The sequence below is a fragment of the Gossypium arboreum genome, chromosome 5 (genome assembly GCF_025698485.1).
Source record: "Gossypium arboreum isolate Shixiya-1 chromosome 5, ASM2569848v2, whole genome shotgun sequence".
NCBI lineage: Eukaryota > Viridiplantae > Streptophyta > Magnoliopsida > Malvales > Malvaceae > Gossypium > Gossypium arboreum.
The window spans coordinates 22,274,491-22,417,126 of record NC_069074.1 but is presented as its reverse complement, the minus strand read 5'-3'; the positions used below and the strand labels follow the sequence as shown (position 1 = coordinate 22,417,126).

Here is a 142,636-nt window from a genome sequence, read left to right as displayed (position 1 = left end):
TATGAACTCTTTCCACTATATTATTTATGGTTCCGTCCAATTAAAGGAAGATACATCATATATATATTTAGAATAAACTTTTAAATAAAAAATAATATATTTTTTTTAATTAGACAGGATCATGAATGATATGGTGAAAAAGGTCCATAAAATAATTTCTCGAAAAAAAATTTCAAAAGCTAAATTCACATAAAATGAAAACAAATTATTTGTGATAGGCTTAAAATTGACAATTAAGAATTTGCCATCAAAGGATAACTCAAAATTGAATTCACCTCAAAACTCATTGTGAGCCACACAATCAGGTAAACAATGGAGCCCAAATACTTGACTGAAAATGATTCTAACATTAAACCATTGACTGATTTGATTAATTTCATATTGGAAATAAAAGTAGACAAACATGAATCCTATTTGGTTAGATGTAGGCCAAGATCGATTGGAAAACACTGATAAAAAAGTAGGTTCAGACTTGAATTAGATATTTTTTTATATTAGAGTATGATTTTTTTTTGTCAAAGTTAAGTTTTGAATTGATAAATATTTTCATATTGAGATTTTAATTTTTTTTTATTTTAGTCTTTGAAAATTTTAAAATTTAAGCTTTAATCTAAGAATAATTGTCAAATTCAAACATCAATATGAGAAAAATTATCAAGTCTAAATTTTAATGTGAAAATAATTATCAAGTTCAGAACTAATTTAAATATAAAAATATTCGGACCTTAATATGAAAAAATTTCCACGAACTTCAAATAGTAATTTAACCCTAAAAATATATAAATCAATCTTAATATGTTAATTAGTGATTGACGTTATCTCATGAAATCTTGTTTCTATCCATTTCTTTGGTTAAAATGAAAAATATATATCGGACTCTTCCAAATTTAATTTAATTTAGATCTTGTTAATATGAGATTTATTAATTTATCTAAAAATATATTATTTTATTTCAGTTTTTAACACAATTTTTAATATTTAATTATGATTCCTATATCATACTCAATTTAGCAGTAATTTTAATTTTCCACGTCAATTGTCTAAATTTATTTATGTTGTTAAGTTTCTATGCTTTGACAAAAAAAAAAACATAGTTTTAGTTTTTGTACTTAAATAATTAAAATTTAAGGCATTTTACTTTTTAATTTAAAATTTTCAGTCCAATAATTACCATTATTAATATTTCCTATTAAAATTTACCAATTTGGCATGATAATTAGCTGTCGTCATATGATTTAATATATAATTAACAGAAAATAAGCATATTAAGTTGACAAAATTGACGAAAATTACCAACGTCAATGATGATTAGACTAGAAATTTTAAAGTAGAAAAATAAAAATACTTGATTTTAACTTTTTAAGTATACGGATTAAATCTCAAATTCTATAATAATATACAGGCTAATAGCATATTTTAACCAAAATAATTAAATCATATTGGCTCCCAAAAAATGAGCAAATTTATTTGGCTATCCATTCAAATGGTCACTAACTGTAACGACCCGATAGTATCGGAAAGTGTATTTTTGGATCTCCGTTTTCAGAAAACGAATTTGTAAATACTTATTAAAATTATTTACGATGATTAGTAGTGTAGTTAATTAGGTTTTGGTTAGGTGAATTTGTTTAAATTAAGGTTAATTAGGTATAAGGATTAAGTTGAATAAAGTGTGAAAGCTTAATAATAGAATAGAGAAAAGTAAAGGGACTAATTAAAAATAAACCATAAAATTAACAATTGTATGGTAATAGTAAATTACATGTGTAACAATATTATACATATACTTGTAATAATTATATATACTTACTTATTATTTAAGAAAATATTATTATATTATATTATATTATAATTAAAGTATAAAATAAATAAGTAATTAAACCAAATTATGACAAATGTATAGTAATGATAAAATACATGTGTAAAAATAATAATTATATGTATATAATAATAATACATGTATTTCTTATTATAAGTAAAATATACATGTATTATATTATATTATAATAACAATAAAAACAAAACATAAAAGAAAAAGAAAGACCAAACAGGGAAAGAAAGAATAAAAAGAAAGAAAGAAAAGAAAGGAGAAAATTTAGGGTTTTAAGTTTCAAACTCAAAGTGGTAAGTTAATTTAGTCTATTTTCTTAAAATTTTATGTTTTAGAATCCTAGAATAAAATACTACTTGATTTATATTGAAATTTTAGAAGTTAGTGAATTTTTAGAAGTTGTTCATGTTGAATAAATTTAAGTATTAGGGGTTAAATTGATATAATTTCAAGTTAGAAGTGAAAAAGGATTGAATTGTAAAATAAATCATAAGTTTTGAGTAATAGGGACTAAATTGAGAGAATTTTGAAATTAGGGTTTATGGTGAAATTTGAAGGTTGAAATTAGTCTAAAGTGGGAGTTGAATGAAAATATGAAATTAGTTTTAAATAAAATAATAGTTAGTTTTGATTAAGGATTAAATTGAAATGTGAGCAAAAGTTGAATAAAAATTTAAATATTCAATGTGAAATTATGTGTATTCATGATTTTAAATTGTTTTAATTTCCGTAGCTAACGTTGTGCCGGAGACCTTGGCTAAGAAAGGAAAAGACAAGATTAACAAGGAGTAGCTCGAGAATTACTGTTTGTATTTCTATAATCCGAATTTAGAAATTTTTATTTGTTGTATTTTAAATTAATGTGTATGGTAAGTAATTAAGGTGAGTGTTGTTTATTATTATCTTGATATTGAATTGAGATTATATGAATTTGTGATTGATAAAATTATTGATTGGTATTGAAATATGAATTTTGCGACAATGGAATACTGAATATTGGTTGTGTCTGAAAAGTGAATCGAAAACCCTATTAATTGTATCGGGCTGAGTCGGATATAGTTGGCATGACATAAGATTGGAACAGTTCAGGAATACTTCGACCACGAGTCGATGAGACACTAGGTGTCAAATTATTACTTCGGATAAATTCGATGAGGTACTGGGTACCAACTTACTTCGACTTGGCCGATGAGACACTGGGTGTCAATCTATTATTTCGAATTATCCTGTAACGTCCCCTAACCCTATAACATTGCCGGAATAAGGTTACGAGACATTACCAGTCAGTACAGTACAATACAGACATTAATTAAAAATAAATGTTCACACTCATCATAATTTTAAGATGTCGTCCCTTTAATGGGCCCTCGCGGTCCATTATGAACAATAAAATTAATTCGGGACTAATTTAGAATCACTACGAATTTTTCTTAATATTTCAAAATTTCTTCTTTATGAACAGTACTGCACGCCCGTGTGGCCTAGGAGACACGCCCGTATCCTCTACCCGTGGAGCTCTCTGACTTGTAGCTTACGAATAAATTGATTTCACACGGCCAAGACACACGCCCGTGTGCTAAGCCCGTATGGCAATCTGTTTTGTAGCATCTTAGGTGCAGGGGACACACAGCCTAACAACATACCGTGTACAAGTCGTGTGTCTCACACGGTCTGGTCACACGCCCGTGTGCCAGGTCGTGTGGACTTAATAATGAGCCTTTCACACTTTACTAGCCAACCCAGCAAATTTCAAACCACAACCAATACAAATACTAATACTAAACCAATTCAAACACATTTTATATATTATCCAATATTTAACTTTAAACACTTATCATGTATCATTATCAATTATTAATTTACTTATTTCACTATTACAATCACAATCTAATATAATACACCTAAGACATCCTAGGTACATGCCATTATCAACAATTAACATGTTTTACTTTATTGAGTTTGGGATCGGCCTAGGATGCTGATTCGACAGTCTGTCTTTAACCTAACCTGCGGAAACAAACAGTACGATGAGTATGAACTCAGTAGTATTTTTATAATCCAAACACTTAATAATATAACATTTACTTAAAAATCATATAATAAACACAATAGTTTAATTGTTCAATATCATTAAGTAATAATCAACTATTTACTTTTCAATCAGCAATCTGTTTTATTCCAATCTCTATATCAGTCAATATTTTTCAATATCAACAGTTTATCATCATCATTCAGTAATAATCAATTATTATTTGATAATCAGTTTTCAACATTTATTTACAATTCACTTGAATAACAATATTGTTCACCTTTCATCAATATTCTGTACTATTTCACTTCAATAACAGTCACTATTCTCTAGTAACGCTTGATTGATCTTTATTGTTCAGTATCAGTTAGTCATCAGTAATAATCAATCATTCAATAATAATCATTTATTCAGTAACAGTTAATTATTCAGTAGTAGTCAGTCTTTAATACTTTTATTTACCCCTATTAACATGACTCGGACCTGGATGGATACACGGATCCAACCCACACACCGGGGATAGTACACAGTGCTTCATCGGCCGGAGCCGGATTATACTGTGTCAATAACGGTAACAGTAACAGTAGCGGTACACAAAGTACCTCATCGGAACAAATCCAGAACAGTAACAGTAGCAGTCTCTTCGGAATTAATCCGGAACAGTAACAATAGTCGACACAAATAGTGTCTCATCAACACACAGTCGGAATATCCCTGAACACTTCCAATCCTATGGCATGCCAACTATATCCGACTAGCCCGATACTGTTAATAGAGTTTACGGTAAACTTTCCCTTTTAGTCAGTACATATTTCAGTTAATCATATATATTTTCAATTCAATATATTTCAATTCACTTTACATTAACAAATGTTCAAATTTCACAATAATCATATATTTTCATATCAATTTCATCATTTTCTCAAATTAATATATTTTTCAATATAACATACATTCATATTCAATACCATATCAAATATATATATTTATATAAATTCAATAAATTTAACATATACCAATTAATCCATTTCAATCATAAAACACAATAATTTTTATCTTAAAATTTGCCATATACTTTAAATACAAATATAATAATTAATAACTAATTTCGGATTATAGAAATACAAACCGTAATTTTCGAGTTATCCCTCGTCGGCTTTGTCTTTTCCTTACCTAGCCGAGATTTTCCGGCACAATACTAGCTATTAAACTTCCAAGCTTCAAACTTTTAATTTTTCCTTTTCTTTTCTTTTTACTTATGTTATATATATATATATATATATATATATATGTATAATCTAATGATATATTTATCTAATAAATAATACTTTTATACATGTGTATATTATTAATACATATGTATCCATGAATCACCATACATTTGTCATTCTTTTATTTATTCATCACAAAAAAATTATATAATATAATTATTTAATTAATAAATATATTTTATAAATAATAAATATCTATTTAATATCGATACATGTATTACAAATGTATGTATAATATTTATTACACTTTTATTTTATTTTTGTCACACATTTGGCACTCATTTTGGCTTATTTGCTTATTTAGCCCTTTAATTTTATTTATTCTATAATCAAACTTTCACACTATATTCAATTTAATCCTTTTATCCAATTATCCTTAATTAAACTAAATTCACTTAATTAAACTCTAATTAACCACTCAATTAGCTTCGTAAATATTTTTAATAAATATTTACGAATCTATTTTTCAGAAATGGAGGCCCGAAATACACTTTTCCGATAACTGTAAAAATTCGGGTCATTACATATCCGATGAGGCACTGGGTGCCAAACTGGTGTGTTTTGGTTGGATCCGTTTATCCGTCTAAGTCCGAGTCTTGTTAATAGGGGTAAATAAATAAATTGGCAATATGAATAATATTGGATGATTTTGAACATGAATTGGATTGAGATATTGAATTGAGTTATGAAATTGAAATGTATGAACCAATGGGTTCATGAAATGGTTATTGATATGGTGAAAAGATATGTGAATCCTATTGAGAAAAGTTATTTGAATATCAATTATGAGATTGAAATAGTAGGAGATGAGAATTGAAAGTGTTATGAATGATGTGTTATGAAGTTGATTATTTGTTGAATGATTTTTGTTATGTGTGTTTATATATATAAATATTGAAAATTATTATCTTACAATTGATATTGAAATGAAATGATATGAGAAATGGAAGTGATATAGTGAATTGAAAATAGAATGTGAAATATGTTGACAATATATGGAATATATGAGTTATATACTCATAAATTGAGTATGGTATGAAATGATGTATTCATGAATTGAGTACTGCATGACTGATGCCATTGTACGAATAAATATGGTTGATATGTGAATAATCATTTAGATAGCAACTGTGTGAAATAGGATATTGTTTAATAAATGAAAAATAATAGTTATGATATGATACTAGACATTAATATGTCCTTATAAATTTAATTGTGCCTATTATTATATTATATTGTTTTATTTTAAATATTCGGATTATAGAAATACCACTAAGTTTTTACTCAGCGTACGGTTTGTTTTCTGTGCGCAGATTAAGTACAGTGATTTTGAAGAGTTGTAATCGAGGTTGTGAGCATTCATCTCATCACATCTCCAAGTACCAAGAGGGTATGTTTCAATATTTTGAATAGAATGACATGAAATTAGGAAGATGAAGTATGTTCCAAGTAATAGGGACTAAAATATAAATTATAAAAATTTATCATTTTTTTTAATGTTCAAATATATTAGTGATTAGTCAAAATCACTTTAGCACTAAATATAATATTCCTATATCAGGTTCCTTGGGTCGAATCGGGTATAGGGGTGTTATACTAACCATTAAGATTCTTGCATGCTTTGCTTATCTCGAAAGTAAGAAAGATTATAATTGAATCCGTGAATCATTTTTCAGTCATTCATTGAATGATAAATAACTACAAGTGACAGAGATACACAATTTAAATAACGAAAGATCCAATATTTAAAAATTGTATGTAGAAAGGAGTAAGGACTTACGGGTCTATTCTCATCAATGAATTTAATGTCAAGTATTAAAATTGCTATAGGAATCCGTGAGCTAAGGTCTGTTTACTTGTTACATTCTAAATATAAGCTGTTCTTGTCTTATTAAATACATGATACTAATAATTATTATTATTGATTTTAATTAAGTTAATGCCTCATATTATTATTGATTCCAAAAGATTATGGGCTTAGCTATATTTAAGTGTGCAAATTTTTATTCAAGCATCTATTTCTATATATTATAATGAATGTTTAGTGTTACAAGTCAATTTCCCAATAATTTGATCAAAGAAATTATTTAATTTTTAAAGAAATTAAAATGATCATAATAATATTTTTGGTTCTTTTACTATTTTTATATGAAATATTTAAATAAAATAATTAAAATCACAAATAAAAAATAATAAAATTTAGAAATTAAATCTAATATTAATAAAAAATTATGAACCAATCTATTTATAGTTCAATTGTTAAATATATATTTTTAAATGCTTATTAACGTAACTTGATAATTGAATCATTTAATTGAAGAGATATTAAAATTTTATAAAGATGCATTAGACAATACATGCTTTTTTTTACATAATTTAATAAAAATTTTAAAATATAATAGGCGAGGCATTAACAAAATGTTTCGTTATAGATTCAGATTATATATAAATTTTTTTAACATAATGTTTAAAACTACCTATAATCTCTCTCTAACCCATAAATAGAAAGATAATGTGATTTAAAATATTCGAATTGACATTCTCGTGTATTAATAATAATACACATACCAATCGAACTGAAACTCAATCTATCTTATTAGATTTCTAAATGATCAAACATAACATATCCAAAATATATAAATAAATTAGTGAAATACCTAATGCTGGTTATGTGTCACACCAAAGTTAAAAATAAACAACCCAAAGGATAAAGAAAGCAACCACTTGGTTCTTTTCAAATTAAATGAGATTAAACAATAAAGAAAGGAACAATAATGAAACCACCCAAGTTCTTTTCAAAGATTACACATTTAAAAATTCTTAAAACATACTTTTTTCAAAACATTTAATCATTATTCTTTTGCTAAACAATTAATATTAAATTAAATTACTAAAAAATATTTAAATTAAACTAAAAATAAAATATAGATTGGAAATCTAAAATCTAGGCGATTTCAATCTCCTTAAAATAGAAATTTTCAATTTTAATTTTTTATAATTTAAAAAATTAAATTAATATATAATAAAATTACACTTTATCCTAGAAATAAAAATTTTTATTTTGCTGTTATAAAATAAACAACTTTAATTTAACTTCCCTTAAAAAAAATTTTGACTTCTTCACTACATAAATAATATTTAAGCATGTACTTCAATTTTACTATTAAACTAATATTTATTGGTTGGACCAATCTACCAGCTAAATTAAATTGGCTAAAATATGAACTTTTGTTTTATCTGTAAATAGGTTTCACAAATAAAAGAATTTAAAAATATTTATGTAGGAAGGTTGTAACTGAACATTATCACTAATGGAATAGAATGAAAGATATTGGGTATACGGGGAAATGAAATTCAGGCAGTGTGTTAATCCATCTCATCCAAGATGGTGGGACCCACAATAGCTTTATTGATGTGTTTATTTATATTTTGCATTCATATTCTCCCACGTGACGAATTCCCTGTCCTTGTCACCACGTGCTTTAAATTTCTCTCTTCTTCATTTTCTTAAAAGCAAAAAAAGAACTCTTCCTCTTGCGTTTCATTTCTACTCTCATAATTCCTTTATTTTCTGGCTCTCCAAACATGAATTCTCTATACCTGTATGTTTTAGTTTTAAGCTTAATCTTCACGCCCTTTTTTTTAAATAATTTTCTCCTTTTTGTTTACTCCATAACTTCTTCTTCTTCGGATAATAATGAATATTCCACTTTACTCGACGCCATAGCTTCCGTCAACCCAAAGGCTCCTTTAAACTCCGGTAAGAACCATACGTCGCCGTCCGGTTCACGTGGTTCCTCATCCAGCTGCAAGGTATGGAGCGTGGCCTGCTCCGAAGCGGTTTTGAGCCTGGCCCGGAAACCCGAGAACGTGGAGTGGATTAAAGGGTTGAGGAGGAAGATACACGAGAACCCTGAGCTTGCTTTTGAAGAATACGAAACCAGTAAGCTGATTCGAACTGAGTTGGATCGTATGGAAATTGAATATAGATACCCTTTGGCTAAAACGGGTATTCGGGCTTGGATTGGAACCGGTAGCCCGCCCTTTGTAGCCATCCGAGCTGACATGGATGCTCTGCCCATACAGGTCTAGCTGCTTCTTTTTTTCCCTCTTTGGTTCCCCTTTTTTTTCATTCACTCTTTTGCCACTATATATGTATACATATACGTATATTTACTAAATAACTACGTACGTGTATATATAAATATACATATACATATGTACACATGTGTTAAGGTACTAGGTAGTTGGTAAGGTAAGACGAAAAATGGGTTAGGTGGTTCATGAACATTAGGTTTCATTTTGTTGACAATGTTTTGGATTTTTAACGATGACAAACATTGAGGGCTTTGATTTATATTGCAAATACGGAATCAAACAACGCATCAAAGGGAATTTAATGGACTAGAAATGTTTTGGAATTAAGAGAAGAAAATTAGGGTTTTTATTAAGGGAAGAAATGAAAAATTTTCAACTATCATTTTCTTTTACTTTGTTCATGTGGGAGATTAGTATGTCAGACATGGATTTAATTTAAGATTCAGTACATTCAAATTTGTTTGTATTATAGATAGACCAAGGACAAAGAATGTAGTCAGACAAGATGTACTTCTAGATAGTACTTTAAAATAAAGATTATCTTGACATAACGATAAAAGATCTTAGAATAAATTCAACTTTATAAAAATTTTCGAACTATAATTCAATTAAATTTCTAGTTCTTTATATTAAAAGGTTGCATAGAGTATGTAATCTTTCACCTTATGGTTGGGTGATTTTTACTTTAGGAAGGTGTAGAATGGGAGCATAAGAGCAAAGTTGCAGGGAAAATGCATGCTTGTGGGCACGATGCACATGTCGCAATGCTCGTTGGTGCTGCTAAAATATTGAAGAACCGAGAACACCATTTGAAGGTTTGTCCTTTCCTTCTATTACCTTACAAATTTATCTTTTAGAGTGAATTTGAATAGATGGTATTTATCTACAATTGGTATAAAAATAACTATCACGGTGAGATTATATACTGTAACGATAATATAACGTGAGATAAAAAGTAAATTAAACACACTACACCATATCCAATCGCCCATCTAAATCCACTCTTAATCTTTTATCTTAATTATCCATCCAATTAACTCCTTTACCAAACTAATCTCTTCATAAGTGAATCATTTTATTAACCCTAACGCAATGGAAATATGCATTTCTAATTTTTAGCCGCAGATTTAATTCGAGTGATTTAAAAAAAAATGATAATAAGCAAATATAAAATTTAAACTTCAATATCTGTAATTTTGTATTTTCAATTTGTTTTTTGAACATAAAATTTATTGTTTTTGAGGGTTTGATTTGTGTGGACAAGATTGGGTCAGAGAGAGTGAAGGAATTGGTCCATAGCTCCCTCTACCTGGGCCATGTGCAGGCAATTAATGACAGTTCTGCCGCTTTGTAGAATGAATTTCACACGTGCTAATTAAATATTTTCATAATGTCAAATTTAACTCTCAATATTATCCTTATATTTTTAGTTAATTTTTTTTACCATTAATTTTTTAAAAAGAATTGAATTATTTTTAATAAAAATACTCATTAAAGTGTAAAAACTTTAAACATTGTAGCTCGCACGACAATTTACATGTAATTCATGTAAATTTTTAAAATTTGTATTAACTTTTTATATTTATTTGTTGGCGTGACATGTAAGGTAAATAATATTATATTAGTGTCAAGTATACTTGAATTACCATGTTGGTTGTCATGCCAATATCATTAAAAATAATATTTTAATTAATATTTTTGTTAAAAAAATTATTTATCTTTTTAAAAGGTTAATGATTAAATTTAACTAAAAAAATAACTTGTCAAAAGATATAATTGTTAGGTGCTATATTTGATATTATACCTTAATTTGTACATTTTTTTTTTACTTTTTCTTCCACTCATCTCTTGCCTATTGTCATTTTGCTGATTCACAATCCATTTCTTGCTTAATATAAGGAAAAAACATATCGCAGAAGTTGGTGGTTGAAATTTTAAATTCGTTAGACACCCCTACAATCAACTAAATAAAGTTGTCCAATTATATATCTATATATACATATATACATGTAAAAGGAAAGGTGAAAAGGAATAGTGAAGCCATAGGTATACCATGATTAGCATCCAATTCTCATTTCAACCTATTGATGTTATTAAATCTTGAGAATGACCCACATTCCTTTTTTTTTTCTTTGGGTTCAAAACACGAATGATGATGAGCAAACCATGCATGAACACATCATGTTCATGGGTTGTCATACACTAGGGTTTTTTTTTTTTTGGTAAATGTGGAGAAATAAGGATTTGTGTAAGTATTTCAAGAAACTAAATACTATTTCTAAATTTTTATAATATGAGTTCGAATATGTGTTCTTTTTCTTTTACTATAATGAAAATAAATTATAGATTTTAAATATTGAATTTCGTATAAAATTATTAAATTGAATAATACATTCAAGTGATGACATTTACTTGGTAAAAAATGAAAAGAAATGAGAATGAAGAAAATATTAATATAAAAATTAAGCTAAAAATGGAAACTATTATGAATTTTAATGATTAGATTAATATTTTTTTTTTAGAAAAGGAAAGCAATTGAAGTGCTAAAACATTTGTTGCTTAAATAGTATAGTTAATCTATATTCGCAGAAATGTTTATGTACATGAAATATATATAATTGCATAAGAGTAGAATATGTGCCATATTAGTTGGTTCATATAATCAATATCCTACATATATATGTAAAAACATAATGATTGTAATATGAGTGCATGGCCCTAGCTTGGAATATTGTGTCTTGTTTGAAAAGCCTTGGATTAAGAATAATCCCTTGCTTAAAGAAATGAAAAAAAAAGTGTTAAAATATTTTGTTTTTAATAATGAAGGGGATAAAGTTAATTTCCCATTTGTTTAATGTAAGAATCTTTAAAAAAAAAAAAACTTAAAAAGTAGTGTGGATGTTGCAGAAGAATAATTTTCCCTTAAATCATGGCTAATTTGTTGAAAAAAAATATTGTTGAGAGGGGTTAGGTTTGCACTCTTGATGGAAGGTATTGTTTTATTTGGAGTTTTATTTTTTAAAAATATTTTAATTGATATAGATACGACTTGTAAATTTATAAAAAAGCATCAATTTTATTAGAAATATAAATTATGTAAAGTGAACCCGTGAAAATTCAACCATCAACTAAGGTCTTATATGTTTTACCTTGGTATACCTAGTATGGTAGTGTTCTTAGCTTTAACCTTTCGAGAATTTGGGTGGACTTTTAAGGACTCCTGATAAATTGCATGAACCCTTTTGGACTTTCTTTGGTGTAGGACAAAAGGTCAAAAACTTAATAATAAACACTTCAAGAATAATATTAACTGTTTAAAGTTAGAGTTGATATCTCAATTTTTTTTCGTAAGAGAGTGGATTCTTACATAAATTTTTTATTGATTAAATTTTGATAATATTATTAAAATCACAACGTGATATTACTATCTTTTATAATTGATATTTGTTATAATTATTTGCAATATTAACCTTCAAGCAATGATAAAGATAAATAAATTTTGGGTGTTACAGGGAACTGTTATACTGCTGTTTCAGCCAGCTGAGGAAGCAGGAAACGGTGCTAAACGTATGATCGGCGACGGTGCATTGGAAGACATCGAGGCCATATTTGCAGTTCATGTCTCTCACGAACACCCCACGGCTATTATTGGCTCGAGGCCTGGTCCACTGCTTGCCGGTTGTGGCTTCTTTAGAGCCGTTATCAGTGGAAGAAAAGGCCTAGCCGGCGACCCTCACAACTCGGTTGACCCAATCTTAGCTGCTTCAGCTGCCGTAATTAGCTTACAGGGAATCGTTTCTCGAGAATCAAACCCATTGGACTCCCAGGTTTCGTCTTTGAAAATCTTTTGTTTTTCCCGTAAATTTCCTCAGTATTTCAACCTGTGAACAACGTAGTGAGATTTTAAAATTATAATGCAGGTCGTGTCTGTCACCTCCTTCAACGGCGGCAATAATCTGAATATGATCCCTGACACTGTTGTTATCGGAGGCACTTTCAGGGCTTTTTCCAATGCCAGCTTTTACAACCTTCTTCAAAGAATCCAAGAGGTTGTGGTGGAGCAGGCCAGTGTTTTCCGATGCTCCGCGACGGTGGATTTCTTCGAAAAGGACTCAACAATCTATCCCCCAACAGTGAATGACGATCATATGTATGAACATGTGAAAAAAGTGGCCACTGATTTACTAGGACCAACAAATTTCAGGGTGGTTCCGCCGATGATGGGCGCGGAGGACTTCTCGTTTTATACCGAGATCGTTCCGGCGGCTTTCTACTACATCGGCGTAAGGAACGAGACGTTGGGGTCGATACACACGGGTCACTCGCCGTATTTTATGATCGACGAAGATGTTCTTCCTATGGGTGCTGCCGTTCATGCAAGTATTGCCGAAAGATACCTCAACGAACGTGGTTAAAAGCGTCAGCCCTCTAAATTGTGGGTCAACTGAGGCAGGGATTAATTTAGAGTAATTTGTAATGTGTGATGTGGTATATGTAATTTTGATGTTAGTTAGGGTTGGTGGAAAAAGGGAAGATTGGCAGTGTGTAAAGATTAAGCAGACGATTTTGCTCTGTTTCGTAGAATGTAAATTGTAAACAAGTCAATGTTTTCAAGTGACTCTACTCTTTTCTGCTAACACCATTTATTGAATTACACTAACTAAACCATAAGTCTTGAATTTATAACAGCAGATGACCATTTTCCTCCAAAGATGGATGTTCACAAATTTATTTATATTATATATAAACCCATGATTTTAGGAAATCTTTTCAACAGATGATAATATTTTTTATTTCAAAATAATTATAATATTTAATTTAAAATTATTAATTAAAACTTTATAAATATTCAATACGTAAAATCACATATTTTGTAAAAGCTAATATTATTAAAATGTAATACTTATACCATAGAAATATGAAAATGACCTAGTGTTCATTTTATGTTAACTAGGGACAAAGTCATAATTGTCAAGGGCATTAAGTTAATTTGGTTTTAATGAAAATTTGATATGGAGATTGAATCATTTGTTAGAATAAAAACCAAGAAGAAAGAGAAGTGTAGGAGCTTCGACCCTCTCTTTACTGTTGTCATGAATATAAATATTTTATTTAGTATTTTAAACTTTTGGAAAAAGTGAAATAAGGAAATCTCTTATTTCTGTTTTATGTTATGGTATTCATTTTTACCAGATTATCAGATTGACTCGGTTTTCATACCAACTCACAACCTGACCAGCATGTTCAATTTACTGATATATAGTTCATCACTATGCAGTTTGCCTACATGGGTTCACATCACTATATAGACGAATTCCTACTTAGAAAATACATGTTCACTATATAATAGGATATGTATTAATTTGCATGGGGACTTATCTAATCCTAGTACATCAAATCATAGAACCGTTCTATATAAATGGAAAATTGGCTTCCATAAGGAGAGCACAAAAACACTCAGCAGAGTCATATTATAAATAAATAAATCTATTTCTAACACATAGTGGTGCCCAATGCAAGTTTCAAGGAAAGGTTTATGCCTTTCTCACCTGTTATTTTTGCAGATGATGGCGTTACTCTAGATAGTTTCTGCTACTTCTTATCAACACGCACAAGTCTCTCACAATTCAGTTGATGATTTAGCTAATTCCATTTGTGCAAGATTGGGTTTTTAAAGAAGAAAGCACCTTATTTCACGAGAGTAACGAAAAAGTTTTTCCATTCATTGTGGAAAAAGTTGCAACACAATTAAATGGCAAGGAGAGTGACTTTTCTCAAATCTATACTTTAATTCTTAACTACTTCATGCAGACAGCAGGCTGCCTTAATCCCAACATCGGTTTGCAAAATAAAATGTAGAGAAGATTGATAGGAGTTTCCTCTGAGGGACCACCAGTAGTGTCCGCAAGAATGCTTTAGTTCGTTGGAATTCATACAGCAAACCTTTATCTCATGGTGGTTTAGGAGTGAGAGAGAGAATTAAAGCTTGATATGTTTGTTTTCTGCATCATATATCAACATACTAAATTGGTAAATTTTGACAAAATAAAGCTAATAATATTAATGATTAGACTAATATTTTTATTTATTTTTTAACATTTTAAAAACAGACTATTTTAAAATTTACCAAATTACTATTTTAACCATCCATTTTATATCAATTCAGAATTTTTAAAAATAACTAAACGCAAAATATATATACAAAATCATACAAGCAATAAAATCACCTTTTTTCCTCTTAAAAGAAAATTTTTCTTTTTCTTTTTTGTTTTGATAACAATTTAACCCTTCATAGCAAAATATTCCACCAATTAGGGGGCTTCTCACAAGTTGTACCAAAATCTTTAAAAGTTTTAGTAAAAAGTTGGATTATTATTGTCACTCAAATCTGCTAGAGAATTGTTCCCATCATCTCTCCCATACCCTTTTACCATTTCCTTTGATTTATTAACCAAATACATGAGAAGACTTAAAATTTTTAAACATACTTGCATCAAACATATACATATGATCCTATTTGACTATCAGACCCGAGTCTGAAAAGTAACAAAGCAATGCGTATTATTAAGTACCTCAATACAGTGTTGGATTAACATTGGCAATACCTAACCACACCATCACAACTACGATCAAGTCACTTTTAGTTTCATTCAGATCTGGCATACATTGACAGCATTTTAGTTTTATTTTTATGTACTTGAGGCTTATGAAGATGCGGAATACGAACAGCTAACTCAAGCATTCTAAAGGACTCCTCATCGTTTTAACAACTAGCACTCTCGAATGGAAGATTTAGTGTCTCAAGCCTTTTTTGCAGAATCAACCAAAGCTTCATAGAAGGAAAATTAGACCAAGTTCACCTCTTCTCACCACATAAAGCCCTTGCAGCTTGTAGAGCAAAATATGTAAGGATAATGTCGGCACCAGCCCGGCGGAGGCACATCAATGATTCCATCATGACCCTTTCTTCATCAATCATTTTGAGAACACTACCGGCTTTGATCATGGAGTATTCACCTGAAACCTGGAAAAAAAATCAAATTTTGATAGGGGTAGGATAGTGAAAGTCTGCATTTTTTTTTTTTTGGGGGAGAAATAGTATATTTTCCTTTTTTCCACCACTAATTATAGAATAGTTAGTAGTAATAAAGACGTAATCTTGAGTATCTCGTACAAGAATGATTGGTTCATGAAATATGCAAAAGCAACCCACTTATATTTTCCCCCCCTTCTCAGTTTTCTACTATTCTCGTGCCATCCTTACTTCCTGCATCCTTCAGCCTATTAAGTATGAACTACACTCTACAAGAATGAATCAGACAATGTAGTTAAAAATACCAATCCCCTGATTTCGCTAAAAAGAACAAAAATGTAATATAAATAATTTCGTGTCAAGAATAGTTTTGCTAAGGGCATCAATTCCAAAAGGGGGAATCTAAGGACCTAGTGCTGGAACTGACAAAACAATTACTAATATATATGAATGTTGCCTCAAATTTTCATTTTCATTTTCATTTCCAGGGACCATGGGGAATTATTATCGAAAGGTTTCAAGTTGCAATGAAAACAATGCCAAGAATATTAGTTAATGCAGGACACGGAAAGTTAAGAGAATACCTGGTAGGCAGCAATAGGCAAAGGAGATTGATCCCTGAGAAGTCTTATGATATCCAAATAAGGGAGACCAGGCTTGACCTGTGATCCAGTTAGAGAGACTTCAGCATGATGGGAGCTTAGCCATTAACAAAAAGAACTCAAAATTCCTTAAAAGCGTCATACTGACCAATAGAATGTCAGCACCTTCAGCCTCATCTTCATGAGCCTCAACTAATGCTTCTCTGTAATTTGCTGGGTTCATCTGATACCTGTTTTTAACAAACAAGATTAACAATCAAATGTAAGCACCAAAAAGAGCCCATGAAAGCCCAAAAAATACAGTACAGGCAAGTGAATTCATACGTTTTTTTATCTCCAAAGCGTGGGTTAGAGTCCAGTGCTTCTCGGAAGGGGCCATAAAATGAACTTGCATATCTGTTATCCCAAGAAAAAGAGAATGACAAACTGTGTCAATAAATTTCACCCAGCCGCCAAGAATAACTCAGAATAACTTCTGTCAACATAGTTTATTTTTCTAAAGTGTTCAGTGACCAACTGATAAGAAAAATGATAATGTCTTATGCAATTAGACAACAACATGAAGAAAGACTATTGCCTTCGAGCAAGGCAACTGAATAATACCATTCTACTTGCATAGTGGGCAAGTGTGGAAACCTGGGACTCTTATTCCAAGATTCTCAAGATTTGATAGGCGAAAAGGGATTTGATAGACTAATTTGAAGGACGGAATACTGCAAAATTAGTGGACTAGGTACAGCTATTTTATTCTTTATTCATAGGAGAGATTTTAGTTTTAATAGTAAAATTTTCTTTCTTATTATAGTTAAATTTTTTTCTGTAAATAAAGCTGGAAAATAAGGCTGTAAAATTCAGATTAGTAAGAAGTTTTAATCTCAATTTCTCTTTGAACTCTTCATGACTTCTTAATAATCTTTCTCAAAAGTTTCTTCAGGAAGTGAAAAGAAAGTAAAACCTTTGCGGTGGTTTAACATAATCATATATCTGTTACCATGCTTCAAACCTACTTTTAGAAACTGGTAGACCTACAAACAAACAACTATAGGAATACAAGGGGGCAGATAGTGAAGTTACTTTGCTGTATAGGACATGATAGAAACATGGTGAAAGCCTTCAGAATCAAGGGCAGCACGAATAGCTCCAACACGTCCATCCATCATATCACTGGGACTAATAACATCAGCTCCAGCTCGAGCCTTTAAGAATACACCACCCAAAAAAATTAAAACAAGTCCAATCAAGTTAAATCTAGCAAAAAAAAGAATAGGACACAAACGAGCATAGGAGACCTCCAATATCCATTCAAATGATTAGAAAACTCCAAGTATCACACTGACTAGCCATTTAAAGCTGTAACAGCAAGTTTTTGCTTGCTTTAAGCATTTGAAACACTAGTTCCTCAAAGTATTTATTAAAAGTTATGCCATGGATATGTATCAAGACAAGCGAGGGGAGGGGAGAGAATAATCTAACAAAAGCGAACAAGGTCACTGATTTTTTTTATGAGACACCAGTGACCACAACAAACATCAGTAAGTCATCACCATTATGGCATTTAGAACTCTTATGAAGACAGTAGACTTCTGCCTAAGAGTATATTTAAAAAAAAAAAAAACTACAAAAATTACCTGGGACACAGCTTGCTTACATAATTGATGCACTGTCTCATCATTCATTATGACTCCTACAGGGTAAAAAAAACAAAGTAGCAATTAGTATTTCTATGACTTTATAAGAACATTATTTATTTTGACCAATTAGTATGCACACGACATTTTTTAGGAAAGAGCTCATGTATCATTCTTCTAAGTTAACTTGTATTTCAATGTGGCAAACCAAAAAACAGTTCAACAAGGTGAAAACATGTCTTCTAAATAAGATACTCTTCTTTTAGCGGGCAAAAGTGTGTGAAGCATATCTTGTCTTACCATCTTCTCTGACAATACCATCATGCCCATCTGAGGAGTATGGATCTAAAGCAACATCCGTATAGATAACCTAAAAAACCGATAAGATATCACCATGATTTCATAAGGCTGGAGGCACTAAACAATATAAAAATCAATGAATGAACTTCATTGACTTACAAGGTCAGGGAACTTGTCCTTAAGCAGACGAATTGTTCGAGGCACTAAACCATTGTCATTGTAGGCTTCATCTCCTGTGGGAGACTAAAGTGCAAAAAACCAATTATATACATCAACATATGAAGCAAATAGCATTATAGCGGGAGATCAAAACCTTCAGAGCATCTGGAACTTTGGGGAAGAGCACAATACTATTAACTCCAACATCCCAGGCCTTTGCCACCTGCAATAGATAATGCACACTTCAAAACAACTTCACAGTTGACACACTAAATAAGTATATAACATGCTTGTATATGTTTATAACTTTGATATCAAATAGAATGTTTATCATCATACAGTTACATGAAATAGATAAGTCATTAAAACAACACATACAGCACCCGGGAACTAGTTTTGAGGGACAAATGCAAATTGTTTATGAAAAAGGATGCATAATACAAAAGATCACCTCTTCAACAAGTCCATGTCTCCATCCAAGCCTATAACATCCTGGCATAGCTCCAATGGGTGTGTCCTCCTGACCTGCAGGTCAAGGGAACAGTACCAAGTAGATGTAAGCACGTACTGGAAGGTAAGAAAGAGAGTAAACAGAAAAGTATCACAAAAGTCGCAACAAAAAAGGAAAAGAAAAGAAAACTGCAACAATATAATATTCATGTAACAAATTTGAGGGCGCTTGTCATGATCTTTGGTAAAATTGCTCCACTTTTAATATCTAACTTATTTCACCAAAAAGAAAGGACTAAGATCCATGAATACCAACCTTCATGAATAAAAAGAGGATATACAAAATTTGCAGGAGATATACTTGTTTCCTGGAATGATGCTCTCAATGCAGGGGACTTACGGTTACGACGAGGACGCCTGGTAAGTTGCTAATACAAACAAACACCGAGTGAGCAAAGGAGAAAGGAGAGGTCCACCAATTGACCTCAAAACCTCTATTATAACTTAAAACTATTTTACTTCAATGTCATGAATTGATGAGATGAGATGAACAAACAATTAATGATTAAATCAAATTCATGTCAGCGAACAAGAAAATTAAACCTATGAATGTGAATTTTCAAACACATATAAAAGTCTAAAACAAATCACCATTCAATAGACCAAACACTTATCGGAGACATTCTAAAACCACTCAAACACAATCAATTTGTCACAAATTCCTATCACATTACCCCCTATTTGCATATGAACATAAATAAGCAAGCACCGTAAAATATGGGCAAAAGATAAAATATTATCATTTCATTTCAAACACTCACATAAGGTTTAATCACAGGAGTCCCAACAGGAGCAGCTGGCTTAGGGGGAACTGGAGGAGCTTCAGGCGCATTCCCAGCTACAACAGCAGCCTCACATTCTTCAATACTCATTTCAATCTTTTTCACATGTCCATCATGCCTTTCGCATGCCCTCACCACAAAAAGGCCCCGAGAACGTCCTGAGGTTGAAGCCCTACCAGAATTGAACCTTAAACTAGAAATTGGTCTAAGACCAACGTAGTTTTGAGTCTCAAAACCTTTAACAGAAGGAACCGTGCAGGGAGCATTTACAATTGTGGAAGCCATGACACAAAATTCTCACGATCTCTGCAATCGTAAAAGATGAAATTCTACCTAAATTAACAGCACAAATCAGCTAAAACAAGAAATGGGTACACAATGAACTCATAATCTAATAAACTAAAACATAAAAAACATGGAAAAACTGAACTAAGAATTACCCTTTATCTATTTCTTTTTCGTTCCTAAAAAGTTACTACAGAATCAGAAATGAAATCCAAGCCTTTTCACCAGGGGGGGGGGTGGAATGAAAAGAGAAACAGACAAAAATGGGAACAGAAGGAAATTGGGTACTAAAATCTTACCTTATCTGATGGGAATAGATAGTGAACCAATAAGAAAACAAGAAGGGAAATTTGGAAGAGAAAAGAAAAATAGCTTATATATGGTGATTTGATTTGTGAGCGCAAACAGAGGATCTACAGCCTTTGTCTTTCTTCGAGAGATGACAAAGATAAGCCCACCACCACCACCACCACCTACACACCACCAACCACTCTCATTGACTGCGAAGTTTTCTCAACTCGCTTTCTTAGCCTCCACTTTTAAGGCTTTGGGCTTATTCTTTATTGGGTCGACAACCATTCACACTCATTCTTCAACCTCCTAGTTTGAATTTCAACTTAATAATATCAAATAAAAATTCGAGTTAATCCAAAATTTTCAGTAATATACTCCATTACTCAAAATCTACTTACTCAAAATCTACTTAAAACTCTTTATCCAAACTACTTAGCTATTAAAAAAAATCTTTTTAACTATCAAATTTAATTAAATCAAAACTTTTCAAAATAATTCATTCTCTTCATCCCCATAATTCTTTCTCCATTTTAATGATTTTTTTTACCTTTAGATAATTTTTCTTTGAAATTCTTTTTACTTTTTTTTCTACTCAACTTTTCCTTAATATTTAGATTTCATATTCTATCATTTTCTTTTCATGGTTCACCCAACAATAACACAAAATATATAGAATATGTTAGGATAATTTTCATCACCGGTCCAAAGTTCGAATAGATTTAGGTCGAAATGTAATAAGCTCACAGGATCAGGTTGCAGGACAGGCTCGCAAGTCGAGCTTATTTTCCGGCACAGTTGCAAGTATAGGCTCTATGAACACGTGTTTAGTCTAGAGGAAGATACATGTCTATATGCATGAGTTCTATCAAGTTAGTACATCATGTCAATGAACAATAATCATCTCATATAAATATATATACACTACTATCTAAGAGATATAGAGAAAAATACTCAACAAAATTGAATAGAAATAATTATATTTAAGTAAAATACTACATAGGTTTTGAATTGGGGTTAGAAATGAATCGAAATTGAGGTTTAAAAATAAAAAAGAAACTTATCTTTAAGGGTTATTAAACTTTGGATCGACTGAATCGATCTAATTCAGTTAATCGGTCGGTTAATCAATCTAGTTCAGTCGGAGGTCAGTTAAATTTTTTTTTGAAATTTCAGTTAACAGTTAATTTGGTTCGAAATCGGTTAATTAATTGAACTTAATAAATAATATTGTATATATTATATGTATTAGGTTATTACTAATTCGGTCAAATGAACATTACCAATTTATTTTTGTGATATATTTTATACTTATTTTTAAAAAAATAAAACATATAAATTTTGGTTCGGTTAATTTTTTTTGAAAAATTTTGATTCGATTAACAGTTAAAGGATTAAAAATTTTGGTTAATACTAGTTCGATTCGGTTAACCGTTTGAACATCCCTTCCCATTGTAATTTGGGTTTTATCACTGAAAATTGGGTTTGAATTTTTTTGACTAGTTTGTGAATTTTTGGTCATTAGAGTTCTCAGATGAAAAATAAAAAGAGAGGAATACGTTTATAATTTGGATAACCGAGAATAGTTTAGGTACAATTTTTGGTCATGGAGTATAGTTTAGGTACTATTGTGAAAAAGTAAAAGAAGCATAAATTCAAATCCAGTTATTTGTGTTTATTTTTTGTTTAAATATGTCAAAAGTTCTTGTACTCTTTCAAAATTTAAAATTGATCTCTTATACTTTAATTTTGAGATATTGAGTTCCTATACATTTTATTTAAAAATCTTAATCCTTTCCTTTAATTTTCCGTTAAAAAGTTAACAATGTCAAATGTAAAATAACTTTTTAACCTCAACATTTACATTTGTTGGTCAATTTGGTCATTACCCTTTAAAAATACATATTTTTTTTAAAAATAAAATTATTATTTCATATTTTACATAAAATTTTAAAAATTATGAAAAATAAAAATCTTTAAAATTCAAATAATAAAAATAAAATGATTTAAAAGATATAGACCAAAATTTCAAATTTCAATTTTATCTAAATCGAGCTGAGAACAGGTTGAAGTATTGGACCATTGAAAGATAAAAAATCAGTTGACCCGCAAACCGGCAAGGACTGGTTGAATTGAGCTACATTTAAATTGATTTCAAAGTGATACGAGTAATTGGTTCTCAAAACGACTGGTCCAACCAATTCAAGGCAAATAAATTATTAAAAAATATAAAAATCATAATTGCAAATTTAACTGATTTTTTAACTTGATTTAACTAGTCTATATCAGTTCACGGGTCAACTGGTTTTTGAAAATTTTAAACCTTTTTAGCCCTCAACATTTACAATTTTTTAGATCGGTTTGACTAGTCCAAGCACTGATTCAACTGATTTTTTAACTCAATTCAATTGGTTGCTCAAAATTCGATTTAACCCTTTGTTTGGACCAATATATTGGCCATTTTCCGATCCAACCGATCAATCCAGTTAAAAAATAAGTTGCAAAATACAATATGTTCACTATTGATGAAAAAAAAAAAAGAATTTGAACCCTATATGAGCATGATAGTCAGGGTGTTCATCGTTCCAATTGTGATCTGGGTTTGAATCGCATTAATTGCTTTTATTGATTAGGCTTTGCCCTACTATTATAATTCACCAAAAAAAATTAAAAATAAATATCAATAACTTTATTTAAACACAAACTTAAAATTTAACACTAGAAATTTAATATAAATTATAATTCTAAACAACAATCTCTAAATTTAGAACCTAAAACCCTTAATATTGTTCTTAAAAGATATATACTAAATTTTAATAATTATTTATTAATTAGTTCCATAACAGTCCGCATCAAATACAAATTCTTTACAAATACCTAACTCCTATTTGGTGTAGAGTAAGGAAGGAATTAAACTAACCCATGTTATTTCATCAAGATGACAGAAGGAGAAGCCGATCAACAACGCTGTTCTCGTTGTTGTTCTAGTGTTCCACAGGACGTTTTTAACATTGATGTCGAGATTCGCTACCCTTCGTCTGAAAACTGGGATGCAACGTTTGCAAGTTTTATTCAATCCTTTACCTATGGTCGCAACATGTTTTGTTGTGAAGGGTGTGGCCCCGACACCGTGTTTTCGATGCTTGTTTACACCGGTATACCTCTGGATTATCTTCGAACCGTTGCTGTTCCTTATGTCTTGGATATTGCTCGGGCGGCTCATGGTGCCACCGTTAACATCGGATGTGAACGCATATACCTCAAAATCGAAGTAAATTTCGATGTGCTGGCTGATGATGAGGCCTATGAGTGGGTGATTATTGGTGATGCTGATGAGGATGAGTCTGAGGTAGTCGAAGAGTCATTGGATGCATTCAGTTTCAAGCCTGCTACTTGTTCATCCATTGAAGATTTGAAAAGGTTTAAATGGGGTGATGAAGAAGATCTTCAGCCTTTGAAGAAAAGAGGGAGATTACTTGAAGGACCGAGTTCATCCAAAGAATGTATGATCTGTTTGGACGAGTTTTTGGATGGCAACGAGGTTGCCTTGATGCCTTGCCAACATGTTTACCATGATGCTTGCATTGTTAAGTGGTTAAAAGCAAGTCACTTGTGCCCGTTGTGCCGCTATCAAATGCCAAGTTGATTTGATTTTCATCTGATATGATCTTCTCTACTATTAGGTAGGTAGGTTGTTGATTAATCTTCTCGAGATAGACACTTGTGCATTTTAGTCTTTTAGACGTACTTTGTGAATAACCTCTTGAAGTGCATTGTCTAAATATCATGCAATACTATAGAAATATAGTGGTCCATTTTGATCACTGCATTGTTTTAAACAGGATAGCTTGCCTTGAGGAGCAAGCAAGATGAGTCTAAAAAGGTCATACGCAAATCTTTGGATTTTTCATTAAACATCAGTTTTTACAGGGTACAAAGATCTTTGCTGCTGCTGGACTAGAGATTAACATTGGCTTCTAAATTCCAAGGCCAAAAAAAACAATTTTTCCAATCATTTCTCTGGTCCGGAGTTATCGAAAGAGATAAAGAAAATGGGGATTTAATTTAGCTGTACACAAAAACTATAAAAAGCAGTGTACAAATTATATTTTCTTTTACAATGACTAGACACCAACTCGTACCTGTCTCGGATCAAAATACACAATTTCCGCCTGAATCTCTTTTGGTTGTCCTTGATGTACCAATGCCAAACCTTGATAATATGTTTTGAGAGTGCGAGAGTTGGTGCCAATAATGTGAGGAAAGGATGTTAAATTTGGTTGCTAGAGTTAAAATTTACATCGGTTTGCTGAATGGCAACAGTTTAGATCCTCGTTCAACGGCATCTCTCCATAATCTATACCGCACTCCTAGCTTATCATAAGCTACCGGCCAATTCCAGACATTTGCCCCATTAATCATACGTTCTTGCTGGCCGATCACGAGTCGTAGATCCTCATTCAAGACCTGTATTGAATAGGCATTATAAGCATAGACCGAACATATTAGTTACAAGCGAGGTTGATAGGTATCAAACATGTCTGCAATTCAATCAAACCGTACTATAGATAAAGGGAAAAACAGTTCTGTAAAAGCAAATATTAAAGATGACACTGTTGCACTTCTTGTAGGCATTCAGTAACAAAAACCATAGCTTAAATTGTGCTACATGGGAATTTTGAAGTTAACTGTTTTCAGAAGATAAGTCGTATGTGCTACTAGATGAATGTCAAACGTACTCATAGCTGTCAGCCCATCAAATACTACCAATCTGTTCAGCAAGTCATTTGGACATACAACCAAGGACTTCAAGAAGGTTTTCAGCAAGGAATTAATTTGATCATGATCCACTATCCAAAGAATGAAAAAGTAGGATATATTTTTACCTGTTCTGCAAAATGCCTCCATAAATAATGCATAAAAGGAATGTGCTTCAACAGGGGAGCAAAATCCAGTGACATTCTATATAACAGTCTTGTCTTATTTCTCGATGACGGTAAGCATACATGAAGCTGGTGAAGGTGTGTTGCACATTCCTTTGTACTCTGTCCTTCCAGTTTGCCCGGTTTTGATATACCAATGGTCGATAGGACCATACAAGGTGGTTGAAATTCCATGTCAATGGGATAAGGGTCCCAGTAACCTTGGAGACCAGATGCAGGCGTCAAAAATTTCACCAGACTGAGATGTTCAGATTATGCAGTGTAAGATCACATATTCAAAATAGATACCTACAATGCACTATTAGCATATTATCATTATAATTTTTTTTCCTTTCCTAAGCCTTGCATGAGGAAACAAACCTGGGAACTGTCCATCCCTTGGCAAAAGTGGAAGTGTGAGTAAAAGGTGCATGAGCGAGATCCAATAGGTTATCCAACAGTAGCCCGTGTTCGACAGGAAGTTCCATGACAATCTGCAAATTATCAGCAAAAAGTCTACGGGAGATAGTAGGGACTTTGCTTGAGCTATAAAGTTGTCTTTCATCAAGTCGCTTGAAAAAAGTTCAGATGATCTTTGTAATCACGCAAAAGCAACTACAGCATACCTCGGCATGAATTACAAATCCAGAAGGAGGTTGTAAGGAAGGAAGAGTTGTCGTTGGTGGGTCATCCCCAGGCCAAATCCAGATCATTCCCTCTTGCTCAAGACATGGCAATGACTTTATTTTCACATTAAGTAATCGCGTAGATGGCATTTTTTCACATTTTCCGTCTGTAGTGTATTCCCACCCTGATATATCATTCCAAGAATATATAATACGTAAATCATTCATGATATGTGTCACCTTTTCAGAAAAATATGATAGCCTTATGCTTGTGAACTTGCTAAACTCATACTAACCATGGTAGGGACATTGGATACGACCCTCATTTACTGAGCCAAGGTGAAGAGGGCATGCTCTATGTGCACAAGTGTTCTGGACGCATCCTGGCTTCCCATCTTTTCCTCGAAAAAGAACCCATGGCTCCTCAAAGCAATCAATTGGAATCTGAAATACAATGTAGTACCAAGACATTAGCAAGAAATCATTTCTTAACTAGTTGAACAATGAAAACTACAAAGCAAAAAGGAAGCACCTAAGCTGATCAACCTGGTGCAGAATGAGGATGTATGCTAATATGCAGAGACATGACATAAAATGGTCAGTGTTGAGATGATAAGTAATATTATAGTTCCGAACTATAGCTTACCATAGTCTCATCCTTCAGATCAGTGGAGAAAGCAATAGGATACCAGAAGTTCTTCAAGCAGGGGTGATAAGGTTGAACTGGACCTGACACATCCAAGCTTTTCCGGGGCCTCTTCATAGTATCCAGAGATTGTGTTGATGTACTCGAATAAGGGGCTGCTATGCTGGACTCCATTTTGGTCCTATCTTCCAACAGCTTTCCATTAACCAATTCCTCCATGTATGCTAGTTTATCCAAAGCAGCAGAAACCCTTGCTTCCGATATATGTACCTGTTATTTCTCTTGAATCAGAATCGAAATAGGCTATGACACCAAAGTCGGGACCTCCCGTGATTTTTCCTTTTTATTATAAATGATACATACCTATGGTAATTAATTAAAGTCGTGGTCAGATTGGTTTTTGTAGAAAAAGAAAAGTATCTAATCACTTGGATAGCCTGGAACCATTGCATCTGTTTTTATATCTCATTGAGGCATGCACATCCTAATCAAATTATAAGAATCACAGTTCCATTAACTGCTAGTTCATGTACCTGTTTGTGAGCTTGTGCCAGTTCTCCTTGCAATTCTGCGAGTTCTTTCTTCATAGTGCCAATAGACTTGTATTCACGAGCTAATGGATTCAACACTTCCACTACCTACAACCATAACTACGAAAATTAAACAACACAAACTTTCCACATGATTAAATTGAAAAAGAAAAGTAACAGGTAAACAGTAAAAACATCACAAAACACGGATTTTCTAGTAAAAAATAACTAAAAACAAAACTAAAAGTTCACAACACGAAGTGATCAGCAAGTCGAAAAAGACCTTTTCATGAAGAAGCACAATCGTGCGCAAGTCTTGGCGAGCCCGCCAATCGCAGTACTGAATATCATATCTAGCCAATTCCAATGCCTGATATGCATCTAAGAACCTCCCTTTACATTGCGGGGCTTTAGACCTTGGATCCTCTACATCAAACAACGTGCTCCAGGGGCTCTTCTTATCGCTTGGCCCCAAGCTATTTGCCTCCCCCAACACTGCAAACACCCCAAACCCTCCTTTAACGCCCTGAAACTGCACCAAAATATCCAATATAAGCCACAGATCAATTACTCAAGCAACACAATCAAACAAAGTACAATGTTTTCCAAAGTTGAAACCACCATCTAAAACTAACTTAAGAGACTAAAAGTTCAACAAAATCATGGAACTTATACTTCGCAGAAAACTATACATATACTTGGAATAAGTTTCTGTTTCACTAGTGAATGCAAGTGAAGTGAATATAATGAAGTTATAAAAAAGTTGCAATATACATTAGGATCGGGACTTCAATAAAGTTTAGAATAAACCCAATTACTTTAAGCTTAAAAACAAATAAAAAACCGAACTTTATAGCTTCACAGCCACAAAAGAATAACTAAAATAAAATGACAAGTCAACCATTGTAAAAAGCAGGAAAAACAGTACCTTTTTAGAAACCCTGCATGAATTGCATAAAGAGATTGGCAACGATAAAGCAACAGCAGCAGCTATGGCGGTCATGGCGTTTTCAAAAGAGCCGTTTTGGGGGTGGGGAAGGGGGGAGGAAGAAAGAGAGAAGTGTAAGCAAAAACAAAGGGGATTTTGTTGGATAAGGGGTTGGTGTTGCGCGCGATCTTGGCAAGCCTTTGTGGAATGCCACGTGGATAAACGTGGACATTAATGTCATACACGTGGCAGGTCGAGTATCCACACGCTTTGACAGCCTGAGGGAGTACCTTTGTTGTCGTGGGGGCAGGATGTTTTTCATATCTCCGCTTCCTGCCAGCTTGGATGCTACAATATATCTTTCTCCATCTCCCAAGCCGGCTTTCTTTAACCATGCGTTGAATTTAGTACCAAGGAAATATCCAAGACGCGTTCATAGGTTGGTCTGTCCAATCCCATCAATTCAGTTGAGTTGATTTGATTTAATTTTAAGGGTAATCTATAAAAATAGTCACTTTTATTTGTCTTAGATTATATTTTAATCACTTATGTTTGAAATGTTACGTTTTAGTCATTTATGTTACTATTTTGTTACAAAGTGATCACTCTACCGTTAAGTTCCGTTATCTCTCTAACGATAATCCTACGTGGCAGTCCAACTAGATTTTAGATGCCAACTTAGATTTTTAAATGGGATGAAAATAGATTTTTAATTAAAAATTTAATTAATTAAAATTTTTAAACCTAAACATTAACTAAGAAAACTGTTCATTTCCTCTTTTTAATTTTTTTTAGTCTCTTTTTTTTTTTCAATATTTTTTTTTCATTTGACTGGAAAAATTATTATTAAGATTAAAATAGTTGAAATCAAATTCATTGCTTCATAAAGATGGATTCAATGGAGGGTTTAAGTATGTCTTCTTTGCATTCATCTATCTCTTTTATTCAATATTAAAAATAAAAGATTGAATTTTTATTGTTTAATGAAAATCCTAAATTAAAATTCTTGATATGAATATTAACTAAAAGAATTTCAAATCAGAAAAAAGGATACCCACAAAGGGATTGTGAACAAACAAGCCGATTCAAATAAAAAAAAAAGGATTGAGAAACTAATTATTGGAGAATGTGAAGAATTGGAAAATACAATGATTAGGAACAAAAACGATTACCATCTTCTTATTTGTCGACAACCACTTCATTTTAAGTTTTAGAACATAAATTTGTAGGTGAAGAAGATATACCTAGACCTTTCATTGAATCTTCTTTTGTTTTTGTACTTGAATAAAAAATTTTGATGATAATAACTTTTTTAGTCAATTGAAAAAGAAAACTAAAAAAATGGGGAGATGAACAGTTTTTTAACTAAGATTTAGGGTTTAAAAATTTTAATTAATTAAATTTATTTAATAAAAAAATCTATTCTCATCCCATTAAGAAATTCAAGTTGACACTTAAAATCTAGTTGGACTGCCACGTAGGATTACCGTTAGGAGATAACGGAACTTAACGGAAGAGTGATCACTTTATAACAAAATAATAACATAAGTGACTAAAATGTAACATGTCAAATATAAGTGATTAAAATGTAACTGAAACAAACAAAAGTGACTATTTTTATAGTTTACCCTAATTTTAATATATTTTATAATTTAATTTAAATAAAAATATTTTTATTATTTTCTAAATAATAACTCGACCTATTTGATTAAGTGAGTCAAGTTTAAATTTTAAATTTATTGAAAATAATGTCAAGCAGAGGTGATTATAAGTCGGTTCAAATCAGGTCTTAATAAAATTTTAAGCTCATTTTTTAATATTAGATTCGACTTGATAAAATGTTAAAATTTGAGCTCAACTTGGCCAACTCATATTAAATTCTTTTACATTATTATTTTTATATAAAAAATTTATAAAATATAATACATCAAATACACTAAAAACATTAAAATAAATATTTCTCAACAAATTAAAAATAAATTAAAAAATTATTTATACTTAAATAACACTAAGATAACTGCAACTTAGGAAGCAAATACCTCTAAAATAGTAACAAAATTAACAATAAAACAAGAGTTATATAATATTCAAATAATAATAACAAAATAGTAGCAATATAATAAAGAAGTGACACCAAATAATGACAACAACATAAAAACAATGAAAACAATAGCAAAAAGCAACATTTTTTAAAAAATTCAGGCCGAGCTAAGTTCGAGCCAAAAAAACTTATCTGAGATTGGCCTATTTAGAAAACAGGCTTCATGTTTTTATCCAAACCCATTTTTGGGCTTATAATTTTACCCAAAATCTCACTTTTCGAGCGGGCTTTTGGAATGGTAAGGTTTAAGTAAGTTTAGCTCAGTTTATGTATACTTTTAATTCTAAAAAAAAAATTAAACTTTAATCCTGCACATGATTAAAATTTTTATTTTTATTTAATTCCATCCGACTCGTATTTAATGTAATTATTGAACATTTTTGGATTCTTTTCTTTATAAATTTGGATTGGATTTGTTGAACTTTTCAATTAATAATAAAATATTGTTGACAAGTTTCTATAAAGTCGAATTTATTTGACTTCGATTTGTGTTTCAGGGTATTAAACTGAATAGGAGATAAAAAAGCCTATAAAAACAAATGAAAAATTAGGGGCACCTGAGAAATACTCTTGATGTTTAACTTAGCAGGAGGCTTGATGATTTCAACTATATAGATGTAAGAGATAAAGAGGATAAATTGTGCAGGACTTACTTGAGATTAGGACTTCTCTCTGACATTATACCTTAGGAGTAGTGATTTAGGGTTTAGTGAAGAGCAGTACTTGCACGTGAGACTGCCTTGGCCATCGGCAAATAACTCTTTATTAGCTTTGTTATCTAATATCCATCCTTTGTCAGAGCCACCTTGTTTAAGTTTTTTTATATCTGAAGTTTGAAGCGTATGACTTGGAAATCTGGTTGTTCAATATAAGCCTAGGGACGCTCTCCCTTCTCTCTACAAAGGTTTTTCTCGCTATTCCAAGTTTTTGCTTCCGCTTGGCCTTTAGGCTAGCACCGCTTACACCTCCGTTTGTCGCTTAGTTTTTTTTTCCTTTGTGTTCGACATAATAACTCAAGTTCATGCCTTCCTTTCTTCGTCGATCTTAGGTCATCGATGCGAAGCGGTGTCTTGGTGCTCCATGGGTCATCCCATATATTGTCGTTCGACCTTGTGACTTTTTCTTTGGCATCTGGTTTTGATGAACACTTGTTTGGTAAAGCCTTATGCTCTTTTCATGTTCGCGACGTTAGTGCCTCTGTGGAACCAACGTATAATTTACATTAGTTATATTAAGAATATATTTAGTCCAAAAGCCAAGGTGGGGTGGTGGCGCAGTTGGCTAGCGCGTAGGTCTCATAGCTTCTGAGTTATCCTGAGGTCGAGAGTTCGAGCCTCTCTCACCCCATTTTTACCCTTTTCTCTTTTCTCTTTTCTCTTTGATGCTTTGGATTATACCTATATGAGCTGATTCATCTTCCTACCACGTTACTATTTTGATTGTTTTCAAGGCCGAAATTTATCAGGATACTTGAAATGCTACTGTCAAGTAAACATCAAAGGTACAGCAAAGGGCAAACATCAAAGGTACAGCAAAAGGCATTCATTTTCATGGACAGATTCAGAAAGCATAAAAACCACCAAGCATTTGAATGTTGATATTTCAATTTGAACACAACCATTCATGTATAATAATAGCATTACATGAGACAACCTAAGAGTGAAGTAACAATAATAATAACAGGTGATCAAACAACATTTAATCACCGTCTTTAATATGACAAACTATATCTTTGTTTTACAACTTGTTCTTAAATTTCTAGTTGTATCCCGTTCTTACTCCGAGTGAAAAATTTTGCAAACCCATTTCTGTTCTTCTCGGAACTGGCATGATTCGATGTCATGATAGATGAAGAGGAGGATGAAGATGGGGGTGTGTTTCCATTGTTCTTATCAAAACTAGTTCTTGGAGACTCTGGAGCTCTTTTGGGTGAAAATGTTTCATTGGAATGTAAATTCCAAGGCTCTCCACCAGCTTTAGGAATCAATGACCGTCCTTTAGGGAACTCAGGTATGCTCGCACTGTCGATTAAAAAGTCTTCAAGTGTTGCAAGAGATTTCAGTTGTTGTCCTAAAGATGCTATTGTCCTTTGACACTCGGCAAGTTTTCCAGCAGCAGCAGTCAAATCCTCCTGCCATAGCATCTCGTGATTATCAGATAAAATATTCCATAAACTCTCTAGTAAATCCACAATTAATGGGAAACATTAGAGATGCACTTAGATTAGTTTAGATGCATCAAAACCAAAGAGTTACCTGTTTTATCTTCACTTCGACGTTCGAGTTAACAGTTTGCTGGAGCTCAGTTTCCTGTTTCTTCCTCGACAGCTCTTCTTCCAGTTCTTGACACTTGACTGTTATTTGTGCTGAAAGTGCCCTTTCCTTTTCAACTTCTGTTTCTAATGAATCGATCTTTGCAGACATAGTTCGAGCTTCTACTTCGATGCTAATGAGTTGAGACTCCAACATTTTCTTTGATTCATTTGCATTAACTGAAACCTCAGCAGATAAGGTGCTTTCCTTTTCGATTTCTTTTTCTAATGATTCAATCTTTGATGACATTGTCTCCACATCTGCTTCCATGTTCCTGAGTTGAGACTCAAGATTTTGCTTTGCTTCATTTGCCATGCTGAGCTCCCTTTGCAACTCCTCCAATTTTAGGCCCGTGTCCCTCAACTGCAGTTCAGATTCATTGAGACTTTCTTGAGTTTTAGTAAGAGCAGTTTCTAGTTCAGCCTTCTCAACTTCTATCTTCTCCAACTTCTTTTCAAGTTCCGTTGTTCGATGAATCATGGCTTCAAGCTCAGCCTTCAACAACAAGCTATCACCATCGTTATTAGATACTTTGGCAGTAGCTTTTGATTCAAGACATTGGTTTTTACTCTTGGTTTCAGGCAAAGCAGCAAGCCTTTCCATCTCAAGAAAATCGTCCATGATATCAATCTCAATGGAAGAACCTGGGAGGCTTCGGTTGACAGTCTTTTCGTTTTTGAATTGATCAAGTTCTGCAATCAAGGCTGATGCCCATGAATCAGAACAACTGAGTTCTCCTTTGTTTGCTTCCGAGCAAATCATCTTGTGAGTATCAATCTCCACAAGATTAACCCGTTCTCCACTGTCTGATTGACTATCAGTAAGGAGTTCGACATAAATCGAGGAGATATTCGGAGATTTACCAGCTATTGCTTTGAGTCTTCGGCACTCGGCCTCAAGCTTTGCTACCTTCTTTATACTCTCCAAGTGTTGTTTGCTAGCCGTTTCAGCTGCTTGGGTGCTCAAGTCCCTCTCAATTGTTCTGATTTCCATCTCCTCCAACTGAGATGAGAGCTCAAGCTTGAGGTCCGCATTTTTCTTCTCTAAATCTTCTATCTTTCGCCGAACCTCAGGACCAACCTGAGGAGGAAGCTTGGAATTAATAGCTTCAGATTTAGCTTGGAGATCAAGCAACCTGCTTTTGAGTTCGAATTTGGTAGTTTCCCAATCCTGGGCAGCTTTAGCAATGGCTTCACTAATCTTCTCCTCCTGCTCCTCTCTCACTTGTCTTAGCTGCCTTACACATTCCTTGAGAGCTCCATCGAGATGGCTCACACGATCTTCTAGTGCCAAGTTTTGCTGTATTGAAGCCTCAAGTTTTTGCTTCAACACTACTACTTCATTTTCAGCATTTTCCCAACCTAAGTTTAAAACAACCAACAACCAAGTAGACCAAATAGTAAGCTATGTTACTCGGATTCATCATTCTTACGACGGAGACATATCCAAATCCAATTCTCATTCTCAAGTTCAAATAACATAGACAGCGAGTAGACTATACCAGAGAAAACAATGTCAAAGAAGATGAATAAATCATCTTAGAAACACATTTACAAGCGTGTAACCGTCAGTAATACCTGCAATAGCTTCTTCCGCAACTTTGGAATGTTGCTTCACCAAGTTCTCTTTGGCACTAATATTAACTAGTGCAGCTGATAACTTCTGTGTCAAGATCTTAACGCCATCCGTAACATCTTCGGAACTGGTTGAAGCCTTTGACGACACTTCAGGTGATTGTGTGTTATTATTCAGCTGTGGCGACAATTTGGAAACATCCTGCTTCAACAATTAGAGATAATTGAGAATCAATCTTAACTGAGAAAAACCAAGAGATTCTGTACCAAATAATCAGAAAACAGACTAGCTTTATCAAAACTCAAGCACAAATCCAACTCCATCATATAAATAAAACAACAAAAAAGAACATCGGTTTCCATACAAGGAACGTGGAAGAAAATTGATAACGAACATTAATACTTCAAGGAAAATGAAGAGTTAGGAGTAGCAGAGCATGATAGCAGCATAGCAAAAGCAGCTTCGAAAACAAACTTTAACCTCTTAACTAATTATGAGATTTATAAAACAAATATTGGATAAGGATAGGTTAAAGTAATAGTATTCACTCTTCCAGCATTGCATTTGTCATCTATCCAATCCAAGTCACATCAGTCACATATGACACTTGATATTTTAATATCGTTAACTAGTTTCACCGGCTGGGCTATTTTTAATCTTACCGGAGCCAATCTTCTTATCCGAATGGATCCTAACATATGATAACCCCAGTAGGTAAGTGAAGCTACTCATGCACTTCACACTGTATTTTTAATCCACTTTTTAATTATTTTTATGACTGGACAGGAAGCAACTTGACAGCCAAAAACATGAAAAGAAAATAAATGAGCTGTAAAATGAAATCAAAGGAGGTTTGATGGAGACAAAAGATGAACAGCAGCTTTGAGGCAAAAGAACTTTAAGCAACTAACACTATTATATGAAAGGTACAAACAAAAAATCTCCAGAATTTCACATTGGCATTTAACCAACACTAGTTAATTTCCACACACATAGACCAACCTGATCATCAGAGTATCTCTCGGAATGTGACGATAACGATCCAGAAGTGTCGGTTTCGCCGGGACTCCTCTCAGAAGACCTCCTCTTCCACAGCCATTTCCTTTTTTCCATAGCAAGTTTGAAATATCCAGCACCACTTAGCTCATCAGAGATTGTTCTTCTGCACTTACATACACACAAGAAGCGAAGTCTAGTTCATGATGTCACCATATACTAACCAGAAAATCCTTTTAAAGAAGGCAAAAATAAATTAATGAATAACATTACTTGGCTTATTCATTTTTCTCAACTTTGCTTCAAATCTAAACCTCTAACTGTCTCCAATCCCAACAACAACAGATAAAACTTATAAACACCCAAAAAAGTTTTTATCCTTTTTTTTTAATAACAGAGGTAAATGAAACTACCATCTAAATACTTTGCTGAAGAATGGAAGAATATGGCAGCTTTAGTTACCATAAATAGTATCTCAAAAACTAGAACTAATCATCTCATTTTACAAGTCTTTCCAAAACAAAAATGACCCACTACCATGCAACATAAATTTCAATCAATGAAACAGTAGCTGAAAAGAAATTCCCAGAAACCAAAAACCCAATAAAAAGGATCCTAAGCTTGAGACACCCACTAAAGATAAGAAGCTCAAGTGCTTATTCTTGAGATTTCATTTAAAACTAAACAAAACCCAGACATAAAACCAACTTGAAATGTTAAATAAAGGGAGAAACAAAAAACTTGAAGGAATCAGAGCAGCTGAGCTGACACTGATCAAATACCTTAAAAAACCAGACGTGGAACTAGAAAGAAACAATGGGAAACCGAAGTTGAGTTATTTGATGTCTTAGTTCTAAGGGTTTGAAAAGAAAAACAATTCAAACAAACTCTGCAAGAAAAATCTGTGGAATGTCTGTACCTAATCAGCCGAGAAAAAAGAAAACACTAGGATAATCAAGTTTTCAGATAATTTGGGCTTCTATTTCTTGGCCTTTTCTTTGCTTTTTCTGGTTTTTCCTTTGAGTTTTATTTTTTATTAAATATAAAAAAATGGAAACAGATAACAGCATGTGAGTTGGAAGCCTCAAAACTCAAAAACTAGGAAAAAAATTATTCAAGTTGCTTCCTGTTTTTTAAAAAAATTCAAAATACATTATGACATTTGTCTTTTTATTATAATATTTTTTTAATTTAGTTTTTGAAATGGAGCTGGCCTTTATTCCCGCCCAGAGAAATGGATGAACAGTAGCATAGTGAAAAACATTCATGGCGGCTTTAAAATAATAAAATCAATCTTCACCCTTAAAAATTTTTGTGGGTGTCTTACCAAAAAAAACCACAGGTACAACAGCAAATTAGAACGAGACAAAAAAAAAAGGAACTTTTTTTCTCAGTGTCTTGAATTTTGATTACTCTGTCAGTGTGTGTTTTTCTCAGCTTTAGCTTTTTGAACTGTTGTTTTGCTTTCACTGTCAATTTGCCGAAGGAATCCTATGAGATGGTCTCACTGCCTTTATTTGCTATTTTTTGGTAAAATGACCTCTCCAGTCTCACTCAATTTCGAAATTGAGCATATCGGTCCCTCTCAAAAAAATTGGAGCAATTTTATCCTTATCAATTTCGAAAGCAGGCAACTAAGGACAATTAATCACAGTATTAATGTCTTCCGTCAATTGTTCATAATTTTGATTGGTATAGTAACAAATTTAGCCTTCGATATTTACATATTTTTTCCATTTTGACCTTAATTTTTTTAAAAATAAACAAATTTAACCTCAACATTTACATATTCGTATAAATATTATAGGATTAATTTGTTAAATTAAAGCCAAATTGATAGAATGTGTAAACTTTGAAGCCTAAATTTATTATTATACCAATCAAAATCATGTATAATTGATGAAAAACATTAATGTCATGATTAATTATCCTTAGTTGCTCAGATTTGAAATTGACAGAGATTCAATGCCTTAATTTTTTTGAGAGGGACCAATTTAATCAAATTCAAAATTAAGAGGGACCAAAGAGGTCTTTCTACCTTTTTTACATTTAATACTGTTTTTTTTCCTTGTATCATAGTGAAATTTTTATTTTGCCCCCTTTATTTTCATTGTTTCGATCACTTTAGTCCTCCGCATTGCCGTTTCAATCAAATGCGAATACGTGAGGGTTGAAGTGAGATTTTGACTACTATACAAGGGTTGAAAGTGAGAATTTCATTAAAAATTTAGGGGTGAATATGTGAACACGTGAATTTTTTTTAACAATGGGCTAACTTAATGGACGGAATGAAAGTCGAGGATGCAAAGTGACTGAAATGAGCAAAGTGAAAATTTAAGCCGAAAACAAGTACAATCTTTTTTTAATATGAGAAACTCTTATGGTTTTGTTTTTCTATTCTTACAATTAATTAGCTTTATTTCTGTTTAACTAATTATGCATGCCTTTAGGTGGAAGGTTAATTTTTTATAATTAGAATGTGGAAATTAGCGATTATGGTTCAACCTTAATTATCTGATTATCATAATTATAGCTTTTACAAATGTGCAATTGCATGAAATTGAAAATTCATAATGAATTAAGGGTGCCATGATTATGCATTTTTGTCTTCATTCATCATTAAGCATCCACCATTTGTCAACTTTCCCTTAATTATTTAAAACATAATCTGGCAATAGAAAAGAATAAATACACATTCACCCTTCACTATCTCATTTTTTTTTCAATTTGGTACTTAGAAAAAAAAATCCAATTAACACCTTAAAATAGACTGACATAATCATTCCTTCCTCCATATTGTATATATTTTTAAATTAAGTACCTATAATTTATTTTCATCATAATTAAGTACCTGCAATTTATAATTGTTATTTGAAATTATCTACCATTAAAATATGCAATAATAACCGTTATTAGATTACAACATGTCATCACATCCACTTTCGTGGTGAAGATAATATATATAATCTATTTTTGGGGTGTTAAAAAGTATGGATGGATAAAAGTTAAAGAGAAAAGGAAGAGACAGGGAAGAATCGTTTGTATGGACAAAACGCATTAAATTAGATTGGACCGGTAATTGAGTTAATTGGATTATGAACTGGTCGATACATTTATTTGGAGTACAGAAAAAAATTCGTAGATTTCTGAATTGATATGAACCGAGATAAAAACGGGACAGGTCAACAGTTGAATTGAGTTTTATAATTTTTAATAATTTTAAATTTTATGGTTTTTTGAATAATTAATTTAATTGAAATCGTACTATCAACTGCATTAGTTAGACTAAGAATCGATGGTCCAATTGATTTGATTCCAAAAACCACGGTATGCACTTTTATTTACAATTTTCATCTAATAATAGAAAAGGCTAAATACACATTTACGCCTTCACTATCTCGATTTTTCAATATGGTAATTAGAAATTTAAAAATTAAAAAAATTCAATAAAAAAAAAGAGAATGTGATATTTTACCATGTGTTTCTGATTTTTTTTCATTCGCAGTAAAATGAATCATATAACAATGTTGATGTGGTGTATCAATAATGGAGGAAATAAGGAGGAGGATGTAATTGTGCTGAGGAAAATCAGTTGTAATAGCTTAAATTTTCAGTAATATCAGAACAGTGATTCAAGATCACTAAATCCGACAAATGAGTAGAAAATATTATTAATTTAGTGAATATAAGTTAGATATGAAGTTAGGAAAATTTTTGAAATAGCGAATAGTGGACTAGAAATAAATATTAAAATAATTAGAATCGAAAACGATGTATTGAGACTTTTAAAATTTTAAACCGAGCCATAAATATTTTTATAAATATTTATGGAGTGTTAATAAGTTAGTATTAAAGTTTCGTCAAGAAATTTTAAAGTTCCGATAGTTAATTGAATAAAAAGGACTAAATTGTAACAAATGTAAAATTTTAAGAAATTATTCAATAGCTTAAATGATAAAACAAAGAGGGTTTAAAAGGAAAATAGACCCAAGGTTTATTTGGGCTGGACGGCAACAGCATGAAAGCAGCAAAAAAAATAAGGAGAATTAAGGGTAAAATTGGAATATTGCAAAATTTACTTAATAAAGTTAGGACTAAAGTGGAATTATCTAGATTTCTCTTTATTTTTCTGCATTCTCATCAGAAAAACACCATAGAAGGGTTTCCTTAAGCTGGTTTTCATATTTTTACTGCAAGCAAGTTCAATTCTTGATTATTTCTTGAAATTTTTGTGTTTTTGTGACTTTTACAACTAGGTCCACTTGTTGAATTCATTAGTTTTTGATTCTATGAAATAAATTTAAAGTTTCTATGAATATGTGTTGGAAGTATATGATGATTTAGCCTAGAATTAGACTTTACATTGTTTATATGCTGATTTTATTGAAAGAATTGAATAGAAAGTGAATGTTTGAGACCTAATTGTAAAAAAGTTTGAAGTTAGGGTTTTATATAGAAATTATGAATTTCAATAGTTGTGAAATAACTTTTAATTTTTAGGTAAAGTATTAATTGGGAAAAATTAGCTTAATTGAGGGGTTAATAAAGCAAGGACTGAATTGTATGAACTATGAAATTTGGGGCAAAAATCGAAATTAACATTCGCACTAAAACAGTTTTGGACAGCAGTAGTAGTCTAATTTTGAAAACTCACCAAAAATTGTAGAAATTGAATTAGAGGATGAATAAAATATGAAATTAAAGCTTATTAAGTCTAGTTTCTTATAGAAGAAACAGTAAAATAAATGGAATTGTAAATTATGAGATATAATAAATTTTGTGAGACAAGGTCAGAATGATTTCGGGTTCCCCTATTCTGAATTTGGAAAATCATAAAAAATTAGAAAAAAAAATAATTAGGGGCTTAAATTTATATTTTTAAAATCCTGAATGAATCTATTTTCAAGAGAAACAAACGGGAACATCATCCGAATCCTGTACGATGAGATAATTATTTTTTAGTGAAGAAGGGTCGAAATTGTCAAACAGCAGAACAAGACTGATTTTAAAGAATAAACTATACTTATTGACTAAACTAAAAATTTTGAAAATTATATGATAATAAGATATATGAGCCTAGTTTCAAGGAAAATTAGCGGATCCTAATTTGGATTTCTGTAGCTTAAAATAAAAATAATTTAGTGACTATGACACGGATGGACAGCATTGAATATACATAGGTAAATAGTGAAATTACAAATAATGTTACTTATAAGCGGGTTATAAATATTAAGGATGTGAAATAGAATGAATGTGAAGTCAATACTGATAAGTGAATGATTTTACAATGGTAGATCGAGAACCCGAAGCAAATCGAGGAAAAGAGAAAGTAGCTGATTAGTCCCTAAATTTTCACAAATTTTGGAAATCGACCTAGGTAAGTTCATATGGCTGAAATTTAATGATTAATTATTAATTTTATGGATTATATAATGTATGATGAGATATATTTATTAATGAATTGAGAATAAAATGACAATGAAAAAACTGAATAAATGATCAAATTGAGCGGAACGTCTGATTTGAGTACTTCTGATCAGTGACAAGGGACAAGTGATAAGTGGTAGCCTCAGTTACATTTATCTGATCAGTGACAAGTGACAAGCAATAAGTGGTAGCTTTAGCTACACTTATCTGATCAGTGACAAGTGATAAATGTGATCCGTGTAAAACCATGGCAGGACTATGATTTCGAAAAGTGATAAGTGATCATACGCAATACCATAGTTATACTATGACAAAGTGAAAGTGAAGTACTCAATTTTTCGTAAACGTTCCCTAATTTGATTAAGAATGGTATGTGACAAATGAGCCCAAAAGAATTAAAGGAAATGGATAAGTGGTAGTGAGTTTAAAAAAGGGAACTCATCAATGATTGTGATTGACAGGTGAACTTAATAATTATGTATATTGTATAAGTGTCTGAATATTTGGTAAGATTTATGTTTTATGCCTATAAACTTACTAAGCTTCTATAAGCTTACTTGAGTGTATTCAATGTCTCTTGTAGATTGACGTAGAAGTATACGGAGGATCGGATCAACACAGAGGATCACACTATCCAGATTATCTCCGGTAGCTTTTGTAAATTTCCTTTTTGATTTATATGGCATGTATAAGGTTTGATAATTATATATATGCTAAGACTTGTTTAATAAATATGCATTAAAGTAAAGAGTGATGAATATGTTAAATGGTATAATTATAATAGAAGTATAATTTGGTATCAAATTGGTTGAAATGAATTGGTTGGTTGGATTGGTCTTGGTTTTAAAATTTGCAGGGAAGGTTAGATATTTTTAAAGGGGTTATATTGAGCTTATAAAAAAATAAATAAATAAAAATAAAAATATTTCCTATGGTTTTGGTTTAATTTCGGTTTAGTCCAGAAGTATGTTTTGGGCTTTGGAGGCCCATCTAAAGGATGTTATGACATATTTCGGTAAATAAATAGTATTTAATTTGTAATAACGGAAAATTAATTGGTAAATTCTGGTGATGCCTCGTACCCTATTTCGGGGACGAATACGGGTAAGGAGTGTTACATTTAGTGGTATCAGAGCCCGGTTTAGTCGATTCTCGGAACATGTGTTATGTGTAAAGTGTTTAGAAATACATGCCATATAAATTTGTAATAGTGTGATGTGTATGATCCGATCTAATCTTTATTATTTTTATAGATACTCTCCGATTATAAAGATGTCAGATAGACCTGAACGTACTGAACAAGAAGAAGCTAACAGTAGAGTGCAGACTTCTGAACAGGAAACAAGTAGTGATATTCCAATTTCTATGATGCGAGAGCGAGAACTTAAAAATATGATTTATGGAGTTATGAATCAGTGGTATAAGGAGATGATACAAGAAAGAAGTCAGGCTCAACCACCTCCTCCCCCTACTGCACCACCTGTGGTACCTCCGGTTGCTCCTCCACCTCCTCCAATAACTGAAACTAGTAAACGTTCTCCGATTAAAAAGCTCAAGAAGTTTGGAGCTGAGGAATTTCGAGGGAGATCAAATGATGACCCTGTAAAAGCTGAGTATTGGCTACAGAGTTTGGTAAGAATTTTTAAACAGATGGCTTGTTCTCCAGAGGATTATCTAAGCAGATGGCTTGTTCTCCGGAGGATTATCTAAGATATGTTGTCTCATTTTTAAAAGAAGAAGCATATAACTGGTGGGAAACTGTGGAAGCTGTAGTACCTGCAGAGAAGCTTATTTGGGAATTTTTCCAGAATGAGTTATAAAAGAAATATGTGGGGAAAAGATATCTAAACAAGAAAATGAGAGAATTTCTCGATCTACGACAGGGAAATAAGTTAGTGGCTGAATACGAAAGAAAATTTGCTTACCTCAGTAAATATGCTTGAGACATTGTACCTACTGAAGAAGAAATGTGTATTAGATTTGAAGAAGGGTTAAATGATGAGATTAGAATGATGATTGGGGGTAATGAAATACGAGAGTTCATTGTTCTGTCAGACCATGCTCAAAATCTCGAAGAAGTATATAACAGAAAAATGCCGCGAGATCAAAAAAATAAAGAGTCATTTAAAAGAGGTGCTTTTAAATCATTTTCAGATTTTCTGGTGAAGAAATCTAGAGAAGAAATTAGTGAACTACTTTTTGCGGTCTTTCGAATACCAGCCAATCAGTTATTTCATTAATCTAATATAATCATTTAACCCTTCTTCAAATCTAATACATTTCTTCTTCAAGAGGTACAATGTTTCGAGCATATTTGTTGAGGTAAGCAAATTTCTTCAGATTCAAATTACCGCTTATTTCCAGAGATTGAGAAATTTCTTTTTATTGTCTAGATAACTTTTCCCACATATTTTTTTAAACTCATTCTGAAAAATTCCAAGTAAACTTTTTGTAGTACTATCGCTTCCACAGTTTCCCACCAGTTATATTGTAACACCCCCTACCCGTATCAATTGCTGGAATAGGTACGAGGCATTATCGGAGTTTACTGAACATTTTCAGATAATTCTTAGTCATTTATTATTCATATTTTGAAAATAATCATAACGTCTCTTTATTGGGCCCTCGAAGCCTCAAACATACATTAAAAACCAACCGAAATTAAATCGGGATCATAAAAAAAATTTCGCAAAATCTTAAATTTTATTTTCATCTAAGTACTTACTATTTCAATGCTTATTATAATTAAACATGTTACCATTCAATCAATAGCTTGACACTTGTCTAAGCGTCAAGCCACATCATTGTTAGTATACTTGCACATATTTCATATAAATTCAACATTGATATACTTATTTTCTCGACATGTCACACTTGAGTTTAATAATTATCTTTACTTACATAATTTCCTTGTATCAACATATCAAAGATAATCATATATGTACATGTCATGAAACATATCATTCTCTTACCGTTTCTTTATAAGTATATATCAATCATTTCATTATATCAATATTTCATGCTCCATCATTTCCATATATTTTATGTATATTTATTTTGGTAAAGTTTATATCAAACTTAACATAAATTATATTCCATGTACTTATTCTTATTTTGTTTATCTATCTTCATAATTATTTCATACAACTATTTTGTACATATATTTCCATATGACCAGTTATTGTAAACATTTCACACAACCATTTTATATAACCATTCGTCATCTGATGCATATTACCTGAATATCAATTGTTCAATAGATGTCATCGCGTCTCCCATCCACGGTTTTATTTATCTTTGACATGATGCCATAGTGTCTTTCAACTATAGTCTTACTCATTTTCTGTCATGTTGCCATGGTATCTTTCAACCATGGTCTTATTCATTTCATATCACGTTGCCATGGTATCTTTCAACCATGGTCTTATTAATTTCCCGTCATGTTTCCATGGTATCTTTCAACCATAGTCTTATTCATTTCATATCACGTTGCTATGGTATCTTTCAACCATGGTCTTATTCATTTCCCGTCATGTTGCCATGGTATCTTTCAACCATGGTCTTATTCATTTCATATCACGTTGCCATGGTATCTTTCAACCATGGTCTTACACATTCATATCAGATTGCCATGGTATCTTTCAACCATGGTCTTACACATTTCATATCGAGAGCACACTCCATGAACCTCATCCTTACGATGGGATTACCGGTCAGGCTAAATCACATAATATAAACTCATAGAGTATTGTCGGGATTACCGGTCAGGCTAAATCCTGCAAGCGACAATTACTCTAATGAGCTTGGATCTGAATTACCAGTCCAGGCTAAATTCAGACCCTAATTCAAATTACCCGTCTGGGCTAAATCCATTTTCCACATTCTTCGGGAGGGCTATATCAGGGTAGGATCACCCGTCCGGGCTAGATCTTTTTTACCGTTAATTCATTCTCAAAGATCCATCGAAATTTCCTTTCATTCAACCGGGATTTCTTCCCCTTTTTATCAAATATATCAATGTTTCATAAAATTTCATACAATGAAATTTCAAATCATATTCACTTCAATAACATACATTTCAAGCATTTAGGAATATAATTCAAGTTATACGAACTTACCTAGCGAAATTGCAAAAATATCAAGATTCAGGGACATTTTGGTAATTTACCATTTTCCCAATTTTCACTTGATCTTAAATTGACAATTTCATTCAATTTATTAATTTAGATAATAAAACAATTCATTCCCTTCAATTTGTTCATTTTGACTTTTTTACAAAATTGTCCCCTGAAGTTTTACTTTTATTCAATTTAGTCCTTGCCATGCTAGCTGAATATTCATATATATTTTCCTCCTCCTCCTCCTCTCCATTCCACATCCTTAATATATATAACACACTTGTAAGTAACATTATCTATATTTTTTTAATATTTACTTTTATGAATATTCAAGTTATCCATCTATGTCATAGTCACTAAATTATTCACTGGATCTATAGAACAAAAAATTAAGATCCGCTAATTTTCTCTGAAACTAGACTCATATATCTTATTTCCATAAAAGTTTCAGAATTTTTTGTTTAGCCAATACGTACAGTTTATTCTTTAAAGTTACCCCTGTTCTGTTGTCTGACAGTTCTGACCCTTCTTCATTAAAAATTAATTATCTCCTTGTACAGAATTCAAATAATATTCCTGTTTATTTCTATTGAAAATATACTCATTCAAGATTCTAAAAATATAAATTTAAGCCCCTAATTATTTCTATCCAATTTTTTATGATTTTCCAAAGTCAGAATAGGGGAACCCGAATTCATTCTGACCTTGTATCACAAAATTCATTATATATCATGATTTACAAATTCATTACTTACACAATTTATTCTATAAGAAACTAGACTCAATAAGCTTTAATTTCATATTTTATTCATCCTATAATTCGATTTCTATAATTTTTGGTAATTTTTCAAAGTTAGACTACTCCTGTTGTCCAGAACTGTTTTAGTGCAAGATATTAATTACCATATTATAACACCCTTATTTTCTTTTTCTACACCATTTCTCATCACTTTCTCTTATTTTCTCTTATTTTCTCTTCACTAACATATCAAGAACATAGGACCTCATGTAAGAAAACTCTACTATAACATTATTTTCATGCTTTGTTAATAATAACAAACTTAAAAACATATTGAAATCTTGATATACTTACCTTTTCTTATTGACTTCAATCTTTAACTTGATTTTTCTCTCTCCTCCAGCTTCTATTTCTTGAATCCAACTTGATATTCTTGCTCCCCATCATCTCCTTGCTATCTTTGTCTCTTGATGGCTATGGAATTCTTTCAAATTTTAGGTGAAAATAATGAATTTTTGGAGGAAGGACTAAATTGTAAGAAAAGGAAAACTTTCTTTCTTCTTCTTCTTCTCACGTTAGTTGCATGAGAAAGGTGGTCATATCATCCTCCCCTTTCTTTCCTTACATATATATATTAAATAAAATAATAATAAAATAATAAAATATCATTTAAAATTCAATTTTAAAGTATTAATAAACTAATATTTATTTATTTAATTTATCTAAAATATCTCCAACATCATCATTGTCTCTAGATTTCTCTCTCTTCCAATTGACCATTTTTCCCTTTGTGATCTTTTAAAATTCCATTCTTGAGTCATCACTTAATTTGATAAAATTACAATTTAGTCCCTCATAATTATTCACCTATTCAATTTGGTCCTAATTCATCAATTTTCCTTGGTTTCTAGATCATTCCACCCTTAAAATATTTGCACTATTAGTCCTTCAACTTTTCATATTTACACTTTAATCCTCAAATTTTGAGTATTTACTCTTGGGCCACAAAACTTTTCTCACTTTTACAATTTAATCATTTCTTGAATCAATATGTCATAATATACTTCCCAATATTGACATAACTCAAAATTTTCCTTTTTGTCACTTTATTTCCTTATTTTACTAAATCACGGATAATATTTTACTATAAAAATTTTCGGGGTATTACATATATGCTTCTTCTTTTAACAATGAGACAGCACATCTTAGATAATCCTCCGGAAAACAAGCCATGTGTTTAAAAATTCTTACCAAACTCTGTAGCTAATACTCAGCTATTACAGGGTCATCATCTGATCTCTCTCAAAATTCCTCAGCTCTAAACTTCCTAAGCTTTTCAATCGGAGAACGTTTACTAGTTTCAGTTATTGGAGGAGGTGGAGGAGCAACCGGAGGTACCACAGGTGGTGCAGTAGGGGGAGGAGGTGGTTGAGCCTGACTTCTTTTTTGTATCATCTTCTTATACCACTGATTCATAACTCCATAAATCATATTTTTAAGTTCTCGCTCTCGCATCATAGAAATTGGAATATCACTACTTGTTCCTTATTCAGAAGTCTGCACTCTACTATTAGCTTCTTCCTATTCAGTACGTTCAGGTCTATCTGAAATCTTTATAATCGAAGAGTATCTATAAAAATAACAAAGATTGGATCGGATCATACACATCACACTATCACAGATTTATATGGCATGTATTTCTAAACACTTTACACAAAACACGTGTTTCGAGAACCGGCTAAATCGAGCTTTAATACCGCTAAATGTAACACCCCTTACCCGTATTCGTCGCCGAAATAGAGTACGAGGTATCACCAGAATTTACCAATTAATTTTTCGTTATTACTAATTAAATACTATTTATTTACCAAAATATGTCATAACGTCCTTTAGATGGGCCTCCAAAGCCCAAAACATACTTCTGGACCAAACCGGAATTAAGCCAAAACCATAGGAAATATTTTTTTTATAAGCTCAATATAACCCCTTTATAAATATCTAACCTTCCCTACAAATTTTAAAACTGAGACCAATCCAACCAACCAATTCATTTCAACCAATTTTATACCAAATTATACTTTTATTATAATTATACCATTTAACATATTCATCACTCTTTACTTTAATGCATATTCATTAAACAAGTCATAGCATATATATAATCATCAAACCTTATACATGCCATATAAATCAAAAAGGAAATTACAAAAGCTACCGTAGATAATTTGGATAGTGTGATCCTCTGTGTTGATCCTGTAACGCCCCTAACCCAGAATCCGTCACTGGAATAGAGTTACGGGGCATTACCGGAGTTACCAGTTCATTTATCAGATATTTCATTAATCCGATATCTTTTCTTTTCCACGTTCAAGTCTCGTATTCAAGTCATCCGGATCTTTATAAAGAAATTTGATCGTCATTTTCATTTATTTCATGTTATAATACATTCAACTAATGCTCTAAACAAAATTATCATTTTACCCCTAAACTTTTAATTAATGACGATTTCATCCTTAGGTTAAAATAAAATAAAATTATTGCAATTTAATCCTTATTTCCAGCCGTTATTCTCATACAAATTGATAACAACCTATGAATTCTATAAAATGTCAGAATTTTTCATAATTTCAACACTTTTCAATTTAATCCTTAAAACATGTTTTTCCCTGATCTTAAGCTAAATTAATAATTTCATTCAATTTTGTAATTTAAATATAAAATAATCCATTTCATGCAAATTTGTCATTTCTAACATTTTTTTTACAAAATTGCCTATAAAAAATTACTTTATTCAATTTAGTCCATGAGCCTAAAACATACAAATTAGCCATGCTAGCTGAATATTCATACATATTTTCCTCCTTCTCCTCTCCATTCCACATCCTTAATTTATATAACATGCAACAAGTAACATTATCAATAATTTCACTATTTACTTACGTATATTCAAAACTGTCTATTTGCGTCATAGTCACTAAATTATTTATATATTAAGCTACAGAACTCGAAATTAAGATCCGCTAATTTTCCCTGAAACTAGACTTACTTATATTTTTACCATAAAATTTTCAGAATTTTTGGTTTAGCCAATAAGTACAGTTTATTCTTTAAAGTTTCCCCTATTCTGCTGTCTGAAAGTTCCGATCCTTCTTCACTAAGAATTAATTATCTCATCATACGAGATTCGGATGATGTTCTCGCTTATTTTTATTGAAAATAGACTCTTTAAGGATTTTAAACATATAAATTTAATCTGTTAATTATTTTTTTCCAATTTTTGATGATTTTCCAAAGTCAGAACAGGGGAACCCGAAATCATTCTGACATTGTCTCACAAAACTTATTATATCTCATGATTTACAATTCTATTGCTTACACCGTTTCTTCTATAAGAAACTAGACTCAATAAGCTTTAATTTAATATTTTATTCATCCTCTAATTAGATTTCTAAAATTTTTAGAGATTTTTCAAAGTTAGACTATTGCTACTGTCCAAAACTGTTTTAGTGCAAAATGTTGATTTTCATTTCGCCCCAAATTTTACAGTTCATACAATTCAGTCCTTACTTAATTAACCCCTCAATTAAACTAATTTTCTCAATTAATACTTTTCCTAGACATTATAAGTTATTTCATAACTACTGAAATTCAGAATTTCCACATAAAACTCTAACTTCAAACTCTTTTACAATTTAGGTCTCAAACATTCACTTTCTATTCAATTCTTTCAATAAAATCAGCATATAAACAATTTAAAGCTCTAATTCTATATCAAATCATCATATACTTCCAGCACATATTCATATAAACTTTCAATTTCTTTCATAGAATCAAGAACTAATGAATTCAACAAATGGACCTAGTTGTAAAAGTCACAAAACACAAAATTTCAAGAAATAATCAAGAATTGAACTTACTTGCAGTAAAAATATGAAAAAACAGCTTAAGGGAACTCTTCCATGGTGTTTTTTCTGATGAGAATGCAGAAAAATAAAGAGAAATCTAGATAATTCCACTTTAGTCCTAGCTTTATTAAGTAAATTTTGCAATTTTCCAATTTTACCCTTATTTTCTTGGTGATTTCATGCTCTTGCCGTCCATCCCAAATAGACCTTGGGTCTATTTGCCTTTTAAACCCTCTTTCTTTAATCATTTAAGCTATTAATCATTTCCCACAATTTTGCATTTGATACAATTTAGTCCTTTTTGTTCAATTAGCTATCAGTACTTTAAAATTTCTTGACGAAACTTTAATACTAACTTATTAACACTCCATAAATATTTATAAAAATATTTATGGCTCAATTTAAAATTTCCGAGGTCTCGATACCTCGTTTTCAATTCTAATATTTTAATATATATATATATTTTGTACATTTCACTATTTCAAAATTTTTTCTAACTTCACATTTAACTTATACTCACTAAATTAATAATATTTTCTACTCATTTGTCGGATTTAGTGATCTCGAATCACTGTTCTGACACCACTGAAAATTAGGCTGTTAGAGATCCGATCCTCCGTATACTTCTACGTCAATCTACAAGAGACATTGAATAAACTCAAGTAAGCTTATAGAAACTTAGTAAGTTCATAGGCATAAAACATAAATCTTACCAAATATTCAGACACTTATATAATATACATAATTATTAAGTTCACCTGTCAACCACAATCATTGATGAGTTCCCTTGTATAAACTCACTACCACTTATCCATTTTATTTAATTCTTTTGGGCCCATTTGTCACATACCATTCTTAATCAAATTAGGGAACAGTTACGGAAAATTGAGTACTTCACTTTCATTTTGCCATAGTATAACTATGGTCTTGCGTATGATCACTTATCACTTTTCGAAATCATAGTCCTGCCATGGTCTTACACGGATCACATTTATCACTTGTCACTTGTCACTGATCAGATAAGTGTAGCTAAAGCTACCACTTATCACTTGTCACTTGTCACTGATCAGAAGTTCTCAAATCCGACGTTCCGCTTAATTTGATCATTTATTCGGTTTTTGCATTGTCATTTTATTCTCAATTCATTAATAAATATATCTTATCATACATTATATAATTCATAAAATTAATATTTAATCATTAAATTTCAGCCATATGAACTTACCTGGGTCGATTTCTAAAATTTGTGAAAATTCAGGGACTAATCGGCTACTTTCTCTTTTCCTTGATTTGCTTCGGGTTCTCGATCTACTATTGTAAAATCATTCACTTATCAGTATTAACTTCATATTCATTATATTTCACATCCTTAATATTTATAACCCGCTTATAAGTAACATTATTTGTAATTTCACTATTTACCTATGTATATTTAATGTTATCCATCCGTGTCATAGTCACTAAATTATTCTTATTTTGGGCTACAGAACTCCAAATTAGGATCCGTTAATTTTTCCTGAAACTACCCTCACATATCTTCTTATCATAAAATTTTCAGAATTTTTGGTTTAGCCAATAAGTACAGTTTATTCTTTAAACTCACCCTTGTTCTGTTGTCTGACAATTGCGACCCTTCTTCACTAAAAATTAATTATCTCCTCGTACAAGATTCAGATGATGTTCCCGTTTGTTTCTCTTGAAAATAGACTCATTCAAAATTTTAAAAATATAAATTTAAGCCCATAATTATTTTTCTCCAATTTTTTTATGATTTTCCAAATTCAGAACAGGGGAACCCGAAATCATTTTGACCTTGTCTCACAAAATTTATTATATCTCATGATTTACAATTCCATTACTTTCACCGTTACTTCTATAAGAAACTAAACTCAATATGCTTTAATTTAATATTTTATTCATCCTCTAATTAAATTTATACAATTTTTGGTGATTTTTCGAAGTTAGACTACTACTGCTATCCAAAACTGTTTTAGTGCAAATGTTGATTTTGATTTTTGCCCCAAATTTCATAGTTCATACAATTCAATCGTTGCTCAATTAACCCCTAAATTAGGCTAATTTTCCCAATTAATACTTTACCTAGAAATTAAAATTTATTTCACAACTATTTAAATTCATAATTTCTATATAAAACCCTAACTTCAAACTCTTTTACAATTAGGTCTCAAACATTCACTTTCTATTCAATTCTTTCAATAAAATCAGCATATAAACAATGTAAAGTCTAATCCCATGCTAAATCATCATATACTTCCAACACATATTCATAGAAACTTTCAATGTCTTCCATAGAATCAAAAACTAATGAATTCAACAAGTGGACCTAGTTGTAACAGTCACAAAAACACAAAAAATTCAAGAAATAATCAAGAATTGAACTTACTTGCAGAAAAAATATGAAAAAACAGCTTAAGGAAACCCTTCTATGGTGTTTTTTTCTGATTAGAAGGCAGAAAAATAAAGAGAAATCTAAATAATTCGACTTTAGTCCTAACTTTATTAAGTAAATTTTGCAATATTCCAATTTTACCCTTAATTCTCCTTATTTTCTTGCTGCTTTCATGTCGTTGCCGTCCATCCCAAATAAACCTTGGGTCTATTTTCCTTTTAAACCCTCTTTCTTTTATCATTTAAGCTATTTAATCATTTTCCAAAATTTTACATTTGTTACAATTTAGTTCTTTTTATTCAATTAACTATCGGAACTTTAAAATTTCTTGACGAAACTTTAATATTAACTTATTAACACTCCATAAATATTTATAAAAATATTTATGGCTCGGTTTAAAATTTTCAAAGTCTCGATACCTCATTTTCGATTCTAATTATTTTAATATTTATTTCTAATCCACTATTCGCTATTTTAAAAATTTTCCTAACTTCATATCTAAATTATATTCACTAAATTAATAATATTTTCTACTCATTTGTAGGATTTAGTGATCTCGAATCACTGTTCCGACACCACTGAAAATTTAGGCTATTACAATTAGATCAGTTCGTCATGGTTGCGTGGAAAAGCAAAAGAGTAATGCAAGTAAGAAGGTTGCGAGTAAGAGAGAAGATTAAGGATAGTAAGAAGGCTAGAATGCTTGATGGTTGATCTTTTCTTCATCAAGCCGAGGGGTATATACAGTGGAGGTTTTGTGCTTAGAGAATTTGTCATAATTGTGGAATGCATGAGGAGGATGTTTGTGATAGAACTTTTCCTATCATTCTTTTTGTGTTGTGGTGCATAGCTGTTAGTATTCAGGTAGGGGTTGGTGATCTAACAGTCATGTTCTTAATAGAAGAGAGGGTACCCTGAGTAATGGATGGACGAGACCTTTCTGGAAGGAGTAAATAGTTAGTTCGCAAGGATAGTTGACCAGAACCTTTCCGGCAAGAATGGGAGGTTGATTGGAATTGGGCCTTCCGAGCCATCGATCCTTCGACGACTATTCAATTGGTAATGAATGGAAGGATATTTGGGAGCACTTCTCAAATAACTTATTGTATTGCCACGTGTCTTAGACTAGAAGAATATAACAAGAAAAATAAAATTTAAATGCTAAATTAAAAATTTGCATTCTCTAAATACTAAATTTAAAAAGAAAGATGCATACGTAACTCCAACTAAAAATTTTTATTATTTTTCAGATTTAATATATCAAAAAATCCAAGTAAATAACTTGACAATCAATAAAGCTCTTAATAAAAAAATACAAGTAAACCCTTTAATCGAAAATAAATAATAAATGAAACCATTAAATTGCAAACCTCCGTGGAAGCCTCTAACATTGTTGATTTTGTGTTGAGTAGAATGATGATATGGCAAGATGATAATGTGACATTTCCTAGATTTTCTAACATTTTATTTATTTCTTATTTCACTTCAAGAATAAATCTTGATAAATCGATGTTTATATATATATATATATATATATCGAAAACACTTTTAATAATTATATATTTTTGGCATATAAATCTAAAAGTCTTAAAGAAAATATAAAAAAAATCAATTAAATTTTTGTATTAAATTCATATCCAATTAAGTCATTGTTGTTAATTAAAATAATTAATTAAGTCCCTCCGTTAACAATTTCTATCATTGATATTGTTTATCGTTAAAATAAATTAACAAACTAATCAAATAGTGACATCCAGTAGTTTTCGGTTTAATATAATATTTTCTCATAAAATGATTAAAAATAAGAAAATTTATAAGAATATTAAAATTATTAATTATTAAAAATACGAAAATTGATTTAAATTTATAAAATTATAAAAAAATTATAAAAATATAGATATTATTAAAATATAAGGAATCTAATAAATATTTATAAAATTAATACAACATATTTAAAATATTTAAATTTTATAAAACATATTAAAATTCTATAAAATCATTAAAAAGTATACACAATTATAAAAATAATTAAAGTATTAAAATTGATATAAACTTATAAAAATTATAAAAAAAAAATTCATAAAAACTTGAACCGAATCAGATTAGTCTGTTGGACTGATTAGATTGAAATCGACAAGGGTATTGGTCCAAAGAAAGTCATTAGATCGATTGATTTGGGAACTAGGCAATTGAACCAATTTTTTTATTTTTTAATATTTTTAGGTTTTTAATATTTTATTTAATTGAACTAAACAAATCAATCGAATTGGCAAACCAGTAGCTTGATTGGTTCAACCACCAACCCAGTAATGAAAACCTTGATTAGAATATTTCATTCTGAAATATGATAATAGTTGGATAATAATCATTTTGGTTTGATAAAAATATTAAAAAATAAAAAATCAATTCAACCACTCGGTTTTCAGGTCAACTGGTCTAATGGCTTTTTTCGGACCGGTACCCTTTTCTATTTCGAGTTGATCAGACCAAATCAAGCTTTTTGATTTTTATAATTTTAATAGTTTTATATAATTTTTTACAATTTTATTGTTTTTTAAGAATTCTAATACATTTTTTAATTTTAAATAGTGTAAGTATGTTTATTAATTTTATAAAATTTTATAATTTATTAGATTTTTATATTTTTATAACATTTATAACATTTATAACATTTTTAATTTTAATATTAAATATTTTATTTTTTATAAATTTTAATTTTAATCATTTTAAAATATTATATTAAACTATAAGTCGCCACATGTCACAATCTAAGTAGTTTGTCAATTTATTTTAACGGTTAATATGGTCAATGATGTAAATCATTAATAGATGGGTTTAATTGATTATTTTAGTTAATGATAGTGAGTTAATTAGGTGCAAATTTAATTTGGGACTTAATTAGATTTCTTTTGTATCTTTTTAACAACTTTTTTTAACATATAAGTCTATATTTTTATAATTCTAAAATATATAATATAAAATATGATATTTTAGAACAATTTTCCAAGTTTTTAGATTTAGGATTTTTCTTGTTTTTATGCTTTTTTTATAGTGCTCCTAAACTATAAGATAAAAAAATTAAATAGATTTTCAAAAACACAAATATAAAAAATAAAAAATATAAAGAAATTTTTTATAGTTTATTTTAATAAATAACTCAAAATTATCATTATAAAATATTATAAAACATGTCAATTAAATAAAAAATTATAATTGCAACTTATGTAACTACAAATCATGGGAATTGCAGTTTTAAGTGAGATGTTTTGATACTAATCACTTCGTTCAAAATTTGTTGGCAATTATAATATTTTATTATTTTTTATATTTGTGTTCTCAAAAGTGTATTACTTTTAATGCTACTGGTTAAGGTCACTATGAAAATTCTAAAAGTTAGAAAATTTTGGAAAATTTTTAAATATTAGGTTTTACGTTTTTAATTATTAAAAGTTATATAAAATCATTAAAATGCACATTAATATTGAATCTAGATAAATAAACATTTATCTAAGTTCTTTATAAATGTGAAATTAAAAAAATAATATGGCGCTACATTAAAGTCATATCATCAAATTATCAAGCCATCAAGTCAGTCAACACAAAGTTAACAACGTTAGTGGCATCGACGAAAGTCTGTGACTCAATAGCTTGATTAATTGTTTAATTTTTTATTAGGTATTTAATTGGTCGTTGTTTTAAATTAGGAAATTAATTGATTTTTGTATTATTTTATACCATCTTTTTTTATAATTTAAGGGTTAAATATTTAATGCACTTATATTTCATTCTTCAAAAAATGAAGCGAATTTAGTTTTAAAATGATTTTGATGATATGTTAGAATCCGATTTACATAAAATTATATAAATTGACATTATCAATACATAAAATATAAATATTTAATTTAATTTGAAGTTTTAAATTCAAATTATGGTGTAGGATTGGAGCCAAAAAGCTGGGTCATAGATTCATGGTATATAAGAAAAATGAAAAGATACAAGTATTTGAATTTTATACTATAATTCAAATGCTGGTGATGTGGGACATGTATTGATTGTTTCTCTAGGAGCCACCTTAAATTTTCACAATTTCACAATTATTCTGCGCTATTTCCGCAGGAAACTTCGGAAATTTTGGGTTATATCCACCTCAATTACGTTGGATGGCATTGATTCTCAACAAAATTTTAGGCTTATTTTTTAAGTTCAAGTTTAACTTAAAAAATGACTTAAAATTTTGTTCAGGCTCGACTCAAATTATAAGAGTTAAATCTGAGTCCAGTTCGGTCCGTATTAAAAAATTTTAAATTATTTATTATATGCAACAAACAAATTAAAAATACATTAAAAGAATAATTCTAAGATAGTTGCAATTAAAATAGTAGTAAAATTAACAATAAAATATAAATATTACAATATCCAAATAATATTAAATATGGCAGCGAAACAATAGTAAAAACGCACAGAAAACAACATCCAAACAACAAAAGCAGCACCAAATTACACCAGGAACAGCAATATAATTTTTATTAAAAATAGTTAATTTATTCGGGCCAGACCCGGGACGAAAAACTCTTACCTAGGACCCGACCCCTTTAAAAAATGAACATTATTTTTTTGTCCAAGCCTATTTGTTGGGCGCCTATATTTTCATCTAAACTCTCTTATTTTTCAAGCGGACCTTCAAGTCAAACCAAACAGTCCGACCCATGATCAAGTCTAATTTGTTAATATCGGGTTGAATTTAAATAGGATATTTTATATTCAAATCATCCAAATTTGGTCTAAAATAATATTTATTAATAAAAGTAATTTTATTAATTCATATTAACATAAAATTAAATTTTCACATTTTAATAATATAATGAATTGATAAACCGACTCATATCCAACTTAAATAAAGATATAAAAACTCTAGTTGTGATATTTGAACAAGTCTAGCTTTAGGTGAAATACAATGATATATAATATGGCTTGAGCTAAATAATAATACAGCATGTCAGTATGTCATTCAACCATTAATTATTGAACGTAAACATGGGGATCATATCATGTCATTAGCTGTGAGGACGAGGAGAGGAGACGAGCAAGCGACTATCACCAACTCAATATCAAAACTCTTAAAAGAGTACGTTGGGTCATCACTTATCCTTCATGTTTCAATATATAAATGCTTTGATTGGGTATATTTATTTAATTAGTAGATTTATTCATTTTGTTGGTTAAGGGTTTGAGTTTTGTCTACTGTTTTTTTAATGAATTTTGTCTATTTTAAATAATATTAATTATAAAAATCAGATAAAATATGTCACGTTTTATCTAATTTATATATATATATATATAAAGTGTAATTTGTTATACTTGTCATAATAAACAGGGCTAAAACCCAATAATTATATAACTTGTGAGACTTACATTTTTAAGGATTAAACTTATTTAAGGGTCAAGTTATCTATTTAAATTTAAAGGTCTGTTCGAATTTTGTGAAGGTTAGGGTAGAAATAATAAGCTCAAGAAATTGATTTAAAAAAAAAATAGACCCATTTAAATACGGGTTCAATTTGAGTTTTAACGTTCAAGATCAAGCCTGGTCCAACTCATTTTTTAAAGTTTATAATATATTGTATTATGCTATTTTTTATATTTGATGTTATTTATGCACATAAAATTAAATCTATAGTAATTTATAATATTGTAATATAAACATATAAAAATACTATAGATCAAACTTGGGCTCTAATGTTTAAGGTGAATCTTGGCTCAACCCATTTTTTAAGTTATATTATATTAATTTTTATATTTAATGTTATTTATGTCATATAAAATTAAATTTATAGTAATATATAATACTGTAGTATTATCGCAACTTGTCTCGTTGCCTTTGCCGCGTGTTTTCTGTAGGACTGGGCCGCATCTCGAGTTGCTTACCAGCGGGTACTGCCGAGGGGTGGCAGACAGCCGGCTGCTGGTGCTGGTACATGGGTTCGACCCCCGTTGGGCGATCTCAAATGCAATGTTGACGCAACATGCCATGAAGTTGATCAACGGATCGGTTTTGGTGCTGTCGCCCGGGATGAAAGGGAGCGTTTGTAGCAAAGGTGTTGGGTCCACTTTCCATTGCAGGTAATGCATGCGTGGCCGAAGTTATGGCTATATGCGAAGTGCTTTGTTGGCTTAAGTCGACAGATATGAATAACATTGTCTTGGAATTCGATTGTCTAGAGACGGTTTATGCTTTGAATTCTCATACTTTAGGTAGCTCGAATTTGGCTTTCTGCTTGATATCTGTGTTGGTTGTGTTCACATTTTCAATATCTTCCTTTTCATTGGATTCGTCGAAGTGCTAACAAAGCTGCTCACCAATTAGTTTGGGTGGCTTTAAGTAAATTGTATTGTTCTTATACTATTCGATCATGGTTGGTTTTCTCGTTGTTTTTGGATGATATTAAGTAGCAACCATGATCCAAAAAGAGTAGCAAGTAGCTCAATTTTGCTTTCGGTAGCACCAAAAAGTCAATCCAAAAAGAGAGGCCTAAATCCAAAAGTTTTGGGCTTAAACGAAAGGCCTTAGAGATTAATCCAGGAAAGCTAGGAGGCTCCTGGGTGAAGTTTTTAAAGCATAAATGTTGAGCGGAAGGAGTCTTGGAAAAAAACCCTAGTGAATATTGCATACTTGTAAAACGTGTCAAGTCCCAAGTGATCACTATATTCTATATACCCCCCCCTTTTGTCGCATGGTGTTTGTTATCTTCTCATCAATGGGGAGCACAAGATGACAACAGCAACGATGAAACATTGAGCTTCTAACTGCAACCCTACGAGTGGCTCACATCAAATAACAACTCAGCTGATTGACTCAACTTTGGCCACCTTTCTTACATCTGGCTTTTGTCTATTTCACACTTTGCTTCTTCACCACAGATTTTTCTTTTTCTGCAGACACAAACATCCTAGACAATATGTGAATCATATCAATAAGATTTAAACCAGTTGTTTTTTAAGCTACAAGTGTTTTTCCAAGTTGAACAAAATGCCAATAATATTTTTTCAAAACAACTAAATTCGATTTTATTATCAAAATTCAAAAGTTAAATTTGCATTCCAAGTTCTGATAGATAACTATTTTGTGCATGAAATTATCTCCCATTAAGAGTGAACAAGTACAGGACGACGTGGACAATCTCATTGCCTGTCACTAACTCTCGCACCACATCCACATCTGTGTCCTTTAAAAAAACCCTAAATCTGATACATTAAAATCTAAGAAGAAAGAGATAGCAATTGTCCTCAAATATCTCATACAAGGAATTAAATTGAATCAATGGCTCAAACCATGTTGCTCATGTCTAGCCATGCAGTGAGCTTGAAGAGAGATCACCCTTTACTCCATTTCCAAGCTCAAGGACTCAAGCCTAAACCTGTCTCTCATCTCTTCTTCAATCCATTGTCTAACGGTGTCCATACTTCATCCAAAGCTTTCACCACTTTAGCTATGTTTAAATCAAAGACCAAAGCAGCTCCCAAGAGGGTATTGTATTTCAAATTTGTTCTCTAGCTAGGTTGTCATTTAGTATATTTTTAGTGGGGATTTAACTTTACTCTTTTTTTCTTTTTTTTTATAATTGTGTTTATATTCATCTTGTTGTAATTTAAAAAGGTTGAGCCAAAGTCAAAGCCAAAGGTTGAAGATGGGATCTTTGGCACCTCTGGAGGGATTGGTTTTACCAAGCAAAATGAGCTCTTTGTGGGACGTGTTGCCATGCTTGGTTTTGCTGTAAGTTACTTTCTTTTCAAGCAACCAATACATATATATATATATATATATATTATATTACTCGAATTCTTCATTTCTGTTTATTAAATATTCGTATCCGGCACTTGTAGGCATCATTGCTAGGCGAAGCAATAACAGGGAAAGGAATCCTAGCACAGCTGAATTTGGAGACTGGAATTCCCATTTATGAAGCTGAACCCCTTCTTCTCTTCTTCATTCTCTTCACACTCCTTGGAGCCATTGGAGCATTGGGTGACCGAGGTCGCTTTGTCGATGACCCTCCTACCGGGATTGAAGGGGCGGTTATCCCTCCCGGGAAAGGCATTAGGGGAGCATTGGGTCTCAAAGAAGGAGGTATACAATCTGCCATTTTAGAATCTCTAACACAACAAAGTTGCTCTGCATTATACTATATAGTCTAACAGAGTATGGTATTCAGCCTTTTCATTTTCAGATAAAAAAGTATATATGAAAAACTCTAAATAAATTAAACATACATGATACATGTAGGGTTTGTGGTGTGATTTCAGGTCCATTGTTTGGATTCACAAAGGCAAATGAGCTTTTTGTTGGAAGATTGGCTCAGCTGGGGATTGCTTTCTCATTGATAGGAGAAATTATTACAGGGAAAGGAGCTCTAGCACAGTTAAACATTGAGACTGGAATCCCCATTAGCGATATTGAACCTCTTGTGTTGTTCAACGTTGCTTTCTTCTTCTTTGCTGCTATAAACCCTGGGACTGGTAAATTTCTCACCGATGAAGAAGAGTAGATCCCAGCTGTTGTTTTTTGTTTTTCAGATTTTCTAAGCAACTTGTAAAAGTTTGACACCTTCATTTTTTTCTCCCTTTCCCTCACTTCTCTTCATGTCTCATCAACGGAAGTTTCTTAATTGGGCTTTAAACCAAAATTAATCTGAGAATAAAACGTAAACGATTTCAAAGGCGAATCTCCAATGACTTGAGTTCCATAATGCTTAAAGAGTGGATTGTTTGTTCTAATTGATCACATTTATCATAATCTAAAACGGGTTGATTCAAATGCATATCACAAATTAATAAGAATAAAGGCAAGTAATGAATAAATGGGGTTATATGCTTGTTAATAAAAAAAATTATTTGTGTATATAATGTATTAATATGTTTTTTTAAATGTATTAATATGTTTTTTTACTCTTAATGTATAAATTTATATAGCTACAAATGATTATTCAATAAAAAATAATCTATTTTTTAATAAAAAAATTGGTTGAATTTTAACTTAATTGGCATCGACGTGTAGGAGAGTGTAGATTTAAACGTGCTTAAGCTTATTTTATCCTCTTATTTATTGTTTCGGAGGGGTTGGATTGCACTCGAACTTATATTCTCTTACACTGACAACAATATCGATACCAACCAAACTAAGATTCAATCGACAAAATAATTAATTTTAAATTGTTACTAAATATTTTCCTAATGGTATATCTTATGATATGTAGAGTATTTTAGGATTTAGTTTAGATATTAGTAACAATTCTATAGAGTAAGTCCATCCATTTATTAGTAGTGATTTTGACATGTTTAAGAATTGTATGAAACTCTGATTCTACATCACTATTATTCTTTTTCAATAGGAGAATGACAAATCAGGTTTTTTCTCATGATTATTTAGTTTTTTCCTCCTCAAAAAATTCAAATCCAACTACAAATACTAAAAATCAAGAGGAAAAATCTGATTTGTCATTCTCCTATTAGAAATGGATAAGAATGACATGGAATTACAGTTTTATACAATCCTTCTCTTCAATTAAATTCCTTTCAAATTAATCTATTTTGTTATTATTATTGTGTTCAACAATTATAAAAGGTTTATTCAACATTGATAGAGGTTTTATTGCTGAGACAATTATGAGAGGAATACCTGGAGTTGTACCACGACTAGTACCCACTACTGTCCGGTGCTGCTCAACCTCATAACTTGTATTATATAGAGTTAGCAATTTTTGTTAACAAATCTTTCTGTTGTGATTTTTTTTTATTATGTGGACGTATATAAGTCCATCTATGATATCAAAACTTATTATAGGAACATATTTTTTTTGTGGAGTTGATGTTCAAGAGTTTAAAAAGAATTCTAAGTGCACTATTGCTTGTGAAGCATGGTTAATTCTTGAGACAACCCATGAAAGAACCAATACGGTAAAGTAATCGAAGTTGCAGATGCTCACCAACAAATTTGAAACTCTCAAAATGCAGGAGAATGAGACCATCGATGAATTTTATGCCAAGTTGTGTGATTTCTCAAATCAAGCATTTTCTCTTGGTAATGAATATTCTAACTAGAAATTGGTGAAGAAAGTCTTTATGTTTTTGCCTAAACGTTTTGCCATCAAAGTGACTGCAAATGAGGTTAAGGATATGACGATAAAAGTGTAACATTCCGAAATAGGGCCTAAACGGAACAGTGGTTGCGAAACCACAAATTCAGGTAAAAAAAATATATATATATATATATATTATTATTTTGAGGTTCATGGTATGATTACATGATTGTGTGAAAATTTCGTGATAAAATTCTATGCATAAAGTGCTTAAATTGAGGTTAGGGACTAAATTGAATAATTTGCAAAACTTGTATTCTAGAAGTTTTTAGTATGAAATTATTTTGGAATATTAATTAGGAGATCTTAAATGGTAATTTGACCAATTTTAAGTTCATGGACAAAATTAGGACATGGAAGGAATTTTTGAAAGGTAAAAAAGGTAAAAAAGATGATAAAATTGTATCATCTTCTTCAAGTTACCAGCAGAACCTTACCTCTCTCCATAGCTGGGGTTTCTTCAACTTTCAAGCTTCATAGTAAGTGATTCCAAGCCCCGTTTTTAATGATCTTTACGTTTTTGAAGTCCCGGTAGCTCGATAAAGCTTATGCTAGCAATAATTTAAGTTAGGAATCAAATTTGGAAAAATACCCATAGGTGAAATTTGTGTATTTTGATGTTTTATGATGGAATATGAGGTTTTAAATTATGTTAGACAACTTGTGCTACTTGGTTTTAAGTGAAAACGAGTAAAAGGCTTAATCGGTAAAAATACCTAATAGTCATAAGTACATGTTAGTGTGTGAATTTGATGTTGCCATAGAAGGAAAAAATGATCAGCATGTCATAAAACATAAGAAAATAGGATGAAGTTTAATTTACGAGCCTTGGGGCAAAAGTGAAAATATGTGAAAGTTTAGGGGCAAAAATGTAATTTTGCCAAAGTTTGAGTAAAGGGTTGTTTTGATAAATGTTGATATTAAATAAGCTAAATTTGCTATTATAGATCAAGAAGAGCGAAATTGAGAGTAGATCGGGAAAAGAAAAGTAAAGGACTAAATTGTAAAGTTTAGTCACATTTTGTATCAAGTAAGTTTACAGTAAATAAATGCAATATTCTTTTATTTTACATTATTATTGTCAATTTCAGCATTTATATATTTATGTTATGAAAATATTTAAAGTTGAATTTAAGGTGAAGTGATGAGAGGAAAAGTGTTAGAAAGCCGGTTGAACCCTAGGAATGTTAGGATATTAGGGTTGACAGGATGAACGAAATGAGCCATGTAAGTCCATATTAGAAATATGGCTTTGGAGACAGGATTGAGCCATGTAAGTCCATATTATATATGGCATTGGAGACAGAATAATTCATGTAAGTCCATGTCAAAGACATGGCATTGGCGAGATATTGATAGCGAGGAGCGACCCTAGTATCCTTAGTATTCGAGTGGTTCAACGGGTCAGGATACGAGTTAAATTACAGTGAATTAACAGCAAAGGAAAAGTAGATTATACTTATGAAAAGGAAAGGTCGGGTAAGAAAGAAGGTAAGGGAATAAAGAAGAAGATAGAAATTGAGAAGTAAAGAAATTTATGATGTTAGATGATATTATGCATAATTATCCATTATGTTGAATGTTGTGATTTATTTGCTTGTAAGCTTACTAAGCCTAGTGCTTAATATCTTTATTTTCTTCTTCTTATAGTACTTATCTAGCCACTCGGGGATCGAAGGAAGCGTCGGAGGCCGATCACACTATCAAAGAAATAACTTCGGTATAATTAGGCGTTTTGTTTTGTGTATGGCATGTATAGAAACTTAGCCACTTTTGGTATAATATGAACAATGAATGATGTGTAAATACTTGCTAGTGATTAGCTAATAAAATGGCCGATGATATGCATGTTTATTAATATGTATGATTGAATGGTGATTATCACATGAAAATTATGAAAAATGTGAAAGTAACCTAAAAACAGATTCAAGTAACAGCAATGATGTAACTTTGAAAAATCACTAAAAATTGCATAAACATAGTTTGAAGATGAATAATATATGAAATTAAATCTTATTATGTCTATTTTCTTATGGAATAAGAAAAATAGGTAAAGGTATTATACTTCATGATATATCTGAGTTTTAGTGAAACAGGGTCATAGCGATTTCTGGAACCCCTGTTTCAACTTTGGAAATTCACCATAAATTGTACAAAACTAATTAGAAGGTATAATTTATATGGTTATAATCCTTGTTGAGTCTAGTTTTAAGAGAAACAAACGGCTTAGTGATATGAATTTTTACAGGAAGAAACATGGTTCGTAGTAACAAGAGGTTAGTGCAGTCGAGTTTTGAAACAGGGAAACTTTAACTAATAAACTGTACTAATTGGCCAAGTCAAAATCTATGAAAAAATTAGTAGATAGATATATGAGTCTAGTTTCAGGAAAAATTTACAGATCTTAATTTCGAGTTTGAACTCAAGATATGAATTTTAGGCGACTCTGACGCAGAATGGCGATACATTCGAAATGCTTAAATAAACAATTTAAACCTATTTAAGGGATAGAATAAGTTTAGTAATGCCTCGTGCTCGATTCTGGCAACAGTCTCAGGTAAGGAGTGTTACAAAAAGCACCATGAAGGCCTCTATACAAGGATTTAGATTGCATTTTGCCCATCTACTAAAGAATTGACTTACACATTAGATTAAAGAGTGAATTGATCATTCTTTAAAAATTACATCATTTTCTACTGTTAAGTGAACACATATTACTGTTCGGTTGTTAGAATTAGTTCCTCCATGTCAACAATTCCATCCATTTTATTGTCTATTAAAATTACATCCATTTCTTATATTAAAAATTTCATCCATTTTGTTTGAATTAGTAATTCCATGTGAACATGAGATACATGTGGCACGCTAAGTGTCATTTTTTGGTTGTTGTAACACCCCTCACTCGATTCAATCGTTGGGTCCGAGTTACCGAATGCTATAGTCGATACTAAAGCAAATACAATTATTTAACATTTAATTTGAAACATTACACATGCAAACATTATCTATACATGCAATAGATATACTATGCAACCTTTCTGGGGGCTTATATGAGTTTACGAATGCTTTAAAGTTAGCCTGGGATCGAACAAGGACCAATTTGTAAAAGTTTCAAAGCTTTGGGTCGACGTCGCGACAAGGAAACGTGAGGGAGTTTCTCGTCGCGACGTGACATACTAACTTGGCCTCGTTGTAACGATGGGGTTCCCCATCACGTCGTGGCTTAAAGTCTAGAGCTCGTCCCAACGTGGACTCTGTTTTTAGTACATTTAGGCCATTTGGTACCAATCTCTTATCTATCTTTCAAACTTACAAATTGGTATATATTTACACAACCTTACCTGCACAAAAACATACCAAAATACATTCCAAACATTATATTTAACCATTTTCCATTCAACCAATCTAATATACCACGAATTGACACCAAGTCATATCAATTCAACTTATACAAATTCAACCTATTCAACAATACATTTATGCATTCAATACCATAATTTTACCATATCATTTCTTACTCAAAATTTTCATTCAAGTGTCATATATATAGGTTATCATATTATCAAAACATACACACATTTATATGAACATTAGCCTTCCCAAAATCAAACATTAGCTAAGGTTCAAACCAAAACTATCATTCCCAAGATAACATATATAACACCTATGTACATGCCACATAACCGGACTTTAGAATGTTTGAAAGACTACCGAATCAATAATGGGATAGTGTGAACTTCTTGTAGATCCGTTCGACACGTTCCGCAAGTTGTCAAACTACAGGAAAAAAGAAAATAACAAGGTAAGCATTTCGAATGCTTAGTAAGTTCACAGGTAATAAAACAAAAACTTACCTTAATAAACAATTAAATAATATAAACTACCATAATGTTGGCACAATTTGGCTAAACATAACATTTCACAAAAATAAAAATGGTGAGTAATATACCAACATCAATCTATGCACAAAACATATATCTAACATGCCATTCATGTCATTATAGGTAATAAGTTCAAATCTCATTCTACTCGGGTACAATATAGTACACACGTATATATACATTATAGATTTTATGTTCACACATTCACTATCCCATCATTTGAATACCGAATTCCCTCCATATCATTTTAATTTCTCACTTCATATAATTTATATAGCCTGATAAAACTTAATAAATGGGCTCAGATACACAGGTACTAATCACATTTGTTGCTCTTCCGAGCTGAATATATATATTCGTATCAGGTTACCTGTCTTGGCTAAAACTTTATAATGACACATCAAATTGTTTGGCCAAGCTGAAAATATACATGTAAGGTTACTTGTCCAGGCTAAACCTTTAAAACGACATCAAGTTACTTGTCCGAGCTAAACTTGTGTTACATGTATATTCGAGTCCACAACAAATGTTGTATCTCAGGAATAATCAGTAATTAATCCGTATCCATGTGTAGAAGACCTTTACTAAGTTCATTAAGGCAATTTCAACATATAAGTTCATATACATTTCTTTACAATTCAGTCCAAATCTCACCTATTTGTACCACATCGCAAACATCCAAATTTCAATTAAATATACATATATTTATAATTCAAATGCACAACAATTTAAACACAATAATATGAACTTGGTTAAATCAACAAACAAATTGAATGTGTAAGGACTAATTGAGAATTTTCCCTTTTTCCCGATTATTCTTGGTTTGGTTCAATTCTTGATCTATATGATAATTTAATTTATCAATTCCAAGCATTGTATAATATTCTATCATATGCATGGATCAGTTTGATTTTACTTTTCAAATGCCCTCTAAAGTTTTGCATTTTATTTAATATAGTCCCTAAAATCAAAATTGTAATATCTTTCAATTTTGAGCTTCAATTTGGAAACTGATGTCAATTACATCCTTTTAAGACTCTCTATTGTCTATAATTATAGAAATTTTACACCAATTTCAAAATTTATACATTTTAGTCCCTATGTTAAAAACTAGCAATTAAACTTTACAAACTAGTCCTTTTTTACTTCTAAGCTTAAAAACTATTAATTTAGTATCAATTTATTCAAGTATTCATCAATGAAAATTTTTAGAAACTTTAACAGCTTTACAAATTGATACATAGGCAAGCTAAATCAAGCTCCCACAACCACAAAAAGGACTAAATTAAACATACCAATTTATTACTTAAAGATTGAAACCTTATGTCGTTTTTCCTTGTTTCTCTTCTCTTATTTCCTGGTATGGTTCAAGAAGAAAGAAATTAATTCTCTTTCTTTCAGTTATGTTATTTTATTTTATGTTTTTACATTATAATATTTTAATTATAATTTTCTACTATTAGTCCATTATGTTCTTTCTTTCCCGCTTGTTCTTTGATCTAATGTATAATGACTAATTTGCTTATTTTTTAAGTAGAGGAGCAAAATGCAATCTGACTCATAATATAAGGGCATTTATGATACTTTTACCACGATTTGACTTTTTTGAAAGATCAATAATTAAATTTAGCTTATTATAATAATAAAAGTAAATTTAAATATAAATATTTAGAGTTAAATTTATCATTATATGTAAGTAAAAAAAAACTAGCTTAACCCGCTTAAGAAACAAAGTTAAATACTTTTTATCGGCAGAAGAGTAAGATAGTCCAGTCATATTGAACAAGTCTGGGCCATAAGATCCTAGCTAGGTAGCTAAACTCGGCACTGAATGAAGATTAGCCTTACCCAGCATCAATGAGCCCATGGCAGTTGTTTTAGGGCCATAAATGGTAGCAATGTGTTTGGGAGGGAGCTACATCATTTCGTATTCCACAAAATACGGGGCCAGTGGGTTACCCTTAATTTTGGTCAACAAATGTTGCAACAGCAGGAAAGGACAATGCTGGCTGGCTGCTCTATACCCCCCCAATGAAGTGATCTGAAACTGAAGCAAGCGGTTGTTCAAGTTCAACTTAGACACACCTTCCACTTGCTGCAATAACTTACGTCCACGTTTATTCTCCTCTGCATGCACTCAAACCTTTTGAGATAATTGCTCACCATATTAGTTTTCCACAACCCCATTTTTCTTTTTCTTATTCCTTTTATCCAAATCTTATTCTCAGCTTATTAATCATACATTCGATTTGCACATGAGAAATCGAATTAAATTTTAAATATATAATAGTTGGACCATTTCTTATCAGCTTTTAAATAATTGTTTTAATAAGTTCAAGGATTAAACATCAAATAAGGCTTCTTCTTTTTTATGGGAATTTCTAGGGTATTTGAGCGTCGCCTGATGGATTGGGGCAAGTATAACTACGTCGCAGCGTTCTCTGTGGAGGAATTGGGTTGAATGGCACCCACCTAGACTTAGCAAAACACCGACAAATAATCTATATAACATAAATTCAGTCAAAAGTAATATTTTGATTAAGCATATATAACACCTCCTGCTCCCCATTCAATTTCCGCAGGATCTTTTTCTCAGATCCATCTGTTCCCTTAGAAAGGACGACTTCAAATCATCTTTTTATCAAGATTATTTTGATTAAAGCATAGATACTGAAATTACTTCTCATAAATGTCTCTCTCTATATAACATGTTATATCACCAGTCTTCAATGCAAAGCTGCTCCATTTACTGCAACATTAGGGTCCCATCCCCATGCTCCAAGAGTTTTGCATAAATTTAGTGAAAAAAATCAAGACAATGCATACAAACCAGAAAGTGTCAACATCCAGCCAAAAAAAAAACAGAATCAAGGCTGCCTTTTTGTAATACATGTATATGAACTACAGTATAAATTCAAATCCTCCTTTTGTGATCAATCCTTCATGACACTATTGTACCAAAAAAAATCATTCATGGCACTATGCTGGAAATCATGTTAGGGTTAACTCTATTTGCCGACAAACTTATTTTTCCTCAGAATTACCCCCCGGGGGACTGTACAAATGCTTCACACTTGCCTTGTCCCAAGCTATTTAAAGATCGATATAGCTCCATTTTCGCAATGACTGACCTTAAAAGAAGACAAAACCCGCATTCCTTGTCTTCCATTGTCCCATCCAAGCTATAGGAGATTAAGCATTACCATGCATTTCCTATTTCTTTTTTTTCGCATCGTATTTTATTATGATTCAAGACATATATACATTTTTTTGTATGATCCTAGTCACATTATATCCCGATTAAATTTGAAATTATGCTGAATTAAATTTTTAAACGACATAAAACTCAACCAATTATATTTTTTGTTAGAAAACTCAAACTTAAACCTAAATCCAAACCCAAAACCATAATTTAGAGCATAAAACACTTATAACTCGACCTAACAAACATCCGGTAACAAGGAATAATCTGTTACTTTTTAAAAATTTTATTAATTGTTATTTAAATCTCTAATTGTAATCTCAGGATTAATTAATCCTATTTAAAAGATTTATTAGTATTCATATTCAAAACTTCAAAAAGTATGCATTAAAATAAAAGGTAGGTTGAGACATTGAGTTTTAAAAATTTGAGTTTAAATCTCATCACCTACAAATATAATGCGTAAGTCTCTCACTTTATACTTATATTTTGTATAAATTTAATCTAATTCTTTTCAATTAGTCTAGTTTTCACCCAATTCTTCAGCCGCTGTACATTCTACATATAATTGCTCCAACATTGTATTAACTTCGTTGCAGTGAAACTTAAAAAAAAAAAAAAAAACTCTAAGAGCGATTGTTGTAAGTTTCTTGGTTAATTAATCTGGTTCAGTCGGTCCAATAATAAATGTTTGGGCCACTAAGATCCAGTAATTTTCGAAGAAAGACTCAAATGATAGGGTGATTATAGGAAAATGATATGATTATCATATGGCGAAAGATGCATACCAACTACAGAAATATTGGGTCCAATAAAATGGAACAAAAATTAAATTTATAACCTAATTAGATTTAATGAAACCCAACGTTAGAAAATCAAATAAAATCAAATAGATTATAGGCTTTATTTGTAGCATAGCCTTTTGGTTCGGAGACAATTCAATTTTGTATTTTGTTGACGTCACGCAACTTGCTTTAATTTCCCTCCTAACGTGATGAAAGTGGTGCTCAAATTCTTGGATATCGTCTCGTACTTCCTTTTCTTAAATATATAATATTCAAAATATTGAATTAGAAATTGGTGTAATTCAATCCGATTGAATTTAATTATTCAATTTAAATATAAATTATATGTTGATATGTGATTTAATATTAAATATAGTAATTAATTACAAACATATGTTTAGTTTTGTTGAGGGAAAAAGTAGGAGGATGTTCGGATGATAGTTCACATGGAGACATTTATTGGTGTTCATATATTGGATCAGATCTAAGTATGATATTAACATATTTTATGTTTGTTCAAGTCTGTTTCGACTTGAAATATAGATTTAAAATTTTGCCTAAATCAACCCATATTTGTAAAAGATGAATCCAAACCCATTTTAGCCCTGTCCATATTATTTTTTAAATTCATTTAAAAAATATTTATTTTTATTTTATTTCAATATTTATTAATTTTATACATTTTTATTTATTAAAATTTTTATATAGTCATTTTAATATTATTTTAATGTTTACATTATAGTAGTATTATATATTTAGTATAAGTTTATTTTTTAATATAAGCTTGAATGTTCAAGCTCGAGCCAAACCCATAATTTAAACGAGCCTAATTTCTTTATTCAAGCATAATATTTTTACCCAAGTCTTCCTAAATTTCGGGTAGGCCTTCGAACCCGGCCTATGAACAGATCTAGAGGCATGTAAAGTATCTTTAAAATGAATCAAATTAAGGTTGGCTAAATTTAATTCTCGAATATTTGGCTTAGAAGAAAGTTGATGAACTTTGGTGAGGGGTGGATTTAGTGAGGTTGAAGTAGCGACTTGTATATAGTGAGATTGTTGTGGCAAGGTATTGATAACAAGTTCGATTATATTCAACTTTGGTGATGGGTGGATTTAATCAGGTTGAGGTTGTGATTTTTACTTCATGAGATTGTAATAATACTTTTTAATATATGAATAAAGCTTAAACACATTTTTTTATAAATTATAATTTTAATAAATTTAATTATCAGAAGCATTAAGTTTTAAGTAATTAATTAATCAGATTAAATTTAAAGGAGAATGCATAAATTTATAAAAATATAAAATCGGAATTGAGATCTTAAAGCTTAAATATGTAAAAGTTTTATTAATTAATAAAAAGTAAATCTAATTTTACCCTTTTTTTATTGGTTAAGACAATTTTACTAAATCCCTAAGTTTGATGGTAATGAGATTAAATTTGCATGTGACCTAGCCCAAGGTTCAAAAAAAAAATGCTATATATATAGGGGTAAGCAAAAGTCAAACATTGGGACTTGAAATATGGGCAGAGGCAAAAAAGAAGAGAGAAAGAGACATCCTCCAAAGACACAACTCCAAAGTTACGGTGGCACACTGTGATTGGACAAGTTGTTGGAAGCTATTGAGTCAAGTCTAACAATTATATATGTCTTGTCTGATTTGTTACATGTCTTTTTGCCCTACCCACATGGCTCGAAATTACTCAGTTACTTACCCACACACTCTGTATATCTTTTTTCGTTTTTCTAATATATATTATTTTATTTATAAATATTGCATACTTTTACATATCAAATATGAAAACATAAACTTTTATATATTGAAAAACAAAAGAAACTTTAATATTTTAAGATTATGAATTATATTTTTCTTCCTGTAATTACTTGTATATAAAGGAAAGATAATCTGCATAGAGATACTGATGTTTTTTAAAATAATAAATTTTGTGGATAAAAATGAGATTAAGAATTTTTATTTAAAAGTTCGATCTATTTGATTTTAAATTTCATTATTAAATAAATAAATAAAGTCTTAAACTGAAAGGATATTATCACTGTGTTTGATTTGGGTCTCTCGTTGTCTAGTATACATGCCAAAATTAGGAGAAAATTGATGCCTCAAATAGAGCCCCTAAAGCTAGGGTCTCAGTGCACGGATCATTGAATGAGGTCTCATTTCCAATTTTCCATCAGACATCAAGGAATCGAGTTACAAATCAGAATATGTATATATAATAATGGAATTTGATTTCTGATATTTGAGATCTCAACAAAGAGTTTGGATTATTATTATTATTATTATTATTTTTTTATGTTGTTACAAGACATTGGATAAAAATCTCTACCTCTAAATCTCCACTTTTTTGAAAATCAGTTTAATGGCAAAGAAGACATCACGAGAACTTCAAATTGATTATGCATAGGTTTTATCTAGATTTATTTTAATTGTTCAGAGATTTTTAACATTTTTAGGAGAAATTTGTAAGGTGTCACTTGCACAAAGTTAAACAAACTCTTCAACAAATTTGGTATTGTTCCTTCCAAGGATTTTGCTTTTCGTATTTGTTGGGAGTACTCTTTAAGCATAGATTTATAAAGCATGATTGCCTCGTTTGATATTTAAACAGGTGAACAACACATGATTATGCACGTTAGACTTGAACTTGTGCCTTATAGCTTTAGGGTATGAATTCAAGTACAACCATGCAAAATTGTGTATGGTTCACCTTCTCGACATCTAATAAGGTATTCTTACTTTATGAATTTATTGTCTCTTTAAGTATTCAGATTGTTGACAGAGATACTAAACAAAACTTTTAACGAGGACGATATCAAATTTATTAAAGAGTCTATTGACTATAAAATAAGGAATCAAAAATTTCTTAAAATTGATCATGATATAATTGTAAATTTGCAATTAAAAAAAAATTCCATTCCCATGCTTTATGATCATAGGCTTTCACATGTGCATCTCATTGGAATATGAGCATATGTGAGAGTTAGAGCCTGGGGAACCTATAAACCAACTAATGTAGACATATCCAATAAAATAACCAAATAATCTCATTGAAATATTTTACACGAAGGAGATTATTAAAAAAAAAAAAGGTAAAGGTTTATAAATGTTAAAATAATATAAGATAGTAATTGAATTAGAATTTCAAGTAGGTGCCCATCAAATAGTTGAAATGAGAACTTAATATAGGCGTTAAATTCTTTTATGGTAATTTGAAAATAAAAGAAGGAATCATAAAGGTGGTGTAATGTGGACCATTGGAAAGAGAGCTACCAGAAGGTGTGTTAAAGTCTTGAATATTTTTTATAATTTGGTTATATTGGATAGAAATTTTGAGTCGTGTAACACAAAACCATGTGTCGTTACTCTTTTTAAAGCTTGTTTGAATTGTGAGAGAGAGAGAGAGACCCCTCTGTATCTTAGAGGTAAAGAAATAAACTAAAGCTGTTTCCCTTTTTATTCTTCTGATCACCTTATGTATTTGGGATTTGGGTGGATGAATGAATTGAATGCTTTTTTGAGGGTCCTTTTCACTCCCTGCCTTTCCTACTTCTCCTCATCATCTGTCCCAACACGTATCTGGTTTTGGATAAATTTGGATCGGTTTAAATATATGAACAGGTCTAAGTCTCACTGTACCTTAACCCATTTGCCCTTTGACTCAACGGAGGGGAAAAAATGTCATAAATTTTTTTAGAGTGTATATGGTTTTTTAATTCCAAAATTAATAAATTAATTTTTTTTATAAAATTTTAAAATCTTAAATCCTAATTTAACCATGCTATAAAAATTTAGTTGAACAAAAAAAACCCATAAACCTTGCATTACTATTAGAGTTGTCCATGAATCGGCTCGGGTTTGAGTCTTAACAAAATTCTAGGCTCGAGCTTAACCAGAAAAATAGGCTCAAAATTTTGCCCTAATCCATCTCTAATAAAATGCTAAAACCTTAGCATGGCTCGCCCGTATTAAAAATTATTTTATTTTATAAAAAGATTGAAATACATAATACATCAAATACACTAAAAACATTAAAATAAATGTTTTCTAACAAATTAAAATAAATTAACAAAATCTTTGTACTTAAATAACACTAAAATAGGTTCAACGTAATAAGCAAATGCCTTTAAAATAATAGTAAAATTAACAATAAAATAAGAGTTATACAATATCTAAATAATAACAACAAAATAGTAGGAATATAGTAATGAAATCATAGCAAAACAAGGGGAAAGAAGATCAAAATAGTGGAAAAAATAGTTGTTTTTTTTTTGCAAACTCGAAGCAGGCTGGACTTGAGCCCAAAAATTTTACCCGAAACCTGACTCATTTTCTAAACGAGCTTTATTTTTTGTCCAAACATATTTTTCAGGTCTATATTTTTCTCCAAGCTTTCTGGCTGGGCCACATATAGATAAGTCTAGCTACTATTATTATTTGTTAATTTTATTTAATTTTTAACATTAATTTTATTTAATTAACCAATACTAATTATGGTTAAAATATTATTAAATGAAACTTATCTAGTGTTAAAAAGATGTATGATATTAATTTGAAAAAAATAAATATATAAATAAAGTAGTACAGTTTTATTACATGCCTAAAAAATAATATTGTCCATTAATAAAAAGTGTGTTGCGGAACTTTCTACAATATTGTTTTCGATTAAGAGGAAAATTAATGGGTTTTCAAATTCAAAGTCTAGGGTCAACTAATGGGAATTATGGATGTTTCTGAATAAAGAAAAAGATATTTTATACATTCAAATCACGTTGCCTTGGAAGTTATGCAGATTGGAGAAAATGGCTTGACAATAGCAAGTGATGGAGGATACAGCGGTTAATTTCAACTACTTTAGTTGAGGATTCTTTGGGGTGGTTAAATATCAATGGCCACCCAAAATAATGTTTCCCAAACAAGTTGCTAATCTATAAATTATTGGTAAAAAGATTTATTTATTGTTAATTGACTTAAAAGATGTTGAAATTATAGTTAAAATTTATGATTTTATGTAATAATAATTTTTTTAATTTGAGATTAAAATGTGATTAAGAAGATATTTATTGTTCTAAAAATATTTATTATATTAACATCACCTTAGTATAGTATAAAATAAAATAATGTTGAGTCGTACTAACATGCAACATATTTTATAATTTTAATAATAGGTGGAATTGAGAAGGCTTATACTTTGAAGTGTATATAGAAGAATGAGATACTGATAATTTTAATGATGCATATTCAAATTCGGATGGTGATGAACTCAGTCAATGACCAATAAATGATAATAAGGAGCATATGTACTAGAACTCAGTCAATAACTAAATAAATATGCACTAGAACAATTAGATAAAATTGCATACGATGTTTATTTTTCTTGTAATTTTTATTAGGAATCATATTATCTTTTAGACTAACATAATATATCGATGATTTTATTTTATTTACTTGTTTAGAAATTATTATTCTCATACTAATATTTTTATAATAATTAATATTTTTAAAATATAAATTATGTACATGTAATTAAAATTTATACAGATACTGTTAGCCAAGCATGTCCAATGAATTATAATTTTTTGTAATTACAAGAAAGAATAACTACTACACTAATAATTACACTTTCATTTCTTTACTTTACTGTTCAAACAAATTTCAATATTTTTTTTCAAACCCTTTAAACAGGCATTCGGAGTTGATATATAGCTTGATATTTGATCAGGTCCAATTTATATAATTTAACTGAATTTGATGTTACGAGTTTAAGACATTGAATTGAAAAAATGGTTATATAGTGGAGGATAATTAATCCATTTGAATTTTGATACATTTCAATGAAAATGTTTCCTACGTTATAGTATAAAGAGGAAATCTAGTGACGTATTTGGTTGAAAGCAATGCAGCGATATTGTTTCGTCTTCATTTTTCTTCAGCTCATGTGGAAACGTTTCGTCCACTCCATTGTGGTCCTAACTGCAATGGTCCCTTTGGTTGATAGTTAGAACTTGGAACAACTTTGGGGACAAATTGCCGTTTTGAACCAAAGCAAGACGCCTGCTCCATTACTGGCAGAAATCTAAGCAACATTTGTGAAAATTTCCCTATCTGTTTAAAACTCAACAATTATTCGTATAAAATAAGTATTCTTGTTACTAAATTAATGAAAGAAATATAAAAAAAAAATTCCTCACTTGAGAAAGGGTTTTGATCCTATTGGCACTTGTAAGGTTAAAATATACAAATACTTGTTTTTGCATTAAAAACGTGCTCTTGTCTTAGGTCCAATCTAAAATGAATGGCACATCGTAACAATATTGTTCTGTTTTGGAATAGAATACAAGAAGAAGAAACCAATCAACTTTTTTAAAGCCAAAACGATAGCCCCAACACACACATATGGGCAATGGCGGAGGAAACCTTAGCTTAGCTTTTACTTTACTTACTGTCCCTTTCTATACAAAAAAAAAAAAAACAAGGGAGTCTTTTATTCTTTAGTCTTCTTTGTGAGAGTCCGTGTTATCCAGCTCTTCTTCATAACCTTAACTCCCTCAGCCTTGTTGGACCTCTTCCACCTTACCAGCTGAAACAAATGACCCATCCGCTTTCGCCACCTCAGTTTCCCACCTGGTTTGGGATGCTCTATCACACTCTTATTGCTCAAGCTGGCCTTCCACGACATGCTGCAATGCTCAAGTGATACCTTTGAAACTTTGCCTTTTTCCCATGAACCAACCCCATTCTCTTCGAACTTGATTGAGATAAATGAGTCTGCAAATACACAAGTATAATCTGGGTTTTCAAAAAGGAATTAAAAGTAACAATTGTTGGTAGTTGGCTACATTAATGGTGAGACCAACATATAGCCAGGAAAAGAATGTTAAGGAAAGCCATGTTTTATCAAAATTTGATAAGGTGAGGACATGATTAGCAAGACTTGACATGAAAGGGGTCCGTTTTTAATGGATGATTAGATGAATTTGTAATGATATTTGTTGTCTTCATATTACTAAGAAGTTGAATGATTTTGCACGAATCATCCAACAGATATATGGTGGTGTTGTTTTGGTTATATCTGGAATGATACAGGAAAGTTTTTTTTTTTTTTTTTTTTTTGAAAATTTCTGTTTGCAGATACTGGTCAGATGCTAAAGCAAAGATGGATAAATTTATATGCATAATTGGATGGATTTTATGATTTTCCAAAAAACTATTAATGGCATTCCCATGAGTAAACCAATCATGCAAGGGAATTACTTTACTATGAACATTAAAAGGGGGGGGGGGGGGGTGGAAGTTGCAGAGGAAAGCTGAAGAAAACAGGATAAGATTCTTGAATTTCTAGCTTTGACCACACTTTTGTCATTTACACAGACAATAATTTTGCCTATGAAGAGACATATGCATGCATGTAATTGATATTCAAGAACACACACATACCCCAAGAAAAAAAAAACCCAGTTTTTGCAAGACCAAGTTGAAATCGAAATACCTTCCTGACTGGTAGAAGCATCATGATCATCGAAATCTTGAGGTTTCAAATGGTTGAGGTGAGGTTGAGGACGATTGAGAAGGGAACCAAAAGCAAAGATGTTGGGGAGGTAAATGTGGGGTTTCTTTTGTGAAACACCTTGAAGGAATCTACTACGGCCAGCTCTGGTAGAGGATGAAGATGAAGAGCGCTGGCCTTGCTTTGAAGCTAAGACAAGAAGCCTCTCGTTTAAGCACAAAGGGCAAACCCCAATAACTACTTGTTTAGGATGGAAATAGCAGCATGAATTGTCTTCCCTGTACCCATTCATCATAGTAAAAAGGGGGGGGGGGGGGTTGTACTGGACTGGAAACGAAAGAGAAGCTAATGTGAACTCTTCCTTTAAAGACAAAACTATAATAAAAAAAAAAGGACATGAATTGCTGCTCCTATACCTTCTTATATTGTGTAGAAAAAAAAAAAGAAAAAAGAAAATTTATATATTATTATTAAATATGATCACGAGATACGAATATAATATAAATATACACGAATTTTCGATCATAATAATGAGGTTGGCCCCTACCATCTCATAAGTTTAGACCAGAGTACGCAGTGGTAAATTGGGGGTTTTCCTTTTTAAGGATGTTTTATATTTAAATTTAAATTTTATATATAAATATTTTATTTCATTTAATTATTATAAATAAAATAACAAGCGTATTATACTATGTTACACAGTATACATAAATAATTATAATTATTTAATTATAAAAATAAATAAATTATATATATTTAAGATAAACCATCCATTCAACCAGGGAATTTGATCTACTTTAAAGCCAATTCTTTGACCACCTAATATTTGCTTTGAAAAGTGAAAACGTTTACCATATTGCGGTCTAACAAGAAAATGGTTGATTTATTTATTGGAAACAGTCTTTTAAAGATAGTTATATTTTAGAAAGTGAAAGTTTTTTCTTCCAAGAATAAATATTGAATTTACGTTCTATTATATTAATAATAATATTTAAATAATTAAATTAAAATTCAATTGGTTGAAATTATAAGTTCTTAATTTTGATATAAATGTTCATTTAGACAAATTCCTAGGAAAATTAAAAAAAAAAAAGAATATAGTTTTGATTTGTTGGTGAGATTGGCACTTAAATAAAATTTTTTTTACCAAATTGTTGGTAAGATTTCCATAGTTGTATTGGTACGGCAGTTGGGTTGCTATTGATATAAAATTTGGGGATGGTAAATGTAATGAATAATTTAGCAACTCCTGATAAAGCAAAACGTAAGTACCATGAAAATGAGTTAAAATAGTAATTTAGTTGGCTTCTACAGTAATATTTTGCAATTCATGTTATATATATATACACACACATATGCATACATGTATACAACAGGTGTATGGGGTTGTGATTGTAGATTTCAAGTCAAAAATTGAGATTCCCAAATGATTTAAGGGGTCATTTAAAGGCACGAGATACAGGGAATTGATGTAGCACAAGACATTTGAAAATTAGGGAAAGAAAAAAAAAAAAGCACTAGTCCTTCGCATCAATCTTCTCAACATGGGGTTCTCAATACTATTGCTCCTATTCTCACAAAAACTTAATTAGTAAAATAGATTGTTTTTTTTAAAATTTAAAAAAATATACTATTTTTGAAGGAAGAATATAAAAACATGTTTAGTTGTATGAATTTTTTTGTTGACTTGTTAAGAAAAGTAATCTAGTCGAACGCAATTTCATCTTTTATCTTTAAAATAATTTATTTATCCAATTAATTTTTTCTACATATTCAACTTATTTATCCCAAAACATTGTCTTATGAATTAATTTTTCTAAAATACATTACAATAAAATGATATCAACTTCATTTATTAACCTATACTCTCTTTTTTTTTTCTTTTTTCCAAAACCTATCATTCATATAATTTTGCCACTAGTGCAAGCTTCCTGTCATGGACATATGTTTTTTTTTTTCTGTGTATGTTCCTGCATTTGTACATGCGTAAAGGGAATTGAAAAAGAAATGTCTTAAATAAGGGGAAAAAATTATAACCCAAAAAAAGAGAGAGAGAGAGAGAGAGAAGAGGTTGCTTTGAGATTGAACTTTGTGAAGGTTTTGTCCATGAGAGAACACATCTAAAAAGCTTTTTTTTTTCCTTTAATAAAAAAGGTGAAAGGGGGGAAACAATGAAAAGTAATAGAGAAGGGGAGTCACATGGGGGAGAAGAGGGTGTTTCCAATGTGGGTTGGGTGAGGTGAGGACTCAAATATTTCTGAACATCATCATCATCTTCATGGACCAAATTGTAGATGTGGGTCTCCTCCTCATACCTTTTAAAATTACCATGAATTAATTAAATTTTTTGTCCATCTTAATTATTCTCTAAGCTTTACTAAATATACTAATGAATGAGATGATCAACTACTATGTTTAGTATGTTATTAATTTATTGTTTTGGATTATATATTATTAATAATAAAAATTGATTTTTATTTTCCATTTTATAAAATTAATTCCTTAATACTAGGATATTCTCTCAAAGACTTTTTCTAGGTCTTCTTTACACAATTAATAACAACAACAATAATATTCCAAGCACATTATATTTAATTTGGATGGAAAAATTATGGTTCAAACATAAGAAAGGCTAACAAAAGCTTAGGGAATTGACTTATATGGTTCAAACTACAAATTTCTACTTTGTTCATCTTCTTCATGAGACTTTTTGACCTTTTCAACCAAAATCCACTTTGGCTTTTTTTATGCCATTGAATTAGTAAATAGATGAAAAGGGTTTAATCATGTACATATCAAATCAAAACCAACACCATGTGTTTTCTTTACTTAAATATCATATCTTAATTATAATTATATGAATTAATTAAATTAAATCCATTCCTACTTCCTTAGTTTCTGTTTTCCCCCAAAACTAAGCAAAATACATTGTTCATTATTACACATGATGACAAGTTGAGGTATCATTCACTAGAAACTAGATCTCTTAGCAGAGAGTAAAACTAAAGTAAACTGTGTTCCTTTCTTCTTCTTCTTCTTCTACTTTCTTTTTAGGATTGAATCAGCAATCAAATACAAATTCATCCTCTTCCATCTATTTAATCACCTGGGTTTTCAATCTAATCTTTAACTTAAAACATTAAATTGACCTTAACTTCGTACTAAAATAAAATTGAGCTAAGCTCAAACTATAAGAAATTCGCCATTTGCATTGACTCATTCAACGTGTCAAAATGCTCAACTGAATAATTTATAGGCTTATATCACAATTTAACCTTTCAAACTATACCCATTTTTTTTCCCGGTCAATGATACACTGAAAAAAGTCAGACATGTACATTCTCAGCCACCTATTTTTTAACCCAATTAATTTTTCGGTATCAAAATAATAGAAAAAGCGTTATATACCTAATTTATAAGGACAAATAGCTTGCTTTCATGGCCTTAAAGAAGTATAAGACCCAAATCTTAAAGTAGTTAAAAATGAACATCATTGGAGGAGGAGGAGGCTGGTCCAGTGACAAAAGGCATTCATTCGTCTTTTGCTACATCATGTCCTTTGGCAACCCTCCCCCATTTAGATTTTAGTCTCCCACTGAACTTTGGTAACATCAGCCCATCTTTTATTGAGACGGGTTAAGAGAGACCCAATGCCTACAAACTGCTCATCACTATTATTTCATTTGGTGATTTAAAGAGCTATCCCTGGTAGGTTTCAGCAGCATGGATGACCGCAAGATTACACGGCACCGAAAAGTAACAAAAAAACATGACATGTATACAAGAACACAACACGGATATGATTTGCAGGTGTATAAACAAGGACACATTATTTAGAGCAGAAAAGATATATACACACATGTCGAACCCAAAGAAAAGTGATTTGAATCTAACAATCTGCTTGAAGACAGGCAAAAACCTGAGTTTTCCTGTAGTTTATTTAGAACAAAACATGAACTGCAATGGTAAGAACTAGAACAAAGAAAATGAATATGGGTTTTGATCATATCATCTTACATTAGTCTTACTTTCTTCAAGATTGTTGCTAAATGAGCAGTCAAAGCATCTAGAAACTATGATGCATATAGCTTGGCCAGGTCTTCAGAAAAAGCTCTTCTAATGGCCTCTCTCTTGATCTTGAGAGCTGCAGTCACAAGCCCTGATTCTGGAGTCCATGGACTAGAAATCAATTTGATTTTTGCAGGAATCTCAAACTTCTCCAATCGTGACTTCTTGGCTGTCTGCAATTAAAAGCAGTAGCAGATGGACGAAACAGGGTCAGAGGTCGGAAAAAAAAAAAGCAACAGTGAAAAAGTAAAATTGAATTATTATAAGCCTAGATTCTCGTGGCAGCGCAACGGTTCACTACTTTCTCCATCAGAGCTGCACAGAGGGTATGTTCAAAGTAAAGGGAATGCAATATCTCTGCTTTATGCATGAAAGAACATGCAAATTAAAAAGATTTCTTTACCAACTATATCAAAGCTAAGCCAGCACTCGAAAAAAGCTAAAATCCAAGTATAAGCCTATACCGTAAATGAGTGATCACAAACAGATGCAAAAGCAAATGTTGCCGATGGATAGTTCTCCAAGTTCAAATAATTTGTAGCAATATGCAAAAAGCAAAGAGTATAATATGTTGCAATTTGTTGCAATTGTACATGGATATCCTGGCGCCCTCATCAAAGCTTAAATCTTCGGATAAATTTGAAGATATACCTGAGCAAGAGAGGAATGTACTTCCTTGATAGTTTCTTCTTTCTCACACAAGTCTGCAAAATCAGTAAATGTAATGCCTTGCTTTGAAGCCCAATCTTCCACCATTTGTTGGGAAACCACCACGAGAGCCACACAAAAACTGTGAAATGGATCAGCATGCAACATAATATTGTCGACATAGGGACTGATACTGAGAGCAGTCTCAACCTGTAGGAAAAATATTAGTTACAGTGGAAAATTCGAATTACATAATTGTTTCACTGGAAATATCCATTCATACCTTTCCTAAAGAGACATATTCTCCATGCTGAAGTTTGACAATGTCTTTTTTACGGTCAATTATCTCAAGGCAACCATCGGAATGAAACTGTCCTATGTCACCTGTACAGAACCACCTAACTCCTCTCTCATCAACCTTTTCCGCACCAAAAAAATAAAAATAGCGAGTTAACTAAGAGATAGAAAGGAAAAAGAGAGGATCCATTATAGGTAATCGTTAAAAAAAAAGAGAGGAAAAGGAAAGGGAATGTGAAGGTCAGTAGTTCAAAACCGTACCCTATATGATTCTTTTGTTTTTTCTTCATTTTTGAAGTATCCAAGCGTCACATTCGGGCCACCGATCAGTATTTCTCCACGAGGCATTGGTGAATTACTAGTTAAATATCCACCTTCAGGCCAGTCTACTAACTGAAATAAACAACACATAATGCAATATGATCGAAGTCAGAAATTCACCCACCAACGCAAATAAGTAAACAAATCAGGATGAAATGAGCACAGCAATAATCCGCCAAATAATCATCATATACAGCAAACAGCATTGGGAAAATAAAGCTTTGATTGCCGACACACATGCAAACACACACACAATCATATATATGCAAAATATACACAAGAAACAAAGCTTAGAGAGACTTTAGAGGTCCATCCTCAAGCTCAAAGCTTCCAGTTTCAACCTGAATAAAGGAGAGAAAATTAAAATAACCTATTTGGTTGATTTCAAAGCAAAGCCACAAAACTTAACCACCAGATAGTGAACAAAAGCAAATATGTTAAGCAGTCATCTCAGTCAAACTAGTAGTAGTAGTAATAATAATAATCTCTTACCTTAATAAAGGAGCAAGGAAGTGGAGCACCAACGCGACCAACAGATGTATCATCAACCTCAGAGAAGGTGCCACCAGCACAAGTCTCAGTTAGACCATACCCTTGGCCAATTGGAGTACTGAAAAAGGAATTCCAATGAGAATATGATACTTAAAAATATTAAATCTGTGTGGAAGAGATAACTGTCAGTGTCCTTCATGATGATAGTATCTCCATGGTACCAAAAAGCTACTTGTCATCCCACACAGTTTTGGTCCTTGTTAATGTCTAAGCTACTAGCATATCAAATAGCCATCTAAGACAAAAAATAGAACTTCCACCCAAAGAATCGCTGTTTAAGTAGCATCTTCCTGTTGGACAAGATGTAAGGTGTTGTTTGATGAAAGCATTCATCTTTAATGTGTTTGGTAACTTGTTTTAGAAGCTACAGTACTTAAAACCTACTTATTACATTCTGTCAATGTTATTTAAGATTTCCCTTTTTCATATAATTTGACTAAACTACACCAATATTTTAATTGAAAGTACGCTAATAATCCTGTTTCTAACTCTTATTAGATGAGAAACTGGCATAAAATCATATAGTATATTTTATAAACCAGCAGACAAAATTTTCAGTTAATCAAACAACACCTTAATTAAATTTAGAACAACAATTGTTACGAAACTACAGAAATGTGCCTGAATGTTGAATATGAGTTTGTGTGAGAGTATGTAAGAGCAGCAGCAGACGATCCATAAGTTTAACTTTTACATGGATATCAACTCAAATTGCTAAAAACATACTAACCCAAAGCAGATGTTGATAACTTTCTGAGTATCTGGTGATAGAGGAGCACCTCCAGAAAGCAAAAATCGAAGGCGACCACCTAGAATTGCTCGGACCTTCTTAAAGATGAGTAAGTCCCACAGATACTTTTCAAGGCCCCAGGCACCAAACCAACTACCATTTATTGCAGATAATCTACGAGAATACGCCAAGTCAAACAATTTCTTGGATAGTCCACCTTTTGCATCTACCTGAAGTTTAAGATTCAATTTTTTTTGAAATTAACGTATTTTCACAAATACACACACATATAAAGAAGTCATACGTTTGAGAAAGTAAAAATTTCTAACCTTCTTTCGTATTCCATCTCGAAGACGATCAAGAATTGCTGGAACAGCTGCCATCAGGGTTGGAGCTAACACGGAGGCATCCCCCTTTGTTCCTGGTTTTATCTTGCTAGATGTATCAGTAAGAGTCAAAGGGGATCCATATCCTAGGATACCTCCTACAGCAACAATTAAATGCTACAATTGGAAAAAATATGTTAAAATATGTTTAAACACACTGCAGGTAAACAAATATGAATATAATCAGAGATCAAAAGTAAGTTGCAATGAACAATTGTAATGTAATTCGAGACAACATATATACCTCAGCCGCTAATTCAAGAATATGAGCAAGGGGTAGATACGCAAGATAGACATCTTTGCTTCCAATTCCAGGAATAATTGTCTTGACTGCAGCAACGGTAGCTAGTATATTGCCATGTGTCAGCATAACACCCTGTACAAATTCGATATATTAGAAGCAGCTTAACACTGTTGAAACCTAATCTTGACAATTTTACATATCTCAAAGATATAACATCGTGCAAGCATCTTTTTACCAACAAAATCTATAAGAGGCTACAAGAAGCAAAACCCAAAATCTACATTCTAACCTTAGGCAATCCAGTACTTCCACTAGTATACATTATAACTGCAACATCAGCTGCAATAGGTAAATCAGCATCAACAGGGTTTTCATAGCCGGTTCTCTGGACATCAGCAAAAGAAGTGACTGCCCATCTACCACTTGCAGCAGTTGGAATCTCATCATCCATACAGATCACATGTTTTATCTTGTCGAGTTGTCCACTAAGGTTGACAAGCTTTTTTAATTCTTTGGCCCCGCAAATCAGTGTTGTAACTTCAGTCTGGCAGAGCAAAGATTGCATAAATAAATAAACATGACTAACAAACGTGCAAAACCATGAAATCTTCACCGGCCAATTAAACCAGTGAACAACTTTTTCCACTTGGTTCACACGGTATAAGATGCAGGGAATACTGTTCTGATGCATGGTTATCTCGCTAACCTTTTGAAGAGTGTATTACCAACATAACAAAACTATAAGTATTAATTCTAACAAGCTCAGCGATGAAATTTTGGACAAAAGGCATAGTAATTACAATGAATAAAAATAAACTCGGCAAATATTATTGAATCGTTAATCAACTACCGACAGGTTCTAAACAATTTATATAAACATGTAAGAAATAAGAAAAGGCAATTCACCTCTGAGGGAAGCAAATTAAGAACAGATATAGTTTCTTAAGGACTGATAAAAATATTAGTTCAAGAAAAGTTAATCGACATCTTGTTAGAATTAAGTGACCCAAATTCTTATTTAAATAAAATACGATGGAAAATAAAATAAAAGTAAAATCCATATAGAACTAGACTTCTTTTATTTTATTTTAGAATAAGGTTTTAAACCTTATTAAACTCCATCTATTTTATATTGATTAGGATAAGGTGTTTTAATCCTACTAGAATATGGCTTTGCAAGCCTATAAATAGACATAGTCTATTCCTCTTGTATTTGAGTAAAAATTTTTCGACATAGTGAATTTTCTTCTCCTCTCGTGTTTTTTTTTTCCGAAAGGGTTTCACGTAAAATTTATGTGTTCTTTATTTTTATTTATTTTATTCTATTTTTTTCACAAATTGGTATCGAGCTTCCGGGTTATTCATCTCGATCACGGTAATGGCGTCTTTGAAGTATGAAATTCATTGTTGGATCGCAACACCGATTTGCGTTGTGGCAAATTAAGATGCAAGCGCTTCTTGCAGATGGATCTAGAGGATGCCCTGCTAGGATAGATAAGATGCCTTCGACATTAAGATGATGAGAAGAAGCGTAAGGATCGAAAGGCATTAACACAATTACATCGCATTTGTCCAACGAAATTTTGCAGGATGTGATGAAAGAGAAAGCGCATTGCATTATGGAAGAGGCTAGAACAAATATGTATGTCGAAAACTCTAACAAGCAAGTTGCATATGAAGCGGCGTCTTTATGCTCATCGTTTGGAGGAAGGTGCGTCGTACACGAACACTTAAAAGTGTTTAAAGAAATTCTCTCAAACTTGGAGGCCATGGAGGTTCAAGATGATAAGGAAGATCTAGGGTTGATTCTACTTTGTTCGTTGCCCGTCTTATTCAACCTTTAGAGACACGATTTTATATAGCCGCGAGTCTCTCACAGTTGATGAGGTTTATGATTCTTTAACCTCGTATGATAAGATGAAGCATCTTGTGGTTAAACCCAACTCTCGGGAGAGGGTCTCATTGTTCGTGGGAGACAAGACCGGAATGTTGATGATGATCGTGGTAGAACACAGAACGGAATCCTCGTGGTAAATCTAAGGGTAGATCGAAATCTTCAAACAGAGGTAAAACTTGCAACTTCGCAAGAAGAAAGGGCACATTAAATCTGAGTGCTATAAGCTACAAAATAAGATTAAAAGGAGGCTGCGAATCAAAAGGAAAAACCGGAAAATTCGGTGAAGTGATGTTGTAGAAGACTACAGCGATGGTGAACTTCTAGTTGCTTCATCAATGATTCTAAAGTAAGCGAGAGTGGATACTTGATTCAGCTGCACCTTCCACATGAGTCCCAATCGGGATTGGTTTACAACTTATGAAACGAGATCTCAAGGTGTTGTTTTGATGGGAAATAATGCTTCATGTAAAATCGCGGTGTTGGAACAATTAAAGTTAAGATGTTTGATGGAGTTGTCGAACACTTAGTGACGTCGGCATGTTCCGAATTGAAAAGAAATTTAATTTCGTTGAGTACTCTTGATTCAAAAGTGCAGATACACGGTGAAAGTGGGGTTTTAAAGATTTCAAAGGGTCCTTGTTGTGATGAAAGGGCAAAGAAAGATTGCCAAGTTATATGTTTCTGTGGTTCTCATCACATTGGTGATGTAGTGTCGCTTCCTCTTCCTTGTCGATGATGATATTACTAAACTTTGGCATATCGCCTAGGGCATATGAGTGAGAATGGCATGGCGAATTAAGCAAAGAGGACTTCTTAATGGGCAAGGAATTTGCAAACCTGAATTTCTGTGAGCACTGTGTTTTGGGAAGCAAAAGAGAGTTCGATTCACTAGAGGAATCCATAACACGAAGGAAACGTTGGAGTATATCCATTTCGATCGTGGGGGCCGTCCGAGTGTCTTCGAGAGGTGGAGCTAATTATATGCTAACCTTTATTGATGATTTTCCGGAAAAGTTTGGGCGTTCTTCCCAAGCGAAAAGCGATGTGTTTTCCACATTTAAGTCTTGGAAAATTATGATTGAAAAAGACGGAAAAGCAGATAAAATACCTCCGCATGCAGACAATGGCTTAGAGTTACATTCGATGAGTTTAATAGATTGTGCAAGTCGAAGGATCATGAGACACTTGACGATTCGTCATACTCCACAACAAAATGGCGTTGCGTAAGCGAATAAGCAGAACGATCATGGAGAAGGTTCGATGTATGTTGTCAAATGCCAACTTACCGAAGTCATTTTGGGCAGAAGCAGCCTCTACTGCATGTTTTTTGATCAACCGATCTCCATCCGTTGCCATTGAGAAAAAGACTCCACAAGAGGTATGGTCCGTAATCCCGCTAATTATTCGATTTAAAGATTTTTGGGTGTCTGCGTATGCTCATGTTGATAATGGAAAATTGGAACCGAGATCCATTAAATGCGTTTTTCTTGGTTATAAAGCTGGTGTAAAAGGCTATAAGTTATGGTGTCCTGAAAATAGAAAAGTTGTGATTAGCAGAGATGTTGTTTTTGATGAAACTGCTATGCTACCTAACTTATCTCTTAAAGACTCTTCCAATAAAGAAAACCAAAAGCAGGTGGAGCATCAGATTAATACAGAATCAACTCCTCAAGCCAGTACAAAAATTGAGAATAGAGTTGCTTCTTCACCGCAATACTCTATCGCCAAAAACAGGACAAGAAGAGAAATTAAACCTCCAAAGAAGTATGCCGAGGTTGATCTAGTTGCTTATGCTTTAAATGTGGCTGAAGATATAGATGCGAATCAAGAGCCATTTAATTATTCTGAGGCGATTAGCTGTGAAGACTCAGAAAAGTGGATGTTTGCTATGCAAGAGGAGATGGAATCACTCCACAAAAACAGAACATGGGATCTTGTAAAACTTCCTAAAGGTAAAAAGGCTGTTCGTTGTAAATGGGTGTTTAAAAAGAAAGAAGGGACTCGGGAGTTGAAGAACCCGGATATAAAGCAAGGCTTGTTGCAAAGGGTTACTGATCAAATTCGAGTGGACTTCACAGATGTGTTCTCTCCGGTTGTTAAGCATAGTTCGATTCGAGCTTTGCTTGGTATTGTTGCCATGCATGATTTGGAGCTTGAGCGGTTAGATGTAAAACTGCATTTTGCATGGAGAACTTGAGGAAGATATTTACATGCAACAACCGGAGGGTTTTATAGTCTCGAAAAAGAGGACTATGTTTGCTTGCTGAAAAAGTCCCTTTACGGTTTGAAACATCACCAAGACAAGGGTACAAGAGGTTTGATTCCTTTATGACTTCTCATGATTTCAAAAGAAGTAGTTTTGACAGTTGTGTCTACTTTAAGAAAAAGCAGTGATGGTTCTTTTGTGTATCTACTTCTTTATGTTGATGACATGTTGATAGCAAGAAAAGATAAAAGAGAGATAAGAAAGGTTAAAGCCCAACTAAGTGAAGAATTTGAGATGAAAGATTTAGGACCAGCAAAGAAGATACTTGGTATGGAGATTCTCGAGATAGAAAAGCAAGTAAATTGTACCTAAGTCGGAAGGGTACATTGAGAAAGTTCTTTGTAGGTTCAATATGCGAGTGCTAAGCTGTTAGTACTCCTTTAGCGACCCATTTCAGACTTTCATCGGCCTTATCTCCTCAATCGATAATGAGATTGAGTACATGTCACATGTTCCATACTCTAGTGCGATGGGATCTCTCATGTATGCTATGGTTTGTTCACGTCTAGATTTATCATATGCGATCGGTCGCGATTAGCGAGATACATGGCGAATCTGGTAAAGAACACCGGAAAGCGATTCGATGGATTTTAAGATACTTACGAGGCACTACTAATGTTTGCTTACAGTTTGGAAGAACTAAAGATGGAGTTATAGGGTATGTTGATGCTGATTTTGCTAGAGACCTTGATAGAAGAAGATCTCTCACGAGTTACGTCTTTACAATCGGAGGTTGTGCAATTAGTTGGAAAGCCACTTTGCAAACTACGATCGCTTTGTCTACCATGAAGCTGAGTACATGGCGATTCTTGAGGCTTGTAAAGAAGCTATTTGGTTGAAGGACTATTTAGTGAACTCAATGAAGACCTTCAAATCAGCACAATATTTTGTGACGGTCAGTGCCATCTTTCTTACAAAAGATCAAATGTTTCATGAGAGAACAAAACACATTGATATTCGGTATCATTTTGTTCGTGATATTATTGCTCGTGGTGATATTGTTGTGAGCAAAATTAGCACTCATGAAAATCCTGCAGATATGATGACTAAGTCACTTCCTATAACCAAGTTTGAGCATTGCTTAGACTTGGTTGGTGTTCATTGTTGAAGTTAAACCCTTAAGGGTTTTTGGAAGAGGTGAAGAACTTGTTTATTGAAAGTTCGCGATGAAGAACTTGTTCATTGAGAATTTGTGTCAAGGTGGAGATTGTTAGAATTAAGTGACCCAAATTCTTATTTAAATAAAATACGATGGAAAATAAAATAAAAGTAAAATCCATATAGAACTAGACTTCTTTTATTTTATTTTAGAATAAGGTTTTAAACCTTATTAAACTCCATCTATTTTATATTGATTAGGATAAGGTGTTTTAATCCTACTAGAATATGGCTTTGCAAGCCTATAAATAGACATAGTCTATTCCTCTTGTATTTGAGTAAAAATTTTTCGACATAGTGAATTTTCTTCTCCTCTGCCCGTGGTTTTTTTTTTCCCGAAAGGGTTTCCACGTAAAATTTATGTGTTCTTTATTTTTATTTATTTTATTCTATTTTTTTTTTCACAGATACAAACATGTATAGATATAGATAGACAGAGAGAGGGATAGAGGACCTCATTTAATGAGTGACATAAAGCCTCCTCCCCCAAAGATGCATATATTGTCACCACAGTAACATTGCGCCTAAAGCAGGCCTGAAAAAATAACATGTACCAATTACTTTCTCTAATTTGAAGGAAGGCAAAGGAAGGACCTGGCATGAGTTAACATCTCAGTCAAAATTTTAAACAAACAGGCATGGAAATTAATAGAAAATTTCAGAAAACATTAGTCAGACCTGCAATGCAATGAACCATTCTTCTCTTGTATCAGCAAAGATTGCCACGCGTTCTCCCTTTTTATGACCAAGTTGAACTAAACCAGAAGCAAAATAGCACACAGCTGCAAATGTTTCAGCATATGTCAACCATACATATTCTCCATAATGAAGCTTCTCAAAGGATCTTCCATCTTCAGTTACTTCAACCTCACTCGAAATCAGTTTCCTAGTGCCAAGCAAGCTTTTATTGCTGTTCTGCTTACATGCCTGCTCAAAAAGTTCTGCAAGTGTAGATACACCTTCCCATGCTGTTTCTAGAGGGAATGGAAACCGAATGTTTCGGATTGTGTACCCAGGTTCCCCACCAACATCAACCAGCACTCCTCGCTTCTTCACCCTCCTTGAATTTCGAAGGAGCACAAGAACAATGGGGACAATCGCACCAACAATATAACCATTCATACTTAAAGGATTTTGTGCTTTGGCTTTGGCAGAACCTACCTCTTCAATTTACCCTGAAAATAGAATCACATCCAACCATGATCATTAACCAAGAAAGAGTACCAGAACAATTCAAAGTCGTTTTACTTGCTTTATTCTTGAAAGTCTGCAAGATAGCAATAAACCAAATAGAAACTAGCTAGGTAGAAACAAGCCAAAAGCACAACAAAGTTCTATCCCTCATAACATAACCAAACCTTGCCTGGTTCCAGCCAAGCCATACATGACAAAAAGCACATGCAACTGCATATATGTGTACACACACACACACAGAGTCTTAACATGATCGGTTGTTACAATATGAAACTCTTACGAGGAAGCACAGGCAATGACAGAACAAAACCCAAGTTCCTATTATGATTATGACCATCATAGGTCAATATTGTTTTAACCAAGCCAGCATTATAATACAGATTTTTTATATTAATCACATAATACAGATATACTAGTATTATGCTATTCACCATCCTAGTTCTGGCCGGCTTCTACCTTCCCTCGTAGCAAAGTTTCAGGGACCAATCATCCGGAGGAACAACAAAAGGGCTAAAGCTAATTTAAAGATAAACAAATGGGTAAACAAACATTGCATCAATTCCAAAATACATGCACACACACATATATATATGTGTGTATATCAATTCAGACAATATGTCATAAATCAGAAGTGGCAGTCCAATGAATGAAAGAACAAAGAACCCACATTTTCAAAAAGGGCAAAAAAGAAATTAAAGATAAAAAACAAACGGGTAACATTGAAAAATCCAGAAGGAAAAAAACAAACGATTGGAATAAAGACGTGCATGATCCAAAATACCTTCGAAATCTGGAGTAAGAAAGGGAAATGTTTGGGATAGAAAAAGTGTAGCTAAAATTTGGGCCAAAAGATGATGGAGAATGAAAGTTGGGAGTTTCAGAAGCAGTTTACTCAGAAATTTTTCATTGGGCAGGATGGTTCATGAGAAATTGTCAGCAATATGTATGTATGTGTGTGAATATATATACGCACATAAAAGACGAGCATGTGAGATAGTGTCTAGGTTTGGGTGTCACCAAACAGATGGCAACTGAGATTCATATTACTGTAAATTCAAACAGATGGCGAACTGCCATGCAAACAAAAACATTATACCTAATAAATAAATCTATAGTTCTTTCTATGTTAAGTTTATTATTGTTATAAATATTTTATTATTAGAATATTTGCTCCAAATTTTAGAATTTTAATATTTTTAAGAGTAACATTTTATTTCATTTATGTACCTAAATATAGATTTTAGAAAAATATTTTAAATACGCTGTGCATATTTCAAGCTTAGTTATTTAAGAATTTTTCAAGTAAATTCTCAAATATATACATATTTCATATTTTATATTTAACTAATATGAGATTTAAATTTTATTTTTCTTAATAAATATTTACAAGTGACTTATTTTAAGCATCAATTTCTCATTTATCACTTAACCATTTTGAGCGTATGATATACCATTGTAAATTTCTCATGAAATAGAATATAAAATCATAATTTTATGATTCAACTCTCTACTTTTACTAATCGAAAATATGCCTCAAAATTTTCAAAATTATTTTTTTCCTACAAATTATTGTTTGCAAAACAAAATATTCTCATAAATATTCTTTTCTTGCAAATAAAACAAAGTAACATGCCTTCGTCACTCTTCAAACATTCGAGTTAAGGTTTTATTTATTAGATAAGTTTTGTCATATTCTTTAATGTGACGATTGAAATATATAAAATTTTATTTATTTAAAGAAAATGATGTTGAAATATTTTTAAAATATATTTATACATTGAAAAATTATAAAATAATTAAAATTTATATTATTTGATTATTAATTGAGAGTTGTTACTATTTATGAGGTGTATTTCTTATTATTGAAGATTACGTTATTTGATTATTAACAAAGAAAATATGATTATCCAAATAATTAGTAAATAATTATATTCATTCTTGATAGTTGCGACTATCCAAATAGATATCTACTGAATAATTATATATCTATAAAGATATATGAGTCTTCCAATATCTATTCTATAAAGAATTAATGCTGTATTTTGTTTATAGAATTTGGGTATACTCTTGTTATACTCCACTCAATGTTTAGTGAATTGTTTTCTTTAGTATAAGATATAGATAGTTATTAGGCTTTATAAAGGGCCAATAGAAACTTAAACATAGTGACATGGTTAATGCGTCTTGAAGCTTTTGATTTTATTTTATACAATAATTATTCAAACTCAGGTTATTTTGGGTTTGGCTTCACCCCCATTACATTTTCATCCATTAATATCCCATGCATATTTATTCATCATTCACAAGTTGGTTTTCACATTTAATAAAAGTGTTCTACATGAGTTTTACCGATTTAAATGGTGATGATTATTGTATTGGATATTAATAAATAAATAAAAATAATAAAATAGATTTTAATAAAACTATTATTGGATAAATGGACACCTAATCAATTGGGCTTCCTTTGAAGCTTTCAATTAATTTATCATAAATTTATCTTTATCTTCGTACGCCAACCAAATTGTGTTAATAAATGTTCTTATTAGGAACATAATAATTGTAACACTCCTTACCCGAGACTGTTGTCAGAATCGAGCATGAGGCTTACTAAACTTAATCTATCACTTAAATAGTTTTAAATTGTTTATTTAAGCATTTCGGAATGTGCTGCCATTCTGCGTCGTAGTCGCCTAAAAATTCATATCTTGAGTTCCGAAACTCAAAATTAAGATCCGTAAATTTTTCCTGAAACTAGACTCAATAAGGATTATAACCATATAAAGTATACCTTCTAATTAGTTTTGTACAATTTATGGTGAATTTCCAAAGTTGAAACAGGGGATCTAGAAATCGCTCTGACCCTGTTTCACTAAAACTCAGATATATCATAAAATACAATACCTTTACCTGTTTTTCTTATTTCATAAGAAAATAGACATAATAAGCTTTAATTTCATATACTATTCATCTTCAAACTATGTTTCTACAATTTTTAGTGATTTTTCAAAGTTACGTCATTTCTGTTACTTGAATCTGTTTTTAGGTTATTTTCACATTTTTCATAATTTTCATGTGATAATCACCATTCAATCATACATATTAATAAACATGCATATCATCGGCCATTTTTATTAGCTAATCACTAGCAAGTATTTACACATCATTCATTGTTTATATTATACCAAAAGTAGCTAAGTTTCTATACATGCCATACACAAAACAAAACGTCTAATTATACCGAGTTATTTCTTTGATAGTGTGATCGGCCTCCGACGTTTCCTTCGATCCCCGAGTGGCTAGATAAGTACTATAAGAAGAAGAAAATAAAGAGATTAAGCACTAGGCTTAGTAAGCTTACAAGCAAATAAATCACAACATTCAACATAATGGATAATTATGCATAATATCATCTAACATCATAAATTTCTTTACTTCTCAATTTCTATCTTCTTCTTTATTCCCTTACCTTCTTTCTTACCTGACCTTTCCTTTTTCATAAGTATAATCTACTTTTCCTTTGCTGTTAATTCACTGTAATTTAACTCTTATCCTGACCCGTTGAACCATTCGGAATACTAAGGATACTAGGGTCGTTCCTGTCTATCAATATTATCCTGCCAATGCCATGTCTTTGACATGGACTTACATGAATTATTCTTGTCTCCAATGCCATATATAATATGGACTTACATGGCTCAATCCTGTCTCCAAAGCCATATTTCTAATATGGACTTACATGGCTCATTTCATTACGTCTGTCAACCCTAATATCCTAACATTCCTAGGGTTCAACCGGGCTTTCTAACACTTTTCCTCTGTCACTTCACCTTAAATTCGACTTTAAATATTTTCATAACATAAATATATAAATGCTGGAAATTGACAATAATAATGTAAAATAAAATAATATTGCATTTATTTACTGTAAACTTACCTCGATACAAAATGTGACTAAACTTTACAATTTAGTCCTTTACTTTTTTTTCCCGATCTACTCTCGAATTTCGCTCTTCTTGATTATGAAGCTTGAAAGTTGAAGAAACCCCAGCTATGGAGAGAGGTAAGGTTCTGCTGGTAACTTGAAGAAGATGATACAATTTTATCATCTTTTTACCTTTTTATTAATGTTAATAACCAAATGACCAAAATGCCCCTCCTTACTAAACTTTCAAAAATTCCTTCCATGTCCTAATTTTGTCCATGAACTTAAAATTGGTCAAATTACCATTTAAGATCTCCTAATTAATATTCCAAAATAATTTCATACTAAAACTTCTAGAATGTAAGTTTTGCAAATTATTCGATTTAGTCCTTAACCTCAATTTAAGCACTTTATGCATAGAATTTTATCACGAAATTTTCGCACAATCATGTAATCATACCATGAACCTCAAAATAATAATAAAATAAATTTTTTTCTACCCTGAATTTGTGATTTCGCAACCACTGTTCCGTTTAGCCCTATTTCGGAATGTTACAATAATTTTGTGACAAATGGATCAAAGTAATTATTGACTATTTGATTTGATAGTTTGTATCAAATCATTTTTTATTGAAATAAATTTATTTCAATTTCGCTTAAATTATCAAATTTAAATGGTGTTGGAAACAAAATTTGTTTTATTTCATAAAAATAAATTTTAATTTTCTCTTAAAAGCAATAATGTGTTTTGAATTTTTATATATTATTTATTGGGACTTTTAATATTTTTAAAATTAAAATTTAAGGCTATGGATTCTAAATATTTATTTAAAAGTTAGTTCTGATTTTTTAAACAAAAGTAAATTTAAACAATTTAATTCAAATTTCATATTAGTTGAGCAAATATTCGAAGCATTTGACATTTTTGGGGATTACGTTGATTTGAATTATTATAAATTTGAATATTATGACTTATTTAAATTTGAACAAAGTGTTAATTTAAATCATGGTTTAGTTTTATTAATTCAAATCATGGTTTAATTTTATTAATTTAATCATCGTTTAATTTGAAAATATAGACTATTATCACATTTTTGAAGTATAGATACATCAGTTTTTATTCTCCCAGTCCATAGGATTCTTATTATTTATAGACTAAAAATTTGCGTAGCCTAATATATATATTTATAAAAATTTCATTTGAAATATTAAAAGTTTATATAAAAATAAAATTAAAATGGAGAGATTAAATATTATAATGTCTTGGGTTGAGAAAAATCGATTTTTTTTAATTTTTCAATTAGTTGGAACTGTCAATATATGACCCTAATGTAGACAAACATTTAAAGAATGGTATAATTTTATTATTATTTGAATGGATTCAATTTAAAAACGTGTAAAAATTAAATTGATTTTACACATTTTCATGTTCTTTTGTATAGTTTATATTTAATAGTCCAATCATTATATTTTATATTTTATTTACATAAACCATGCGTCTAGAGTTTTGAGCAAATTAAAAATATTTAGATATCTTTTTGATGTTTAATCAAAGCAGTCAATTCTGCACTAATTTTTACTGTAACGGTCCCCGTGTGCACCATTTTATCAGTAAGGCAAAACATTTAATTTTCTTTTTTGCAAAGAAGAAAATTCCGAGTTATGCCAATTGCACCGACTTGTTTTGCCCTATTTCGACCAAACCGGCAGCATTAGCTGATACATGAATGAAGTTGCAAAAAAGAAAAAAATATACAATACATGAGGTAATTTTGTAGTTTGTAGTTTAATGTACAAGATTTTGTTTCTTTGTTTGTTGAATGATGAATTTTATTTGTAAAATTTATTAAAAATATTTTATATTTAAAATTTATTTAATCTTATTCATTTAATTTATAAATATTTTTTAATAAATTTAAAATAATATATCAAAACAAACAGGTACCAATTCAAGCCAGTTAAAATAGAAAAATAGTGCATCCACTGATACAATACCAATTACCTTGATTTAAATTTTCATCAATTAGAAATAGCATCATCAATCTAGATGATAAAAATATTGAATCAATTTGAAGCGTTCTCCTTTCCAGAAATTGCTTAGGTGTGTTGCCTAATATGGTGAATGTTGACTGTGATTTGTTCCTGTCTAGTGGTAATATCAAATCAATTTGATGAATAACGGAAACAATTACATTTACTAAATTCAACTGTAAAACTAATAAGAAATTAACTGCAAATTTTACCCCGGTAAAAATGATCTCCTAACCTAATAAAAGTATATAGGATTGGATAGGTTAGGTATAACAAAAAAAGATCCCGTGACAAAGCGTCTACAATCACCCACAATCAAAACAAAAGGAATACTCTCAGCGACACAGTTTGCAGTGATATCTGATCATCTCAACAGCTCCATCATTTTGCAACGAATTATACACTATCGCTGGTTTGGTATCTACTTACTTTCTATAATAATCAAAAGGGGCGGGGGCAAAAATGGTTAAAACCCAAGGCATAAGCTATTGGAAGTTCAAAATAGTATGGTGTACATGTTTGTATAGCAGTTCAGTTTGAACCTGATCCTCCATTTGTATCCTGGTTGTTTCCATGCGGTGGTGTCCCCGAGAACATTTCCATCACAGATCTGAAAGCACCGGTTAATTCCTCTGGTATTTGCATTTGCTCACCGAAATTCAAGTTGATGTTCCCACCTACTCTTATCCCAGGTTCTTCTGATCCATTAATGTTATTGTCTTCCCCCTGCCTGTTTTGAGATGGTTGTCCCTGATATGCACTTGAAGCCATATTCATAAGCATGCTTGCAATCTCCGTTGGAAGGGAACTAGCGTCGAAAGGCATTGTAAATGGAGATGATCCGCCATGACTCCTTGATCCGGATGATTGGTTATTGGATCCTTGATTATTTTGACTGGAACTAGCACCCTGCAAGACGGGTATTAGAGGATGAAAAAGAAAATGAGACATTCTGGATCAGAAAGATCAGGGATGCTTATGCATATACAGAAACATAAGAAATCATTTCAAAATAGAATTCAAATAGCAAAATTTCTTGAGAATAACCGAGTAAACAAAATGGGGTTCCATTTTCAAGGGTAACAGGCTTGAGAGAGTCATACATTCTGTCTTTTAGTGTCAAACTGTGAGGTGGTAAACTGGTAATGGATATTATTGCGAGTTAATTATAACATACAGATTTCTTTTATTATAAGCGACTAATAGTTCATATTACCTGATCCCATTCTGCCCTTTGCTGTTCATCATTCAATTTCTGCTCAGCTACCTGGATATCACAAGCAGAACATCAAGATCACAATAATGATGTAAAAAAGGGAACACTGAAACCTACCTGAATATTTTCTTTCACAGATTGATTGTTTGGATCCAGTTGCAAGGCTGCACAAGTTAAACGAAAAAGAAAAAATAAAGGTTAGAAACTACCATGTTTGATAGCATATTGAATCTTCAACCATTAATCTGTTATTGATATGGTGAAAGAAAATCAAAAGGACTTTAAGAAAATGTGGAAGTTTTCTTTAACTGTGAATGTAAGACAATCCATACTAAGAGATAAATGCTTATAAATTATATCTTAGATTTGGATGTCCCTAATAGTAACACTGTATAGTTCAGATATAATTTCCCGCCAACCTTTCTTAAATCCTTTCTCAATTGCATCAGCATAGTTGCCTTGAGCATAATATGCTAAACCAAGACGACTGTATGCCTTGCTGTAATTTGGGTCAATTTCAATGGATTTATGACAGTCTCTAATGGCTTCATTGTACTTCTGAATTTGAGTGTAAGCAGCAGCCCTGAGAAACAAAGATTATAATTCAATCAGACATTGCATTTTTACGAAGATGAATGTGTGAAAATGGCAGAAACTTGCTGCAATCAAATACAAAAAATATGTACTATCTCTAAAAGTTACTAGAAACCGAACATTAACAAGAATCAAATTCCTAAATCCTAATATTATTGGGACATGATTAACAGAAAAGACAAGTTTACTATTCCTAAAAGTCAAAGTCTAAAAGCTTTTACGGTGTTCAATGAAACCCATAGGGTGACCTAATAGTGCAAGAATAATTTGACGTAGCAGGATAAGGACTTTCCATCTCTTGGTAAGGAAAAAAATATGGTAAATATGGTAAATTGAACAGATATATATATATCAAATTATCAGCTTGAGCAAATTACTGCTGTACCGATTACAATAATAAACTGCATTATCATCACAAAGAGAAACAGCAATAGAATACAGCTCTATCGCATCAGAGTATTGCTTTGATTGCATGGTCCTGTTACCTGAAAGCAAAACAATATAACTTAAGAGCAGCTTTTACAGAGAATGAGCAGTGCAAGATATTAAAAAGATCGTGGCAAAACATCACATATGGTAAGCACATTGACACTTCTTAAGCAACAGTTATCATAAAAAAGTTGCAGGTATTGGGTTCCTTGGTGACTTTAGGTTTGGGTCCTTTAGAATCAATTTAGGTAGGACCTGTTTCCATTTTGGTAACTTTAGGTTTGGGTCCTTTAGAATCAATTTAGGTAGGCCCTGTTTCTATTTTGGTGACTTTAGGCTCATGTTAATGTTTTCTACATTTTACTCAATAAGGGTATATAGTAATTGAGTTTAAATCGTTAAGTAAAAAAAATCCTGTTGGATGGATTGGATATCAAGCGAGCTCATTTGCTAGGGTCTGCTTTTACAGCATCTATTTTATGACTTTTAACAAATAAACAGATAAAGCATACATAAATTAGACAAAAAAAAGAAAGAGAAGAACAAAACTTTCTCAACCTCTCCAAACAATGAGCCCTTAAAATTAAACGTTAAAGATATGAAGTACTAACTGCCAACAAAAAAAAAAAAAAAGCACACAAATTTTTATTACCTTGACATTTGAATGTCTCGGCCAGGTTTTTACGGTCAAATGCCTGACAACCAGACCTTTCCATCTCCTGATGTGGAAAATTTAAGATATCAATAAAGGTTTGTTACAGAAGCTAACCGATATCTTTAGAAAGTAAAAATAAAATATGACAATAAACATAAATTGCAAGAAGTTATCTAAACTGAATAAGAATATAATGAAGATCAAGTGCCAGTCAGTCCTGATTTAGTGATGTGAAAGCAAGATGAACTTAAATGTCACTAGTGGATCCCAACTTCCTAACTAGTTCAAAGCACTAAAAAGAAAACATATATTAATATCCTTCCTCATAATCATGTTTCTTACACGGCAGAATGCAAAGATTGCAAATGCTTAAATTCAGTAGGATGCCATGCAACTGAATAACCTTGCAACCTGTAATAACTACCTTGGTTCTCCAATCCCCAGTCATAACCATAATTTTAAGGCTGGCTCACTAACCTACCTTTCTATCCAAATATTATAAGCCACTATGTCGAGAATGCTTATTTCAGGAACTACAATCTAAAAATCAGCATTTCACTCTTTCAGTTTCTAGAACCATGTATCTATGTGATGATAATATAAATGCATTATATGTTTCTCAATATAAGAGATAGCAGAAGCTGGAGTTTGTCTCTAAGTGTAAAACTTCAAAGGTTGGCCAATTTTCAAAGGAACCTGTTACATTAATCCAAAAGAGGAAATAAAGATGCCGTTGTCAGCTGTGCAAGCCAGGATGTCAAGTTAAGAAATAAATGATAAGAGTTTGCTCATATAATTCTCTGAGGTCAATGATTAAGCTTGACATGATCGGTTCTTACTAAATAATCAGAAGAAATCAACCACAGGTTTTCATCCTAATAGCTCATATATGACAAAGAACACTACTGATGAATAAATCCATGCCATGGGGAAAGATTGACAATCCCCATACCTGATCTTCAAAAGACTCTTTTGAAGAATTTCCCTACACTCTGATTTCCAAATTTCACTCAAGTTTCAACGAAGATAGACAAGTAATTTATTTCAGCTTTTAGTTTCAGTATCATAAGATTTCCCTTCTGAACATCCCTACTAAAAATGAGGACCAGAAAATCTTCTTAAATGATCGGAATCATGTAATTCAGTTAATCTATTTTCTGAGTGCAATGATGTAATCAAAGTATGGATACACTATGGAGAAACTACTTCAATGAAACATGTAAATCTAACACTTAACCTGAATGCAAATCTAAAAATATCTCAAAAAGAACCTTCACGTTACAACAATTAATTAAGCAACAATAACCATAAACCAAGGCAAGCTAACCATCCATCTAGTGGAACAGGTTTAATATACACCAGAGGAAAACATACATTTACGGCGTCTTCAAATAAACGAGTAGCTTTATCCAGTTGGGCAGGATCATCATTCCCATCAGGCATGGCCCTCAGAAAGTGAATTTTCTCTATTGCAGCAAAGAATTGCCCAAAGAGTTCATCCTTTGAGACTCCTGCAAGTTACCCTGGTTTAGAACTACTTTGTATAACCTAAAACATTAAAATAAATAATACAAAGGTAAATCATTTCAACCCAATTATTAAAAGTCCAAAATGTGAAATTATCAAGATAAGTAGCATGGCATACCTGTAGACTGAGATTCTTTAGTCCAGTTATCCCCCTAATTTAGCAAAATCCAGACACCAAACATATTAGAAACAAAATAAGTGCTACAAAAGAAGAAATGTCCCTGACAGGATACCACTAAAACAGCATCCATACAATGATAAGGAAACTGGGAAAGAGAACCGTATGTAGAGAAAAATTTTCCCATATTAAATTTTAGATGACATACATGGTGCCTAAATTAAATCCTGGACCCAAATATACTTTAAATCAATTTCAAAAAGAAAATAGTGATCATGAAATACCAATTTTAATGCCGCCAAGGAATTAGCACTTACGATATCATGGGCAGAAAGTGAAGCAGTGGCATTATCAGAAGTACCCCTGTGACTTAGATCTGATTTAATTTTCTTATCCTCACTTTCATCCAGTGAACTGAATATGTCAATTAATAGATCAGGTTTGACATAATTTATAGAAGCTGAGTCAAGTTTAAACACCTCCACCAAACATTCCCTAGCAACTTCAAGGCCTTCAAGATCAACCCCTGGGGCGGGTTCAACTATTTTACAGAAACAGGATTATTATTAGAAAATATATAACAAGATGAGAATACAAAGTGAATGAAGAAGTATATGACTAGGAAATACTCAGCAAATCTCCCCCTTCAAATCGCTTAAAGCCCTAAACACTCACCCGCCCAAATAATAAAATAAGGGAGATGAAATAAAAGACATAAACTGTATAGTATAGAGGATGCAAGCAACCAGTATAATGTGATGATATCAATGAACTTAAAAGTTGCCATTTAAAAAACATGATACCAGTCATGCATATAAAAAGGACCCTTGTCAATTTTAAAGAGGATGCACACAAAACCAGTCAATTTGTTTTCTTACAAACCAACGATGATGCAGCTTTTAGGACAAAGTTCCAAATGTTTACACCATTTTTTTCCCGGATAATTTAAAGATCGATCAAATTCTATATTGTGCCCAAAGACTTCTAGAGCCGTTCTCCAATGGTATCATTCTATAGCTAATGCTGCACTTCCTAATTTTATTGAAACCTAGCAATCACATAATCCCACAATTCATTTGTCTACACTGAATTGTCGAACAACAACGCTCCTTATTCATAACACCTCTTTTCTTTCCACCCTTAACACACTCCATGAAACTAAGAAAGCATCACTTTAACTCCGAATTAGCAGTTGCAAACCCTAAATTTCCAAGTAGAATTAAGCTAATTGCGCTTTGCAAAAGTCAAAATCAATCAGTAAAGGAGCTAATTCCGCTTTTGCACCATGGTGAAATAAAGAACAATGCAAAAGAAAATCATTTAAAAAATAATGCAAAAAGGAAAAAAAATAAATCAGTGACAAACGCTAAGCTAACCTAATTGAATTGAAAAAAATAGCGAATAAAATCAAAGGCGAGATAGAGAGAGTACCTGAGTCGAGGAAATCCAAAAAGGATCGAACGATGCGACGAGAGAGGGGAGAATCGGACTTTAATTTACCCATCCAATTTTGCAAAGACAGCTTAAACCACCTCTTGCTTTGTTTTGTGTTTTCGCCAGAGTTGGGGACTTCAATTTCTAGTACTGAATTATAAGAAGGGTGAATATATTATTTGGTACCTAATATTAGCTTCAATGTTCAATTTAATACTAAGTTTTTATTTTTTTTTCAGATTTTGGTACTAAACTTTTTTTCATTTTGACACTTAAGTTTCTTTTGTCTCAAGGTTTAATTTGTCACTTAGAGTTTTTGTGTACCTATTTCTTTTAATATTGCACACATGTCAAATATTTATTGGGTCTCATGATGTCGCTTGATCTAGATATTAAATTGAATATTAAAGTTAAACTTAAGTATCGAATTAAATATTGAAGTCAAATTCATATACAAAATGGTACATTAACCTTGTGAAATTATGCTATAAGGACCTTGAGCCTGATTACTCTCCTACGAAATGTGAAAGAGTTAACAAAAATATAAAACCTAAAAATGAGCTTGGATAAAAACTTAGTCTCTTTTAAAATATGGATCGAGTTTAATTTCAATATTTAAGGCTTGAATCTAGCCTCGCATGGCTTTTTTATTTTGTAATTTTTATATATTATGTAATTTATATCAAATAAATTAAATATATATTGTAATGTAAACATTAGAAAATATTTAAAATGCTTATGTTTTAAATTTTACTAAAAGAAAATATCTAAAATAAATAATAATATTAAATTAAAATAATATAAAAATTTTAAAATAAAATAATAATATGTACGAGTTTAGAAAGGTTTAATTGTTTATAAATATAGACGGATTTAAGCAAATTTTGAGGCTTATATTTTGACTCAGTCTAGGTTTTGGCAAATATAAAATATATTAATATTAAACATAAACTAGCTCGATATGACTCATAAACGCCTCTATTTTTATTTCAATTCGATAATTTTATTCTCTATACTTTTTAATTTTTGAAATTTAACTCTATAAAATTTATATTACCTTGCTACGGACTTTACGGAACATACATCCATCGACTTATTCAAGTACCATGTTGAGAGATAAAAATTGAATTTCTATATCAGTTGATTGATAGAGTTTTGGTCATTGATCCTTGTACACCTTTTAGAGTTGAACCTCATATTTTTTCTATGCATACTATTGAATGATATAATTTATTTTAATTATAAAATGATATTTTTCTAATTTTTTAATTGAGTTGGTGTCTAATTAAATTGTGACACTAATAGTATAGAGATGTATATATACAATTGATGGATGTAATAAAGTAGTCATAATACAATTAAAATGTAAATATTATATTAAAATAAAGATTTGGTTAAATGTTAAAAAAAATTATTGATGTAAAAAGCACGAGTTCAAGTCCAATAACATTAATTTTTTATAAATTCACAATTAATTTGATGACCAACTAACTTGTGACACTGATTTAATTAGAGACTTAAATAATAATCTAAATAATGCATCGATAGATAAAAAATATTATTATTTTTTGGTTAAAAGAAATAGAAGTAAACTTCTAATTACACGACTTTACTAAGAGTCAGACCTTATTTCAGATTGTTAAATATCGTTCTTTAGTAAATTCTGAACACCCTCAAGTGGCTCAACAAAATAATATTTCACATTTAAATCTCCATTCGACATCATTGCTATGCAATCTGCAACATTGTTTTGCTCATTTAGAACATGCCAAAATTTAATTTACCATTCATTCAAAATCATAGTATGTATAAATCAAATTTCTAAAAGATTACTGTCAACCACGTATCCATTACTAACTAGATCAATCTAAGATAAAGATATTCTTTTTACAATACCAAAAGTTTATATTTAATGTCCAAAACTTACTTTCTTATGGTTTGCTTGAACCGAATTTGTGTCCATTAATTCTAGCAATTTAACATCTTTACAATCAAATCAAGATTGAATTACGTTTATTAACAAAAAAAGAGAGTATATTTCAATGTACTAATTTTCGATTTTACTAATAAATAAATTTGAGAAGTTAAAATATCTATTTTAGATATGATGTTAAAAATAAAAAATAAAAAAAATAATTTAAATAATATTTAAATAATTTAATATAATTATACATAAAATATTTTAAAATTTTAAATATAATAATAAATAATATTTAAATAGTTTAATATTTAAATAGAATATAAATTAATCCAAAATTTAAATATATTTTAAATAATTAATACAAGTAAAAATATAATTAATACAAATAAGAATATTTTAATAATTTACACTTCAAAACGCAAAAATTAAAAATACCTAAACTCAACTTTTGCTAAAATCACTGTTTCTCCACACTTTCGACCGAAAAGCCAAGTCTTTGGCATTGCTTTTGAGGGTTGAAAAACATTTTTCCACCTTCAAAAGTATGACTGAGCGACCCTTAATTGACAAAAGTATATGAAGTGAAGTTTATAGAAAATTTCCTTGTGTAAGGCACTTATAAATGAGAATGTTACCATTTGAGTTATTTGTTGAAAGGAGGCTAACTTTGTTAGGAAAAGTTTAGGAGTAGAGTTTAAAGACAAAATCGTTCAATAATTATTAAGGTTCACATTTTTAAACATACGATATTTTCGTCAATTTATCTTTTTTTTAAATTGCTTTTTAAACATTCAAATTTTCAATAAAATATTATCAAAACTTATTCAAATTATTAATAGAATTGAAAAATAAAATCCTATTCGAAAATAATATATTTATATTTATTGTAGCTAGTAATAAAATAACCAGTAAATAATTATTCCCATCCTTGAGAAAAAGTAAATAATTTTTGAAAGCTAAAGAAAGAGTAAATAAATATTCGCAAAGAGAAGGGCAGTTAGTTGTATCCGGAATTTACAGTGCACATTAATTAAAGAGAAAAGTTTACCCGTAATTATCTCCCACTTTATTTCATTTTACAGATGAGAAATTCCCCAAGGGCAGAAAAAAAGAAAAAGAGGGTAGTATGAGGTTTCTCCCAAGTGAGATCAGATCTACGACTAGACAATATCTGACGATAGAAATTAAAGTCAATATAACAAATCTAAATTATAGTTTATCCTATCGACGGCTTAAATCATCCCCATTTCCTAGGAGCAAAAAGTAAAATAAATAGACATAGTAAAAATGAAACAAAAATAGATCGATTGGGAAAAATTAAAATTCAACCCATAATATTAGAGGGAGAGAAATGAGGGAGGGAGAGAGGGGGTAATTCACAAGGGAAGAAAAGCCTGCTTCCACCGTTACACCCTCTCTCACATTTTCGTTAAGTTTTTCTTTTTGTTTTTGTCTTTCTCTCTCTCTTTCTTTATTTACATCTTAGCTACCCTTTTTTTTTAATTCAATGCTCTATAAACGAAAAATTTGAAGGTGGGTTTTTGGTTCTTGGTTTTTGAATTTGGTGATCTGTGTTTTTTTTTGTGCGTGGGAATTGTTGGGAGAAGGAGAGGGAGGGAAGAGAAATGGAGGAAGGGAGATTATGTCAGTGGAGTGTTTGCAGATCTCTTCTGGCAATTGTCCAGTGGTGGGGTTTTAATGTAACCGTCATTATCATTAACAAATGGATCTTTCAGGTTCCTTTTTCTTTAAATTTGTTTTATCGATCTTCACACTTCCAGTTTTATATTAAATTTTCTTATATTTGATCTAATTATTTGATGTTCATGTAATTCTCTTTTGTTGTGTTATATATACTTTCGATGCCTTTTTTCCTCTGCTTCGATTCAGTTTGCTCTAGTTTCTTGATTGATTCTTGTTAATGCTTTGCTAGAGTACAACTTGCCTTTTCCAGAATTATATATTAAAAACCGAAGTTGTGATGTGGGCTATAAGTATAACTAAGCTCAATAAAATTTATTAAACAATACATATTATAAAAAATATAATTTAAAGGGGTTGCAAGATTTTAACTGGTACAGTTTAGTTTGTAAATTATGTATTATTAACAGTATTAGGTTCTTTTCGTGTTTATTAGTATTTAATTTAATTTTGAAATCTAGAGTTGCGGCCTGATTATGGACTTAAATTATGCATCTTAGAAGAAAGATTCAAGAATCATGGTTAGGCTGTCATTTTTAATTTTCATGTTATAGTGATGTGGCTGCCGCTTTAAGCTTTTGTCTGGGTTCATAAGCAACAGATCTAGGATTATAATAAATAAATTAAATGTTGATACATATGATTCTTCATATATTGGTATTATAATGTTTATTTTATTTTTATGATAAATGTTTGATGAGAGGGGAGAAGAGTAGGGTTTACTGTTTAGCATGTTATGGGTTTAAACTCAAACCTTGAAGTTTTTGGCTTGATAAGTGCATTTTCCAGCTTAATGAATTAGCCTAAATTTTTTGGACGGTTTAATGGAATCTTTGGAAGCATTTGAGGTGCTTAAAACACCTTCTATCTCTGCTGCTTCCCTGATTTAATGCTGAGCATTGAGATAGTCTGCAACTTTAATATCGGCATAAGTGGGAACCGAATCTTTTCGGCTGTTCTTCAGCTGAATGAAAAACCTGACATGAATTTATTTTTCATTAAATGTTTTCCTTTGATCTTTTTTTCGTAGTGGACATAAGAAAGTATAACCATTCAATGATCATTCAATTGTTAGATGGGATAATGGTACCTTAGATTGCAATTGGTTGATTTTGACACTTATTGACAAAGTTCTGGAATATGACAATGTTGATGTTGTTTTTCTTTTCTTAATTCTTTTTAAAAAAATTTATAATTCCAGAAATTGGATTTCAAGTTCCCTCTATCAGTATCATGCGTTCACTTCATAACTTCATCATTTGGAGCATATATGGTAATCAAAGTGCTAAAGCTTAAACCTCTAATAGTGGTTGATCCTGAAGATCGCTGGAAAAGGATATTTCCCATGTCTTTTGTATTCTGCGTCAACATAGTGTTGGGAAATGTCAGTTTGCGCTACATCCCAGTTTCTTTTATGCAGACTATAAAGTCATTCACTCCTGCTACAACAGGTGAGATTTAGAAATTATAAGCCTAATCATAACTTTTATGCGCATTATCTTGGTATAAGTCTTGCATGCATGCCGTCATCACATCTAATCTTGTATGTTCATGATAGTTATTTTGCAGTGGCTAGTTTGGAGGAAGTACTTTGATTGGCGAATTTGGGCCTCTTTGATTCCTATTGTTGGAGGAATTCTTCTCACATCTATTACAGAGCTTAGTTTTAATATGTTTGGTTTTTGTGCTGCCTTATTTGGATGTTTAGCTACTTCTACAAAGACTATCCTTGCTGAATCACTGCTGCATGGATACAAGTTTGATAGGTACTGTTGTCATTTGTTCTCATGGCTATATTTGACAAATTGGAAAAGGTTGAAATTTAAGAAAAATGGATTTGAAGCTAAGCTCATGCTCAATGTATTAATTAGTTTATGACGGCCATGGAATATTCTTGATGCAAAAATTTAGTTAATTCTACACTTCACTTAGTGTTGTGTCTTTTGCAGCTAGCATATAATTTTGCTACACTTGTCAGTCATCTTTTCCTCTGCATTTTTGTATGACGATTCCTTCTTTTTTTTTTCATGTAGTTTATACTGTTTCGCTAACAAATTGAATGAGTGCCATTTCCTTGGCTTCACAATCTCCATTAGCATAGATTTTTACTTTCAGGAAGATAACTTTTGACTGGCAAACTTCTGGTTGACACGACACTCTGTGTCCCTGGATTGAACTATGAACAAGGAAATATTTAGTTGAACAACAATTACTGCCATTATTTCATAACTATCAAGTAGTGCTTCACAAACTATTCTGTTAAGCTAAGTATTTGACATGCATGCATCATAACTTAGAAACTTGTGATCAAAACTTTTTCAGAATAAAAGCCGTGATAAATTCCTTCCATTTTTAGCCTGAAAGCTTTGATATTACTGCTGTAGTGTTTTAAGAGTTAATTGCATTCCTAGCCTATGTGGACGAATGTGATTTCCGTAATACCACATAGAGACTTGCTTATTCTTTTTCTTGAGCAAAGCTATTTGTTTTTATTTATTTATATATTTAAGAGTAATCATGTGTTACTTGTGGAGAAGTGTTTCGCTCCAACTTATTAATTCACACGTTCTCTGATCTTGGTTCACTTTATATTTTTTGGTGCATGCTCTTATAGCATAAACACTGTCTACTACATGGCACCTTTTGCAACCTTGATCTTGGGAGTACCAGCAATGTTACTAGAAGGTAATGGCATTATGGAATGGTTTGAGACACACCCTTCTCCCTGGCCAGCTCTCGTCATTATTTTCAGCTCTGGAGTGCTGGCTTTCTGTCTTAACTTCTCCATCTTTTACGTGATTCACTCAACTACGGCTGTAACATTTAATGTTGCTGGGAACCTTAAGGTGAGATTTATCTAGTGAAGAGGGATTCTTATCATATTCTGACTCATTTTAGTATTATAATTGTTGTCATTGATTGTGGTGTTCTAGGCTTAAGTTGTTTACATTACCGTAGATTTGATTATTTAGATGAATGTATTTTTCGGATTCTGCAGAGTCCTGAAATTTTGTGGTAAATTGTAGCAGATTTCTGGTGCTTAAACGCTTTAAAGCTTCCTGTTCATCATTTTGAATGTGGTATTCATTATTCTAATGCTTTTCTGATGCAGGTAGCAGTTGCTGTGTTGATTTCATGGATGATATTCAAAAACCCGATTTCGGGTCTAAATGCTGTTGGCTGTGGTATCACACTTGTGGGATGTACATTTTACGGGTACGTCCGACACTTGCTTTCTCAACAGCCACCTGGAACACCACGAACACCCCGGACACCTAGGAACAGGATGGAACAACTACTACCCCTTGTAAATAATAATGATAAGTTAGATGACAAGATCTAATTTAGGTTGTTATGCATGGGGGTTCTTGGATGATACAAAGAAATGGCATGATTTGGAAAGGTTGATTTTATCACCTTGTGCGGTTCTACGTTAGATTTACTCAGTTGGGGAAGTTTTTAACATATTTTGTTCTCTCAGATACAGAAATTATTTTCTTACATCTCTTTATTTGTTAGAGTGCCTCAAATATGTAGTACATGAAATCAATGGAAATTTTCTCCATTTTGCTGCTCAGACTCTCTGTTTCCCGATACTAGTTTGTAAGTCACTCAAGTTCAGCTCGACCATTGTTGACTCAAGTTCTAGTATTGATTGAGTTGGATTCAAGTATTTTGATATTTGATTTGAACAAGCTGCAAGATTAATCGAGATTTTATTTTTTTTAGTTATGTATTGAAAAATTTCATTTTTGAACTCAAGTTAGGCTGAAATAATAAAAAATTGAAGTATGAGAATTCAGTTCATGTTTTAGTATGTAATAAAGTCTAACCGAGTGCTTTCAAGTTTGTTTTTATCTCAAATGAAACTTAGTCAAATTTGAACTGAGTTTTAGATTTCAAAGTCGGACTCGAATATGAAGTTCTTATAACTTGAGTTGCGTTTGGTTACATGGTAGCAACTGAAGAAGCAAGTATGGGAATTGTGATGTTTGAAGTACTATAATCTGAAATATCCAAATCAGACTACTTGGTTTACATATCACTCCTGATATTTAGTAATACTTTTCAAAAAATTTTCAAAAATACTTTTGTTCTAAAAATTACTTTTGAGCAGAAGTTAAAATTTTTTTCTTCTACTTTTAATCAAAAAAAGTATTTTTTCAAAGCATTTTTGTCCCAAAAATATTTTTTAAAAATTCATCAGTAACTTGTTTAGTAATGTTTTTATTTCAAAAGTATTTTTTATCCCAAATAAATTGACCCTAACATGTTTCCAACTAAAGTTGAAAATTAAAAACCCCAAATTAACCCATTTTTACAGAAGTAAAATAAACATATTTTGAAAGAGCAATGCCCTCAATTTCATTAGACAATCACCAAATTTTGTTTATCCAATCAGAAAAAAAGAAGAGAAGACACAGTTGTACATTTTACGTCTCAATAATGAAGAGAAACGGGGAAAAAACCAGTTAGCAGTAAAAGACTAGAACCGAAGCTAAATTATTTTTGCATAAACAAATTGAGTTAATAGTAACTAGATGAAGCCAAAAGCCATAAATTGTTTTGCCATTTAGTGGTCATAAGCTAGCTACCGACACCATTTGTATGGTTAAGCAACCTGCAATACTGATGCATTGCTACACAAACTCGTGGATGCAGCAGGTCCCTAGAAGGTTAGGAAGATCTTAATGAATGATGGAAAAAAAGTGTACTTGGAAACACCCGCTTCTTGAGGCTCATTACTGTCGCCAACTTGGGGCCCTTGGATAACCAGTGCTTCCACTTGTACCTGCTCGTATTGGTCCCTTGAAAAAGGCAAGTAACCAGCAAAGATGGAACCGGTTTGGATTGGACCAGAAACACAAGAAATGACAATTTTTTTGGGGTCGTTTTTTGTTTAAAAACTTCGAGGTTTGTTGCGTACATGACCTCAGGTTTACAAGCCTTGCTAAGTGAGCCAAGAGATACAGCCAGATAGGAAGAACAAGAAGAAGATGAAGATTCGTATGAACTCCTTTGGCTTACGGAAATAATATGAAGTATAGTGAGCAAATCACCTTGTTAGCTACATGAGATGAGTCGCTTTGCTTGGTACGTAGGAAAGAAAATTGGAAAGATCAACAATTGAAGGGTTGGAAAATTAGAAGGATGAAAATTTAATTTTTTTTTCCTTAATTGTGGTGTGAAAGATGGAAAAATAGAAAGAGAATACAACTTTCTTTCCCTCCATTATTTGGTAGTGTTGAAAAGTGAAACGAAAGAAAATAAAACAAATGAAAAATGTGTAATTTGAGCTAACATATGTTTTTCTCCTCTTATTATTTCATTTCGATTGGTTTTTATGCATTAGTATGAGAATGATCACTCCTCTTATTTTTTTTCTTCTCTCACTTTTTTTCCTAACCATGTAAACTTCAAATTTATTTTCTTTCTACTTTTCTACTCCATCCTCCCATCACTCACTTTTCCACCCAACCAAACGCATCCTATAAATTCTAATATTAAAGTAGTTTTTTTTTGTTAAAAAAAACACGAAAATAAACTGTGGCTACTAGTTTGAACACTAGAATAAGGATCAGAGTTCATAGTTTAAAGGATATATTTTTTTCATGCACATAATTTAAACAAAAATACTTCATAACATATTCGGATAAAGTAACTAGTCGAAATAACCATATTATTTTCCAGCAATAAGATGGAGGGGGTAAAGAAGAAGAAATGAAAAAAGGAGGAGGAATGGCAATTGAAAATGAATATGTACAAAGCTCAATCTTATCTCACTTTTATATTCGGATAAGCAAATCTAGTCTCACCTGTTTACTGAAAATGATTCACTGTCCATCGTGTTAACTAAATAAATTTTGTATTTGGTAATTGAGGTAGCTTTCTACATTGTCATGATCCTCCTAACTAACCTGACATGGCTGAAGCCGGCTACATACATAACCTGACATCAAGAAATTTCAAACAAATCAACATGCCAATAATTTTTGCAACTTTCCTAAGCCATTTAATATCCATCGTTGACTCGCAGTTGTTTAAAGCCAATGGCATTAAACTTACAAGCTTACCATGTCTACTTTTGTTGGGGTTTTCCTGGATTATGGTTTTCTGAAACTAGCATCAAACGTTGGATGATAACTTGCCAGTAAAGTTATATTGATCCAACAATGAAATATCTTCAGGGGATAATATAACTGCCATGGAACTCAAGTAATGCCGAGCACCTCGTCTCCAGTATGACAAAACAAGAACTACAGCAAGGGCAGTGATGGGTCATGAATAATGAAAGTAATTTATTTAAAAGTTTGTTTACCTCCGTCTTTTTATCGAGTCATGTCTGCCAATAAGCGGGAGGTTTCTGATCTTGAAATGCATTTCAATGAAGACAAATATTCATGAAATGAAGAACCCTTCAGTGCCAAGTATGATGGAGCTAATAATGTTGAAAAGACAGGACTTCACATCCCTCTATTGCAAATGCCAAAACTAATTTAGGTAAAGTAAAAAGGCAGTGCCAATAATGAAAATTTAAATCACTTAACGGGATGACTGAACCAAAATCTGTTTCAGACAAAACATATTAGATAAAATGCCCAGGTCATACATTTATAGACACTCTACTTATCCAAGGAACTACTTTATCCATCCTAGTGACCCGAAACAGAAATTGTAATCGATAGATAATAAACATCAAATTTGATCTTTGATCTGCCAATGTCAAGAATGCTCAACTAATATGCAAGTAATACACAACTAAGTGTCGCTTCAAAGGAAATAACAAGCCTGTACCTTTTCACTGGTAGCTCACATTTTGATGTTCTTATATCCAAACCCCTTCCATCAACTGAAGTGCCGCTTGTTATAGCACCATGTCCGAGCAATCTACTGAGTGTCATTGTACTAGTTGAGGGAGCCAGCATCTCCTGGCTAAAATCCACCCTACGCTCAAAACCCAAATTTGATCCTATAGCATCAATTTCTTTAGCATATAAGCAAAATACATGGTTAGAAACTGTGGTGGCCATATGCAGCTGCTCATCACACCAAGTGACTGCAACTAAATCAGCAGAAGGGATCATTAACAGCTCCAAGTAATCCTGCACAAGTGGCTAATTTGTATCGTAGATAACAAGCATACGCAAAAGGTAAGCGTAAAAGGAAAAAAAAAAAAATACTATTATCACTTACTTGCATCTGCCACTTGGAAAGCAATTGGTCAGTTTGTGAAATCAGATCACTCATTCTAGACGTTTGTTTTAATATCTTAAAAGCATCTTTTGGTTCTGAGACAACATGAAGAAAAGTGTGGCACTGGTTAAACAGGTGGAGGTTGAATGCAAAATCGAACATGGTACAATAATTTTGAACATCTTAAAATCTTATTATGCAAACAAGCTCATTTTCAGACAGGACAGATGGTAAAGATTCCAGTTTTGGGTTTACAATAGTTTCTGATTACTGCTCACTTTTAGGACTTGCTTTTCTCCATCTTAAATAAATAAAATTTCAATTCTAACTTGCAAGTGATCAGATTTTGTGTTGAAAGAGAAAGCTTTAAAAGCTTTCAGATTGAAACACTAAAATTCCATCTTCAACTCCTCCTTTCAGTCATCATGAATAAATTTTTTTAACAGTCTCAATTTTTTAAAATTATATTGCATTAATTTAATTAAAATGCAGACCCGGCGTGGGGGGGGGGGATCCGAAAAAAGAATTAGAACTAGTGAAAAGCAAATGGGCTCAATTGAGCCATTCCATCGCCTAAGAATATGGGGGCCTCTGTTCTTCAGCCCATTTTATGCAAAATCTCGTATTTTGAGCAGACTCGACGCTTACAATCAACAGCTTGAAGGAGAGAATTTCGGTCAGGTCTGTCGTTCCCTTTTTCTCATGAATCCAACTCACTGCATTCGCTGAAAAAAACCCAATCTTTTGATAGTAACAATAAATAAAAGTAGGAGAAGCTGCCTCCTCCATGGCTTCAGCTCCTTCCAAGCTCTATGCAGGTTGCCCTTCCTTTAAACTTTTCTTGATACTCGCATAATATTGATTGATTTCCTTCTTGGGTTTTCTTTTGTTTTGATACTTTTATAACTATTGTTGTTAATTATGGTTGCAGATGATGTTAGCCTTGTGGTAGTTTTGCTGGACACTAACCCATTTTTCTGGAGCTCCTCCTCACTCTCTTTCTCTCAGTTTCTCTCCCATGTAATCTCTTATCTATCAGAAAACCCTAAAAATTAAAGCAAACCAAGTTAAAAGGTTCATTGATTTTTGCATTTTATTGATCTGTAATGTTGGTGTTTGTTTAGGTTCTTGCGTTTTTGAATGCGATATTGACTCTGAATCAGCTAAACCAAGTCGTGGTTATTGCTACTGGATATAATTCCTGTGACTATGTCTTTGATTCGTCTTCAGATTTGAACCGGAGTTTTGAGAACGGGAGAATGCCTGTTATGTGCTCCAGTTTGTTGCAGAAGTTGGAGGAATTTCTTATTAAAGATGAGCAGTTGAGCAAGGAGGAACCTGAAGGAAAGATTAAGTCTTCCCTTTTCTCGGGGTCATTGTCAATGGCTCTTTGTTGTATCCTTTCTGGTGTTTTAATGCTTCCTTACTTCTTTGATGTAAATGTTTGGTTCTATTCATGGTAAACCTAGTTCTTTTGGAAAATTAATGGGTTTATAGTGGTAATAGTGTTATATAGCTATGTAAAGGGGGTTGTTCAATACCCGAGTGATGTTTATGTAAGTATTATTCAGTTGCATGGAAATGCATGGAGAGTGAAGGCATAGTGTACGTTTTGCAGGCATTTGTCAATATGTGCTTTACTTGTTTTTTGATTTAATTAGATTTTAACAGATATACAGAGAGTGTTTCGTTCAGGAGCCCTCTATCCACATCCTCGAGTGAGTCTCTAAATAATTTATTGCTATTCGATTTATCTGCTGATCTTAATAATTTGACATCTGAAAAATTTTATACACCAATTCTGCAGTTCCTGCTCGTTGGGAAATTCTTTCATGTGATGAATGAAATTGGATATGTTTTTATTTGTTTAGTGCTACATTTCTGAAATAATTCAGATACACGCTGATTATGTTTACTATTATAATTTTGTGTCTTCTTTGTTTGTATGTGTGTTCAGCAACTGTAGACTGCTTGAACACGTTCATATCAATTGCATATGTATCTTGTTAAGTACCAGTGCTGTTGAAAATTCATCTATCTTTGTATAGTCAAAAGTGCCATCTTTGGTACCATGTGTCTTCTTAATACCATGAGGAGCTGCATTTTCTTTCATTTTATTTATTTTCATGTTTGTAGCAAACCCACTTTTCACTTCCTCCTGTTAGTGCACCATCATTTTTAAAATTTACTTCTGATGAGATCAAAAGGTGATGCTTGTATTAAGGTAACTGACCAGGACAGCTGCCAGGACAATGCTGTTTAAATATTGTTTGCATTATCGACCACTGTTACTAAAATAACTGTGGGCCAAGCTATATATGACATGGGTGCATTGTTAATTTTCATAGTTATTGAGCAATGATAAAGAGACAAAGATATTTTTCTAATCGTAGAAGGATATATGATTCTAGGTGTTGAAATGCATGCTGGATAACATTAGAGTGGTTTAACTTCCAACAATTTGGAAAAGCTATATGCAAACTGATAATAAAATCGAGAGTTTCTCTGGATATAGGTTAGAAACAAATTTTGTAACACTGTAGTTTTTGTGTATTTACTTGTTTTTGTTTTTATTACTATGTTTCATAGTGGTTGACTAACATGTGCATACAGATCTTATGCTTGCAGGGATCACCAGATGGACCTGAACAGTAAGTTATTTTTTTTTTGGTTATTTATGCTTTCAACCTCTGGCCTTTAGACTCAAAGAAATATTTTTTCTTTCAGATATGTTGCAATCATGAACGCGATATTCTCTGCCCAACGCTCTTCGGTACTTGATGCTGCATCTATTATTTCTTTCTCATCGTTTCAATATATTTCTGCCTAATTTTCCTTTTGTTAGATTCTTCCGTTTGGCAGCTCAATATTAACTATATTCAATCTAGTCTTGTATTCTTGCTTATAATGACACGAACAACTTTAAATGATTAGTTGGGAAGTTAATTTTCCTTGAGTTCTACCTTTTGTAGCCTCTGTTTGAATTGTTTAGGGAGGGCATTATGATGACAGCTCATGCTTGGTTTTAAACTTGTGGAAATACTATTTTCGTCATTTTACTATTGCTATCTTGTTTTCAACTAGGATGATTTGCATTATGCTAGTAGGTGAAATTTGACATTGTTCGTTTCTTTAAGTTTATGGCAGTAATTTTTATCTATGTCACTCTCTGTAAATCTGAATATACACAACAAACACAAATGCACGTATAGAACATATTTACTTTTTATGACATGAATTTGTAGTTTGTCTTGCTTTAGATGTATTCATGTCGTGAGTCGTAATTAATTGGCTTTATCTTGTAGGTTCCTATAGATTCTTGTTACCTAGGTTCTCAAAATTCAGCCTTCCTGCAGCAGGTATGGCACCGTTAGTAATGCTTTCTTAATTACCTTATGCTGCAAACAAACATTGGTCTTCCTCTCTCAGCTCTACTGATACAGTTTGATGCATCGGAGTTTTAGGCTTCTTACATAACTGGTGGTGTACATCATAAACCGCAAAATTTGGATGGGCTGTTTCAGTATCTCATGGTATGTTGTTTTTTCTAATTTGACTGCAATTTGAATTTATGTTATGCTTATTGCCACTAATTGCGGCTCTCTCTGTACAGACTGATGAACATAACTTTATTTCTTGCACATATGTTTTATACTGTACTTGTTTATGAGAACAGTACTTTGCGGCCTTGTATGATGTTAAAAGTTTCTTTTTCTCTATAAATGTTCTTTGAAGTGCATTTGGTTGATGAAAATGTGGGCAGATTATTTTACTAACATGTTATTGGCCTTCCATGCAGACTATTTTTGCTACTGACTTGCATTCTCGCAGTTTCATACATCTTCCAAAGCCTGTTGGTGTTGATTTTCGCGCCTCGTAAGTTTTGCTACTTGTTTGTTGCTAAATTTTGAAGCCATCCTTATTTGTATGAATGTACATGTTTCCTCTCATGCCTCTTAAACATGCATTGTGCCATTGATAATGGTTTATGTTAGTCAATATAGTAACTAAAAGAAAAGCTGATATCATGCTTGTTTTGAAGAAAAAGGTAAGATAAGAACTGTCAACAATGCTAGCCAAAAAACTGCTAATTTCCTTGCTTTAACATTTTTTTGGTATTACTACAACAAGAGGGAGCTCTAGATTTATTTTTTCCATTTTCTTTTCTTGCCAAGGTATATGTTCTTCGAGCTAGCATAACTGCTTAAGGTCTTAAATTCCTCTATATTGCCTGCAGTTAATCACATGTCAATTCTCGTGCTTTTTTCACTTGAACTTTAAACTATGCAATGCATTGATTGAATTCTGAAATTTACAGATGTTTTTGCCATAAAAACACTATTGACATGGGCTACATATGTTCTGTATGTTTGTCAATTTTCTGCAAGCATCACAAGAAATGTTCCACCTGCGGGTAAGCTGTTGTAGCTGCAAGTTAGATTCCATTTTTTATGTTCGTCTCCTCATGTCTTCAAAAGTCTTATCTATCAAACAATTAAAAGTTCAGTTGGTTCTCAAAATAACAAAAAATTCTGTGACTTCTCGAACTTTTCTCCGACAGAAGTGCTGGTTGTCTGGAATCAGCTTCATCAATTTCTCCTCCTGTGAAACCCAAACATCCTTTTAGTGTTTTGGGATTTTTTTAACCATCCTTTAATCCTTGTATGTAAAGTTGATTTTTTACTTGCAAGTGCAGGTCTGTATTTGGTCAAGCTCAATCTGAGGTGGCTTCAGCATCTGACAAAAAGAGAAAGACTCCTGAGACATAAAGTTAATTAAGGAGGTTAGAGAAGTTTTATAATCTACTAAATTTGGGCAAGTCTTTCTTGCTTAACAATTTTTGTTTCTTGAGAGAACAAAAACTTTCTCCTTGCGCAACCATTTGATATGCGGAATCTGTACATCATAAATTATTAAATGTGAAAGGTTGAGCCAGCATTTACAAATTTTATCTTCTCACAAACTCGTGTCAAACGAATTTCTGGTTGTGCTTATGACGGAGAAGGTGACAAATGTGTGATTGCAGGCCGGAGATTCTGCATCTCTGACCATGGATTCCTCCGTAAACCTTCAGAAGAGTTTGATAGATTGGAGATGAGATTTTGATACTTACAAAGGACATGCCTTCATTTTATTATTTCTCTGTTCATCCACCAAACTGTTAGCACAAAGTATACTTTGTTATTTTTAGAAACATTCAGTGGTGTTGAAACAGTTTTAGGAACCGAGAGAGAAGAAAAAGAAATGGTGAATGTAGCTTTCATTATGGGTCTTCCTACAACTTTGTTTTACAAATGTTGTTGTGGAAAACTATACCTGGAAAGTTTTTGGAAATGCTCAAGATGGAGCAAGCAAGCTTGTGAAGTAGCGATTGATCCTAAGCTTTTCAAAAAGGGTCACTTTTTCTCTGTCATAGGCTTGGAAGTATTAGGGATTGGATAGTGGATACAATTCAAGGTTTGGTGCCAGTCTCATTACTCTTTTTTTTTTTTTTTCCTTTCATCATCTTAGCAGTAATTAACACACAGGAAGAAAAACAAATGAGGGAAGAAATAAGTTTGTTTGAATGAGAGAGTATATAAAGATCTTATATTCAAGGTGTTGACATTTGTCAGTGTATAAACGTACACATTGTCAAATGACACATGTCAAAAAAAGTTGATTAATTACGGAAAGAATTAATTATCAATAGAGGCGCTCCATAGCAAGGAAGATGCTTCTTGTAAAAACCTTTTTACTACCAAGCTTTTATCTTTTAAATTGATCGAAAAAGCATAACTTATTAAGTTGTTAAATTGCAATTGAGCCTTTGTCTTCAAACGGTTTGGCCTTAATCATGTTATTGGTCCCAAATTATTGGTTAGAGATCGGGTAACAGAGACTATTGAAAGTTTGGCACCAGCCTCATGACTCACTTTTTCTAACATTAATTAACATCAAGAGGAAGAACAAATGAGAGAGGAAATAAGTTTGGAATATATAAAGATATTATATTCAATATGTTGACATAAGTTTTATCTAAAAATCATGTTATAAAGGAACTCTTTTTCCAAAAAATGTTATAAAGGAACTCTTTTTCTAAAAAACATTTTCCACGAGTCTTCCTGGTACAAGTGAATATTTTACATGAGTAGTAATCATTCTGAAGCAATACAATTGATTCATTAAAAGAGTATTTCAAATATATTTACAACATGTACATTTTACAGCAACAAGAAGTATTTTAAACAAACCAACCGAGAATTGAAAGAATAATACAGTTCAAACAGACCTTTTTTATTTATTTATTTATCTGATATTGGAGCAATAAATTCATAGAGCCCTCATTACAACTTTGCCGGTCGTGTGGATGCCCATTGCAGCAACTTTTACCACACTACGGGCTCTATATAACCTGTCAAAGTCGAAAGATAAACTAAACCGTTAATTTACTAGATCAAAGATTACATAGGAACATGACTAAAACCTAGCACATTATACGACACTGAACGCTATGTTGTAGTATAATAGGCTATAAGTTTGTTCAAATGATACTTTCATCAATATATTGTATGAATTTAGCTCACAAGATATGTAGCAAAAAAGGTTCTACAGTACCTAAAAGAGTTCACATAATCTAATGTATAAAAGGAATGATCGTTTCAATGGATAATAATTCCCCTTTGGTTTTCATAAAACGGTGGGGGGAACCATTTATTATCAAACAGGCTCCATAAGTTTTCAGTATGGATCTCATCATACTAAAAAATGGTGTTATACAAAATTAAATCAATAGACCCGTCCTCTCAAAGAAGAACAAGCTGACTCTTTTACCTCAAGAGAATGGAAAGAGACTAAAAATATGAACAAGAAAGACACAATAATAAAAGGAACAATAAAACGCACCCAAACAGTGCGAGTCCCCAGGTTGACAACGCATAGAACAACTTTCCAGCATGCCAAATGCCCAAAACTTTCTCCAATTTGCTGACGCCTCCCAATGATTTAAGCAGAGCTGCTCATAATCTCATGATAATAAGTAATCTCATATAGCGTTTAGTTGACGAGAAGAGTGGCGAGAAATATAATTAGATTTCCTAAACTAAGGATAGCAATATTCTGTGCTCAAATTTTCCGGCAAGTTTTCAAATGCCAGGCCATGAACTCATAGAAACACAAAACCATTTTTCAGGGTCTAAATATTGAGGTCAACAACAATTGAAATCGTATGCCACATCTAAAATTAAATGCAATTTACTCTTTCTTAGAAGAATGAAACTGCATGATTTTTCTGTCAATTATCATGAAGCATTTATCCAGTACAATAACCATTTTGCAAGGAAAAAAGATAAGTTTATTTAGGTAGTAAAGGCATAAAGCCAGGTGAAGTAGAAAATTTACTTTTCTGCAGTTCTTCTGGTGTCAAAGCCTGAAATACCAGGAACACGAACAAACATGAGAAAGCCGTTTTTACATGTCATATATCTTGAAAAGGATAAAAATCAGATCAGGCAGCTAAAAACCTGAGCTTTAGGATTGGACAAAATGCATTTGGCCATAAAGTTAGCAACCGCATCCACAACATGCTCCTCATTAATAACAGTATAATTCTCATCATCAATTCCACTCCACTCTTCAACATTGCTCGGAATCATTTCATCAGTTATCCATACCCACCAACTTGGTTCATTTTGGTTAACATTAATCAGAATTTCAGCAGAATGCTTATCATCCCCTAATTTAAAATCAAATTTAAAAAAACCATGGTAACTAATCAATTAATATCAACATTCTTAACAATAAATAGAAGGAAAAGGAAAAATTTGCATCAACATTATTGTCACAGTTATTAATCCAACTTGATGCGGTAATAATTTATCAGTTCGATTAAGAATTTCTTGATGCATTCCCTACATTCATGGAAAAGCTATACAAGATATCAGCAAGTGCAAATAATCGATACAAAAATAATAATATAAGAACCTGTAGCTTCCTTGAATGGAAACTCGATTTTAGTATTGGATCCGTTAAGAGATTTGAGTCGGAGCAAAAAGTCTTTAGATTCCACGGTAGATACCAACCGAGCATAGAGCTGCAATTACTTAAATAATTAGGTCCAGAAATTAAAAAGAAAAAGAAAATCAAAAACAAAAAAAGGGTTATGAAATTTATGTACGTCAGGAGGACAGTCGTTTAAATAAACAGGAGATTCAGAGAGATTGTTGAGGAGTTTGAGGTTCTGTTCCAGAAGATTCCTGAGACGTTGATTTTCGGATTTTAGGGTTTCCAATTCTTTTTCGAGTTTGAAAGCGTCATGATTTTCAGGAGAATCATCGTCGGGGTTGTGACGGTGGTGGAGGTGGTGGCAACATTCCATGGCGGTCCAAGCGACGTCGGCGACTTCGAGAACCGTCTTGGCAACCTCCACAGCTTCATGGCCAACCATTGTTTTTCAAAGAGAAACCCTATAAAACTGAACTTCGATTTTGGGATCTTTTTTGTTCCAAGAATTTTGATGTTTGGATTTGGGACAAATGAAAAATGTTGACGATGAGATAAGATTTTTATGTTTTTGTCGTTTAACGTATTGCGTGTCTAAAAGACCAAAATTTCCTATTTTTACTTAATAATTTCAATATTTGTGTAAAACATGATTATTTTGGAAAATTTCCCCTACTTTGTAATTCTCAGAACCCACCACAGTGATTTTATTATAGTACACCCGCCTACACTCTATCTTTTCCTTATACCCCTTTTTTTCCTCGCTCCCCCGTTGCTTAAGGTTTTAGCACACTTTGTTTCTCTCTCTAAACCAGTGACAGTGAAACCTTCTCCTGAGTCCCGACAAATGGCAGAGGAGGCGCACGGTAACCCCGCCGCCGAAAAAGAAGCCAAGGAAGAGGCGGCGGAGATGGACGATATCGAGTCACGAATTACCACCGCCATGCGCTCTCGCGTTGGCCACTTCAAGGAACAATCCGAGTACTCTCTCTCTCTCTCGCTGTTTATTTCTTTCACTCTCCTTAAGTAGGTTTTCAGTTTCGAATCCATAAGTTTTGTGAAATGAATTGCTTTACATAGTCGAATTCTAGGGATTTCTAGGTATTTTGGACGGATATTTGAAGGGTTTTATTCGAATTATTTGAGAGAATGTGAATATTGTGTATAACATTGGGATCTGTAGCTTATTTGCTTCATAATTTTGTTTAATTTGGTTCTTTTTTTGGTTCGTTTATTTTAAGCTCATTGACGTTCGAGGGAGTTCGGAGATTGTTAGAGAAAGACTTGGGGCTAGAAAGGTTTGCACTGGATGTTCACAAGAGATTTGTCAAGCAATGCCTGTTAAAGGTACTTCTTTATCAATATTGGCGTTGGACTTCCCTCTTTTCTATCTTTTACTTGCTTGATAAGATTCTTTTTTTCCTTTTTTAGGCTTCGTGTAAATTTTGAGTCTTACTTTTGCTACTTGCTTTTTCTCTTCTAAAAGCAAAAGGTCTCCTTTAGATACAGAAGCCAATACTATTTTTGAAAAATTAAAACTAAAATTTGTTTGATATTGGGAAATGCATGATTTTACCTCTTTTTGCTTGGAATAATGTTAATTTATAATGCATCTTCTTGATTTGCTAAAATGGTATTAAAGCATTCTTATGTTATATTTTAACTATTTGCAGCTGGACGCAAACATTAAGTGTGCAATTGGGCATGATTTTTCTTTTACTTGATCAGCATGTTTATCCATTCTTTATTTACAGTGGTTAGATGATGGCAATGACAATGAAGGCTCTAGTGGAACGGTGGAGAAAAATGTAAGTACAACCACTGAAGGAACAGAATCTCCCAAAGGACGACAACCTAAGAAAGAAATAAAGGAACCTTGCTCTGAAGATGAGAAATTGGAAGAATCTCCAGTTTTGGGCCTTCTGTCTGACAATAAAACTGTGAAAAATGATAATAAAGAAAATAAAGAAGTTTCTGAGAGTAAGATAAAGAAAGCTATCAGAAATAGAGCTTCATATGTGAAAGCTAATTCGGAGTAAGTGTTACTGAATTGTTTGATAATTGCTACAAGTCAATGTGATTGCAATGCTTGTTCATTATGTTGCATCATATTGTTTTGTATGCTACCTTTTCCAGTGCCTATGATATACTGAGGTGTAATATCGAATCATTGGAACTTTTATGTTTCAGAAAAGTCACAATGGCTGGACTCCGTCGTCTTTTGGAGGAAGATCTTAAACTTGATAAATATACACTTGATCCATACAAGAAGTTTATCGCTGAACAATTAGATGAGGTGGGCATAGTTTGTTTGCGAGAAGTCAATTCAGCTTCATAAACTGTAATGTGTATTGTAACTTTCTTGTAATTTTTCTGTTAATTATCAGCTATTGAAGTCTGCTGAAGTTTCTGCACCTGCAAGTGAGGTTAAGAAAAAAAACCTCAAGAAAAATTCTCAGAGCAAAACTTCTGAAAAGCTTAGCAAGAAAGTAATTTCTGCTTCATCAGGAAGCGAGAATGATGAAGTGGGAGATGAAGAAGAAGATGGTGATGATGAAGGAGAAGAAGACGAAGAGGAAGAAGAAGAAGAAGAAGAAGTGAAGCCCAAAAAGAAGATCACTCCTAAAGGGAAGATTAAGAACTCTGAAGGGCCTAAAAAACGGAAAATACCTAAGAAGGAGGCAGAGATGCCTAGCAAGAAGAGAAGCAAGCATGCAGAAAGAAATTCAGATGATAATAGCAATGAAGAAGACAGTGGGAGTGTCTCTGATGATGGTCGCTCTCAATCTTCTTCTGCAAAGGCGGTGAAGGTCTTACTTCTTAATGCTCATTTTCTGTCCTAATCTATATTCTTTTAATTCGTGCATCTTTTGATTTGATTTAAATTAAGCACCTTTTAATAATAGTAATGATATGCAGAGAAAAGAAACTTCTGCTCCAGTATATGGGAAACGTGTGGAACATCTAAAGTCGGTTATCAAGTCATGTGGGATGAGGTTTCTCTTTGACCAATTCTTTTATGAATCTTTGAACTCCATGAAGGTTGCAAGTCAGTGTATTCTTACCCTTATTTTATTTACAGTGTTCCTCCCTCGATCTACAAGAGGGTCAAACAGGTCCCTGAGAATAAACGTGAAGCCCAATTAATTAAGGAACTAGAGGAGGTTCTTTCCAAAGAAGGATTATCTGCAAAGCCTTCAGAAAAAGGTCAGGATTCTAGCCCCTGTACAACTCTTTTATTATTTATTTCTGGAGTTGACCTTGTTTCGGGAAAGATATTTGTTACTGAGAAAAGATGGATTATGTTTTATTTTGCCATTGGAAGCTTTTTAATGCTTGGATAACATTTTGGGAAGGGGGAGTGTTATTAACTAATTTTGTCATATAGCGGTTGCCTTGACCATCCATGAGTGATGATGATAATGAAACTATTCATTAACTAAGAACTGGTACAGTGATACCTGTGGAAAGTGTAAACCAAGTTTAAACTTGTCCATTTCTATTAATAATATCTTCAATGGGTAACTTAGTTTTGCTCTTTGTTCTTGTGCGTTGAGAGTTTCTGTGTCTGAACTCAGAAGGCTTGGTGATAATTGCTGTTTGAGCATTAGGTAGCAACTCTGTAAAATTCACATGGGATTGCAGAGATTTCCGTGCCCACCATACTCCAAGCTGAATGCATTCTGATCCACAACTTGTGGTTTTGTCACCATTTACCACCACCATTTTATTCTTCTACTTGATCTTTTCTTTAATTCTATTAATCTATAGTAGTACTTTAATTCTCAGAAATCAAGGACGTGAGGAAGAGAAAAGAAAGAGCGAGAGAGTTAGAAGGGATTGACATGAGTAATATTGTGTCAAGTTCACGTAGAAGGTCTACAACCAGTTTTGTTCCTCCACCAAAGCCTAAAATACCAGATATGAGTGATGATGATGAAAGTGAAGAAAGTGATGAGGATGACGGGGATGATGATGAAGATAATGGTGATGAAGAAGCTGGTGATGATGGCAACAGCCAAAGTGAAGAATCAGAAGAAGGTGAGTATAAAGATTTGTGTGTTTGCTTTGTTATGAAGTTTTATTAACGAACTTTATGCACCATTAAATCTGGGGACCTTGAGTTTTTGAGAATATAGATAATGTGACTGGGGAATCAACTCTGTGATCTTAAAGATTCTTTGTCCCCATAGACAGGAGTGAGTCAGTAGGTCATAAGCGTTCTAATGATAAATTTATCACTCTTAGCCTACTAATAAATTCTTTTCCCCCTTTGTTAAAGTGCATTTACTTTTGGTGCATATGAGGAGAGATCTATGCCTTGGAGAGTTTATGTAGTACTTTGTGAATCTATGATTTCACAATTGGGCATGGGAAGTGTTTGTGACACTTCTCAGAAATGGGGGCAAATTCAATACCATACAAAAACACATAATATGAAGAATCAACTTTTAAGTGAATCAAGGTGTTAATGTCGTATAGTTGACCACAGAAAAGCCGTTGAATGCAAAGTGGAAATATTTTCAATGTAGCAGCATTTCAGACTCCTGAGTCCTGATTCATGTCCAAGTAGCTCACAGTGAAACCGGATTATGCTGCAATAATATTTTCTTTAATAACTTTTAGTTGGATAATAGGTTCCCTGTTCTAAGCTAGTGACAGTTGTCTTATATGATCTGTGCATATGTTTGCAGAAGAAGATGGTGACAGCGATTGAATCTTGGACGAGTTTAAACTTGCAAGGCAGTGGCTTGCTCATGGGCTGTTAGATTATGATGCTATATTATGTATCTGAGTTTAGTTTTCTACTGATATTTTGTAGTATACTTGGTGTGTTGTTTAGTCCTTGATAGAAAAACATTGCTTCAGTATTTTTTTTATTAGGATGTCGTGTATTGTTGATTAATGCAGTGATTTAGGTTATTTTTCCGGAAGAACCTACCTTGCAAGCCCTAAATATTGACAATAACCGAATTCAAGGGCTTCATGATAAACCTTACAAAGTTAAATCAGAGCCCTTTCGAGTTGGAATTCGAGGCTTTCATATTGTTGCTTGTTATTAATTAGTATGCTTCTTTGTCACTTCCAAACTATGCAGGGATGCAAAAGCTAGCTAAAGGAGACAACCTAGTCACCTGCCCTGATTTCTTGACTTGGAGGATGAAGTCCTCAACTAACATAGGATGTTAGCTGGACCTAGCAGTTTGTGTATTATGTCGCCTTTGTATATATTTTTTGTTATATATTTGCATAATTTTTTATGAAAATGATTAATAATTAGCAAGCAACTTATTTAGGGGTTGGACATTGGGTCTGATTTATTCGATCCCAATCGGGTTGGTTGAGATATTGGGTAAGGAATTCGAGGTGCCAACTTAATTTTCCTTGGGAAAGAGATACGTTAAAATACCTGGGAGGTCCTTGGGAAAGAGATACGTTAAAATACCTGGGAGGTCCTTGTATTATAGGACTAGACTAAATTAGTTTTTTTATTAAATATATCAATTTAGTCTTTATATTATTAAAAGAGTAAAATAAATTTAAATTATAACAGGGTTAATATTTAAAAGTATTTTGAAAATTATTATTATTAATTATAATTTAATTTCAAACAATAGATTTCATTTTAAAACATAAAAACTTCACAAAATATTTACTCTTTAAAACAGTAAATATATATATTTTAAACAGTAAATATTAATTCTATTATAATTGGATGTTATTCGGTTTCATGTAATTTAGACCTGTTCATGGGTCACTTGGCCTGTCCAAAATGTGAAAGGATTTAGACAAAAATATAAGCTTGAAAAATATACTTGGATAAAAAAAATATAAGACCCTCTTAAAAAACAGGCCAAGTCTTGGGTAAGGCATTTTGGCCCTGGACCTGGCCTAGCCCGAATGTACTAAAGGACAAAAAATTTACTCTTTTTATGTTTTTTTATGTTATTTTCTTGTTGTTTTTTTTCTATTTTGTTACTATTTTATTATTATGTTGCTACTATTTTATTATTATTATTTAGATATTGTATAAAACTTATTTTATTGTTAATTTTGTTATTATTTTAAAGGTAATTGTTAATTTTGTTATTATTTTAGAGGCATTTGCTTATTAAGTTGCATCATTTTTTAAAATTTATTTTCAATTTGTTGAGAAATATTTATTTTGATGTTTTAGTTTTTTTTGATGTATTATATATATTTAAAATTGTATAAAAATAATATAAAAATTAATATGGACCGGGTTAGGCCGGATTTTAACATTTTTATCCGGTCGGGATGGACAAAATTTTAGACCCATTTTTAGACCAGGCTCAAGCCTAACAAATGGACCTAAATTTTTACTTGAACTTAGCCCAAACTTGACCCAACCCGACCCATTAACACCTCTATTAATAACAATAAATATTAAATTAATTTATTCAATAATAAAATAATTAATTTAATCATCCTATAATAAAAAATCTGAGATTGTGACATTATCTCAAATCTTACAACTTTTCTTACATCAGCATTCCTTTTGATTGAGCCTTAAAAAGGATATCACAGCAGGGTTAAGTTGTTTCTTGAAATTTAGCTGTGTCCTCCCCCAAAAAAAAAAAAAAAAAAACCAAAAAATACGACACAAAAAGCCAACAGGCTTACATATGCTCTATATATTGTATGAACCATGTGCTGTTATATTCTCTACATGTTGTTTGATTTGTGATTAAAGTTTTGAACCTGTTTCCTTATATCCTTCATTATGTAATGAACCAATGTTAGTATGAGAATGCAAGTTGTTATTCGTTAGGCACATAATTCAATAGGGGTTTGTATTGTTGGAACGTAAAATTTTTTGGTGGAACATATAATTTTTCTATTTATATAAATACATAATTCTAAATAAGTAGATTTTGATGAATTATTTGTTTTCTTTGATAATTTTATAAACTTAGGAGGAGTGGTGATTTTGAAAAATTTGGCCTAATTACTATTAAAAATACTTTTAAAATGTTATTTTAAAATATAATAATGTAAAGTAGAAAATATAATGAACTTGCTAATCTTATAACTATCCGGTAACAGAGTGTTGAAGGTGCTTTCATACGCTGCAGGAGAACCGTATGAAAATAGCTCCATCAGTAACAGGTAAGCACAATATCCTTGCAAAAGCAAAATTATATTTATAGACAAAAACTGTAGCATAGTACAGTGAGGAACCATTAACTTAAAAAGCTTTAAAAGCCCGACAATTGGTTTATTCTCTAACAAAACACTCTAGAGTCCATTTAGAGGAAGAGATTAGATTTAGATATATAAATTACTATTATAGCTTCAAAAAAACTTTGCTGCAAGTCTACAGTCATTGTTTCATGTTTCTCTAGTTAATTGACTCTCAGCTGGAATCTTCAATATCGTCGCAGGTAATTCCATGCTATCCTCCAACTTGGTCGATTTAGAACCGTCAGTGATTGGCAATTCTTGGACTTTACCGTTCTCTATTGCTGTTGCGTTCTTCTGATCTTTACTTTTGCCCCATAGCACAGTGTAGAGTCCAAAGATTATGATTACAGTTCCTATTATGCTGGGAAAAAACAAAAGAAATTTACATGAGTGAATAATGCTATAATGGAAAGGAAATTCTAAAGGTGTAAAATGATGAAGTAAAATACCTTCCCAAGTGAACTTTCTCTGCTAAAATAAAAGATCCCAGAGCTGCAGTGATGATCATGCAGAGGGGACTAAAGGCAGTAACAAAAACTGGGCCTCGTTCCCTAATCACAACTCCTTGTGCATAATATGCGATTCCAGAACAAACCACTCCCTGATTCATCAATCATTTCATAATGTCAATAAGGCTGTTATATTCATCTTTGAAATTCATTGTCTCGGCCTTTCTTTTCGTACTACTTACAGAATATACAGCAGCTAGCAAGCTTGAATCACATCCAATTTTCCAGGCATTCATATCTCTTTCCATCACAAATGACACTGCTGCACCTCCTATGGTCCCAACGAAGCATATCAAAGCTGTAAGGGAGAGCTCTGCTGGGTACATCTTCAATGTAAATGACTGAAACCCCCAAAAAGATCATCAAAAACCCAAGTTAATTAGCAACATTCTAGGGTATTGAAGAAGTGAAATGTTTCAACAACTGACCTGCAAAATGTAGAATCCTGACCAGCCCCAGCATCTGGCTAGGAGCATTAGTGTCCCAGCAACCCAATGCTTGGCCTCGGCTTCGTTGGTGGCATTGTGGTTGCTTCCCCCTTGCAACTTTATGAAATTGATTGCTGGACCTTTGTACATTGTCATGATAATTGCTCCAGGGACCATGATTACTGTTCCTATTATCTTGGCTATGCTGTGCACCTTCTTCAACTTTACTTTCTCCAACCTAATTCACAAAGTTCATACTTGATGTGTTATTCCCATCATTCCTCAAGATTATTATGTCATAAAAGGTTAATCTAGTCGAGCTAAGCTCAAATTATAATAAACTTGAGCTTGATTCAGAATTCAAGACTCTAAATTAGATTCAAGATAAAGATTCAATTGTTAGAACTTCCTTTGATTAAATTTATTTACTTAGTAGAAAGTGAGCTTGAGCTTAACAAATTTGTTCAAGAAATAGAGAATATAAAAAATTGTAAGTAACTTGGAGTAGCAATAGTGAAATAGTGAAGCGCAAGCGAAGCATTTAGTATTCTAAAAAGTTTATCATGAATATTCCATAAGAATATGAGAAAAGATTGCATAAAGCCATAAACCACATATAAATTAGATAATTCTTTTAAAAAATTGGAGATAAAGATAGATAGATAGATGATGAATGATGATGGCAACTTTCAACTTGGAAATGACTGGTTTGGTCTAAGGTGGGAGCTTATGCCAAACAGTGGCCCGCCACACCCACCTCACCACATATTATTGCCGCATATATACTTGGCGCATGTAACTTTCGTTTTCTTCCTCTCATTCTCATTGCACGCCTCTTATTCATTTCATTTTTTTTTCTTATCTTGTGGTACTGGTTAATAATAAATCACCTTTCCTTTGAAAAAATTTGCACGCTTCTTATTATTGCGTTTATGGGAATATGAATCAGTAAATTAAAATTAACTCAACTATATATAAATATATATACCTGAAAATCAATGCCATAACGAAGGTAATGGCAGGAATCACATTGACAGTGGCAGATGCAAGCGTTGCTGTCGTGTATTTCATCCCCAGATAGTATAGATTTTGGTCCACCACTGGCCTGTTCATCATCATTTATCCAATAAGTAGACTTTCATTTTTTCCCTTCGTTCATTTAGCATGAATTATATGTTATGTGACGGACTCATCATCGATAATGAACTTTAAAAAGAAAAATGAATATATTTGTATTAGATATATACCTGTATAAATACTTATACGGATACTATTCGAAACAAATGTTATGTAATGAATTGATAAGCAAAATATGTCATGGATAAATTTATGTACACAGGGCTTAATTTCATCTGCATGGAACGTATTCCCAAGTGTAATGCATGAAGTGCAATTCTGCATAAACACACATATACGTATGCACGTATGAATGTGCATGCATGAAAAACAGTTAATATGTTGGGAGGCATTACTCTAGGAAACCAAGCACCAGGATTCTGAGGAGAATGGGGAGAGTCAGCTTGGGTCTTATTTTCCTGCACGGAAAGAAAAACCCAGAATTGAAGTAAGCAAATTTATAGTGTGTTAGAGTAACGAATACGAAGGAAAAGAAAAATATATAAAAGACTGTAGAAAGATTAAAAGTTGAGACCTTTCAAGCACAAGAGCGAAGGGTGCAATAACAATGGTGGCAACCAAATGACGATAAACAGCAAGAACGTAATGGTTCATTCCATGCTGCAAAGAGACCATGGTTATAACATACATCCCTGCAAATCCAAACTGGAGGGATATCATTGACAAGTATGGCTTCGCCTTGTTCAGCCCTAATGACACTGCCATTTTCCCCTCAAACAACTATACTGAATTCTATGTATATATATATAATAATAAGCTTAGCCTCTTCTGCCTTTCCCTCTTGCTCTCTCTTTCTCTCTGTTTATATATGTATATATAATTGATTCTTCTTTTCAGATATGTTGCCATTGAAATGAGACAAGGGCTTCTTATAGGCAAGTAAAAGGTGAAGGCCAGGAAAATGTGAAAATGTTCTCAAAGTGCCTAACCTGAAGGAAAGAGAAATTCAGAGAATCAAGACAAATTTGCTACTCTCATCTCCATTATTACATCAATCAAATCCCCTATCCTATTTCTTTTTCTTTTTAGTTCGAATATGATTTATCTTGCATCCATCAGCTACCTTATTTCATAAAACTTTAAAATAATTTCCCTATTTTGGTTCAAAAATTTGATGCAGTTATAACCATAGGACGCTACATCATTAGAAGTAAAGTTTATTGAATTTAATTTTAAAATTTTAAATATTATTCATTGCTACATCATTAGAAGTAAAGTTTATTGAATTTAATTTTAAAATTTTAAATATTATTCATTGATACATCCATCAAATATAAATTTATTATTTATAGGTTAATAATTTATACTCATACTATATATAATTTTATGTACGATTAATCAGATAATAACAGAAATTAAATTATTTTTATTTTTTTAAAATACTTTCATAATTTGATTTACTAATAGTGTGATGAGATTCTGATTCCCACCGTGTTAGAATGTCAAAACCACACTAACTTTTTTCCTGCACAAGCTATAAAATATCAAAAGACAACTAAGAATCCTGAGTATAATTTGTATAACTAGGCAAAAACCCGCCCTACGTTGCGGATATTTTATCAATTTTAAAATATTAAGTAATAATTTTTTTATTAATTTTAAAATATTAATTAATTTATAAATGGTTTGTTTTAATATAATCTACAGAGTATATCAAATACAAACTATTTTAGTATGATCAATTAATTCTGATAATGTTGAGATGTGACATGAAAACTAATTAAAACATAATAGAAAAACTATATAAAACGTACAACACTTTGTGACAATTATTACTATGCCAAAATTTACAGATTTTTAAATGCAATTATGATAAAAAAAATGGTGAGATATGACACAAATTTGAGAACTATTTTAATATTGTAAATTGGATTTGGCCATTTCTTGTAGATAACAATATAACATGACACAAAATGAAAAAACAATTAGAAAACGATATAAAATTAACATAAATACAACACAAATATATCAACATGTAGAAATGTAATTTATATAAATACATAATATATTATTCAATTATTATATAAAACATAAAATAAATATTCATACTTTTCTACATCTTTTGTCCTTTTCTTTTCCCCAATTACCCCTTCGCATCTTAATTTATATTTAGGATTCCTCGATGCTAAAGTATTCTTTATCAAGAAAAAATTTGTACGAAATAGAGATATTATCTTTTTCAATAGTTTAATATCACATCAATAATTTTATTCTAAATTTTAAAATTTTTATTTTCATTTAATTTTTTAAGATAAAAATATTAACGTGACATTAAACTATTAAAAAATACGTTGAGAAACCTCAGAATAATTTTTATTGTTAGTTATAGATTTATGGTTTTAAGAATCCTATATGTTTTAGTAATATCTTTAATGCGATATATATCTCTTATTAAAGCACCAATTAAAACCATTGAAAGCTTTTAAATTTGATTGGAAGTAATTGGGATGTGGAACTAATCATGGATAGAGTTTAAGTCAATGTAAAATTTTAAGTTTGGGTTTAGTCTGACCTAAAAATAGGCTTAAAACTTTTTCAAATTCGATCTAGATAAAAGTTATTAAATTTAGATTGGCTCACCCGTATTAAAAAATTATATTAATTTTATATAAAAATAAATTTAAAATATAATACATCAAATAAAAATATTTATATTTAAATAATACTAAGATAATTACAATTTAATAAATAAATACTTCTAAAATAAACTAATTTGCTTATATATATAATTATTTTATTTGTAATAAACTCAAAATTGGTATAATTATTTAATATAGGTTAGTAAGTAGAGATTGTTTAGGGCGGAGTCATTTAACATTTCACTTTCGAGTTTAATCCAAAAAAAAAAAAAGTTTGTTTTTTTCTAGAAGAAAATAAAATTGGATAGGAAAAAGGACTAGTGAAAGCGGCTATCACATCCAAACAAAGAAAATATGACAAATTGTAATCCGTACACCAAAAATGAGTACAAATTTCGTACTTACCCTTGCTCCAAATTCCAGATTCTCTTATCCACTGGGAAAATGCTGATAATCTAGAACCCCAAAATTGGGCGACCAAATATGCTAAAACAATACAATAATAATAAAGGAAATGCCCCAAGAAAAAGTTTATTTAATAAATAGGAAAGTGGGTATCTACTCGAATCATTGGTGTCCAATGAAGATAAGTCTTAGTGCTTTTCAAATATGCATGCAAATGCAGAAGTTTTCTTGTGGTGTTTGTTAAGTGTGTGGGTGCCTATAATAATGGCCACCATTTATATTCTTAAAACTAAATTTAATATTTCATATATTTATAAATTCTAAACTTGTAAAAGAAATCCATTTAATTTTAATTAATCTGAATTTTTTAACAAGAATCAATTAGGAAGCAAATACAATGACAATAAATTAATTAGAAATAACGATCATGAAATTAAAATCCGTTTTGAGAAGCTCTTGTAATAAGGTTAGAGCCTCTTTATATACTTGCATCTTATCATAATTTTCACTTACAAATTTAGCTATCCAATCAACTACTTTATTGTGTTCTCTAAGGATGTATCGAAAATAAACCTTTTTAATTTCAATATAAAAGTTGATTAATCAAACACAACTATGATATTATATTATTACCCGCATCATCAGCTAACATAATTTTCTTGAGAATATTTATCCCATTGGGTGATTTGAGTTCAGATTTGAGAGAGAATATATGCATATTATATTTAAAATTCGCTTAGAATAAATCGATCTAAGTTTCAAATCACGAAAAAAAATATATGGAGATACGTTTCTTGGTATATAGCATGCAAAAAGGGAGAATATTTGGTATGGCAGGTATAACTTTTCTTCTTATAAATTTGAAGGATAATTCAGAGCTTAATTATAATATTATAAACTCAAATATGAACGTATGACCAAAATTTAGTACATTTGTCAACATAAAAATATATATATTAATTATCATTAATTTAAGGGATAAATTTTAATTTAATGTATAATTTTATACATAGACTTTGATTGTAGTTTAAATATATATATATATATATTTTTTAATTTTGTTTTAATTATATATATTTAAAAGAATAAATACATCAAATTAATTATTTTTATAATGGACAAATATAATTATTTGTGTATGTAATATATAAACTTAAGATAATGTCATATCAATAATTATGTTAATAATTTATGAGAATTAGATTAAATAAAAATTATATATTAAAAATTATACAAAATCAAAATTTATGTATAAAATTTCACCTTATTAAATTAAAGTTAATATATTATTTTAAGATTTATCTTTTTTAAAGTTAATTCTCACCAGAAAGATACGTAGAGAAGTGTTGGTTGGCATGATTTTGTTTTATAAAAAGCATAACCTCGGTTATTCTCAAAAAAAAATATATATATGGTTAGCCAAAAGAGGAAATAAAATTACTTTAAATAATTGGGTAATTTATATAAATGGTCACCCAATTATGTCCGTGTTTCTATTTTGGTTATTCAATTTTAATTTTTTTAAAATTTGAATACTAATATTTGAATTTGTTCTTATTTTGATCATCTTCGTTACGGGTGTAAATGAGATATTAGTACTCACAAATTATTCAAATTCGACTCAAAAATGATTTAAACTCAATGTGATAATCATTGAGCCAAATTCAAACCTAGTAATACTTTACTCGAACAATTCACAAACCTTATCATCCTTTTTATATCTTTATATTATTAAATTACATTATTTCCTCTATCAAATCACAGGAAACAGACAAAACAAGAAAGAAAAAGGAACCCAGATTTGATGTATGATTTATTTTATCCAATATAATTAAATAATTATAATTCATCATCAACTTATAGCTAGCATAGATTCAGTTTTGATTTTGATATCATAAAAACAAAATTATTTTTATGGATATTATTAAAATTAATTTGTGACGTATAACGTTAAATCATCTTAAATTTTAAACCCTACTTTTCAAATTATATATATTTAATATATAATTATATACATAAATTTTAATTTGTGTGTAATTTTATACATAAAATTTTAATTTGATTCAATTTTATAAATTATTAACAATTATTGATATAAAATCATTTTATGTTTATATATTGTATGCATAAATAATTATATTTATTCACTATAAAAATAAATTAATATTTATTTCTTTAAACGTGTATGATTAAATCAAAATTAATATTTTAAGTATACATTTGAATTACAATTAGAGTTTCACGTGTACAATTGTACCAAATTAAAATTTATATATACAATTACACATTAAACTAAATTTCATATATAATTTTAAAATTTATTCTATTAAATATTAATATTTAAAGTTTAATGTATTTGCAACAATATCCCCAAAGAAAATTCTTCATGCTTTATACTTGGGTCAAGGAGAAAGTAGAGGCTTCGGCCCTCTTCGGTTAAAAGATATTTTTTTCATTTTAGTTTATTCTAAAATTAATAATTTAATTTAAATACTTTTATCCCTTTGATTAAATAAAATTATATATTTTAGATGCCTTCTTAAAATTAATAATACAATGTAAGTACTATTGACAAAAATTTTCACTTCATCCATGCTATCATTAATTTTTCTAAGTAAAAATCTCTTCGAATCTCTTAATTTTAAAATTGAGTAAATTGATTCCTTTTAAAATATTAAAATAGTTTAATCCTTATCAATTTAAAAATGTGCAATTAATTAAACACGACATTAATGCTTTTTTATCATTGTATATGATTTTGATTGGTATAATATTAAATTTAGTCCTTAAAATGTACACATTCATCAATTTAATCATAATTTAATAAATTTATCTCACAACATTTGTGTAAATATAAAAATTTTGAGGCTGAATTTATTGAATTTTTTAGAATTAAGGCTAAAATGACAAACACAAAATATGTAAACATCGATGGCTAAATTTGTTACTATACTAATCAAAATTATGTACGATTGACGGAAGATACTAACACCGAGATTAATCTCCCTTAATTTGTCACTTTCAAAATTGACAGGTTAAATTACTCTAATTTTTTAGAAGGGCCAATTTGTCCAATTTATTATTTTTCTTATTAAACTTTAAAAATAAAACGTCAAAAAGAATTGCAAAATTCATCACCCACACGATTTATAATTTACACTTAATGTTAATAACTTATCAATAATAAGAAAATTAATTACGTTGTCTTATATATATTGGATAATTTCTCATCATATTTGCTCTATTTGATATAATGGTTAGAACTAGTTATAATCTTTTTCAACACATAAATAGAAAGATAATATGTTTCAATGCACTTGAATACATTTTCTCCTATATTAGTAATAATACCCATAGTAACTGAATTAAGATCCAATCGACTTATATATATATATATATATATATATATATATTAAAACCGAAGCACTTAACGAGAAAAATATATTGTCCTATGTGGATAATTTATTTGTGTGATATATTTGCAATTTTGAATGTGTGATATATTTGCAATTTTGAATGTGCAAATTATCTCATGCATTTCAAATATTTTGATTTAATTTAATTTAAATTATAAATACTTTATAAAATAAATAATATTTATTTACTTGATTTTTTCAAAATTTATTTCACGCATAATGATGCTAATATGTATTTTTAACTCAAATATATATTTTTATTATATATATTTATTAAAATCATTGGATTTTTCGATAATCATGGCGAAACTGTAAAACACAATAACACCACGTAAGCTTAATATAGAGGACTAAATTGCTACCAAACACTACAATATTTTTCCTCTTTTAAGTTCTCTAATGTATTCTAAAATATTATGATATTATGCTGTGGGTGGCTAAAGAAAAATATGTAACAAATTTATAAAAAGGTAATCAATTTTAATTTTAGTTGAAATGGTGTAAAATTGAGTTTATAAATGTAAAGTTTATTGGTAAAATAAGTTTTCGAACTTTTTAAAAACAATCAAGTACGTAATTTTCTCCAAATCTTTTGCATCCAATTGAGCTCGTGAATTGACCATTTTGACCAACAAGATTTTTTGACCAATGTTAACCGTTAGAAACTAACAACAATACTAATATGACTATTAATAGATGTCATGTTAGCATAGATTGAAGACGTGGTAGTGTCACGACAAATGATTGTTGAATTTATTTATTTATCTAAATGCATTTTTGAATTATTAAATAACATATAATATTAAAATTATATATGTTTTAAAAATTTTAAAAAAGAAAATTTTATGAAATTATAAGAATATATGCTATTGAATGGCTTATATATATAACAAAATATAATCACATTAATTTTCTATTTTTATGTATTTTTGTTTCAAATAAAATCCCCGTATTTTTCTTTCAAGAAAAATTCTCCTACTTTTTTAACCCACTAAAATCACTTATTAGTTTTAAATATTTAATCTTTGAAATTTACCATATTTTACAAAAAAATATAAAATAATTTACATAAAATTAATCTCTGCATCGTACGAAAAAAATTAAGTCAAATTTTATTCAGATAATTAATAAAAATAAAACTTAAAATAATTAGAATATAAATTAATTAAAATACGCTAATTTATAAGCTTTTATTAAATATGAAATCATGTTGAATAGATTAACAAGTTTTTTTTTTCTTTAGGTATTTGAACAAATTAACCAATAAAATAAATTGTTGAAGATGTGTAAAAACAAATGGGGATGGTGCTTTGATGATTGGATTCCAACGAAAAGGAGAAAAAGAAGGTGGTGGTGGAACCTTGCGGTGGATTCCTACCTTAGTAATGGCTATACATATACACACAGTAATCCCTTATATTTCTTAAGTTTATATTAAAAATTCATGTTTACACATCATAGAAAATGACACCCTCCAATGCCCGTTGTGGCCATGGGACCTTCTTCACCAAGTAAAATTTTGCCTTTGCTTTCGTCTTTGTCCTTTGTTTTTTTTTTCTTCCTTTCTTTAGGTCAATGATAGAAACCTTAACCTAATCTATCTCAAATCATGCTAATTGATTTATCTCAATTAATTTACATTATTGTTTTTAAGAGATAAATGTGGATTTATCTAAAGGCTAAATTTCAATATGAGTCAAAATAAAAATTGACATATTGTCAAATTTAATTTTAATGTTTACATTTTTTTTATCAATTTGAATCTTCAACTTTTTTAAAAAAAATATCAAATTTGACCATCAACCTTTAAAATAGACTTGAATTGATTTTTTTATTATCAAAAATAGTGATTAAAATGTTAATTTTTTAAACATGATAGCCCGTATGGCAACTACATATATTTCATGTTAATTTTATTTTTAAATTTTATAAAATTTTTGTTTTTTATAATTTTAAATCATTTGTTGACATGAAGTATATATAAATTGTCACGTAGGTAGCCATGCCAACATCGTTAAAAAAAATTGAACTTTAGTCAACATTTCCATTAAGTAAAAAGAGATTTGATTCTTTTTGAAAAGGTTAATGTCCAAATTTAGTTGCCAAAACGAAAAAAAAAATGAAAACATTGAGAGTTAAATTTGATATTATATCATAAAAATTATAAATTCAAACCAACTCAACACGAGTAGATTAAGTTGTTATTTAATAATAATTTGTTGGTTAAAATATGATCTATGTCCCTGTACTCTTCATATATTTGGGATTTAGTCTTACTTTTATTTCCAACAATTTAGTACATCTACTTTGCGGATTTCAAAATTTCCAATAATTCATTTGTGTAACATTTTGAAATTAAAAAAAAAAAATTAGTTGATAGCCATATAAAGAAAAACAACATTATAATGAACTTGAAATTTAAGAGAAAATTTTAACAATTGGATTTAAGTTTTAAATCCAAAAATAAAAGAATTAAATTCCTTAAAATAAAAAAATATTAATATAAAGATTCTAACATTTATTATTTTTATTAATAATGAATATGAATTTTAACTCTATAAATAAATTAATAAGGTGTCACATGACTTTAATTAATATTCTAAAAAATTCTAAAAATAAATGAGACACAACCCTTGTCAAATAATAATTTCATAATATTATGTAGAAGAAAAATTGGGGTCGGCCCCAAGAATTCTTACAAGATATGAAATTAAACAAATTAATATTCGATATTCGTTGAGTTATTAATCTCTCAAAGTTAATGACGTTTGGATTCACAAGACAACGAATAATGGATCAATTTATTTTTATGCATACTTAATAAAGATAACGTTACATCATTTAAAAATTTTAAAATTAAATTTATTTATTTTACTTATAATAGCTTAACATGACATGGTGCAATCTGGATGCCCAGTCATTTTTACCGGCTGCTTATACTTCTTTTGCTGCTGCCCTTCAAGACAATGAGTGTGGAGTCGATTGCACTTTATTAACATTCAGCTCATTTCAAAAAAAAAAAAAACCTTTAACATGACATATAAAATTATACACATTAATATATCAAATATTAACCTATAATAAATTTACCATAAAAAAGTGAAAAGTTTCCAAAAAAAAAAATGCTAACATAGTAATTAAATGATTTCATATTAAGAATACATTTATTAATAATAGATTTCCTTGAAGGAAAGTGAGGTAGCAGCTAGTTGAATTTGGAAAATTTCTACATCATTTATATTTGAATTTTTATTATGAAATATTTATTATGTGAGTGAAAAATAAGATTATGTAATAAATATATATTTATAAAAATTATATAAAAATAAATAAGTTTTAGTTGATATGATAAAATAAATAAGATTATGTAATAAATATATTTATTATATGTGTAACCATGTATTTTTTATCAACATCTTTAAAATAACATAGATATCTTTTTAAAAAATTATAAATTGTTAAATTTTAATAATTATTTTAATTTTTATGAAGAAACTATCACACATGAATTCTCGTGTTGGTGATGTTAAAATTTTTATGATTTAATTAATTATTTCTTTTGAAAATGCAATTAGACTGCATTTCTAATGTCGAGGGATAAAATGATATTAAAAAAAGAAGAAAAAGAGGAAGAAGAAATAGGATTTAACGTGATCAGTAAAAGAGTAATGGTTATGATCTAAATTTATCCTTACTCGTAAGAAGAAAGACATGTCCCTTAACTAGAAAACCATGTAAATAAGGTTTAACAAGGAATCTATGCGGGTGTGCCTGTTTTCCCATTTTAACACTAATATATATTTCCTGGAAGAAGTAACTGATAAGTAAATACTGTTATGTACTATTTTTGATAAAATATGGTTAGGTAGACATCATCGATCATTTGTTTAATGTTTTGGAATCTCTAAGTTTGTTCCACTTTCACCTTTCGGATCTTATATTGCTGCTTAGCTAAGGCAAAGTCGGCAAGTGCGCATATATTTATATTTTTTTATATAAAAATCCATAAAGCTGATGACGACGACAATGATAATGATAGTGATGACGATGATGGTGAGAAGGATGAGAGTCTCCTCTTTTGCTTAATTATTGGGTCTCCTAGACCTATCGAACAAAGATATTAAGGCACAAATCATATATGACTTCCCAAGTCTCCAATGATAACCCTGAACATAGCCATTAGAGGATAATCCATACGTTAAGCTGATAACAGAGAAATTATATTAATCTATTGATTTATGGAACATCGGCCTTAGAAGCTATCATTATAGCATATTTGGAAAGCAATAAAAGATCTATATTCGTATATATATAAGTGGTTGTTCTGTTCTTATCATTCTGGTGCATTTAATTTGCAGTAAGATTCCTGACGTGTAGCCAAAGGTTCATATCACATATAACATACTCACTTTCTTTCAAGATTTTATTTGCCAAATTTCAATATATCCAAGGCTTGCTGAGCCTTTTTTTTATATGCAAAAAAAGACAAAGGTAAAAGCCTCAACTGTGTACATCAAAGCCACCTTCCAAATTTAACACATGCGTGCATCTTGATGAGATCATATAATATTTTCCATTCCAAACTTGAAATAGAATTGGGTTGTTTTTTTTCCTTTCCCTGTAATGGAAAGAGAATAGTGATGTACTCCAATGTTTGTTGCACCATTTTGTTTTGCTCTGTCATGTTGCAAATAAACACAATAATACACCAAGTTGCTTCAAAGTGGTGAATAACAAGTTGAGCAAAAGTAATAGAACATAGAACGTATTTCAACCTGGCATCATTAATTAAATTTAGTGTATCAATCAGTGACCAGTTTTTTGCCGTTCAAAACTGTTCCAAGCACATGAAATTGTTGTTATAGGTATATTTTATAGGGAAGTTCCCGC

At 31.3% G+C, this 142,636-nt stretch overlaps 14 protein-coding genes, 1 long non-coding RNA gene and 1 other non-coding gene across 32 annotated transcripts; 7 read left to right on the top strand and 9 right to left on the bottom strand.

The window, feature by feature from the left end:
• Positions 1-8,588: 8,588 nt before the first annotated feature.
• Positions 8,589-13,866, top strand: LOC108453095 (IAA-amino acid hydrolase ILR1-like 6). The gene is made up of 4 exons (XM_017751002.2): positions 8,589-9,217; positions 9,919-10,044; positions 12,742-13,056; positions 13,150-13,866. The coding sequence occupies exons 1-4, from the start codon at positions 8,717-8,719 to the stop codon at positions 13,642-13,644; spliced, it is 1,437 nt and encodes a 478-aa protein (XP_017606491.1). The 5' UTR covers positions 8,589-8,716; the 3' UTR covers positions 13,645-13,866.
• A 1,900-nt stretch (positions 13,867-15,766) lies between these two features.
• LOC108453096 (delta-aminolevulinic acid dehydratase 1, chloroplastic-like) lies at positions 15,767-21,202 on the bottom strand. 6 transcript variants are annotated; one of them, XM_053028114.1, is made up of 13 exons: positions 20,684-21,202; positions 20,223-20,549; positions 19,718-19,829; positions 19,403-19,476; positions 19,106-19,174; positions 18,952-19,035; positions 18,793-18,862; positions 18,493-18,548; positions 17,939-18,060; positions 17,189-17,260; positions 17,013-17,094; positions 16,847-16,924; positions 15,767-16,253 (listed from the first exon to the last, which is right to left on the bottom strand). In XM_053028114.1, the coding sequence occupies exons 2-13, from the start codon at positions 20,526-20,528 to the stop codon at positions 16,086-16,088; spliced, it is 1,293 nt and encodes a 430-aa protein (XP_052884074.1). In that variant the 5' UTR covers positions 20,529-20,549; positions 20,684-21,202; the 3' UTR covers positions 15,767-16,085. The 6 variants fall into 6 exon arrangements, with proteins under 6 accessions (XP_052884074.1, XP_052884075.1, XP_052884078.1 ...); XM_053028115.1 differs by having other exon boundaries at positions 20,828-21,142; XM_053028118.1 differs by having other exon boundaries at positions 20,223-20,572; positions 20,828-21,119.
• A 2,508-nt stretch (positions 21,203-23,710) lies between these two features.
• Positions 23,711-25,020, top strand: LOC108451043 (uncharacterized). Its single transcript, XM_017748778.2, has one exon. The coding sequence runs from the start codon at positions 23,758-23,760 to the stop codon at positions 24,463-24,465; it is 708 nt and encodes a 235-aa protein (XP_017604267.1). The 5' UTR covers positions 23,711-23,757; the 3' UTR covers positions 24,466-25,020.
• LOC108449929 (chlorophyllide a oxygenase, chloroplastic-like) lies at positions 24,704-28,828 on the bottom strand. Its single transcript, XM_017747316.2, has 9 exons — positions 28,472-28,828; positions 27,827-28,075; positions 27,547-27,651; positions 27,014-27,283; positions 26,664-26,811; positions 26,368-26,552; positions 26,123-26,235; positions 25,706-26,000; positions 24,704-25,286 (listed from the first exon to the last, which is right to left on the bottom strand). Exons 1-9 carry the CDS (start codon positions 28,544-28,546, stop codon positions 25,116-25,118), a joined length of 1,611 nt encoding a protein of 536 aa, XP_017602805.1. The 5' UTR covers positions 28,547-28,828; the 3' UTR covers positions 24,704-25,115.
• A 3,006-nt stretch (positions 28,829-31,834) lies between these two features.
• TRNAM-CAU (transfer RNA methionine (anticodon CAU)) lies at positions 31,835-31,919 on the top strand. The gene is given in 2 exon segments: positions 31,835-31,872; positions 31,884-31,919. It is a non-coding gene; the product is annotated as a tRNA-Met (tRNA).
• A 253-nt stretch (positions 31,920-32,172) lies between these two features.
• LOC108449900 (filament-like plant protein) lies at positions 32,173-36,934 on the bottom strand. 9 transcript variants are annotated; one of them, XM_017747274.2, is made up of 5 exons: positions 36,238-36,934; positions 35,462-35,621; positions 34,462-34,660; positions 32,828-34,245; positions 32,173-32,703 (listed from the first exon to the last, which is right to left on the bottom strand). In XM_017747274.2, the coding sequence occupies exons 2-5, from the start codon at positions 35,570-35,572 to the stop codon at positions 32,323-32,325; spliced, it is 2,109 nt and encodes a 702-aa protein (XP_017602763.1). In that variant the 5' UTR covers positions 35,573-35,621; positions 36,238-36,934; the 3' UTR covers positions 32,173-32,322. The 9 variants fall into 9 exon arrangements, with proteins under 9 accessions (XP_017602763.1, XP_052884823.1, XP_052884824.1 ...); XM_053028863.1 differs by having other exon boundaries at positions 35,462-35,626; positions 36,783-36,934; XM_053028864.1 differs by having other exon boundaries at positions 36,783-36,934.
• A 22,348-nt stretch (positions 36,935-59,282) lies between these two features.
• LOC108451804 (photosystem II 22 kDa protein, chloroplastic-like) lies at positions 59,283-60,774 on the top strand. Its single transcript, XM_017749493.2, has 4 exons — positions 59,283-59,579; positions 59,709-59,825; positions 59,936-60,179; positions 60,356-60,774. Exons 1-4 carry the CDS (start codon positions 59,373-59,375, stop codon positions 60,595-60,597), a joined length of 810 nt encoding a protein of 269 aa, XP_017604982.1. The 5' UTR covers positions 59,283-59,372; the 3' UTR covers positions 60,598-60,774.
• Positions 60,775-76,248: 15,474 nt separating this feature from the next.
• Positions 76,249-77,974, bottom strand: LOC108451937 (uncharacterized). Its single transcript, XM_017749654.2, has 2 exons — positions 77,566-77,974; positions 76,249-76,844 (listed from the first exon to the last, which is right to left on the bottom strand). The coding sequence occupies exons 1-2, from the start codon at positions 77,876-77,878 to the stop codon at positions 76,561-76,563; spliced, it is 597 nt and encodes a 198-aa protein (XP_017605143.1). The 5' UTR covers positions 77,879-77,974; the 3' UTR covers positions 76,249-76,560.
• A 3,412-nt stretch (positions 77,975-81,386) lies between these two features.
• Positions 81,387-92,455, bottom strand: LOC108451887 (long chain acyl-CoA synthetase 9, chloroplastic-like). Of its 2 annotated transcripts, none has more exons than XM_017749590.2 (12): positions 92,126-92,455; positions 90,829-91,325; positions 90,605-90,685; positions 85,119-85,373; positions 84,830-84,961; positions 84,529-84,702; positions 84,200-84,429; positions 83,410-83,527; positions 82,858-82,989; positions 82,583-82,717; positions 82,303-82,509; positions 81,387-81,824 (listed from the first exon to the last, which is right to left on the bottom strand). In XM_017749590.2, the coding sequence occupies exons 2-12, from the start codon at positions 91,270-91,272 to the stop codon at positions 81,657-81,659; spliced, it is 2,076 nt and encodes a 691-aa protein (XP_017605079.1). In that variant the 5' UTR covers positions 91,273-91,325; positions 92,126-92,455; the 3' UTR covers positions 81,387-81,656. The 2 variants fall into 2 exon arrangements, with proteins under 2 accessions (XP_017605079.1, XP_052884661.1); XM_053028701.1 differs by lacking the exon at positions 92,126-92,455 and adding an exon at positions 91,776-91,901.
• A 1,986-nt stretch (positions 92,456-94,441) lies between these two features.
• LOC128293151 (uncharacterized) lies at positions 94,442-95,397 on the bottom strand. The gene is made up of 2 exons (XR_008283232.1): positions 95,279-95,397; positions 94,442-94,651 (listed from the first exon to the last, which is right to left on the bottom strand). It is a non-coding gene; the product is annotated as an uncharacterized LOC128293151 (long non-coding RNA).
• A 2,106-nt stretch (positions 95,398-97,503) lies between these two features.
• Positions 97,504-103,444, bottom strand: LOC108453807 (uncharacterized). Its single transcript, XM_017752120.2, has 10 exons — positions 103,268-103,444; positions 102,154-102,377; positions 101,837-101,870; positions 101,566-101,702; positions 100,189-100,255; positions 99,493-99,592; positions 98,933-99,096; positions 98,631-98,677; positions 98,514-98,564; positions 97,504-98,206 (listed from the first exon to the last, which is right to left on the bottom strand). The coding sequence occupies exons 1-10, from the start codon at positions 103,338-103,340 to the stop codon at positions 97,829-97,831; spliced, it is 1,275 nt and encodes a 424-aa protein (XP_017607609.1). The 5' UTR covers positions 103,341-103,444; the 3' UTR covers positions 97,504-97,828.
• A 2,843-nt stretch (positions 103,445-106,287) lies between these two features.
• Positions 106,288-110,620, top strand: LOC108489844 (UDP-galactose transporter 1-like). Of its 2 annotated transcripts, none has more exons than XM_017794522.2 (5): positions 106,288-106,927; positions 108,094-108,343; positions 108,451-108,658; positions 109,507-109,738; positions 110,005-110,620. In XM_017794522.2, the coding sequence occupies exons 1-5, from the start codon at positions 106,817-106,819 to the stop codon at positions 110,233-110,235; spliced, it is 1,032 nt and encodes a 343-aa protein (XP_017650011.1). In that variant the 5' UTR covers positions 106,288-106,816; the 3' UTR covers positions 110,236-110,620. The 2 variants fall into 2 exon arrangements, with proteins under 2 accessions (XP_017650011.1, XP_052884660.1); XM_053028700.1 differs by having other exon boundaries at positions 106,396-106,927; positions 108,200-108,343.
• Positions 110,621-114,673: 4,053 nt separating this feature from the next.
• Positions 114,674-119,554, top strand: LOC108453827 (general transcription and DNA repair factor IIH subunit TFB4). Of its 2 annotated transcripts, none has more exons than XM_017752151.2 (12): positions 114,674-114,904; positions 115,018-115,106; positions 115,211-115,481; positions 115,758-115,804; positions 116,700-116,737; positions 116,814-116,859; positions 117,392-117,445; positions 117,551-117,619; positions 117,886-117,962; positions 118,405-118,500; positions 118,783-118,869; positions 119,113-119,554. In XM_017752151.2, exons 1-11 carry the CDS (start codon positions 114,874-114,876, stop codon positions 118,853-118,855), a joined length of 891 nt encoding a protein of 296 aa, XP_017607640.1. In that variant the 5' UTR covers positions 114,674-114,873; the 3' UTR covers positions 118,856-118,869; positions 119,113-119,554. The 2 variants fall into 2 exon arrangements, with proteins under 2 accessions (XP_017607640.1, XP_052884766.1); XM_053028806.1 differs by having other exon boundaries at positions 119,092-119,554.
• A 672-nt stretch (positions 119,555-120,226) lies between these two features.
• Positions 120,227-122,654, bottom strand: LOC108453219 (uncharacterized). The gene is made up of 6 exons (XM_017751203.2): positions 122,242-122,654; positions 122,049-122,157; positions 121,589-121,800; positions 121,467-121,494; positions 120,972-121,080; positions 120,227-120,480 (listed from the first exon to the last, which is right to left on the bottom strand). Exons 1-6 carry the CDS (start codon positions 122,509-122,511, stop codon positions 120,399-120,401), a joined length of 810 nt encoding a protein of 269 aa, XP_017606692.1. The 5' UTR covers positions 122,512-122,654; the 3' UTR covers positions 120,227-120,398.
• A 154-nt stretch (positions 122,655-122,808) lies between these two features.
• On the top strand, positions 122,809-127,097 carry LOC108453218 (uncharacterized). Its single transcript, XM_017751202.2, has 9 exons — positions 122,809-123,047; positions 123,308-123,413; positions 123,821-124,101; positions 124,257-124,362; positions 124,454-124,876; positions 124,986-125,062; positions 125,149-125,273; positions 125,856-126,107; positions 126,761-127,097. Exons 1-9 carry the CDS (start codon positions 122,914-122,916, stop codon positions 126,781-126,783), a joined length of 1,527 nt encoding a protein of 508 aa, XP_017606691.1. The 5' UTR covers positions 122,809-122,913; the 3' UTR covers positions 126,784-127,097.
• Positions 127,098-129,209: 2,112 nt separating this feature from the next.
• Positions 129,210-132,219, bottom strand: LOC108452117 (WAT1-related protein At1g21890-like). The gene is made up of 7 exons (XM_017749866.2): positions 131,861-132,219; positions 131,682-131,744; positions 131,198-131,314; positions 130,210-130,447; positions 129,964-130,122; positions 129,722-129,873; positions 129,210-129,633 (listed from the first exon to the last, which is right to left on the bottom strand). Exons 1-7 carry the CDS (start codon positions 132,049-132,051, stop codon positions 129,420-129,422), a joined length of 1,134 nt encoding a protein of 377 aa, XP_017605355.1. The 5' UTR covers positions 132,052-132,219; the 3' UTR covers positions 129,210-129,419.
• Between the last annotated feature and the right edge of the window lie 10,417 nt (positions 132,220-142,636).

Excerpts from the sequence above, each read along its gene's own strand:
- LOC108453807 (XM_017752120.2), bottom strand. The coding sequence starts at position 103,340 with ATGGGTAAATTAAAGTCCGATTCTCCCCTCTCTCGTCGCATCGTTCGA. Across the intron at positions 101,871-102,153 it reads CACTTTCTGCCCATGATATC|GGGGATAACTGGACTAAAGA; the intron begins GTAAGTGCTAAT and ends TTGCTAAATTAG. Across the intron at positions 98,565-98,630 it reads CTGTGAAAGAAAATATTCAG|GTAGCTGAGCAGAAATTGAA; the intron begins GTAGGTTTCAGT and ends TGTGATATCCAG.
- LOC108451804 (XM_017749493.2), top strand. The coding sequence starts at position 59,373 with ATGGCTCAAACCATGTTGCTCATGTCTAGCCATGCAGTGAGCTTGAAG. Across the intron at positions 59,826-59,935 it reads TTGCCATGCTTGGTTTTGCT|GCATCATTGCTAGGCGAAGC; the intron begins GTAAGTTACTTT and ends CGGCACTTGTAG. Across the intron at positions 60,180-60,355 it reads ATTGGGTCTCAAAGAAGGAG|GTCCATTGTTTGGATTCACA; the intron begins GTATACAATCTG and ends GTGTGATTTCAG.
- LOC108449900 (XM_017747274.2), bottom strand. The coding sequence starts at position 35,572 with ATGGAAAAAAGGAAATGGCTGTGGAAGAGGAGGTCTTCTGAGAGGAGT. Across the intron at positions 34,661-35,461 it reads AGAGATACTCTGATGATCAG|GATGTTTCCAAATTGTCGCC; the intron begins GTTGGTCTATGT and ends TTGTTGAAGCAG. Across the intron at positions 32,704-32,827 it reads TCGAAGTGAAGATAAAACAG|GAGGATTTGACTGCTGCTGC; the intron begins GTAACTCTTTGG and ends ATGCTATGGCAG.
- LOC108449929 (XM_017747316.2), bottom strand. The coding sequence starts at position 28,546 with ATGACCGCCATAGCTGCTGCTGTTGCTTTATCGTTGCCAATCTCTTTA. Across the intron at positions 26,812-27,013 it reads ATCTGAAGGATGAGACTATG|ATTCCAATTGATTGCTTTGA; the intron begins GTAAGCTATAGT and ends ATTGTATTTCAG. Across the intron at positions 26,001-26,122 it reads AAGGGATGGACAGTTCCCAG|TCTGGTGAAATTTTTGACGC; the intron begins GTTTGTTTCCTC and ends TGAACATCTCAG.
- LOC108452117 (XM_017749866.2), bottom strand. The coding sequence starts at position 132,051 with ATGGCAGTGTCATTAGGGCTGAACAAGGCGAAGCCATACTTGTCAATG. Across the intron at positions 131,745-131,860 it reads TTCGCTCTTGTGCTTGAAAG|GAAAATAAGACCCAAGCTGA; the intron begins GTCTCAACTTTT and ends CTTTCCGTGCAG. Across the intron at positions 129,634-129,721 it reads GAGAAAGTTCACTTGGGAAG|CATAATAGGAACTGTAATCA; the intron begins GTATTTTACTTC and ends GTTTTTTCCCAG.
- LOC108489844 (XM_017794522.2), top strand. The coding sequence starts at position 106,817 with ATGGAGGAAGGGAGATTATGTCAGTGGAGTGTTTGCAGATCTCTTCTG. Across the intron at positions 106,928-108,093 it reads TTAACAAATGGATCTTTCAG|AAATTGGATTTCAAGTTCCC; the intron begins GTTCCTTTTTCT and ends TTATAATTCCAG. Across the intron at positions 108,659-109,506 it reads CATGGATACAAGTTTGATAG|CATAAACACTGTCTACTACA; the intron begins GTACTGTTGTCA and ends ATGCTCTTATAG.
- LOC108451043 (XM_017748778.2), top strand. The coding sequence starts at position 23,758 with ATGACAGAAGGAGAAGCCGATCAACAACGCTGTTCTCGTTGTTGTTCT.
- LOC108453219 (XM_017751203.2), bottom strand. The coding sequence starts at position 122,511 with ATGGTTGGCCATGAAGCTGTGGAGGTTGCCAAGACGGTTCTCGAAGTC. Across the intron at positions 122,158-122,241 it reads TAAACGACTGTCCTCCTGAC|CTCTATGCTCGGTTGGTATC; the intron begins GTACATAAATTT and ends AAGTAATTGCAG. Across the intron at positions 121,081-121,466 it reads ACCAGAAGAACTGCAGAAAA|CTCTGCTTAAATCATTGGGA; the intron begins GTAAATTTTCTA and ends GATTATGAGCAG.
- LOC108453218 (XM_017751202.2), top strand. The coding sequence starts at position 122,914 with ATGGCAGAGGAGGCGCACGGTAACCCCGCCGCCGAAAAAGAAGCCAAG. Across the intron at positions 124,102-124,256 it reads TATGTGAAAGCTAATTCGGA|AAAAGTCACAATGGCTGGAC; the intron begins GTAAGTGTTACT and ends TTTATGTTTCAG. Across the intron at positions 125,274-125,855 it reads TGCAAAGCCTTCAGAAAAAG|AAATCAAGGACGTGAGGAAG; the intron begins GTCAGGATTCTA and ends TTTAATTCTCAG.
- LOC108453096 (XM_053028114.1), bottom strand. The coding sequence starts at position 20,528 with ATGGCTTCCACAATTGTAAATGCTCCCTGCACGGTTCCTTCTGTTAAA. Across the intron at positions 17,261-17,938 it reads ATCATGTCCTATACAGCAAA|ATATGCAAGTTCATTTTATG; the intron begins GTAACTTCACTA and ends TTGGGATAACAG. Across the intron at positions 16,925-17,012 it reads AAGGTGCTGACATTCTATTG|GTCAAGCCTGGTCTCCCTTA; the intron begins GTCAGTATGACG and ends ACTGGATCACAG.
- LOC108453095 (XM_017751002.2), top strand. The coding sequence starts at position 8,717 with ATGAATTCTCTATACCTGTATGTTTTAGTTTTAAGCTTAATCTTCACG. Across the intron at positions 10,045-12,741 it reads ACCGAGAACACCATTTGAAG|GGAACTGTTATACTGCTGTT; the intron begins GTTTGTCCTTTC and ends TGGGTGTTACAG. Across the intron at positions 13,057-13,149 it reads CAAACCCATTGGACTCCCAG|GTCGTGTCTGTCACCTCCTT; the intron begins GTTTCGTCTTTG and ends ATTATAATGCAG.
- LOC108451887 (XM_017749590.2), bottom strand. The coding sequence starts at position 91,272 with ATGAATGGTTATATTGTTGGTGCGATTGTCCCCATTGTTCTTGTGCTC. Across the intron at positions 85,374-90,604 it reads TATGTCACTCATTAAATGAG|ACTGAAGTTACAACACTGAT; the intron begins GTCCTCTATCCC and ends TTGCTCTGCCAG. Across the intron at positions 82,990-83,409 it reads TTCCTTGCTCCTTTATTAAG|TTAGTAGACTGGCCTGAAGG; the intron begins GTAAGAGATTAT and ends TGTTTATTTCAG.
- LOC108453827 (XM_017752151.2), top strand. The coding sequence starts at position 114,874 with ATGGCTTCAGCTCCTTCCAAGCTCTATGCAG. Across the intron at positions 117,963-118,404 it reads GGTGTTGATTTTCGCGCCTC|ATGTTTTTGCCATAAAAACA; the intron begins GTAAGTTTTGCT and ends TGAAATTTACAG. Across the intron at positions 118,501-118,782 it reads AAGAAATGTTCCACCTGCGG|GTCTGTATTTGGTCAAGCTC; the intron begins GTAAGCTGTTGT and ends TTGCAAGTGCAG.
- LOC108451937 (XM_017749654.2), bottom strand. The coding sequence starts at position 77,878 with ATGATGAATGGGTACAGGGAAGACAATTCATGCTGCTATTTCCATCCT. Across the intron at positions 76,845-77,565 it reads TGCTTCTACCAGTCAGGAAG|ACTCATTTATCTCAATCAAG; the intron begins GTATTTCGATTT and ends GTGTATTTGCAG.